This window comes from Plectrocnemia conspersa, unplaced genomic scaffold (assembly GCF_051122295.1).
Source record: "Plectrocnemia conspersa isolate PC_06_02 unplaced genomic scaffold, ASM5112229v1 ptg000014l, whole genome shotgun sequence".
Lineage (NCBI taxonomy): Eukaryota > Metazoa > Arthropoda > Insecta > Trichoptera > Polycentropodidae > Plectrocnemia > Plectrocnemia conspersa.
Window position 1 is genome coordinate 971,458 of NW_028277178.1, and position 144,179 is coordinate 1,115,636.

General features: G+C 27.7%; 1 long non-coding RNA gene and 1 pseudogene across 2 annotated transcripts; one reads left to right on the forward strand and one right to left on the reverse strand.

Moving 5' to 3' along the window:
• Window positions 1-45,627: 45,627 nt before the first annotated feature.
• Window positions 45,628-117,666, reverse strand: LOC148225922 (uncharacterized; annotated as a pseudogene).
• A 15,620-nt stretch (window positions 117,667-133,286) lies between these two features.
• Window positions 133,287-136,962, forward strand: LOC148225923 (uncharacterized). Of its 2 annotated transcripts, XR_015812241.1 has the most exons (3): window positions 133,287-135,874; window positions 135,988-136,088; window positions 136,160-136,962. It is a non-coding gene; the product is annotated as an uncharacterized LOC148225923 (long non-coding RNA). The 2 variants fall into 2 exon arrangements; XR_015812240.1 differs by having other exon boundaries at window positions 133,287-136,088.
• The last annotated feature ends 7,217 nt before the right edge of the window (window positions 136,963-144,179 follow it).

Sequence of the window (144,179 nt, forward strand, 5' to 3'; positions counted from 1 at the left end):
ATCTTTACCTACAAATACAGAGAATAAAATAAATTGTTATTTTCATTAGAGAAAATACTAAAAAAGGTTCTTTCATAAACACAATAGCCCACTAATCTCATATATCATAATAAAAACGACTACTAATATAAAATACAATAATTATTGTTGAAATTAAACTCGACATCATTCGTTGGTGCTACACTTCCATGGCTTCATCAAATACTCACACAGATCAATTTTATTTTTACCATCATAAATATATTTCATTTGTGTTTATAAATTAACATATTTTTCCTGTATTAAATATTACTTAAAAATGCATTTTCTAACATTACCGCTTTCTTCTGATTGGTATTGATTTTATTTTTTCCGATTTTTAACAGTGCTAACGTGGCCACTCACTTCTATGTGATTAATTTATTATCTATGCATTTAATAAAATAAAATTAAAAATAATATTATATTATTTAAGAAAAGCAGTGAGTAAAACTATATGCTAATAAAACACGTACTAATTAAAACGGGAAAATTTATTTTACAGTTGAAATGAATACACAACTGTATACAATAATGTAACGAACCCCCTGGTGTAACAAATCGACCGTATCGTGCTATAAAACACTATGTGTGTACATAGGTCATCACGCCAACCGGAAAGAGCGCCCGTCGGGTTTCTATGTGCACCACAAATATTTAAAATTCGTCCACCAGGGCCGCATGACCAGCGAAAGCGAACTCTGCGGCCCGTAAAATCGATAGAACACACACTCGCAAACAGGGTAGAGCCATCACCACCGGAGGGTTAGTTTGCACTTCGTGCGGCGAGGGTTGTCTCGCCAGGAGACCATAAAATAAGGGAGGTGCGATAACCACCCCTAGCGAAGGAGGGTGAGCCTCGCGAGTCGCCTCTTATAACCAAGAGACATAACATTCCATTTTTTATATTGACAATAGCTCAATTAATTACATTAAGTTTGCAGTCTTTCCACAAATATATTGTTTTATTACTGATCTAACATTGTGTTTTTTTTTTTTAAATATTTAAAGTTTTTCGAGAATTATCATAAATTGTTTAATGTTTAAAGTTAAGCTGTACAGCGACGTGCTAACGATGGATTACATACTATACTGCAATACGTGCCAATGAAACCGCTGAAGAAACTGAACAGCGACGTACTGACGACGATTACGTATTACTGCAATATTACAAATATTGTACAAAGTCTAGTAACAAAATATTTTTTTAATAATAGATTGAATAAAATTTATTTTAATAAATAAATAATAAGTTAAATTATATCTTTGGCGAGGTCCGATAATGAAGCTAGTGTATTACAGGGAATTACAAAATAAAGAATATCTATATTTGCCTAGACAAGTATGTAGTATGTGGGTACATATAAATTTTTTTTTATAATAAATGGTTTATTATAGTTTATTTTAGATATCTATTAGTTTTTTAGAAACGAAGTTGAAAATTTAATTCTTAGTTTCGATAACTTTTGATAAATTTTTCATTTATTGAGGATAAATAAAAATACTAATTATTACATAAACAGAAATGTTAATTTTGTAATAAAAATAATGTGTCACTATTTTAGCGATTTATTTATTCTGAATTGAAACGTAGACCTGAAAACCTTTACAAAATTAAATATAAATTTAAAATATTTACCTACAAAAACCCAAATAAATTATCTGCTAATAAATAGTAATATTTATTATATGTTTTAAAATAGAAACAAGACCTGCATTAAAATTATTCGAGGGATCTAGCTGTAGACCATCATTTTTGGTCAATTTCGCATAGTACTATAATTTATTAAAACTAATTAACGCATTGTAGTAGAATTTAAAAAATCTTTTTTAATTACTATTAATTTTTTTTTCAAAAACACTAAAAATATTACAACTTTTTTTTTAAACTACATACAATTGAAAAAGTTATCTATTTAAAAAATAAATATCAATCTTAAATTAGCTTGTAATTTTGGATTAAAATTAAATTGCCCTATCTTTGTGTCAAAATTCTAATAAAAGGTAATATTTCAAACAAAATTATACACATGTCAAATAAATATGTTTTAAAAAGTTCTTGAATAATAAATTTACATATATGAAAATAAAACACATTTATTTTTAAAGATTACTTTAACGACCTAGATTTTATAATTAATTCAATGAAAATGCAATAACTAATATGAAATTGCATATTTTTCATACATAATATTTTCTTGATTAATAACTAAAAACACTGTCATTATTTTATTCTCAATAACATATTTATTTAAATAATCAGTTAATTCTCATTTTATTCAAAAAATATATTTTAAATTTAATTATGTTTTGATAATACAAACTAATTATAATTGCTTTTTTTAAATAAAAACTAACTAAAGTTTTATTTTAAAAAAAAAACACTTAGCCATCACGTGCCAAAGTAAATTTTCGTTATAAGTAATATTATCCATTTAAGGGGTAATAATTTTAAACGATTTTTCATAGATGAATCTATACAACCTAATATTATTAAAATAGTATTCTGTAGCGTAATTGAGATTTCGTGAGAGCTTTATATGTGGCTCTTGGCAATACGGTTGCGAAAATTCAAGTGATCTGGCTGCCAAATATTATTTTAGGTCAATTAAACCCATTCTTATTTATTTATCAAAACTTAATCTATAATAAAATTTAAAAAATCGTTTATAAAGTGTAATTAAATATTTTTTATATTAGTAAATTTAGGTAACTATTTATTAAAATATAAAATAGTGATATATTAAAAACCATGAATTATTTTTAATATAAATAAGATTATGAATTTTTGTGTCAGAAATCTTATTTGCATAGTGATATTATTTAATAATAATAAAAATACACATTTGTTTATAGTATGTGTTAAAAAGCTCTTACAAAAAAGTAAATCATATAAATGAAAAGTAATTATACTTCAATAATGACTTAAATTCATAGTTCTTTAATACAAATCATGTAAATGTCTAAAACGAACATATGTGCTAACTTTTGGATTAAAAATAAACATTAATTTTAATTTAAAATTTATTACTATTTTATTGTATTTTATATAAAATAAAGATTATATTATCTATCCATATAAATGAACTTATCATTTTGTTTCTTTGTGCAAAAAATATTTTTTTTTTAAATAAATAAATTTGATCATAAATACATTGATTTATTTTAAGTAAATAATAATAATTTTGTCATGAAGCTAATTGATTTTGGCCCTCGAAATTATAAAAAAATTTATTTGCATCGTGAATATATGTGAATGTTTATGCCAAAGCAAATGCAACAAAGCCGTTGGACCTCACTTTAACAAGAGATGTCAGATTCCTTCATCGAACTGATACCATCCACGCCCAAATTGTACATAAAAGGTTTAGCCAAATAATAAAAAAATAAAGAGTCTGGTTCCGGCTCAAATATCCGGCATTCATCAAGGGGTCAAGGAAAGGAAAGTACGTTAGCTTTCATTCCCGAACTTGACCACAGAACTACCAGATTACTTTTAACTTAGAATAATGTGAGCTCAGTCAACGCCAAATCGAATGAAACGATCAAACCAGCGATACGACTTGGGAGAATACGACACAATTACAATACATACTACGATTGCACAAATTCTGCGTCCGAATTTCAAACTGTAATGATTTTAATTAATTTTATAAAAATTTTGTACCACAAAATTTTAATCCATTTTTATTCGAGTGATCTAGAAATAAATTATGCTAATCTGTTAATTTTATTAGAAGTATTATTAACAAGACATGAATGTTTTCATTACATTTTTATATTCGTGTTTTTTTATAAAAAAAGAATATAGACAACTATGCTTCAATACAATTACATTTAAGTAGATACATGTTTTATTAAGAAAGATGTTTTTAGCTAATTTACCACTTTTTATTTACCATACTCTTAATTAAGCAGATCCGCTCAAAAGCCTACCCCTTTAAATAACCAAATCTCGACCTCAATAAAACCGAATCGAATAAGCGGCGGGTTAATAAGTACCGAGAGGCGTTGAATACTTTATTGGGTTTCGTAAGCACACGTGTATCTATATCTATATATGTATATATATATACGTACAATTCGCAGTTTTCAGCAGCCACTTCAGTACATTTTCACGGCTTTGCATACTAAATTCGGCCTTTTATTCGAGCTTTTCCGAATTCCTTCGGCTCTCGGTACGAAACTTCAACGGGTGGAATTCTTCGAAAATCGCACGGCACTCGTTCATATTAAATTTTCGACGAAACAACACTTTGCCCGTTGAATATGAATATCGTCGTAAAAAAAAGGATCTAACCTGTAAAAATAAAAAATAAAAATATTAGTATATTTATCAATAAGAAAGTTTTTAATATATGGAAAAAAAATCGGAAGCTTTATTGCTGCCATTTTGGCATCTACACTATCATACATAGTATCATAAAATACACTAAAAGCAAATAACATAAATTCGAAATTTCTACGAGCTACGTTCGTTTTCATATACCACGTGCTTCGGCGAGCTACGTTCGAACTCAACAGAGTGTTATCCTTTTTACTATAAATCAATCAACTTTTTAATTGGTAAACGACCATTAAAAATCGAAATGAACAGCTTTTTTTCGCTACTTTGCGTCATGGGTTTTTCGCCTTCGGTGGACCCTAACGTAGATATTGTTGGAAAACTTCCTATAGAAGTAGCTTCTATCATATTCAGGTGAATATTTTTTTTTATAATTTTATTTTAATTTATTTCGTTATAATTTATATAATGTCTTATTTTTCTTTTACAGAATGCTGGACGGACGCTCTTTATATACTGTTTCTTTGATCAGCGACAAATGGTGCAGGATCATCAAAGGCGACAAGAAACTGAGGATCAAACTGAGACAATACACCAGAATTGCTAGAATGGACAAGATCAATCAAATGAGGCAGAATTCTACCAAATCTAATGATAAAACTGTGAAAACCACTGACTTTGGAGGTAGAAGTTTTAATTTAACACAAAAACATAAACCTGATAATTGTACTGTAACAAGATCTAACAAAAGACAAAGAATTTTTTAAATTACTTGAAACAAATTGTTGACAATTTTGTATATATTTATTTAAGAATAAACTATGGATTGAATTACATTGTTTTTACTAACACTAATAATTTTCAATTTATTAACCTATTCAATAATATATGAATATTCATAATTTGTAAGATTTCCTTCTGTGAGGTCTACATAAAAACCATAATATAGCTAAATAACAAAAGCTTAACTTATAGGTAAACTTCAGTTGAAAAGAGTTAAAGATATGAATCAATATTAATTATATAATTCTGACAACACAATATTATACTAATTTAATAAATTAATAACAGCAAATACATATTTAAAAAATCCTTAAGCTTAATAACTATGTAAAAATTTATATTCTTTAAATATGCAAATAAGTTTTTCTTTTCTAAATATTTTGAGAGAAAATTTCTATAGGTATTTTTCTCCAAAGGTGTAATATTATGGAATCTATATTTAATATTTTTATTAAAATATTTAATCAATTAAATTTGAAAGGCTTAAAGAATTTATTTAATAACCTAGAAAATTTGTATTTAATGCAATGACACAATGTTCTTAATTCTGATAAGACACTATTAGTGGTCAAAGTTAAAGAAAAAATGCTTATAACTTATTTGTGAATTAAAATAATATTTTATAGCTTATAATAAATAAATATTTAAATGAGAAAACATTTTTTAAATCTTTAAAATTACGATTATCTTTAAAATCAAATTTGTCAAATACCTGTTGTTTTTTGTGTATTAGGAGAATTAAAATTAAATGGTAAGATTTTTAATTATCAACTATCGTGAACTAACAAGTCCTCAATAAAAAAATATTATTAAAAATTACAAAAATATAAACGTACATAGTAAGGAAACGAAAAATAATAATATTAAAAGTAAATAATACAAGCCGGACCAGCTCCTCGTAGCTGACATTAAATGGATAATGCCAGCGTACTAAAGAGCCAGATGATGACAGCTATAGGCAAGTCGGCTAGTGTGGATTTCCAAAATAAAAAAACAAAAATGATTTCGAAATCTTTAAAGCATGATTTTTGCCAAAATGTTCCCACCAAGATGATGAGTTAAATCCTCCGAGCAACCGAGGTCCAACAATTTTTTTAATTATAACAAGTGACAAACCTTGTCGAATGTATTCTCAATATGCGTATAAAGAACTTATACTGTTATAAATAAACTGATGGTTATAACTAATCTTTCGATAGTTAACGTCCAACTTTTAGCAAAATACCAATTTTTTTAAGAACATCTGTGTATTACAATTATATTTTTGCCCTAAAAAAAATGTTTATATAATAAAAGATAAATAAAAAATATATTTAAAACTTTAACACTATAAAAATAGGGGGTCTGGTATATAATAAAATAAGATAAGATCTCGAATCTTAGTAAGGGAAACTTTGACACAAAATTGGACCATCAAGTCACGGATTTAATCCCCAATGGAATTGAATAGCAATCTTGGTTTTAACATTTCACATTTGTAAACAACCTGTTTTGCTTCATAAGGCACTGAAGAACCGCAGTAATGGAACTCGTTAGCTAAATAGTCACAATGTATACCGCAAGAAGCAAATTACTACCCTAGAACACTCATGCAGTGTATTTTAATATATTAGTTACTACAAACCAATCTCTTTCCTGTTTAATCAGCAAATAAATAAACAAGTTTGTTTTATTGCTGCTGAGTCATGAATATGAGTTAGTATATTTTTGGTCATGATCTTTATCAAGCTAGAAAGAAATATTGTAATGGCTATTGATTTTTTATTTCTTCGTAAATACGACTTTAATTCATTTGGGAATTTGGATAGTGTGACGGCAACAATGAAAGAATCGTTTTAAAACGACTTGTCTCTTTTTAAAGAAGATAAAGTGTTTCTGAGATAAAAAAAAGTACAAACGTTCGTTTAATGAATACATTTACTTTTAAAAATTTGAGACATCTATTGATATTTAACGAAAGTTTTAAAATATTATTGCGCAAATTTATAATTAGTTAATGAGCAAAATAATTAATACTAATGTTTGTATTAAATAAGTAGTACACATATTTTATTTATTATTTAAATATATATTTTTTTAAAAACGAATTATTAATATTTATTTACAATTTTTAAATGGTTCGAGTCTATGCTAAAAAGCGTAAAACAAAGATTTTTCCTTTTGAAATTTATTTATAGACACATATTTTATTTAAATACGTAAATGAAAATATTTTATTAACAAAATAAATACGTATATATTAACATTTAATTAAAAATATATTGTTTTTTATTATCCACGTAATTAAAACATTGTTTTATTACAAAAAAGTAAAGTATATTTTATAAATATTTTTAAGAAGCTTTTAATTAAAAATATATATTGTACTAATAAAATCTTATAATTAATAATTACAATTAATTTAGAGTCTGCTTTTTTATTATATTTGACAATATTTAACAACAATTAACAACTTAATATAATTAAATTTTATTAATTATTTACATTTTGCATTGGTTATTAATACAGATTATTTTATAATTGATTTATTAATTTAAAGAGGGTTATGTACGTAGCTATATTTTATTGTATAATACTAATACACTGTTACGTTTTTATTTTATAAACAGCATATTTGTTCAAACGAACGCTTACTAAATTAGACATTCTCAAACTAATTTAATGTAATAAGATACATTAAAAAATGTATGTATACTTGAGCATATAAGGAGCTTTTAATTGTTAGGTTGGAGCCATCAAAAAAGAACCACAATACTTTTTATTTATAGAAGGTCATCTGAGAAACATGTTGATGTTTTATTAGAAAGAGCGTAAATAGGAGGAACGGAGTTTGACAATATGAGCTAGTTGGTTTAAATATGTTTTTTATATTTAAATAACTTATAAAAGCTTTTATGTGACCTTCTAAAAGCCAGAACTTAACAATTAACACGCCAAAATTTAATAATCTCTAATCGTTTATCATTCAAAAAATATACCACTAAGCACAAATAAGTATTAAACTTACACAATATATTGTGCTATCCTCGTAACTAATAGTACATATTCTTTAAAAATTTTGTGAACATCAGAAAGCAACCACAATAGTTTTGTTTATAGAGGGCCACCCAGAAGACATATTTATGTTTCGTTAGAGAATATGTATTAGAGAGATGAAATTTTACATTACGGTCTTATTTGTCTAAACTTCAGTTAGAGAACATAAAGGTTCGACATCTGCTCATATTAGACCCCCCAAGGGCCACAACTAAACTAAACAATACCTACTACAAACTAAAGAAAACAATTTGTCTATTAAAAAAACTATGTTACCGTATTTTATCATTATGAACAAATAAGTATTATATTTATACAATATTTTGTGCTATCGTCGAAATAATTATTTCGGGTTGACCTTCATTGGAATTTTTGTAGCTAGTACGAATCAATCACAATAGATTTCTTTAAAAATATATACTTATGCCTCATTAGAGGGCACGTACATTAGAGAGGTGAAGATTGACCTCACGGCCTAAATACTATATATTCAGAATTGTTATTTATTCAAATTATGCTAAAGAATATATAAAGTAAAATTTATTTAAATTAACTTTGTTTTAATTTATTTAAACTTTTGTAAAAAAAAACATATAAAAGACTTGCCAATTGCTCATATTTAAACTTCCAAAAGTAAAACATAAACTATGACTACAACAGACTTAAAAAAAACATAAACTAAATTAATAAAATTAAAACATTTAAAAATGTGGATACTTTCTTACATAAGAAAAGCAGAAAGCAGATATTAGAAAGAGACTAGACTAATATGCATTCGACACTGCCACCTGATACTAACACCTAAATTATATTTATTTATTTAACAGATTTTTCGGCTTCAAAACATATTTAAATGATTAAAATTATCGATAAAACCATATAATTTTATTTTAAGTAATTAAATTTCTTATCGAATACTTAATAATTTATGTGGTAAATGCTTTTGGTAAGAGTCAATTTACTTTCGCTCTTCGTGATTTGTTTAGGAGTTTAAATCGAAATCGGCAAATTGTTCGGAGCGCTTATTTTAAACAAACTAACTCAACAAAGTTTCCCGTTCTTAAGGGTATATCTATGTATATATTATACGTAAAGTTATAAGAAAATATATGAAAATAAATTTTCGTATGTGTGTGTATACATAAGAAATTGGGTCAAGTTTCAAACAAGAGATTTTCAGACTTTCGCTACGAGATACTTAACGTTCTAAACAAAAGGTAAGTTTGTCTAGGCTACGCCAAATTTGAGAGGACGTACAACATTTACTTTTGTGTGTATAGACATGAATATTCACAAGAAAAAATTCCATCAAAAAAATGAATTTGTCCTGATGATATGCTTACCTAATTTATATTTAAAATAATTTGCTGATCTCAGCCGAATTTTTGATTATTTTCTAATAAAATAATGTTCATAAAATACAATTTTATTGAGTATGTGTGGTACTTTACGTATAGAAGTCTATATAAAATATGTTCAGGGTTAAGTAAAAATGTAGAAAAAAACCTTTTTTATTTACAACATATACAAACTTAACATCGATAGAAACAACACACAGCTAGTTGTCTACAAAGCATTACTTTCTTATCAAAGAGCGGGTAAATCCTAATCCTGAAAGTTATGTTTACTTTATAAACATTTGGCCACTTTTTATTACAAATTATGTTTTGGGGTGAAATATTAATACATTATTCTTTCTTATGGCTTATATAAAAAAATTTCAGGTAGGAATAAAAATATCGAAAATTATTTATAATCCTTTGATTTATATTGATAAATTTTGCTTTCGGTATTTATTGTATATTTTATACAAATCATATATCTCATCAATTAGTAGTTAATTTCTAATATTGTATACTAAAACCTAATATAGGTGCCTTTAAAATCATATTTTGTAATAGTAAAATACAAATAGACCAATTTTCTTATTATATAGTTTATATAGAGTAGTTTTAGATAGGTATAAAAGTTGTTCCCAAAATCTATATATTTATATAGTATATATAAGTATTGCTTATGATATTTTTTTTGCGAATACATCACACATAGGGATTCCAATCCCGGGCCAAAATTTTGTCCCGGGATTTCGGTATTGCAATTAGTCGATCCCGGGATCCCGGGACCAGTCCCGGGATAATTTTCATGTTATTTTATCGATAAAAATAATTTAAAATGAATAATAAAATATATTTTTACATCTGTTTTTTATAACGTACAATGTATAAAGTACGTATAATTTTAGTCTTGGACTTAAAATAGAAAATAATATAATAAAAATAAAAAAGGGAAGGTCTTATATATTTATTTAATAAGAAAAAAATGAACTTTTGACAATGTATGTACATAGGTATGTACATTCATAGACACAATTAATTGAAAACATTATTTTGAATAAAACTCACGAAGTAACATCAAAGCATCAAGTGTTTTATCATTTAGCCTTGATCTGATTTTGGTTCCTAAGCAGCCTGCTGCTGAAAAAGCACGTTCAGACTCACAGCCTCAAAGATTCACAGATGACACGTGCAACTTGCGCAAGTTTGTACACGAAATATAACGATGTTGTCAATAATAATTCGATTGTGCTTGATAAATCAACCAATCCGAAAAATTCGGGATTATGTTTTATAATCCCGGGACTCATCGGGTATTGAAAATCGTTCGGGATCCCGGGATCCCGGGATTCCGGGATTGGAATCCCTAATCACACAGCATATGTTTTACACATCATATATTTAATCCTAATGTTAATTTTGTGCCACTGTTTACCTATTGTATGTTACGTAATTAATTACCTCATTAGAAACTTTAAAAAAGAATATGTTCTTTTTTTATTTAATGAATAAAAAAAATCATATTAGAGATATTTTTCAATTTAATGACAAAACATACAAAGAAATTATTTTTATAACAGCCTATTAATAATTTTAGTAAATTGCGTCATTTTAAATAAAATGACGCTATACACAACGTATTTATTGAAAAAAAAATAATGTCTATCTGATTGAATCTGATACTAAATTTCTAATACGTTATATTTTTTATCTCCTTGCTACTTTCTCTGTGACTTTTTAATGTAAGTAGGTTTATTCTAATTTCTTACAAAATTATCATCTTTATGTTGTTTTTTTCATCTAGTTTATAGTTTTGCTAAAAATATGGTTTAGAAAAAAATTAAAGGTATATGTTTCAAAAATAAATTCAAACATTTTTAAAGTTTTACTTACTTTATATAGAAATTTTATAAAATAATAATAAAAATTATATTATATTTTACCCATTGCTTTAAAAAATCTTTAGCTCTTGATTTTCAATATTCCATTATTATTTTCTACAGCCATATATAATATTTACCAACACATTTAATCGATTATTGTATTACTTTAAAATTCAATCAGATAACTACTATTTCACCTTAGCATCATCTGATCCTTTCATCTCACAGAGTGCACTGGCTTTAAATTCACATTCAATTTTCTTATCTCGCTCAGAAAGCTTTGCATATTTCTTATAGCTTATCTCCTGCGATTTTTTCTTGTTCTAAGATCTGTCCTTGTTTAGATTGTGTCTTACAGAAGGGCAAGGAAACAATGAAACAAAAAATTCGTGTCCTATCTGCTTTCGAGTCTCTCTCATCGCCGGCAAAATTTCGGAAACGGAGGCAAGCAATCAAAGTTATCGGCCGGTACAAGACCCAAGACTCGAGTGGACATAGAAAATCTTGTTTGACCTTTAAATCAGATACCGATCTGGGATGGGGTCCAATTAATTTGATATTGTTTGCTCGAGGGAAGGACAGACCGACGTATCGATGCCTATGAAAGATTTTGACAATTGATTAATCGAAAGGAAATGTGAAAGGTTTAGTGTACATGAAAGAATCGCAACCCTGTCATAACATAATTACGTGGGAATTACTAGCACATTTTCGAGCCATCGCTTAATAACATTGCATTAAAACACATATTGTATATATGCAAATTTGTATAAATATTAAATTTCATGTATACACGTCATCGCATATGCATTGCTTAACCACAACAGTAAAATTCCATTTTAACCCTGTGTTTTTAATTAAATCCTGCCAAAATGTACACGTGACTAACACAAATAATAGCATTCAATTCGTATGCATGTTTATTAATATAATGCTTGCTTTATTTTATAGAAATACAATCTATAAAAACACGTGTTTTGATGTCTACTTTATTATGTATATATTGACAAAGTTTTTAAAATACTGATATTTTTCAGTTACAAGTGTTAAAATACGGCCGATATTGGGTTAGAGTCTTTGAGATTGAATGTGACAGATCGAAGATCAGCTGTGTCAATTCAGCGTAGGCTCCATTGGATTCAAGTACAAACTGAACAATGTCAGAATCAAAGCAATAGCACAAGTGGTAGTAGCTTAACCCTTTGAACGCGGAAAGCGACTAAAGTCGCCCAGTTGATTTTTTTATCTCTTTACGCAAAAAAAATGCTTTTCAAGAAATAATTTTTTTTGTGAATAAACATAAAATACCACTTTAAATTATTAAAAATTAAAAAATCAGAACGTTTAAACACAGTATCAAGGTAAATTTTGCATTTTTCAAAAAAAAAAAACAATAAAATATTATTTTTGATAACGCGTTTAAAGGGTTAAGTTATACTCAGAGAGTGATATTTCTATCGCAGCTTTGCGATTTATATACGATCCAGAAAATAGGGAAAAGATTATTAATCCTAGTCTCCTTCGACTTATTGATTAATCTTTATGATGTTTGGCGAGACTAGACTTTTTTAATATCTTGTAGGGCTATATATAGCTGTTTTTAAAAGATGCATTTGTTTTGGTTGGCATTAGTCAGGCAACAATGGAATTAAAAATAGTTGTTTTTCCGCAGTTGTTCATTGGGGTACCGTTATACCTTAAAGCACATGTTATTTTTATTATTATTTGTGCCCTAAATAGATATTTTGTTAATGTTAATTGCTTTTAATACCTCTAGTGTTCTATTGAACGTTTATTTTAGAAAAGCTTCTTTGTTTCTTTGCAAATACAAGAGACAATAATCCATTTAATTTTATTTTAATTATTTAAGTGAGTATGAATGATCCTGACAGATATATAAAAGCTGTTAAAGCAATATTGAAGAATAAATCATATTGTTTTATTACTTAAGTCTATTTGTCCATATTTTATGAGCGTTTATATATCTCTCTTAATAAAAAATATAATTAATAAACATAGAAGTAGTAACAAATTTAATACTGTATCACTAAACTATAAGAATGACGGTTACGCCACTAAATAAAGTTACCGCATAAAAGCGCACGGTCGGAATCGGCATTTTTTTCCAACCGCCTTATGTATGGTAAAACGACGCTTTGATTTTTAATGTACTATTGTTCTTAATATATGCTAATATACAGTAGTTAAATATGTGTTTTACAATGAATTATTTTTTTAAGCAAAGCGTCGTTTTACGAAATTGAGTACAGTATTTTTTGTGAATAACTTTAATTTAATTGAATAAAAACCTATACAGTCGATAGGGTAGAGATTGTGAATTCGTTATAATAATACTTCGTTATAGGGGACTAGCCACCCATTCAAAATTTAGGGTTAGGTTATTTTAAAATATTCTCTATATTTTATTTACAATAATATATTTTTGCGATTGTAGTGATGTTATTCGAATGTGGTAGCAAGTTTTTATTTTATGTCCCATACAATGCATAAATCTATGTTTTACAAGAGACAATTTATATAAACAATATATAAAATGATTATTTCATTAAACGAATGCGCATTACTGTTAAAACAGATTTAGTCCGAGCGATCATTGGTCAGAACATTAAACACACATTTTCCGAAAAAATATTAAAGATTTATAATACATAAATGTACAAACAAATAGTTTTATGGAAGTATTCATAAAAATTATCATATTATATCTCTGCCCAAAAAACATAATAATAATTTATCAGTAACAATCAGAAACTTTAATATAAAATTGTTTTGAAAAACAGAGCATTTTATCGATTTTTTAACAACAAAATCAATTATGGTTAAAAAGTAATACTTTAATTTTTATATAATTACTAATAACTAATATTTTTCATGTCAAAATTATTTAATTATTCAGCTCATTATTTTTTTTATAAATTAGAAATACTGTATTATTTAATCATAAAAAATACTTTCGTCGAAATTTCATTAAAACTTTTTTGTCCAAAATTAGTACACAGTAAATATCGATGCTCGAAGAGATGTACTAATTTAATTAATTAAGTAAATATATTGAGTTTACTTATTATGCTCCCTCTTGCATTCCGTGTCAACACGGACTTTCGTCGACAGAGAATTAAACTCTGAAGGTTGAAGAACAAAGAACAACACCGAAACTTTTACTCGGAGACTTTTCGCAGACGGCGACGAAAGATTCAATTTTATTTTCTTAGGCTTAATGACCAAAGGTACCGAGAGAATTCTAAAAATAAACAGTAAGAAAAAACTGTGACGTAAAACTAATTAATTTTCTAATAAAACTATATTATGAGGCTGACTTATGATCTTAATGAACGACTTTATCATCTTCCATATGAAATTTACATAGTTTTAAAATTTAGTATTAGTCCTTTGACTACAACGAAATAGTTAATTAATTAATGGCCTTTTGAACGTTGAAGATTTATAAGGCAAATATGTTGAAAGTTTGCCTTCTTGGTATTTAAATCCATCCATCAAATCTAATTTATCAAATATATAGGAAATCTAAATTAAGCTGTTAAGGGAAGTGGCAGTTTTAAAATTTATTTACTTTTTTGTAAAAATTATTTATTACTATTTTTATTAGCAAGCTAAAAATTAACATCACCTTAAAATATATAGCATATTTTTATATTTGTTTTTATAATACCTAATCTGTATTTACATAAAATTATTATAGAAAAGTGTTTTATATGCTATAATTAATACTAAATAAACATAATTCTTTACCCCAAAAACAAATTTACTAACGAATATATAATGAAAAGATATAATTGTGTCAAATCTTATAAATTCCCTGTTTCAATAGCTATGGTAAATAAATGTTATATTTTCACTACATTTTTCAGTGAAATTATATCTGAATATATTTTTATCAATAAATATATTTTTATTAAAATTCATATAATATTCATGTAATACAGATTTAATGTAAATAATAATTAGAGCTTATATAAATAAAGTTGTAAATATATAACAAATATTTTGCGTAAACATTTGACGAAAGTATTATTTCATATACAGTGGATAAAATGTTTTTATACAGCACATAAAAGAGACAATAATTCAATTCTTCATAGTTTTTTTTCACTAACAGAATTTAATTCTATAACTTAGAAATAAACGTTTTAGCCCGAAGGTTTATAGTTTATAAAATGATAATAATTGTGGCAAACTGTTATTGATCAATGAAAGTATACTTTGTAAATAAAATAAAATATTTATTCTAACCCCAAGAAGGAACAAATTAAAATCTCACACCTTCTATAATAAATAAATATATGATAATAATATTATATTTAATTAATTTTATTAATACTATCAATTTAACGCAGGCGAAAACTGCTTTCAATTACTTTCGCAATAAATCTGAATTGATTTTAAAATATATATATTTATGTGAAATCATAATCTTTTTCAACTTTTACTACTTTAATGTGTACTATACATTACAGTTTATTAAAATCAATCATTTAAATGTAACTGAATAGTATAGCAAAACTGTTAATAAATTATATTAATAAATATATTTTAATAATTATATTGAAATAATTTTTTTTCTGATTTGCACACATAACATATAGAACCTCATTTGAAAAATTTAAATCGAACTCGGCTAAGCCTTTCTTTAAATCGGTTGAACAACTCGTACAAGTCCTTCAAATCCCAGAATCGACGTCAGATAAATTGGTATTCCAGAAATATATATATAGAAATATATGTATATCAAAGGCTATATTCTCGCCTCGATAGCTATAATAAATAATGTATCAACCTGTATATTGTATTTAATTTAAAATTACAATACTAGTGATTCATATTATTGATGGAAATATATAGTTTGCAACATAATAATAATTAACTAGAATAACATTCTAGTTAACAAATGTAATGCGATACCGTTAGATTGTACGGCTTCAAGATAATGTTTAATTAAGGATTATCTATCAATTTTATAACAAAGGATTAGCGAAACTAAACAGAAGGATTTAAAAAATAATATTGTATATGAAGCGTTAAAGATTGATGATGGTAGAGACGTTATCTCTTTGGATGTGTATTATTGTTATAGTAGGGAGCAGATAGACATTTCACTTGTCAGCGCCACGAACGAGGCCAGACTATCTATTGTAGTATCTTGATTTATATTATACAAAAAAAAATATGTAATATAATACATAAAAAAGTGAGACAAATATTTCTTTTAACTACACATTTTATTTTAACTAATAAAAGTATTATAAATTTAGCACCTATTATATAATCCAGTAAGTATTTTTTTATACTCTGTCAAGGGTTCTAGATATTTTTTATCCTTTTTTAACATGGTTTCTTACAAAATAGATCTGCCTAAGCTAATTTTCATAAATTATTTAATTTTAACTATATCTAGTGTTAGTTAAAAGTCTTACTTTAAGCAATTTATTACATATTACTAATATTATATTAGCTGTCAGTCTCTCACTGGCGTGAGTTACCGAAGCTTGTGGGTGTGCGAGTACCGAACGCTCAATGTTTGGGCTTTATATTTTATTTTAATTCGTTCTAATTAAAAAAAATACATAGATATTAAATTATTAACTTTTATTATATTTCTTTAATTTTTTAAATAGTAAAACTTATATATTTTTTTAATAGCGAAAATTTTAAATTAATTATGTAATATTGCGATTGAGTTTATATTTGCTTAAAGTTAAAATGCATTAACTACTAAATCAGATGCATAATTGACAGATATGTTTATAAAAACTGTTATATAAAAATATATAAATATTGTTATATAAAAATATATAAAGTTTAACATAACAATACTTAGGGTTCAAATATAAAATAATATACATCGGTATATGCAAATTTATACTGCAACATTAATATAAATGCCGGTTAAGTTGGGTTCAGAGATCAACATAATTAACATGTTAACATATGTTATATTTTTATGCAATAAAACTTTTATCCTAAATGTAAGAGCTCTTCTGAGCAATTTGTCGATGGTTACATTATTTTAATTTATTCAATAGTTACTGTTTAATTTAAATATTTTTATTGTGTTCCGAATATTAACTTTCTTTCCTATATTACCTATAAATAATTTGTTTTATAATTAATAAACTAAGTTTACTACTTCAAAACATTCTGAATTCGGTCATTATATAAGAAAAAATACTAAATGAAAAAAATTAAAAATCGAGACATTTTTGATTTCATATATCATATTAATGATTCATTACTAGAAATAGAGATAAATATATAAATGGGTATATATAAAAAAACGAGTACGGCCAGGGGAACATTGTGTGAATTTCTATATTAATATTCCTAGGACAATCCGCAAAAATAAAATAAAAACACCTTCGTACATTAGGAAATAAATTATAATATAAAAGTTTTTTATATTCTTACTATGTTTATATTGTAGTACATTTTATATGTATGTTCTAATTATATTTGCTTACTGTATAAACAATTAGCTTTATTAACTGAATACATTAATAAAATATATAAGGCATTGGATGCGCATATTTTACTTTCTCGATCTAACCAGTATGTGCCCTTTGATGATTATGCATCATAAGAAAATAGGTAAAAGTTATAAGAAAATGGTTTACAATGGCGTTAATAATTTCAGAAAATAAAGCGTATAATTATAATAAAAAAATAGTATTTCTATAGTTTCATTTCGATTTTGTTCAATACAATCATTTTTTCTACAAAAATTAAAAAATCGGTATTCCGTTAGAAAATTATATTGACTTTTTATGTTTTTATTTACAATATCATTATTAATATTGTTCCATATCATATTAACGTCCATTAATAACATTCCAATCACATTTTTGTAATTTTGTACAAAAATAAATTTGTTATTATCTAATTTTTTACATTTTTTATAAATTTGCGCAATTATTTTCCCTTCTCAATGTTATTTTTTAAATCTAATAGTGTGCTTTAATAAAAAAATGACCTAGTATTTTTTTAACATTGTCGTAAACCAAATATATTTACCCACTTTTATATTTTTGAAGTATTAAAAAACTTTACATTTGCTCCAAATAATTACTTGAGACAACTATATACAAAAATATAATGCTTCGTTATCTTATCGACTATTTTAAAGAGCCCTTATTGTATTTTAGTGCATATGAACTTTTTAGATTAAGAGGGAGATTCCAAATTAGAGATCGCAACTATAAATTTCTGTAAACTATAGTGTCATAAAGGATGCGAATTACTGACAAATCGTCAAAGTGAAATGCGTTTCACATAACATATCGCAGACGTCCTTTACGTGCAGAGAGAATCCCCACTTGTTTAAAAGTGATTCCGAAATCTTTAGTGGAAGTTTCTTTAACCAAAATATTACCAATGAGATTGTAAAAATAATCTGATGTCGAACGGGATCGATTATAAAATGACACAGTATGGCACCTCCTTTAAAATCGAAATCACTTTGTAGAAAAAAGTCTGTAACGGATAGAATGCACTAAACCAATTTTAAATCATCTTCATACAAAAGAAAATTTTAATTTATAACTACCGTATTTATATAATTATTGAATAGTGCAAACAGCAGATGCTCTAGGTTGGAACCTTGAGGAACTCCTGAAGGGATAAAATATTATTTCGACAATCAGTGGCTATATATTACAAACTGTTTATTAACGTTCAAATAACTCAAGAATAACCGAGTTAAATCATCCAAGCAACCGAGGTCCATTATTATTTTTTGATAATAACCTATGACAAACTTTGTCGAAGGCTTTTTAAAAATCTGTATATACGACGTCTACTTGAATTCTCGCATTGGGAGATTATGTCACCATTTTGGTAAAGACAAAAGCTTAGTAACAGTAGAACGAGCGGGACGAAACGCATGCTGTTGTTCCAACAAAACATGCCGATTTATGATGTAGCTATTTTTTTATTTTTTACAATTTAACAGAAGCTAACAGCACTGCGACTGGTGAATAGTTATTTATGAATAATTCGTCATCCTTTTTTATAAATATGGGTGACTTTTGTGCATTTCTAAAGAACAGGAAATATTAACGACTTAAAAATCAGATTAAAAATACGTTTTTGTAGAGGAGGAGCGAAATTTACTTTGCTATGCTGCAAAATAAAACCTGGAAGCATATAAGGCCCAAAAAATTTGTATTATATATGTGACTTCAATGTGAGTATTTCCTATATGCTTAAAAATATATTTATTACGAGAAAAAAATATTATTAAATTAAATATGTATGCTGCATTAATAATACACAAGGCCGTAAATATTATCACAAATGTTCGTATAATTTGTCTTTATTGCGGACTTATTATTAAATAAATGAAATGTATGCGTATGCGTGTACGTTGCTAACCAAGTAGGTACACGTTGAATGTTTAACGACGCTGAAAAAACCCCTGAAGTTTGGTTCTTCGTTTGTATTCATTCAACTCCAGCCATGAATGATTCATGGACACCCTCTGTACGACGTAAAGAATTCGTTATTCCGAGTGCTTTTTTCTCGTTTGTTACGAATAAACTATTCTCATGAAACATACCTCAAATGTCTGTCTGTACGACTATATTTATCTCCAGGTATTTCCGCACTCCCTAAACCATCTCATCATTGGATGATGAATTTGCGTCAAAAACTTTGGATTTTCGCCAAAAAGCACACCGTGGGAATCGAGAGGGTTGTTAAGTTCGTTCGAGTGGATGAATAGAATAACCGTTGAGTTTATTTTCGTTTCGCAATTTGATCAACCGAAAGCAAATCGACCGGTCCCTCGGTTTTTGAATCAATCGTATATAAGCTATGCGTACAATTTGATGCTGCTGCTTAAAAAGCTTCCGAACTTTTATCTCCATAGTATGATTTGCGTTTAATTCATTTTCAAGCTCAAAAAATTGCATCAACAATGATGAATGGCACATTTTAGAAAATGATTCAAATTGATTAGAAATGTGTACGAATTAGAAATAAGTTATTTTGTGAAATAAGCTATCGGTTTTTAAGTTAAAATAATGAAACTTTGTCAAATTTTTGTGTTAACCTTTTCCACGCTATATGATGGGCAATTGAATCGGGTCACCAGCGAGAAGCACAGGCTCGTAAAAACGCATGATTTTTAACGAAACTGAAGGGAGATATTTGTACATATAATATGTAACTTGAGAAAGAACAATGAAAAATATAAATGTAAAGTAAAGCATTTATTTATTTATTTTATTATTTGCAATATAAAGGTTACTATCAAATATGGATCCGAAGAATCTCTAGACTAAAATTGGTGAATATTCAACGAATAGATATATGGAATATACGAATCGTGTTCCAAGCAGATAAATTACAAAAATACAATACAAATCTTGGGCATAAGTAAAGTAAGATGACTAAAACAAATGGATACGAAACATATTATTTAGGACAGCCAAACAACAAACATATAAATGGTATTTAAAGAGAAAACCTCATCAAATATTTAAAAAAATTATACCAATATCTGAATGCGTTGTAATGATACAACGTATAGGAAATCCGATTAATGTAAATATAGTACAAGTATATGCTCCTACAGTTGATGAAGACAAAATGTAAAAAATCATAGTGAAAAATTAATGACATTAAGATTATAGATGATTTCAATACAAAATTCTGAAATAAGGAAACTCCGGAAATAACCAGACGTTTCAGGTTAGGTGATTGAAATTTAATAGGATAGCTACTAATTTAATTTTTTTAAGAAAATTTGGTACACTACCATATTTGAATTACTAAAAAGTATGCTATGTACATGAGCGTCAGCAAATTGATTTTATATTAATTATTAACTGACTCAAAAACAGCATTTAATCATCAAAAACTGTTTCTGGTATAGATGCGGCTTCTAATCATAATCTTCTTGTTTTTAATATAAAAATGAGATTTAAAAGTATACAAAAATCATCAATTAGATTAAAATTAGACTTATTACTTCTAAGGAACGAAGAAGTACTAAAGTTTAAAACAAAATTGCAATGACCATCAAATAAATTCAAAATGGAAAAAATATGAGAACGACAATAATTCAAATGGGAAAGAAATTCCTCGAGACTAAGAAGCCAGTTAAAAAGCAATAATGAATGACAGATAATTAAAAATCACGAATCAGATAAAATACAATATTTATCATTATCTTATAAAAAAAATTAAAAGCTAAAAAAAATTAGATAAATCAAAAATGCAAATAAATACAAAATTTGCAACAATAACACGATTAATATAATTCGTGTAAGAAAATCAAAATAACATTATGACTAAATCGAAAAAAATTGACACTCCTAAAAGACAGGATCGAACGAATTTACGCTGTACTTTTTCCAGCTTCAATTCATTACATTGAATCCAAATAATAGAGCTAGTTTTTAGTATGCTGCGGACTAGAGCATCATAAAGAGTGCACAATACTTAAGTATTTCTGAAGTAGCGCGCATTTCTTAAGATAAACCGAGCATTTTTAATGAGCTACTGTGAGTCTGCAGTTTAAATTTCCAACGTTCTTCAAAAGTCACACCTAAAGGAATATATTAATCTTTATCATTTTCAAACAGTAAGAATGTATGCTTTAATTTTAATGAGCACTTAAAAAGTTTTACTCTAGAGTTAAAAGACAATGAAATTGTCTCCGCATTACGGGACCACCGGTTGAAATCGAATGCCGCGTGGAGTGGGTTAAACATATACCAAAGCTAGTATTATTTTAATATATCATCACGGTTCTATAAATTTGTTTATTTTGATTTATTATTAGAATATTAAAGTTAGAGTTAATTAAATTAAATCCGTATTGAATGACAGGCTAGAACGCGGTGTTGTATTCGCCACGAGACTCATTGTTATATTATACACTCTGTAGTTAATTAAAGTGTCTTATACCTGGCGCTATTTGTTCTGCGAGCGTTTTAAATTGCGAATTGCTTTCAATTAAGTACCAAACTGAGTAATTATAGTGGAATGAAGGCGGGAATACCTGCTGCTTCGAGATAAAAGGGTTTTGTGTACCAGAATTTCACTAAACTCAATGTGGACCACACATAAAATTTATATTAGAAATTCCAGAAATTCAGATCTTTAACCACTTTTATATACTCTGTGGTTACGCGACAGAGGAGAGTCTGTCACAGGACTCCCACAATTCATATTCCTACTTCACTTGTTTTATTGCGATACCACTTTATTTATTTATGAAATATATTACACATTATAAAATTTCAAATGAGAGGAATATTTATTAGATAAACATTATTATGTGCAAATATACATAATAAATAGAAAATGCCTATTTAACTTAGTTCACTGATAAACTTTTATCCAGTATAAACATGTAAAAATTACGACCGTATATATTTGCCCCAAATCTGTTTGAACGCTCGTATTTCATTTAAAATGTAAACACATCATCCATAACTTTGATCTCGATACGTTTGTATCGTATGAATAATTTTTCACATGTGATACACGTCCAATTTTCAACGTACATGTGATGTTCGAAAAGCTCGTGAACTTTTAAAATAGCGCTACTCGTGTTGTCATTAAAAATGATAAAGCAATAAAATGTAGAAAAATATTAAAAAAAATAGATTATTAATTCAAACGAAAATCGTATTTTAGATACAATACGTCACAACTCAAAAATTGCGTGTTTATGTAAATAATCTATTAGGATCAGTGAGATTAAAATGTATTATATTATATGAGTTATGACAAAGTGAGATATAATTATTGTGAACTATAATACATAATAGTTAATAATGTATTATATAGATGTCACTGATTTCCAGACCTTCAGTCTGATGTTTTATTGCTCACTTGTAGGTTTGGTGTGTGTCCCGTTGTAACACAATATACTTACGCCTGTCATGTTACCACAAAATAATAATAGTATAAGCTTGTAATTAAATCCAAGAGCAGACGTGTCATTATTACACTGAGGTAGTTTTAAATAATATTTTTTTATTTCGCATAAATAATTCTGCGGTTACAATTTGCTACATTAAAATTATAAATATAATACGTTTACATTTAAAAAATATAATAAGACACTTAAAGTTTTTTAATAAAATTAAAAAAAAACATATTAGAAAAATAAGTATCATGGTAATATATGTATTATTGATTTCATTTTATTTGATTAAAATTGCATGAATTGATATAAAAAAAAAATTAATTTCTTTGCAAATATTCCTAGTAAATATTCTTAAATCATTGATTCTTTTAAATACAATATATATATTTTAAGAATATGTGCTCAACTTCACAGAAAATGCTTGAGGAATGTGTAAATCATCAGCACATTTAATTTCATAATTGTGTAGCTATTTTCTGAATATATCGATTTTACATCTAGCATTATTTGGTTACCATTATTAGTTAATATTTTGGTGGAATAGTTATAAGCAAAATTTTAGTTTTTATATATATGTCTTTCGTGTGAGCATCGAAAAGCAAATTAAACAAATTTTTATAGCACTATTTGAAATAACCTGAAACCCGTTTTGAAACACGTATATAATTTTTGACTTTGGTAATATTTTTTTCAATACATAATCAATTTATCTAAAAGTAGACCTAAGAGTTTAATATTATTACTTTTTGTAATGAAATAATTATTTACAGTAATATCAAAATTATCATATAGGTATTTTTCAATAGTAAGTTTGTTCAAAATCTATTCACTAATATGCATCAAATCACTCTGCATGTTTTTTGCTTAACTTTGTATGTTTTTGAGTTATATATTAGCATTGTTTCAACAGCACTGCAAATTTACTTGGGTAAAATAATTTATGTATATATTAAATAGTAAAGGTCCCGAAATAGAACCCTACAAAACAAAACAAATCATCTACTTGGGAAAGAAGATATCATTACCATTAACTATCGCCTGATTAGCCTATTATCTTTGCATAGTAAAATAATTGAAAAGAATATCTTATCCTGCCTTAAATATTATCTCAGTAGTAAAATTATTATGAAACAATTTGCTTATCGCAAACATCCTATTTAACAGACTAAATAAACACATTTCAACATGAAAAATACAGCATTATTAGTGATATATATATAGAAAAATGATTTGCTACCATTTAGCACGACGGCTTTAGTTATAAAATATCTTAATATAAAACCATTGATTATTTTATACTTTTAATACGCTTATACACGAAAGCTCGAAGCTATTTTGTTTGCTCATTATTGAACTCTCGATGACGTAAAATTCCAGCTGAAAATCCGCAGGGTAATTTTCAAGCCGTTTCTCTTCATTCTAGATACTAATGGCATTCCTATTTAAAATAATGTACGCTTACAACACAGCCGTCATAGCGAGTTTTTACTGTCTTAAACTAATTGTAAATAATTAACAAAAAGCTTTATAATACTTTTAGCTCTAAAAAGTGGACAAGAAAACTGTATTATACACAAAGCGAGTATCAAATACCTAGGTATATATAATATTTGTATTACAAGCTAAACTTTATTAATCGTTACACAAAGCTCTCATGGTGGCTCTAAAAATATATTTAACAGAAAAAGCAAAAAGAAAAAACTATTGCAGCAGAAAATTTATGCTTGCTAGGTGGGGAGTAACGCTCATAAAATATTTATTTCTAAGCTTCAAGTAATCCTAAATAAAACAATAAAAATAATTACAATAAACACACATTTTTACAATCTCTAATTAGCTTCATAGTATATTTTAAATAATATTTTTTATAAAATAAAATTGCTATATCTCAATTGCCTTATTTATTTTATTGTGTAAATATCTCACAATTTAACTTATTTTATTCGTTCAGTGTCTTTGAAAAGTCGGACTTAAAAAGTCCTAGATAAATCTCGACACCATCTCCTCCATATTTCACATTCCGTGCAAACAAGAATCGCGAGTGCAAACACACCATTATACAGAGAGCCATGTCCGCTCGAACTAACGTTCAAATTTGCGAACTTCTGGGAATACGTCCGTCTGGTTAGATACGCTGTTGGCCTTTGAGCCTTTTCTCGTGTTTTGACCCCAAAGTTCAATACAAATCGTTTTGAGAATAATGCTAGGGCGTCCTGTTTCGCCTGTGGCTGGACCAAATCGAATTTCCGAGCACGTCTAATGTACACGTGCATACCTACAGAAGCTCAATGTTGTGTAAGATGTAATTATTTTAAGGCAGATTTAATTTTCTCCGACCCGAGAACGAAATTGGTTTCAAAGGGACGCTAAGAATATATTTAAGCAGAGAGATATGTTTCGAAATAGACAGCCAATCGATGTATGTTAAAAATTGGTCAATTAATAACATTGAAACGTTAGCTTTGCGTCAGCTGGGTAAACAACCCTTGACCTGATAGTAAATTGCGGTACTTTGCGATATTAATTTTCTCACTCGTTAATAAACGAGATTATAAGATTTTAGTTTTAATTGTCAATTAAAAATGTAATAAAACCGCGCTGGCTAATAACCGATTAATATTACAAGTAAGTTTAATCAGAAAAGTAAAGAAGTTTCATGGGATGTTACGATAAAGTACTATATAAATTAGCTCTTAGATTGAAAAAATGAGAAAAAATATTATTGAGAAATACAAGCGTCACTGTTTAACCCTACCTCTAATGCATTCCTTTGTAAAGACGTTACTTTTTTAGGGGGAGACCATCCGATTATTACAAAAAAATTGACAATAATGCTTATTTTATTTAAGTTCTCAAGTATGTTTTTCGAAAAGGAATTTTAAATGCTAAACTATGGAATAGTAGTAAATATCTAGATTAAAAAAAAATTACGGTTATTTTATTGGCCCTTATTGTGTTGTAGTTGCTGATTTTTTTTATATATAATCAAGATTTTATTTATGACGCAATTAGCTTTATTATAATTATTGAAAGCTTGGAATAATTTATTTATAATTCACGCATTTTATCATATATCTACCAAAAAGCTGTGACGTTTCATTTTATACACGTATAGTGTTGAATTCGAAATTTTAATTATGAACAACCTAAATTTAAAAAAAAACATTCAGAATTAATATATAATTGTAAATGTTTTTTTTAAATATTTAAAGATTTAAAAAATATAAACATAGAGGTTCCAGGAAATCTTTCAAAAAGGAACGCAGCTTATTTTCAAAGAAGAAACATTATTTATTAAGGAATATAAAACACTATGTTTGAGAAAAAAAAATTTAGAATCATGATTTAATTTCAATGGAAAACAGAGTTTCTTCTATTAAAAATTACAAAATTATTTTTATAATAATATACTAATATTTGCGCATTATGGTGTTAAATATCTTGCAATTGTGGTGTTGAATATTCTATTATAGTGTGAGTTTGCTTTTTACTTTTTCATAATATGTTAAATGGTATTTAAATAACCTCAAAGTTAAAGGTGCAACTGGTTTGACCTCTCACAAGTTCAAACTAATATTAGCTGTATAGCTATCATAAATTACAGCACACGTTCTTTTCAATTCAATGTATTGCTTCTGTCACAATTGCAAAAGAAATGATACGTTTCCGCAAATTTCCCAGTTGTGTTCAATTCGTATTCGAGTTAGAATATTTTTATTTACACCATAAACTGCGAATCGGTTTGCGGATTTACGGTACGATTGTATTTCTGTTTATTTCATTTAACTTTTCTCCTCGAAAACGTCTGGGGAGCCGGACACTAAGTAAAAATTATTGTTTCGTTTCGTGTAAGAAAATTGTTTTCAACTCAACGTGAAATTCGTTGGAGAGATGAAATAAAAAAATGGATAAAATATCAAATTACGGCGTAAACTTTGGCAGTATAGTCCGTTTGTAACTTTACAGACGAAGCGGAATAAATCCGTGGCAAATCCTACTGTCGGACACGGGAGAGACTCGCAAAGTAGCTTTAAACACGTAGTTGTATAATATAACGTACATTTCACATTATATTATGTGTTATAAAATAAAATTCATAGTTTTTACAATGTTATATAAAAAAATGATAATAATAAACATACATATGTACACTTAAGTTTTCTAAATACCTCCAAAAAATTTAATTTTATGATAGTCTTAGAATTTGTATATTTAAAATTACTTTAACAGACCCTGCTCCCAATCGCTTAGCAAGATCGATTGCTCCCTCGCAAAGTAACATAATTACTAACGTTAACATAGTAACGATTTTTTTTTAATAATTGCAATATAATAAAATATATACCAGATTAGGCTTAAACCAAACTAAGCCGTAATATTTATATTAGCCATTTTTAGAACAAATTTCATGTTGATATGAATAAAAGTTTATGACTGGCTTCTATAGAAGTCATCAAGAAAATCGCCAGTATTCATTGGGTACATAAAGGTGTCATAACCCTTTGCGCCTAATAATATGGTTATTTAGTATATTGAAAATTGTAAATCACTTGAATTTATTGAACCATAATATTTTTTTTAAATACAGCATAAATAGGTGCACCTCACATATTAACAAATTTCGAAATAGCATGAAAAAATATCAGCCGCGGTGAAAGGGTTAAATATCGTTATATCCCCATTCAATAAAAAATAATAATTTAATATAAATTTCAAACAGTTTTATTTTATTTTTTCACTAAGATTATTTTAACAAAGCTACATTTTTAAATGTTTTAAATAGCTGCCATTATGAAACATAATTTCAGATCAGACAGACGAACGTCCTTGACTTGAGGTTTTCGCAAGAATTATTTTCAGAATAAATTTTATATTGATATAATTGAAACCATGGCAGCTATTATGTTCTAAAAATCTCACGTAATGTCTTTTATTTTAATACATTTTTTTATCTTTTAACTTTTTTATTTATGATATTTTTACCAAAATTTATGATTTTGAAACAAGACGTTAACTAACAAACTCGGCTGAGATATTAAATTTTATTTAAAAAAAAGTTGCTGTCTATATATGTCTATAACTTCAACAGTTATCTACCAATCAACATGGAAGACATATTTTGTTTTGGTATTCAGAGTTTCAGAGTGCTAATTTAACATTAGCTGACAATAAATTAAATTGAAAAAAGATGGTTTTAGACAATAGATTTAAGAATAAAGCCTTAAGAGTATAATGATGATTGAAATAAAAATCCTTCTGTAACCATAAAAAAATCCATTAGATCTGAAAATATTCGTTAAATGTCTTAACCAGTTCTATTGATTGAAAATAGATCAGCTTTACTTAAAAAAGCTACTACATCATACTTTCATCACGATAACACTAACATTTATACGACTCGAGACGTTTTAAATAAATACAAAAGCAGTTAAAAAAGTAATCGTTACATATTCACCACATTCTCCTGATTAGCTAGGCATTATTAAGTCTCTAAACTATAATAATAAAAAATTGTATAACACAAAAAAATCTGTCTGATGATTGGGTACTCGATAAAGGTTTGATATATTTGTAAATTAAAAACAGAAGGAATTATTTTGCTATGTCTTAGTTATAAATAGTATTTTTTAACTATTTAAACATTATTTTAACATGTTTTTAATTAAATGAAAATTATAAATTCACGTGACAGTATTCATTGTTTATATTTTGCCTCATGACCTTTTGTGTTCCTTCGTTTTGCTTTTGTATTAGGGAGTAATTTAATAAATAAATAAATAAATAAAAAAACCCACTGCTCGAAAGCGAATTCCAGCAATTTTCAAATTCACTCCCTTTGTTCATTACACACGCGAATTCCACTCCCTATTACCCTTGAACCCAGCAAAACTGGACGTTTACGAATACCTTCCGAACAATGAGAGCAAATGAAATGATTATTTTTACCTTCGCGCACTCTGTAGTTATGAATAATACTATCATGCCGGAAAAGATTAATTTATTTACAAGACTTTCTCGAGTTGATACACCCCGAATGCTTTATGTCGCTCGGGTTGAAGTATTTAAGGCTTCACCCAAGCTGCTTCGGCTGACCTTTTCCCGTTTATGTGTACCCGCGTACTAACAAGCCACCCGCGGGAATATGTTGCCGAGCGCCTAATATAATGTGATTCTTTTGTGCCTCTCTGTGCTTATACCTACATACGTCTAATGTGGGAAAAAATGTGTGTGAGCCTAAGGGATGTCTCAAAATAAATGAATATGGCGATGCCACCTATTCATACGTATTTTTATTGGACGTACATAAAAGTAAATCGGTCACATTCTACCTATATATTGAATCATCAACCTGACCCTATCTACTAGTATATACTTTATCTGCCAATATGATTTTTATCGCGATAGTCAAATCTTTCAAAACTTGCAAAAACAACAGCTGATGTGTTTTTTATTGATATAAATATAGGCGTTTCGTACTGTTGTTGCATATACTGTGCAGACTTTCCTCTTGAAAAAAAATTGATTGAGGTAGAAAAATATATTTGTATTATTTGAACAATGTTTTTAAAATATACAATAAAATATATGTATTTAGAAAATAAACAAACTGTCTATAATAAAATACTGTATAATGGGGGAAAATGTCTGACTCGAGAATCGATTCGATACTTCTAAAAAACACTATTATATTATTTTGTGTCACTCTGTATCTATACTCATATATGTATAACAAGGTAAATAGGGATCACTCAAAATAAATTTATGTATCATATATTTGTACTTGTATTGGATTCACATAAAATAAATCTTGCACACGACAGTGATAAGTTGATTTAATCGTACAATTATAATTGTTATTGCATTTTTATTATTGATTATAAAATGCGCATTAAGTCAATGACTAATACCTAAAATAATTTAGTTCGAATCATGCACAAATATTAGTGTTTTGAATTTCTATAGTGTCTGTGAGATCGATGCAATGCATTACAACAGAGTAAATTAGTATCGATTAATTAAGTACAAAAACAGAATAATAATAATCGGTAATATCTAATAATTTAAATAATATTTCTAATGTATTTAAATTTTCATCAATAAATGTAATTTTTATACTGCAAATTTACTACCATTTATTTATTTAAAAAACTTCAACATGTTACTTCTGACGTGAGATAAACGAAACTCGCTCTAAGTAACAAAAAAAGTGCAATAACGCACCCGCTTCCCTCTTCACGACTATCTTAATTCAACTGTAACGTCCAAAATCCAATTCTAACCTGATCTACTTTAGTTTTTAATAAATATGCATATTTAATATTTTAATGCGACTCTGTATAAGTACATATATGTGTACATATGTATAATATTATACTAACTTTTATTATATTTTATTTTTGATTCAAACGATAACATGTTTATCTGGCAACGTATGCTTTTTGTATCGAATAGACAAACGGAGACGTTCCTATGGGACGAAATAGAATATATAAAGAGAGTGTATTTTTGTTACAATTTTATAAATACGTATGAAGATGTGTGTGTACATACATTCTAAAAATATATATTAGTAAGTCTACAAGACAAAATATATTGAGTGCCGAAAAATAAAGATGTAAACTGAATAATTAAGGCGTTAATTAATGTATTTATTTACTACACATCTAACAATCAAATATAAAGGGACACCATCCTACATAAATCCATGTGTCTAAAAATCTCGTTGAAAAACTGATGGCTCGTGCAAGAGAGCGCTACCGTCATAATTTCAACCAGCAAGCATAAGGGACGTAATCGCGACAAGAACAGATCAATACCACCCCTCAGTTACTTACAGAAGTTATTATTATTTTAATGCAATAGCTACAATTATATAAATTGTACTTTAAAACACATATAAAAAACACTAGGTTATAAATATAGACACAATTTGTATTTTTTTTTTATTAAAGAGATATCTAAGAATCTGTATATCATCTTTAACAATAAAGAATACTTCACTTTGCTTTAAATCCATATAATTTAGCTAAACTCTGAGGTACTATGAACAAGTACATCGTTCAAAACGCAATTCTTCAATAAATTGGTAAACATATTTTTATAATTATTAAACATACATTTAGTTTTATTCTTATTTAATTTAAATTTTTTTTTAAACCATATTTAATTATAATTAATTCATTATTTAAATTATCTACAACTTCTTTGACATTGCATTGGTAATGCAATATATTAATGTGTCGTCCGCAAACAGACGTATTTTCTTTTTGTTTTATATTATTAATTATATCATTAATATATATTATAAACAGCAATGGTCCTAATTTAGGCACCTGTGGTACAGCGTTAGATATTATTTTCTGTTTATATTTATATTATGTGTTATATATGTATATATACATATGTTCAGTTAAAATTTGTTGAGTGTAAAAATAAGCTTTATTAGCTAAATAAATTAATAAATAAACTTAAAAATGCCAAAACGATTTCAAATATTTTTATATATAAAGTTGAATACAGTAAAATTGCTTTTGTGCGAATACTCATTAATATCTTTTTTAGTACATCAGAATTTTATAAATGTTATGATTAATCAAATTCCACATGGCAAAGACTCTATAACTATTTATATGCCGTGGTATTGTGGTGAACCAAAAATAAACTTGATACAAACATATTGTTTTGAAAATATATAACAAGTTAATTATTAAGACTCTTTATGTAAATACTTAATTTGGCAACTTTACGTTCATTTATTCAAAATAAACATGGTTAAAATATATACACATGTAGAAGGTTAGGCAAAAATGTGTTACTCTAAAATTATGAGAAGTGTCAGTGTGTGCTTCTAATTTTATAACACTGCCTAATAAAATATTTAAGTTTAAGGTAGAGCGCTTGCTTGACATGCTCATTTGATATGGAAATATACAACGCGTTAACGCGCTTTAGGCATATAAAGGGTTTAAAACGTTTGTAACATTCATAAACTCTTCGCCAAGAGCTATATGCGCCACTTTATTTTACTTTTAAAGCAAATTATTTCGTTAATAAAAAAATCACCGAGGGTAACAAAATATATCGTTGACACTAGAAACAAATATTTTCATTTTTTCAAGTAAAATGCTGAATCTTAATAATTTATTTCTTATGATGATAATTTTTTATTTACAGTAGAAATTAAAGTAGTGATAGATACTTTGGTAAAACAACTTAGATAAGGATATAAAAAACTGTATAAAATATCATCAGAAAAATGATGTAAAGCAGCTTTTGATTTTGCTTTTCAATATCCTACCGATAATACATTAGAAATAATTAATTAAAAAAATCAGGCAATGAAATTAATTCAGTTACAAGTTTAGATTTACTAGTAATAATGCATGAATACAATCTAATACAGTATTGTGCCTAGGATAATTTTAACATTTAAGCAGTCACTGGAGTATCTGTTGAAAGATGAGTAAATGAACTAAAAATTAAAAAAAAAGTTATTTAAGTTCGTCACTTGCTTAAAAAAAACTACACATATGGAAATTTTATCGATTTTTAAATTGATTCTGATAAAGTAATTGACAAATTTATATATAAAGGTTATAATAAATTCAATCACTGAAATTTTTTTATATCATATTTAAATTAATTTTATGTGTCTATCTTAAATATGTTTTTGTGACTGTTCGACAAAATAAGTTTAAAAAAATACTATATAAAATATAAATTTAGCTAGAAAATAAATTTAAAAAAATTATTTATTTAATTTTTTTGTTAATGTTGATGTCATTTTATTTTAAATATGTTCAGAACTTAATATTTTTAAAACTATTTTCTATAAATGTGTTTTATGACATTTTTATATATAATATATTTATAAATAAATCCATTAATATACTTATTGAAAATAAAATAAAAACTACATAGGGGCGTAAATGTGTATTTTTGCCTCAGGTGACAAAATGTTTGAATCCGGCCCTGCTCAGACCTTAACGTCAGTGTCAATTTGTTGATAAGCTGATAAGCTTCGTTGGCTCTAGCCTAAATACAGTTTTAGATCAGAAGTAACTTTTCAGAGAGGATGTTAAAACTTTGATACGATTATTTTGATATCAAAAATCGTATACTTTTATTCTTCTCCAGTTTTTTACATTACAAACAAATTCTTTTTACTAGCGCCACAGTAAAATTTTGTAGCATTAGGTCGAATTCTTTTGCTATTGACAGAAAATAAAATATTTGCTTGTTGTACCAATGTGAAAAGAAAACACAAGCTCAAACAAAATCAAATAGTATGCTAATTTTTAATATTATCGTTATTTTTCAATTATTCACACCTTGTTTAATATTATCAATAACTTTCTCAAAAAAAATCTATCTAACAAAATGTATTTAATTTTCATTTTGCAGATTTAAAAAAATAAAATATATTACTTTTAACTGAAAAAAAACAAATCTATAAAAAGAATAGCCAAAGTTATTTATTTTATATGTAAATAAATTGTTTTTAATAATTAGAATCAAATTTTAGAAATTATTACTTTCCTTTTATTTAAATAACATGTCAGAACTTTCCATAACCGTTGCGACGTAATTTATTGCAGAAAGTGTTAGAAAAGCTACATCATTTTTTTTTGTGTCCTTGTATACAATAAATATATAATTTTTAATAGGATATAAATCATGACATTCCTTCAAATACTTGGAAATAAAAAAAGCTTAACAAAACTTGATTCGTGTGGTGCTACTCCGATTTAACTGAGACGATCCCCAAGCTCAAGAAAGCAGCAGCTTATCCAAAGACTACTAATCAAGTCATGTTTAACAGCCAACTAAATCTCAAGTGTACCATCCGAATTTCGATATGATTTGGAGACTACGTGACGCAGTACTACGACATAAACAGAAGTATGTAGGTATATATATATACATACATAATAATTATTTCACAATTCAGTAAATTTAAAACTGTTCTTGACAATGTTTAATAATTTTATATCAATATTTGTATATATTATATATACATATGTACATTGTTAAGTAGTACATACATATGTATAAAGAAACAGCAACATCACCATAAAATGAATTCTTAATAAAAATGATACGACTCTCTCGAAAAACTTTTTAAGATTTATTAACCCATTTTATCGTCCCGAAAAGTAGAAGATAACATTTTTGGCGTTTGCGTGAACGCTGCGGAGATGACGATAAATAACCCAAAAGATTATTATTTCCGCTTACTATATTTTAAGTACTTCATATGCATTTTAACTATAATGGAAAGTTTTGTGAAAGATTAATTTTTGTGTTCAGCTTAAGTTGTATATTTTATCTGAATTTACTTGTGCATTAAGATTTTTTTATATTACAATATAAAATAAGCTTCTAGACGCGTAAATTTCTTACATGTGTTCAGTTCTATTTGATCTTATATGCATTTGATTTTATAATACAGAGTAGCACATAAAACACTTCCGCATGTTAACATTTTGATTTAATTTGCAGGCATAGCTTAGAGCAGCAGATTACAAAGAGCGAACGAACGCTGAGGGCGAAAATTTTAATTGTACACATTTTCGTACGATATAATAATGTGCTTATATAAAGAGTACAAAATCACATTATATTTTAAATTAATAAAAAATGTGTTTATTATAAAAATATATATCGAGTGCGGATAAAATTTAATTGGTGGATTAAGAAAGATTTGAGAAGTTGATAACGAACAAGATGAGTCGCGGTTAATTGCCAAAAGCGGGTAAAATTATAATTAAAAATCGCAAAAACATATTATATGCTATCGTTATTTATTTTGCTACATCATTAAATTTATCAAAGTATTTACTCAACCTGTAAATATTTTTAATTATCATAATAAAGTTATAAGTATGATAAACTTATAATTAACTTAATACTAAGAATTTTTATTTTTTTTTAATTTTAACCAGTGGATCACATCTTCTAAAATTTATATTTAGACTCTTAAGGGATAGATCAATGTATAATATAAAGACCTTTACCTTTTGATTGCCGATATCCGATATATCCACTTTTGGTACCTTGTCGGGAATCGACAGGTCCAACGCCATGATAAAAAAAAATATTTGATTTGTTATTATTTTTTTATTTAAAAAAATGTATTAGTAACCAATGAGTTAGAGAAATAACATTATTAATTACAGAAACATAATTAATCTGTAATATAATGAAAATGTTAAAATACTGATCTGTGATATAGTTTTTCTTTTCTATTTTTGATGATAAAATAATTAATTAATTAAAAACCATAGCTTTATTTAACTATCAAATCTTTCAATCAATCATATTATAATTTAAATACTATAATTCCTTATAAATAAATAGCTAACGATAATTTTTATCAATGTAATGCATATCGAAACCTTAAAGGTGTTCATCATAGTTTTAGGTAAAATAATATCTTACATAACTTTCCGACAAATTAATAAAATATAACACTAATTTTACTACTCCTTCAATAATAAAATATATATAATTTTACACGTTGCTTTAAAGAAATGCGTATATTTATTCTGTAGTGGCCACACAAAAAAAATTTTGGGCACGGCGAGACAAGGGGTGACTCATATATATACATTTCAATACAGTATGTGTTCTTAATACCTCTTTTACACCGCTAAATACCAAATATACTGACAACTTATAATCTTAGCTATAGTAAATTCCGCTTTTTGCAACCAATGAATATTAATTATTATAAATCATATGCTACAATAAAATAATATTTTGATTTAAGTAAATTGTGCTACCCAAAATAATCAGTACGATAATATTTTATCGATACATAAATACTAAAATTGAATATCGAGCAATGTTTGATTTATATATATTATATTAAAAATATTCTTCGTTGTATAAAATAAACAATTTACATAATAGATTATTTGGACAAATTCCCGAATTTTACTATGCGAAACAATATCTAACATTCTTATTCCTGTCATATTCATATTGTGTGCTATTGCGTGCCATATTGTACACATGGCATCCCTCCAATATACAAACCAAATATTTTCATATCATAAAAGCGAAACATTTTCTATTCCGGGCCTCAACGTCAGACTTTGCCACCCCTGAACCGATTTATTGGATCGTGTTTCATTGTCCCGCTAATTGCAGAGCATAAATATTTGACTGACAAGTATCAAATACAACCCTAATCATAATACCCTCGTATTATAACATATACTATCTAATAGTGTCGTCACACCGAAGTTAGCACTTAATTATTTACTTATGATAGAAGCTTGTAACTCCTTCGAGTGTATGCCATCTACATAGTTTTAAATTTTGCCATAAATATGGAAAATAACAATGTATTTGATAATATAGATTATATTTTCTAAAAACTTTTTGATTATTCAACATGAATAAATTAACTTTATTTAATAAATAAAATAACTTATTTATTAAGAAAAAAATATATTTTACTGATTTTATAGAAGTAAAAATAAATACATTTACTAAAAAATATTATTAAATAATATTATGCAATAATTGTATATTATTTTAATAAAAATATTGCAATACTAAGTTGTTGTTTTTTTTGTCACAACAAATAAATAACAAAATTTCTTAGATTTTCTACATAATGTATTGTTATATAAATATTTTTGATTTTATTTTTAAAAAATATTTTAACACCTATTAAAACCCTATTTTATATAAATTTACATAAATATTAGTAATATGTAATTGATAAGTTTTGAACTAATTAGTTTTAAGAAAATACATAAATACTTTTTTATTTACATATATGAAAAATTGTAAATATTAAATTCATTTTATGCTGAGTTGAACTTGCGTATATAATTTAGTATATCAGTATTATTTATATTACATTTAATATTATTTAATTAATTTATTAGAAATGTATTTAAATATTTAAATTTTAAATGTAAAAATTTACCAAAGTAGGAAATATGTTAGAGAATTTTAAATGATTTACCCTTTTATCTATCGACTTCTAAAAATGTTTCACGACCACTTTCTAAAATATATACTATTGATATGTGTAGTAGCATTTTTAGTATTAAAAATAATAATGAATATAATTTTGAAAGGAGTCGATGTGGCTTCGTTATGGGTCGATTAAAGCTCAAGGTCAAAATAAATAAAAGCTTTTCAAAATACTTATTTATAAATCCTTCTAATATTTTTTAATGCTCTTAAATTTATACATTTCATATAACTTGATAGCTGTTTGGACTATTTAGTTCCAACGAGTCCAAATATTAACTAGAAAATAAACAATCTATTAGATTATTTGAACAATATTCAAAGGGTCTATAATATTTCGGAAATTTCTTTAAATTATTAAAAAAAAACCCTATTCAAAAACTTCGTTCTAACTATTTTAGCGTTTGAATGTATTACGCATTATTATTTAATATGTGAGTTATAACATAAACGAAATATTTAGACAATTTTAATAAAAACTGTATTTAAAAAAACTTAAATATTCACTTTTAATAAAAAAAACATATGTTTATATTGTAAATAAGTCTATAAAATAAAAAAATAAAAAAACACTATTTCATTTAGCAATTGGACTATCCAATGATAGGATTAATTCGGCAGATTTGAAAACGACATAAAAGCTTCACGCGTAATAATGTTAATGGCACACTATTAAATCAATATGTGATCAGAATTTAATATACGAAGACGGTTTTTAAACGTCTAATGCTTGCACTACTCTCTGGAAGTTGTCCGAACCAAAGTTCAACTGAAGTCGGCCGAGGTCGCCGACTTCCGAATAGCGGTCGCACTGTCACAAATTTCATATGCCGTCCGGACGGCGGACGTGAATGATGTACGCACGGCGGCTGCTGTCATGTACAGCTGGCATATTTGCGCGCGATCGAAAAATGTGCCAAATAATCGCAATTTTTAAATTGTCTTATTATTAAAATTACGCTACTGATAATTATAAAAGTTTGTGTGGGCACTCACCGATACAATATCAGTAAAAACTTTTCGGTCGTAAATATACAATTTACGCAAAATCTTTGTCGGCATTTGCAAAATGCCATAAGGCATAAAAATGATACTTCAGAATACAAACACCACATCTGTGACTATCCTAGAATTTGTCGCCATCGATTCTCAATAAGAATTTGTTATGGTGTAACATTTATATAAACCGATCTAGGAAAATACATTAGGATATTCAAAATGATTTTCTTTAACAAAATCAAGTACCACTAATTATTTTTTAATTATTTAATTTTATATGAAAAAAAATATAATAACGATATATGTTAGAAGAATATACTATCAAAAACATAATTAATCCCTTTTGGTGCCGTAAAATATGCAAAGATGTCAGTAAGAGTCTGTTGAAGTCCCCGATAAGCGTGTGTATTATAACTTGAGCACGTGATCACGATGCAGCGCTCGACATGCGTGTTAACCATAGGGCGCTTACGCGCATACTAAAATTGAACCGAGTTACTCGTTTTATCTTAGTTTGCAAAACAAATATCATTATCTCTCTCACTCTCGTCACTTAACACGCGAGAGAGCGAAAGGGGAAGTATTTCACCACTCGCACTCGAAAGAGCAGCTCCGACTTCGGTCCTTTTGCCGACTATGTTCGGAAGCGCTCGAAGCTGGCCAAGTCGACTGAATTACCTTCACTTTACCTCCCGTTCTCGGTAACCTTGGACAACTTCCGAGAGATTTTAGACCGAACTCGACTGAAGTGACCCCGAAGTAACCTACTAACCTTGGCCAACTTCCAGAGAGTTTAGTGCAGGCATAAGACAAAAAATAAACTTTTTTGCTTTAGTGGAACACCACTGTGAGAAAATTTTTTTGCAAAGTATACACAAACGTCATTAAAGAATAAAAATGGATAATACGTGAATTCACGATTGCCATCTAAACAGCCGTTTATAATATTTTTTAGAGCCCAACCGTAATCTGTTCAAAAACATTTTTAGAACTTGTCATTTTAGAACACAACCATATATTTTACAGGTGTATAATTAAAATTATAATAAAATTTTATAACAGAATAAAATTATTCCATTACAAGAATGCGAGCACCCAATGATCACTTTCATTGACATTATTACATTTAAATATTTACTTCATAGTTCAAAGCATCAGAACCTCAAAATCTCTTTAACTTGTACTCACTAAGTTAATAGTAACTTAAAAAATAAAAAAAACCAACCCAATTTTAGCAAAGTAAAGATCTCAGAAGCCGCAGCTTCTCTCTTCGCATTCCCTGATACAACTCGACTTTGAATACAGAGTTAAACCCGCTTTAGAGACGCCTAGAGTCCGCAAATGCACCCACGAAAAAAAATACGTATAACTAACATATACAAACTGTATGTAACGATCTCAATTGTTGCAAAAAAAAATTCTCAAAAATAAAATAAATACACCTGAGACAAAGGTTTCGTGATTCATAATTAATTAACATTTTCAGATGTATATTTATTTTTAATGCTTGAGAATGTGCTATTGCCAACACATGAGAAGTTATATGTATTTATATAATATAACCAAAGACGCAAAAAATTGAAAATATTCTCTATGTTCTTTGATGCGCCGCGCTACCTTTGTTGTTTACTAGCTTAGTAAAACTAAGCGTACACCACATTTTTTAACAACACAATTTTATCGTCAGTTAGAGCTCTCTTTTACCACACACGAGATTATATCGTCGTACCTGGCGCACCCTTATTTAATAATTTATGAAAATCCGACGGACCACTTACGCTAAGGGCATAAATGTGTAAACTACATTCAGAATATAAAGCGAGGACAGCTCTACTATGCCTTCACTTGAAACCTAACGTGATTATAATGCGACAACTAGGACGGCTGGATAAGATTAAGCGGTTAACTTGACGCTCTCGTCGTGTCTTACAGGAATAAAATTATTCCATTATTAAATTTGCATTTTTTTCTGTTTAATACAAAAATAAGTATCGTCAGTTACTCAAGATTAAATGATAATTATTTAATTTTCTCTTTTTCATGTTTAACACTGCGATTATATAACAAATTCGCAATATAAATAGTAGTACCCTAAAGCATCCTGAAGGATAAGCAATCAACAACTGACCTGAGCACTAAACGCGCCCGGGCCATTTGCGGTAAATTAAACCTGTTAACCTTTAACGAAACTTCCACTTCAGATACTACCCTTTACATTGTAATAGACGCGCACGCATCGAGTGAGAGATGAGCTAGTAAAAGAGTAATTTAGTCGAGTTGTTGGCCACACGCGTCAAGTAGATTGTTTCGATTTTCAAAGGATTTTTTTTTAAATTCAATACTATCTAATGTTTTATATAAAAACGAATCAGACATTTAAAAGTACATATTTTCGATACACGAGCTCAAGGTTCTCAAAAATAATAGGGACATTCCTTGAGGTCATCGTCAGGGTAACGCATATAAATATAAAGCGGAGTCTTCGTGTGGGATTTTCAAATATTCAATCAATCGGATTAGGGGGCGAGCTTCGAAGCAAGGGTTCGGGGGCTGAGATCGGGGCCGTTAGGGGTGGGAAACCTGCGTCGGATCAATCCCGGATAATCTCGTTCGGCAAATTGCTGTGTTTTTCTACGGAAAAATCTACGACCGGATTTATTTCGCAGTGACAGAATTATACACTGCAAATAAACAAGTCTGTCGCATATATGATATCTAGTGTGAAAGATTTGATATATAATAATTTAGTACATTTTAATATCCGTATGTTAAATGTAAAAAAATAAAAACTTTCGTAAAATATGTTAATTTATATTAGAAGTGTATATCTAATGTCATTTTAAAAACGTATTAAAGCTAATTTATAAAAGTACTTTCAAAACAAGTTTATTTGTCACGCTGACGTTATACAAGCGCACGTCTTAATCAGAGATTTAAATGGTGCAGTGGTACAGTGAATAGGTGCTAGTAAAATTATATGCTACTCTAAAATTAAAATTAATTTTCCATTTGCAAAACGTCCATTTACTGTTAAACTAATGAAAGTTGAAGAACCATAATTCGTTTTAGAACGTTCGTCAGGTCAATTCGCGTAGATTAGGTTTGGAATTTGCCATCAAATGAACGTTTCGCAACTGTTATTTTGTAACAGGACCAGTTTAAATGTTTTATATATATTCGAATATTTTAACTTTTACTATTTGATATTTGAGTAGTTGAAAGTTACTAATATTTAACAATTCTAGTGTTCAATAATAGTGCTACAGCAATGGGGGGAAATCAATAAGGGATGAACAAAATTAATATATGATGATCAGTAATTTCCGTTTTATACATTATTCATTGAAAAAAATATATGTAACCTTTCTTTAACCCTTCAATTGCCGAGTATTTTGAAATAACCGTTAACACGAACTTGAATAAAGAACCTTTACTAGTTACTTATGACTTGAGACAGGCGAAAGCTCCTCTGAACTCGCACTAAACCATCGACCGAAACCGAGAAAGCAGCTGCTTCCCGTTCACATCAACGAGACACAGTCAAGACTAATCAGTTATTATAAAAATTGTATTAGACTCAAACAATGTTGCAGATTTAATAATATATAAACATGTGATTAGAATAATATGTATAAATATATTCATTTGTTTAATATTAATATTTTATAAATGAGATTTCAATTAAGCAAAATCCAAATTGTATATTTAAACGTTAAATACATTTGTATTAATTACAACTGTCACCAAACGTCCGATTAATATTTGTCAATCTGATTGTAACATAAACGAGTCAGAACCGTTCAATTTTAATAATTCACCGCATATATCGGATTTGAACTGGATTAATAATTACACACATACCACCCATATCTCTTCGGAGCGCCACGAGGTATGAGATATTATTATTATGTATTTCACACGTTTCCGTTTCGATTCGATTGGATATCGATGATATTCGAATATGACCATCAAGGCGAATATTCCACAGGGAATAGTATTGGGCGTAGCGAGGACCCGAGGCGAATATCAATTTACAGTTTTGTAAAGCTTTAGAGTCAAATAGATATATGTGCAACTGTAAAGTATTCGAGTAAGGTATTGAACTGATATTGGAGCAAAGTGCTGCAATTGAAATTTGCAACGACATCGCGTTCTTGTATTTAAATCAGTGGTCATGTACAACATATTTTTTTTAAATATGATTTTTTAATCTAAATATTTATAAGCTAATGATAAATATAAAATATTACACAAAAATACATACCAACACAATGAAATAAAAAATAAAAATATAGATAAAATATTATACATAAAAGTAATATGATCGTAAAAATATTTTAAATCCCTTTCAAAAAGTAAGAGCAAAATTCAGTATTAAAAATTCTGAGAGGCTCTTAAACTTTTTAGATTAAGCACCCTCAACATTTTAGTATTTTCTTGTGGCGTCTTTATTCTGATTCGTTATAATGAATATTTAAATAAAAGGTGGATGTTCGCTAAAATTAAGAATGTAAAAATGTTATTTTCAAGAAAAATCCTTGAAAAAACAGTAGATATCGGTGAAAAAGCTTTGGTTTATTATACTTATTAATGCAAAAAATATTCTTATGCCTTCGGCAAATCTTTTGAATAAACCGCACATATTTTTTTTACATTCTACAATAATTTTTGATTTTGCTTATCCCACTAATTATAAATACTACTTTAAACAACACTAATTGTCTACAAAACATATAATATTATCAATATCTAATAAAATCATTATTTAAAAACTATTTCACGCAGCTGTTTACCTATTATATGTTCAGTATATCAGCAAAAAAACATTTTTTTTTATTGAGACAACTTTGAATGATTTTATTGTATTTTATATTAAAGCAGTTCTTAAAGAAGATAAAGATTTAAAAATATAGTAAGCGTTACTTGAATTTTTTTTAGTAATCATTTATTGAGAAATTAAGATTTCGACAAACTCTCTTTCTTCACTATGTAAGCAGAAAGGTCTAAAGTGGACTGCGCAATTATCAGGATAAATGTCTAGTGACTCAAATATTGCGCTGAAATTTTTTGTCAGGCTTTCATTAAACGCATTGTGACAGTCCAACGTAATGGAAACAAGCTTATTATGTAAAATGAGAAATACAATCGCATTTTACAAATGCTTTAAAGCAACAAACAAAACCCATCAGAAAAAAAATACAAGAAAGTCTTCATATTTCGTGATTGAAAAGTGTCTGGCGACCGTTCGCCGAATATAATAACGATGTTTCTCAGAACCACATTAAACTTATTTTAAATAAAACAAAATAAAATACGAAACGTAGCTTATCTTATTAAATTTCTGTAATTAGTGTTTTTTTAATGTTGGTTAATAGAAACCCCTTTGGCAAACGCAAGGGGTTTCAACGGCTTTGAGCTAAGATCTGACACTGTGAATCTTGAGTCGTCAAATAAAATGGATCACTCACATTCTAAGACAAGAGCTCAACTCTAGTCACTAACACACATTTTTGCCACAATATACTTAATGAATCTTTTTAAAAGTTATTTATAGCAATTTGTAGGCAATATAATGATCCTTAAAAGCATATATACCCATTGTTACTATGTATTTACTAGAAATTATAAGTAAATTAAAACACAAACTACGAAGTTGACGCAAAAATGTGATTTTTAAAAAAATAAAAAAAATATTTTCATTCGGTAAAATTATATAATATTTATTGTCCATTGATGTTTGAATGCAACAAAATAGTATAAAATTCCATCAGATCTTTTTTAATGAAAGAAAATTTTATCTTAGAAATTTCATCTTAGTTATAGACAAAAACTCGTTTTACCAATTTGTCTATAATTAATTTATACACAGCTATTAAATCCCTAACTAAAATAATTAATTTTGTTGGCTACTCCTGACTGAGAAGCTAAAAACAACACTTTTGTACTACAAAAATTCTACGTGCTAGCAAAATACTAGGTTTTATTTGAAAAAGTTAAAATCATATTTTTATAATAGTTTATATGCTATTATTATGTACAAGTGCAATACTTGTTTAAATTTGATCCTAGATATAATACTACACTACATTAACGACCATTCCCGCGGTACTGCGTAGCTCTGTGATTTTACTTTCAGTCAAATATGTGCAAAAATTACGTATAATTTGCGAGCTACAATTCATTATATAATATAAAAATAAATAGTGTGGCTTAGCAAAATTAAAACTATATTTAATAATAATTATCGAACTCAAAGTCAAAACGCGTAAAGATAATAAAGAATTATATATAAAATTCAAGTGTATGTACTGATAAACTACGTATTAAAAAAAATCAATAAAAAAGTTACAAACTGGAGAAAGCCTACTACAAATTATATTTATAAGAGGACGCAAATATAACGGTATAGCACATCTTTGCAACAGTTTTTGAATATCTGTTACACGTCAAATTTTAATTATTTACTAGACTTTGAGAGCTAAGAGTGTGGTAAATATTTATACCACTCAAAACACTTGACTTTGGATAGTAAAATTACCTGACTGTCGGGTACAGAAATATTAGCGCTTTGACACATTATTGTCCATTCCCGCGTTACTGCCTAAGTTTGCCCGTTAAGTTAACATTCAAAATGGCAATAAAATGACATAAGTTACCGAATTACGTAACATTTTAGGACCAGAAACTAAAATTACATATAAATTTTACACATTTATATCCGACTGCCCTATGTTTTAATATATTTAAATATGTTTTAATATATTTAGTTAATAGTCGTTGATTGTTGTATAAAGTCTCTATTTAAATCAATGCATTAGTGATATGCAAAATAAAAACAAAAATATCCACTTTAAGGTAGAACTATATTAGATAATAACCTAAAATCTGAGAAATTGTGAACCAACACAAAAATATTGTTTTTTGAAAAAAATAGAAAAAAAACTTCATTAAATTTAAATACGAAATTAAAATTATACTTAAGATACACAAAATAACAATTTCCTTGCTACTTAATCAATCGTTACTTTTATATCTTATATTTTCAATATTCGTGTAGAGTTTTATAGCATTATGCTAATACACTAAATACCAATTTTTGAAAAAATATTTGAGCTATAAGTTACTTAAATATAAATCAAAGTTAAAAAATACAATTAACTTGCAAGGTTAAGAATTGTCAAAACCAGGAATGAAAAAACCTTAAACCAGTATTGAGGATACTATTTTAATATCAACAAAAACATTCCTTACTTGATGTTTAAAAGCTCACTCAAACTCATAGATAAGAGTGCTAGTGCTAGAAAAAAATGTAATGATAGAAAAGTCTATAAAAAAGGTACGAATAGACTTTTACTCTAGCGCATGTCTCGCGGCGTTTTATGGAGTTTTACTTGCCTCGCGACGATTATTGTCGTGTCGTGATAAAATATCCCAATAAAATACAGTAATAGTTCTTTTGCGCTCACCTGAAACAATAAAAACGTTAATGTTAATTAAAATAATTAAAATCAAACCTATATTTACTAAGAAACGCACAATATTTTTTACCAATCCCAAAATTTTTCAGATTGATTTTTTGCATCTCAAACGAAAAAGTTTACAACAAATCGTTTTATAAGCCCGCTAATAAATTTAGCAAACGTCTCAACAGCGGTTAAAAGTTGTCGCGTTTGGTTCGTGTCGGAATTAACAGCAATTTTATGTAAACCAAACTCCAATTTGCCCCCACAAAACCGCAAAGGATGACTTTACGGATTTAGACATTGTTTTAATTGAGAGAGCAACATCTCTATACTCGCCCCAATTTCGAAACTCGGGCTCGTTCACCAAAATTGCGAAACACTAATTGACTCGGTAGAATTTTATCCCGTTTTTACTATGCAGGAATAAAAAATTAGCTCCGACGAAGGGAAATGACGAAAATGACGTTAACGTTACGGAGAGAGGCTAAATAAAAAAATAGGCTTACTCTCAAAATTAACTTCGTAAGAACCGAAATTGCTCGTCAAAGGGTTAACCTAAAAGTAAGCTGGAACCTAATTTTATAAGTGAAAATGCTGCAGAGCGCAAACGGAATAACAAAAAAAGAGTAATTAAAAAATATACTAAATTTGAAATGTTCAAAGACAAAATTATATCCTAATTCTCGATATTTATCTGTGTTTTTATAAAAGCTTTTAATCTATTTACTAATAGTGAGTTTATACAGCCTTAATATTTTACATTGACATTTCAAATAGTTAAGTATTGATATGTTAAAATATAAAATATTTTTCAGCACTTTACTTTTTTTGTCTAGGTTTTTTATTCTGAGTTTCGATTTTTTTAATTTTGTATTTATCATTTTTTTTTTTTTTAAATGTTTTACAATTATTAGAATATTTTTAACTAGATTAAAAAAAATATTTTTTGACTGGCTGTTATTTTTAAAACAAGATAATAAATAAGGTTGACCAACGAACTTGACCGAGATATTTATAAGGATTTTTTTTAAGAACGAATCCGTGACCTGAGAAAACAATGAATCCGGGCCTCATGACAAAAATGTCATTTTATATATTTTTAACATTTATTAAATTTTTGTTGCTTTTATCGGACAGATTTTTTTTTAGTAATATGTAATTATAATTTTATTATAATCATAATACATATAATTTATCATTAAAAAATCTTTTTATATGATCAAATATTGATGATTAAAATTTATTTCTGTTTCCTCAATAAGTAAATGTATATAATAACATTTTTAAGACTTTATATATTATACACATGTATATTTTTAAAAAGCATATGTATAAAAATACTTTAAATTGTTATACATCTATTTAGATTATGAACTTTCAATTGCGCTTAGATCCGATAAGATTTTTATATAACTTCGAACATAATTTTAATGAATGGCTGCGGCTTAATGAGCATTTTCCAACGTCGTAATACTCAAATGCCTCTCATATTAAAAAAAAATATTTCACGGTACAACCACATAGCCATATTTACATACCTCGCCAAAATACCGCATCAGCATAAAATTTGACCTTCGAAAACGAGATATCCGAACCTAAGGGGTTCATTATTGTTTTTTGTTACGGATGAATAAAATTGACGTCTTTGAAAGTGTTTCAATTTTAAATATTAAATTAAATAGTGAATCAACTATTAAAAAGAACTCACTCTTCACTCTTTTTTGAACAAATATTAGCAACACTGCTAATAAAAGTTGCAGAGAGAATTTTCACGATTTTTCAGAAAAAAAAATATTTTTTAAATAACACAATAAATGAAAAATATTTTTTCGTTTTAATTTACTATATAAGTACAGTTGTTTTTATTTGTTTTATAGCATTTATAGTTTAAGCACTATCACCTTTCAATAAATAATTTGATTTTTTTTTTTCCCGTAATTTATTAATCAGTGTAATGGATGAAATAAAAAACTACAGTTTCTACGTATTTTAAAATTTGCTAGACTAATATTAAATAAAATTATTTAAATTCCTAAAAAAATAAAGCATAACTCTTATGACTTTTTTTTAATCTCGAGATTTATAAAACATCTTTTAAGATGACATTTCCATTTATATGCGAGTCTTCCGTTGAGGATAATAATATGCATAATACATTAAATAATACACAAAATATAAAAATATGTATTATAGTGCTACAGAGTCATAGATTCTAAATATTTTACGATAATGTCTTAAATACTACCAAACATATTTTTAATAAATTAAATTAAAGTGCTGTGCAGAAATTTATTCAACAGACAGTGACAATTTTTAGACTTCGTTTTCGGCAGAATTATTTTAGATTTTTTATATTGAAATAATATGCGATTTTCTCGACCTGTCAGGAACACTCATTTTATTCTCACAAAGCCTTTTCGAATGAGCACACGTTAAACTTTCTCTTTATACTCCCTATACATATAGCACACACACGAGTATGTACATATGTACATATGGATATATAACAGAAGTGAACGCTTCTGTTCATTTCCTGATGGTCGATATATGGAAATTTCCATAAAGTGGACAATGAAAATTCATGATTTCAATTGTCACCTCTGTAAATATTGGAACTTTAACGCTTATATCGAATTTATCATGCACATTTTGTTTGATTGACAAAGCATTTTGATTTTGTCACTTGTAGGGTTTAACTTCAAATACAAATAGCTAAGCGCTTATATTTAATGACAGTGGTAATTTATTTATAAATATCTTGGCTACTGATTTTAATAAAGTTAAATTTATTTAATTTTTCGTTGATGCAATATATAATAAAGCTGCAAAGATATAAACAAATAATAATCTAACAATAACAGCAATTACTTAGAGTAAATAGCAATGTTATTTTTTTTCAGTTTAATTGTGTAACACTAAACTGCTCGGGAGGGAGTATTTAGATGTGCTTGGCGATTACAACGGAAACGTACGATTGGCAAGTAGTCATTAAACATGTAAATATTTTTCAATGATCTACCTGCATCTTATTTCCAAATAGCAATTTTTAACTACTTCTTTTATAGTTAAAAACTAGCTAGCAAAATATAATATGTCACTTTTTTGCAAAATGACGGCAAATTTGAAAAAGTGCGCATTCATAATTCCATTAGATAAAATCTTACATAAAAGTTTGCTTAGTAAAAACGTTTATAAGCTAAACTTGCAGCAAAATAAAATATAAAAAAATAGTTTTTTGCTTCAAAACAAGCTTTATTAGATCGATCGGACCCCCATACGAGCCTTTTTGAGACTAGCAATATAGTTATCATACTATAGAATTCTTAAGCACCCTTACAATATTCGCTAACAAAATAAAATGTGTGACTTTTTTGGGTTTTTTTTACAGTATCCATTATTTGCTACAAAAATGCGTATTTCTTTATTGTGTAATCAAAGTGCCACACATTCATTTTTATGTATATGTTTTAAAACTTTCCAAATTTTTTATTGCATTTTTAGACACTCGACCATGTGAATTCAGTTTTTTATCTAAATATACATATGCATTGATCATTAAGGGTTACCTTTACCACAAAAATCTCATGTTTTTTTCTTTTTCAACTATTTTTTCATTAGAAAACATTTAATACGTCGCTATTAAATTATGTGTAAATTTATGTTTTATGCGTTAAATATTGTGTATTCCAAAACAACTTAAAATAATCTTTTGAAACCGGTAAAATAAGCTATAATATAAAATTATACCATAATAATATTTTTACATACGTATTTTATGCTAATATGTAATATGTATCAATTATTGAGAAATAAACCATTGATTATTAAAACCAAGCTGAACGTGTAACGGCCAAGAAATATCAGGCAATAAGCGCGCAGTTAGAATCGGCAACATTGTTTTCCGACCGCCTAATAAATACTACCCGTATATATATATTTATTTTATTTAATTTATTATAATTTATTTAAAACACTTTGAAATAACGAGAGTCTAGCTGAACTTACTTTTTCTAAATAAAACTATTCGACCTTACTTTAATTATAAAAAAGTCAACTAAGCGGAGCTACGCCAAGTACTGACTGAGACGAGATTGCGGCAGCTTTTTATTTTACGCCAGATCTGGTTATTAAAATATAAAACTAAGACACATACATATATACTATTATTTGCACAAATTGTATTAGAATTTTTAAATATTCCAGATGGATTTACGACCGAATAGAGCTTAATTTGTAATATATATATATATGATTATGACAGAAGTAGCTCTATTGCTAGTAAATGTAAAATTCTAAAGTAAAATGAAAAGTAAGTTGTAAATAATAATAAAAACCATATATTTTATTAAATTTGAAAGTAACTATTTAAATAAATATAAATACCAAAACCATTTACCATTTAATATGATAAAAAATATTGCGAATTCTCAATCTATTATGTTTTTACAAAACAGAAAAAATATTAAATAGTTACAAACCTATGCAAATTATATTTTATAATATGCTTTAATATAATATACGTTTCCTGCATTCATTGATACAAGCCAAAATTCAAATGGTCGACACCTGGCTTTTAACCCCGAAACCTCAACAGTCGTAACCATATGTCCTGAACATTATTATAACTGGGTCATATGAGGGTAGTTATTTTTTTAATATTAGATTTGCTGCGTCACCCAGTATCTCCCGGGGCCAACTCAGCGTGCCTAATATTCGTTAAAATTAATTTTGAACAAGTTATACTTAACAAAACTGAAAAAAATATATTATATCAATAATTTGCTTCCAATCAATAACAATAATTCATATATGTATCTGTATGATAGCTAAATCAATATTAACATTTTGACAAAAATTAAATAGCCCAATATATATTTTGCGAGACGAGCTTTCACTTTTTTCGTTTAAACCACGATATAGGTAATCGAAAAAACGTCAATTGCTATAATCGAATCCGACCCTGTGCGAGTATATATCTGCGGGCTGATAAACGTTTTATTTTTAAAAGCACGCCTTCACAATGAGAATTTTAAATGTCGTCTCAGTCTGCCGAATGTCCCTCATCACATATTTTTTATTGTCTGCATATTTTCGCGTTTTCGCCTTCATAGAAAGTACGAGAGACACGACATATTCGAGATTCCCTAGATTCAAGAATAAATACTACCCCTGCCCTCACGCTAACCTTCTATTGTTATTTCGAACCCGGTAATCATAATAACCGTAAATATAATTAAAAAATAAAATAATGGCAAATTGCTGGCAGATGTCTACAAATGCAATTCAATCATGCAATCACACTTTACAACAATTTTTATAATAATATAAGATAGTTTAATTAGCACAAAGAAAAACAATAAAAAAATATTTAAAAAATTACATTAAATATATATATAATGATTTCTAGACAACAATACGCCCAGTAACTGTAAAAACATGGATAAGAAAAAATATATATCCGATAGATTGTATTAATAAATCATGCTGGTAATTAGGTGTAATAAAAAAGATATTTTTTTACAATCAACGAATTGTCTATAATTGCTAGTAGCAACTTAAAAAAGTACTTTCATAAATGTACCCGTCGACGTGACTCGAGGAAATCATATTCCAACATACCTTGCAAGAATTTTGTAAAAAATAAAAATGTATAATTTTGATATTTCCTTATGTTCGGGTATTTTGAAAACCAATTTTTAAACGTTTTTTATTAAGATATTTAGACCAGTTGCACTGTTGTGAGCTTCTGCTAAATTGTTAGAAATATTTATGCATAATTTCTTCAATCACGTGTACGAACGATATCTCAAAAATAAAAAATACGCGTTTATTATGTACACTAGCTATTTTAACAAGTGGTCTAAATATCAAAAATTAAAATCAACCGAATTAAAGCAGAATCAATTATTTTCACATAGAAAAGAAAATATATAGCAAACAACCGCTAGAATGAACTCTCTCGATTTTGAAACTGGAACTTAAAGAATTGTTTTGACTTGTCAAAAATAAAGTAGTATGATGAGTAAGATGCGGCACAATAAGAAAAATAATATAATACATATATTATTTATTTATTTTATGAATCCTTATACTTTACAAACATCCTGTATAGAGCTTCACACATAACACCTAAAGCGGATCTTCATTATTTTCCAAAACGAGTGGAAGTACATGAAGTGTGAAGTGTTTTCCCCGGCGAGCATTGGCCGATAGAAAGAATAGACTGGGTGGAAATCAGGGGGTGGATCGAACCGCGGAATTGCTTTCCATCGCTCGTCTCTGCACATTTTTTTCCATCTCCACACAATTTCCGTCTGTGATGGTACCTATATGTGGAAACCTCGTTTCACCTGAGAATCGTTTTACGGATTTATTATAGGCAAGGCGCACTGACTAATTGCGGACCTCTATATTGCCTTCAACTTACAACTGTTAACCTATTATTGCATTACACGATCAATTATGCTGTAATTAAAACCGTTTACAAGAAAGATCAGAATATGTACATTACTTTACTCAAACACTTATTTTTCACACACAGAATTCAGAATACGATTTTAATCTGCTGATAAAAGAGTTATCACACACAATTTGTATATAAACACATTTAACCATTTGTGATATTTTATTTTTTACTGTGTATATATCACAATTTTTTCCCAATTTATATTTATTATTTTGTTTCAATTATCATTTCTATTACTCAAAAGCCTATTTATTATATTAATATTATATTTACTAGCTGTCAGTTTCTCACTGTCGTGAGGTACCAGAGCTTACAAGTGTGTGGCTACCGGACACTTAAAATTTGGTTTTTATTTTGATTTGTTAATATACATTTAATTGTTAAAATTATATATTTTTTTCTAAAAAAATTGTCAAATAGCGAAATTTTTATGATTTATAAAAATAAAAAACAAACACTTTTTATTTTTAAGTAATATTGCGATTGAATTATGTAATATTCGCAAACGTAAAAATAAATAAATTGCCAGCTAAATTAGATTCTAAGACCAAAAAAAGATCAACGCAAATTGCCAGATGGGGTCTTAGCCATAATTTGTTTATAAACATATTAAAACCATCATTAAGTTGATAAACCATTTATGATAACTCAAATTAAATTTGTCTATGTTGAATTAGCGTAGCTCCGCTTGGTGCGAGTTATTCCAAATCTGAAGAATTTGACTTAGTATGGCAGAGTTCTGAACATTATGCATTTGTCAAGTAAAAAGCGACATTTTAACAAAAGTAAAATATGTAAGTCATTTTTAATCACTATATTGTGATCAGCAAAACCTCACTTAACAAATAGTTATTGTTATTTGTTTGGCCAACGGAAAGCGACCACAATGACTTGGCTAAAAATGGGCCACGGAACTTATTTTTCTATTTAACTAAGCTTTGGTAAAGGAATATATAAAAGACTCAATACTTGCTAAGTAAAAAAAACAGTTTAGCGAGACCAGACCACTAACGAATTTTCTTTGCTAACTTAGCACGTTCACTACATCACTACTCCAAAGAATTGGACTCATCCGCATTAGAAACTGGCGCCCCATACTAACACCTGATGAATCTACATATCGATATACATATATTCAATTTATTTGAAGTAGTATTTCCTGCTAGTATGTGTCGAAAAATAATTGAATATACACATTTGCGCCTGTTTTTGTCGCCTATTAGGCAAAATGCTTGGGGCAATAGCCCAATTTCGAAAATGGCACGTAATTGATTTAATAAAATAATAAATTATAATTAATTACGTGCGTGCGCCAAAGGCGAGAGAGAGAGAAGTAAAATACAAGAGAAAAAGAAATAGAGGAATTGTGAAAGAATAAAAAAAGATGAGATCTGACGAGGTCCGTCAATTCAATAATGTTTCCATTGCGAATCCTCGGGTCTAATTTTAAGCCACTGTATCGTGAAATTAAGGCTAGATTGTTTCCTTTATACATCTAAAAGGATAGCGATTGCGCCTTTTTATGACGGAGGATTCAGTTTAAATTATGCATGAACACTTACATACTTATATATAGAGCCAAAGCAGAGAGGATAGCGAACCAATGGAGAATAAAAGATCAATGCCAAGATAAACAACGGGAAACTTTTGATGGGATTAAAAAACTCGTTCAAGTAAATAAACGAACATGGTTCGATAAATTATGATTCCTTTAAAAATATATACTCACAAGGCTTAAAAAGATGATTCACTAGAATGTATTTTTCAATTTTATGAATAGTAAAATAAACTAGGTTTCAATATGAAAATTTTTATATAAACAGATGCTGGTGTTTTTAACAAAATTTGCTTGAATGATAAATTAATAATAAAAAAATATATTTTTGTATAAATCAGGAATTCGGGAAGATGTTTGAATATTTCAACGTTTCAACGTTCATTACTTACGTTTCGTCTCTAGTGATTTTCATTCGAAACGAATGAATTGAACTTTTTTCTCCATTGCTTTATAATTACTTTTTAACAATAGACCTCTCAATATATCCATTCATCACCTTAAATGAAGTTAGACACTAAAGCAAAATTTTAAAGCAAACTATTTTACTTAAAATGCTTATTAAAATTATTTACTTTTAACTGTTTTATTAAATGTTTTATTACTAAACAATACATTTTAAAATTGTTTTACCACAATATTTTTATTTAATTTTCAATTATTTTTTAGCATAAAACATCAGTTGCATAAAGAAGTTTTAATAAATAATGAGAATAACTATATTAGCTTTAAAACTTCCTCAAAAATCAGGTTGATTTTTGTAAATAAACGTATTTATATATTTTAATAAATATTATCATGCGCATACGGTTAGATACATTCCTTTTCGTTCGCTCGCATGTTTAGTGACATGTAACGCACGCTCTTATCTTTCACTTGCTCTCGTCTCTTAACACGCGACCGAACGAAAGGGAATGTCTCGCATCGTACGTGCCTGTATATTATAGAACTATGATGGATTTATAATATTTTTTAATTTACTTTTTACTGAGTGATGATTATTTTTTTTAAATATTAAATATATCTTTAATATTTCAATGTTAATTTTTAGAAAATTTACTTTATTAATTTTTTTTAAATATCCGCTATTTTGAAACAACAATGTGGATTAGGTTGAATAAAAAACTTTGGCGAGGTAATTACACAAGCTATATTTAGTCCTCAAATTTATTCATTAGTATTATATATAAAATTAAACTTAGATTTTATGTTCTATATTAAAGCAAAACTTTTAAAATTTCGATTTTTCGTAGCAGGTATTACACTTTAAGTTAAAGTATTAATATAATATAGCTATTTAATGTAACATTTTTTAAAATATTGAGTAAGATTAGTAAAAAATAAGTATATTTTTGAGAATATTAAATATATAATATAAAAGATTTTTAGAAAATCTCTATGCAAATATTGTATCATTAAATCAAACTAATAATATATAAATATTTGAATAAACTTAACAATAGGCATATGCCATATGATACTACAACTTTAATTGTGTAATTTTATAAATAAAAAAATCAATTTTTCAAGCAATATGTAAAAAAAAATATTAATAATGTCTTATAAATTAATTTATACAGGATCTATCAAAAGAGATAAAAATAAAAAAAAACAAAAAAAAACGCGTTTTTGTTGCCTGGTTAAGATAAGTGTTGAAAACAATAAAAGAAAAAGCTAATAAATTAATTTTAACATCGTAATAGCTAAAACCGCAAACTCTAGACTAGTAATTCAGAGGCCATGGATTCGTGCACCGGCAGAAGATTCTGATTTTTAATAATTAAAAATGCGCTAATATTAAAATCAAATTTTAGCTTTAGAGTGACATTTATTATCTGTAAATTATAGTACATATAAAAAAAATAATTAATTATATAGATATCATTAATTCACCAGTCCCCAGTTGGTACTGATTTATCACATTGTAACGCATTAGTCATCAAAATACCGTTTCTAAGTAAACTACGTTTGTATTGTTGTAAAAGTAAGGAAAATACTGTCTTCTAGCAATATTAGGTAGCGAGACTAAAATTTCATTGTTGCCGGATTTATGCAACATGGGATAAACTGCGGGTAGAAGAGATTGAAAAAATAGAAGATTTTAGTTTCACTGCAAAACAAATCTTAGCTTTTTTGTATTTTTAATTTGTATTTATGTCTCTTTTATTTATAAAGAAAATTATATTTTTTAAAAATACCAAAAAACAATATACCAATATAGAACTGAAGATAATGTGTATACTCAACGCTAAACGTACCATAAAAAATAAGCAACCATGAAGTATTCCTCAATACGAGAATGAATTTATATGTATTATATTGATGATGTTTACAGCTTTGTCAAAACACTTTATAAATCTAATGTATAAAGGCTCGTTTATATAAATTACTTACTTGGTAACGTTGATTTTTGTATGTTATCAAAAAAAGTTCGCTTTTTGTTAGTGCTTTTATATCACGTCGGCGTAACGAATAAACTTGTGCTGCAAGTCGCAAATACTTACAGCAATTCATTTTATCGCGTTTTTATTACGTAATTGCAACAAATATTAGTTTTATGCTTAACATAAACACAGCATTGATAAATAAAACTTTCTTCCACTACAAATTTAGCTAAGGCTTCTAAAACCATCTCTTATTTTATTTTGTTTTAATAAAAGTTAAAATCAGTTTATCTATATTTCAAATCTGTTTAATCAAAATCTCCCTCATTTAACGCAATTTATCTACAATTCCCCAATTAATTAACGGATATTAGGTCCCGTCGTGTAACTTCCGCCACCTTTCGACTTACAAATATTCCCTTACCCCCGTCACCATTAAATATGTAGTTTGTAAGGCGCTGCTCAAACAACAGCCTCTTTATCCTCCCCACCTTCTTCTTTCAGTCCAATCAAGCCTGTGTTAAAAGATAAATTAAGGCATGAAGTGTTAATATAGCCTTAATCTCACGTAGTGCGCCAGGAGAAACTCAAGGTCAATTTTTAACGATTTTGGGGTCACTACTTTTTGGGCAACGTAAATGAAATATGCACATGGGTACACAGGATGCTCATGAAGGATTCATGCGGTACGTCGAACTTAGGTCGGTCATACGTACATATGTAATCAAAGTTTTATGGATCGGAAACGGATCGATCATTTAACGTGACAGGAGCGATATTAGAGATGCCAGTATCGCGTCATTTTAGTTTGGATTCCTTTATACATGATGCATGACAAGGACGACCGTATTTTTCACGTCACGTTAAATAGGAAAGTTTTATAGAGCGTATATATTGGTTACGCTGTATATTTTTATTAAAAAGCCTAGCGATATGTGACATGTTATAACACTTTTAGAAGGTTAGAATTGGCATGATTTCCCTACGATTCTAAAGATTTTTTATAAGAAGCGATATTTTAACAGAATACTTCAGTCTCACATAACCAATATTTTAATATTTTTTATATAAGACTACACATTCCAAAGTAAAATATTTTTTAATTATTAGAACTAAAAAATCTATTTTTGTATCTTAACCTTTAACGGACAAAAACTTTTTTATTATTGAATCCACTGCGGTCCCATTTATTTAATCACAAAAATTAGGCTATACTACCTATATATTATTCAGGGTATACTCTGTACCCGTTCCAGATATGGGACTACTACCTGAATCAAAAAACCCAATATGGCAATGACAAAAGAACGAATGTTTCGCTCTGTTCTTACAAATAGTTTTTAATTAATTGTTAACTATTGTACAATAATTCACACAACACCAATATTTATCAACATATTTTTAATCGCACGGAATTTATTTTTGCTTTTTTTATTACTTTGATATATGAAATACTAAATATATTTATATATGTACATAAACATGTCTTATATATTTATATACCTGATATTTGGCTCTATTTGTCTATCGTATGATATTTTTCGAAGCAATCTTTCATATGAAGATATGATTTTGAATTACGTTTTTAAACATCTCTATTGTTTTACTTTCACCAATTTTTTATACATAATATGGGAATTTACTTTATGAGAAAAGTACATATTTGATAAGCTACGCCTAGTACACATTGTGACGATATGCCCTTCCATGCAAATAATATAATATTATTTATTCATATACATACTACAACTTCTGCTTTACATATTTTTTCAATGCCTGTGTTAGACCTAACTAACTAGTTAAATATATAATTTTTAAAAAGTAAATAATCAGAAGAAATATATTCGTGTAGAATAAGAAGAATTATTTAATTCAAGTTTCATATGTTAGCAGCACTGTAAATCAGACAGCTGTCAATAATCATGCGTGTTAAAATTGTCAAATGCAGAAAGTTTTTTTCTTTTAATATTTTAATTTCATTCAGATTCATAGTATTTCATTAAATGAAATGCATTTTTCTAGCCAAATTTAGTTTACAATCCACGTTAAATTAATAATACAGTAGCGCTCGGTTATCTAGCATGTATATTAGGACTTTTTATAATAATATTACAAGTGAGAATCGAATAAAGTACATCTACACCAAATTTTCTTTAATATGATAGAGCAAAAAATAATTATCTCTTTTCAGAAGTCATAAATCCACGTCAAAAGCAATAAAATCGTGCCGTCGCAGTGGGAACGCTTGTTACCGATCGTTCAAATTAAGACTTTTTATAACAATATTACGACTTACAATAAGAAAATAAAGCATATCTAAACCGATAATAAATAATGTTTATTGTGACTTACTTGCCTTGTATGTTAGGGCATGTAAGTCACAATACTTCTTCAAACTACAACCCTCACATATTCAACGGTTTATCTGCCTATAATACGCGAATGGCTAGTACGCTTTTTATTTCTGCAGCTACATCTCCGGAATTTACTATTTAAATTGCATTGCATCGTGAGGAATGCGATTATGAAAAAATCTCTGTTTTATGTAAGATACTAAATGCTATTTGCATGAACGTGCAACGTATAAAAAATATGTTTAAAGCTATTTTAGTGCGACTTAAGTTTATCATTTATTTTGTAAATCATATACATAGAGCATTAAAATAAATAGACCTAATAACTTATTTTTAATATATTTGTATTAATAAATATTTACTAAATGACATTGATTTTTAATTATTTAATTAAAAATAGAGCTTTTTAATTTGTTCAAATATTATGTATGTTACATTAAATCAAAATATTTTACTTTCAATATTTATTTATGATGCCTTTGAATCCTTCCAAGAAACTCTTTGGTCATTGCTTTTTAAAAGTTATATACATTTTTACTAAATAATGTTAATACACTACAAAATTATATAAATCTACTTTGATTACTATATGTTGTTTGATATGAAGTAAGCTTTTTAGACAGCATAAAAAATTCTGTTTACCAATAATATTAAACCAGAGATCAACAAAACCCTATAGCTACACACTATTATTTTAATCATACATATAATTATATTATTTATATGAAACTAATATTTTTATAATTTAGATACATTAGCTCTTTGGTAAATGTAGGTTCGCCTCAATGTCACTGATATATGATACACAATAAACTATTTTTTTTACCTAAATATATATCATTGATTGTGTTTTAAAAAATAATGTATGTGTCTAATTAATATTATTTATCAAATATCGTACAATAAATTATTTTTCTCGCTGATTTGCTATTTTTTATGATATGATGCGAATCTTATGTTTCGTTTAATATATGTATTATATTATTTTTCACTCTATAAACTTTATATGGACTATAAAATATTTTATTGAAACACACAAAAAGGTACAATAACTTGAATCTAAGACGATAAAGGAAGGGTAATAAAATTTTATGCTAAAAAAATCTACCCTAGTGTTTCTATATATATATATATTTGAATCGCCTGACTAATAAATCATTAATTTAAATTTAAATATATGCGAAACATCAAATAATACCAGTAAGATTAAATTTAGAAAATACAATAATTTCTCTTACACAATATTGAAAAAAAAATGGAACAATTGTATAGTAAAAAAGTAAAATAAATATAATATGGCAATATTTATTAATGTTGTAACAATACCTATTCCTATATGTCGATTGTTATACACTACTGTAATGCATAATAATTTTATATATTTTGATTAGCACCAGTGAAAGGATTCATCAATGGATTATATCGATATGTTGTTCCCGCTAATTTATATGTGCTTTTTATATGGACTAATTAAATTACAATTTATATATATAAGGTTTTGCTACAAACGAAATCAATTGATACCCCAAATCACTCTTACGCCACAAGCACCCTTTTGACCTTGTTCAGATCCTTGCGGCAGACAGGAGTTGATATCAATGAATGCTCCTAACGATACATTACGATATTCTTTGCGGGTCTTCAAAAGGTTTATTTTACGACGCCGAAATATACGGGTGGATTGGGAAAACATTTCTTTCTGTATCGCAGTATACATTGATTTCTATTGACGTAAAATATTATTGGATACTTTTTATGATAAAACATCTCAGTATTTTATAACATAAATATTTTTGTAAAATTAGGTTATTCAATCAGCACTTGAATAACATTTTTTTTATTGCTGTATCTTTGCAACAAATTATTTTTTAATAAATATTTTTAATAAATAAATATTAAAAAAATGATTGTTGAAATACGAAAAAAATCAATACACCTACTTGTTGCACAAGACAACTTATATACATCGAAATTCTAACCAACATACTCATTTAGATTAATATGATTATAAAAATAGAAACATATGTGTTCAAATAAAAATGTTATAATAAGTATTTCATTATGATTATAATAAATAAAAGATAGTATATTATATACATTCTAAAATAATATTATTTAACTAGTTATTATCTGTTTCTTATATGATTAAGATATTTGCCACTATGTTGAGACAAATTTATTAGTAATTATTAAAAACTTATAGACAGTTATAGTATTTACTATAATGTTTTTTAAATGGTGAAATATCATTTGAGACGAAATTTGTATACAGAAAAGAATACTATTGTAATCGATTTTAATTTTCACTATAATTAAAAAACAATATTATATCAACACTAAATAACTTAAAATCACACTTTTCCGTTTCAATAAATCATATATATTATATATAAAGCTTAACTATAAATAAATTTAAAATGTAAAATTCATTATATAAGCTATCATAAACGCTACTAAAATTAATATTTTACATTTATTGATATTTTTTTAATTTTCCATTGTAACAAAACAGGCGTAATCCGAATGCGTTACAACGGGCAAATCTGTACCAACTAAGTAAGTCAATCAGACATAATGAAAATCTACAACCCTTAATAACCATCGGACTGAAAGTCTGGGAATTGGTGACATCTATATTATTAATTATAAATTATTATGTGCTATAAAGTTTGTAATTAATAGATGTAATTTTTATAAGTATAAATTCGAGTGCCACTACCACTGTTACTAGTCTAAGACGTTACGGATTACACTATTCTGTATAAATTGATTCCGGAATTATAAATAAATAGGGTCATTGATCTCCTCTTATTTCCCTGACTACATATAGATAACATAGCTGTAACGCTGCCAAAATCGATGAAAAATAAGATCTGTGATCTTTCCATTATTGCATATAATTTGTAACGCTATCAGAAAACTTAACTTGATTTACAAGATTCTGGCTTAAAATACACCAGTCAGTTCTGAACTCATATCCAGCGGAGCTTACGCTGAACTGACACAAATGCTAATCGAGGTCTCTGATCCAACCAAGCAATAAAATGAAATGTCCTTAAACACCTCAGCGAAAATAACAAAGCAAGTATCAACTGCAAAAACTATATACCGCGTTTTTTAAACAGTCGTAACTAAAAATAAGTTATAAGCCTTTGTAATTTAAACTTTAACATAAGCGCTAATTTTAATTATAGACACGCAAAAATGTAATTTATTTTTAAATATAACTATGAAAAAAAACTTTATTTATTTATACAAATAATATACTAACGTTATTTTTAAATTTATAAATCTACAAAAATAATTGTTTTAAGGTTGTTCAAAAGCATTGAGAATTAGAATTATATTTAATAAATTTTATTTAATATACTATTGGTAATAATTATAAAAAAAATAATAAAAAATTTATATGAATTTATAAATAACATCTAATAATCAAAGAATTATTTAATAATTCAAAGGTTATCCAAATCACAAAAATTATTATATTTAAAACGATATGTGTCACTTCATAACCAAATATAGTGGGTTTTTTTTAAATTACTGATCTATTCAGGTGCTATTTAATTACCAAAATATACTTATTTATATTTTTATTTATAAACATTCTATACAAAATAAATAGTTACTAGTTTATAACCATTTTATTGTTCAAGATAGAATAAAACTAATAGTAATTAAAACATTAAAAAATTAGAAAAATTATTTTAAAAAATATTCAAATTATTTCTGAATTTAATAATCACTCAACATTTCATATCTTTATATAAACTAGTAAATCTATAAACCTTGTAAGATAAATAAATAACACAACGAACGAATTCGTGAACATAAAGATTACATAAAAATTAGCTACCTTTATGAAGTGTTCATTGTAGTGAATTAAAAATCTAAGTGAAGGGGTTAAACTTTTTAAAACACAATTCGTAATAGGCGTAAAAAATCCGTCGGAAAAAACATTAAGACGGAAGAAAGATTAAAAAATTTCTCCGTTGATAAAATATAAGCCTTTTTGCATGAACAAAAATGCTCTTTGAGAAAAGTAACGAAATTTGCTTACATCTCTCTCCCTCAAGTAAAAAAGTAAGGGAAAAACAATTTCGTTCAAGATGAGATGTTAATCATTTGACAACGGAATTGTTTGTCGATTCAGAAACGAAACTTGGCAATGCGAAAAATAAAAATTCTCCCTAAAGAGAGAAAAATGTTTCACTTTTTCAATTTCTTCCTTTTTCAATTGCGACTGTACGCAATTTACCAATAAACGATTCGGGACACAGTGAAGTGTATGAAATACGTAAACAAACATAAGTTAAACAAATATCGTGCTTGTCAACTTGCTTCATACCATGATTTAACACACGCTTGGATTAATTTGATTCGATTATTTTTTGTCTTATGTAATAATATCAAATTGAAGGCGCATAAGTTTAGTTTAAATATCATCAAGCGAAGCAACGCCGAATCGACCAAGATGACCCTTAAAACCCCGAGAAAGCAGTTTTTTCATCTGGTCACCTGAATCTCAAGACTTTGATCTGATCTAATGAGTTATTTCTACGCAGTACTAAATTACTAAGTTCAGACTATATAATGTAGTTATAGAGTTACTTTACATATAAATAAATGTATTTATTTTGAAAAATAATAATGTTTTAAACTCTTTTTATATATAAATTATAAATTAGAACATGATATGAATTATTCTTGAGCCATTTAACATGTACTGCTGACATCAGTTCAATTGTTAAATTATGACTAATCCAACTAACCTATTATGTTTGAATTATATCATTAATAATAGCTATCTTGTAGTATGACATTGACATTCAATAGAACCAATTACTATACCACCCCCTTTCATTTCCTCAACCCTTAGCATGTTTATAATTGAAACATAAAACGCCCCAGCGTTGTACTACTAAAATTAACTGCGAGTCTTTAGCGAAATACTTTGGTCCAACTTTTTACATCGCATTATGTACAATATTATACTCAGACGCTTGTTTGCGCTCGTATCTAACTTTCGAAAGCAAAAACGGAAATTCATAAACGTACTCTTGAATTCAAACAAATACAAATAAGAGCAGCTATAAAACGTTATAATTTTAATAAAAAAACTTTTCAAGAAAGTTTATTGGAAAATGGTACATAGATGGAGAATTTTCATATTAAAATTTAATTCTACATATTTTACATTATTTGTGACTAGGGATTCCAATCCCGGGCCAAAATTTTGATCCTGGGATTTTGGTATTGCAATTAGTCGATCCCGGGATCCCGGGACTGGTCCCGGGATAATTTTCATGTTATTTTATCGATAAAAATAATTTAAAATGAATAATACAATATATTTTTACATCTGTTTTTTATAACGTACAATGTATAAAGTACGTATAATTTTAGTCTTGGACTTAAAATAGAAAATAATATAATAAAAATAAAAAAGGGAAGGTCTTATATATTTATTTGAGAAGAAAAAAATGAACTTTTGACAATGTATGCACATAGGTATGTACATTCATAGACACAATTAATTGAAAACATTATTTTGAATAAAACTCACGAAGTAACATCAAAGCATCAAGTGTTTTATCATTTAGCCTTGATCTGATTTTGGTTCCTAAGCAGCCTGCTGCTGAAAAAGCACGTTCAGACTCACAGCCTCAAAGATTCACAGATGACACGTGCAACTCGCGCAAGTTTGTACACGAAATATAACGATGTTGTTAATAATAATTCGATTGTGCTTGATAAATCAACCAATCCGAAAAATTCGGGATTATGTTTTATAATCCCGGGACTCATCGGGTATTGAAAATCGTTCGGGATCCCGGGATCCCGGGATTCGGGATCCCGGGATTGGAATCCCTATTTGTGACTATTATCGTAATAAACGTTCGAATAAATAAGGATAATATGGTTATTTAAGTAAAAGTTAAAACTTTATAGTATGTTTAAAAAATATTTTAAAAAAAAATATATAAATATTCCGAAATTAATGTCATTAATGACATTAATTTCAGGATTACCTAATATATGTCAAGTATATCTTTTAAATATACTATAAAGTATTTCCTTTTACTTAAAGAACCATATTATGTTTATCTTTAATTATCCAAACTTTTATTACAATATTAGTCACAAATAATGTAAAATATGTAGAATTAAATTTTAATATAAAAATTCTCCATCTTTGCATCTATATGTAACATTTTCTAATAATCACCAAGCAAAAAAACACTTAAAATGTTTATTTTTATTTTAATGATTCAAAATATTATTATTTTAATATTAAGTCTTGTATAATAAGGTAAATTGTATTTTTTTGTATGTATAAAATGTTGAAAGCTCTGATTCAAAATATTTTCATGGCACCCTTTTAACATCGTCTACTTCCAGATTTTTTACTGTTTAAGAAGTGCTCCATCGATCAAAATAAATAGTAGTCGGAAAGAGCAAGGTCTGTATAATAATGTTTGTAAAAAAAACCTCCACTTAAGTTCCATAATGTTATTGAGAGTCAATATCGACTTTTGCTGACAAATGCCTTTTTTAGTTTCTTGTGCAAACGATCTAACTGATCACAATAGAAGCTTTGTGTTATTGTTTGGCCAAATTTAAGAGTTTCGTAATTCACAATCCTCTTGCAATCCTGACATGTATGGAAAAATAATAAAACAATTATCAAAAACACTCCAGAAAATAAAAATGAGAAATAAAAATATTTTAAATATTAATGGAGATAAAACTATATTTGATAAATTTAATATACATTTTATTTTAATTGATTTCTATCCAAGCAATTACAAATTAACCTTTTTAATATAAATATTATCACAAATGTGGCTATTTATTTTCAGCAAATTTAATTAGAAGAAGTCATAGTTCATACAAACAAATTAAAAAATAACGCAGCGTCTGACACTGATGACAAATCAATTAAAAACTTCACTGCTCCTATTTTAGTAAAATTATTCAATAAATGTGTGAAAAAGTAAATATTCCCCCATTACCTAAAAATAGCCAAAGCAACTCCCTTATATCTGATGATAAGAGGATCACTAACAATATTCGTCTTATCAATTCTAGCCAATAAAATAAATGTTTTTTTTTAGAAAACATACATTTTTAATCACATTTACAATACGGATTTAGAAATAAATTCAATACAAAATATGCAGCTTTAGATTTAAAAAATGAAATACAACAAAACTTCAACATTATTTAATGTTAGAGAAATTAAAACATATTGGAATATTATGATAATGCGAATTTTTTTAAAAATCTATTTAAAAAATAGACAAGTAGTTGTAATAAATGGTACACAAAGCGAATGTGAGGTGGTGAAATGTGGAATTCCACATGGTTCTATTTTAGGCCCTTCATCGTTTAATGTATACATAAATTATTTTCCGCTTTGTAAGCTAACAGAAAGGATTCAACTGTATCCTTATGATACAATGCTAATATATAATTCTAAAATACACTAAGATAAGCAAAAAAACATGCAGAGTGATTTGATCCATATTATTGAATGGATGAGATTCAACAAATTAAAAATTATTGAAAAAAAACTAGCTATATAATATGTGTTGCTAGTTTTAAGATCCTAATCACTGTAAATAATTATCTTATTACAAAAATTGTTAATATAAAATACTAAGGTTAACATTTAGATAAAAATCTAAATTTTTATAACCATATTGATTATATAATAATAAAAAAATACCATTTAACATGTTTTGCGTTTGGGGATTTACAAGTAAATTTTAATTAAAATCATTTCAAATTATTTAAATAATGCTATATAAAATAGTTAAATTTGCCATTCGATGCTCACATGACAAAAAAATTTAAAAAAAAATTTGGCTGATAAAATTTTATATTTTTTTAATAATAATTTTTACCAAGTAAAGTACAAATAAATAATAAAAATTTTGTTTGTACTTTACTAGGTAGAAAAAATCATACTTAACGACAAATAACCCAAAAAAATTAACGTGTCTTATCAATCGCAACCTACTAGGTCACAACGACATAAATTTTGCCAAAAACGTAATACGATAGAGACGTCCTGGATCAGAATCCACGTCAAAAGCTATAAAATTGTTCCGTCGCCGTCACGGTGGAAACGCACGGTATTCCAGCGTTCATTTTATGACTTTTATAATAATATTACAAATTAAATGAGGAACATATAAACCGAATGACGTAAACTTTTGACTTCTGAGAAGTGATAATTGTTTTTTGCGCCCTCCTATTAACCAAAATTCGGTTTGAATATACTTTGATCAGCCCTCTTATATCAGAAGTCCATAGTAATATCAATAAGGATAACTATCATATTTTTTTTAAATATAGTGTACTATACAAGTGGTGACAAACTATGGAGCAATATGCAAGATGCGACGTCTGTCTGTATTTTTCACTTAAATTATAATTAGTTTTAAAACTTTCATTAGAATATTTATGGGTTTGAATAAAAAATGTAGGTTTTGTAACTGTCAAATAGTGTTTCATAATTATTTTAGAACAGCATATTATTTCAGTTGAATTGTATTTTCGCTAGTAAGAATATATATTTACTGGTTAAAATTAATGTAAAAACTATATTTGCGACTATATAAAGTATTCCTAGAAGAGTACTAGAAGTAATAAAAGAGAAAAAATATGTTACTAGATATTTTTTTCTAAATAAAAATGTGTAAAAATAAATGAATTGTCTAAAAATAGTATTTTTACTTTTTTAAATTACATAAAAATATGAAAAATTATGTCTGGTCCAATTATTTTGTCACACCCTTGTATATAATATACATATTTGTCATTGCTTCGTCATAATTAGTAGTAACTAACGATAATGTGCTAATAAAATATATATTTTATCAAAATACTATTTTTTATATTAATCGCTACTGTATTTGTCAAACTGTAACTAGTCCAATATATCCAGTTTTGCCATATACTCCTATATACACCCATATAATAGAATTTGTATCCATTTATCACTCGACGACCGCTAATGGATCGCTTATTCGGTTGCACCACTGCAGATAATCAATCACGTTTTAGGATTTGTGCCGAAATCTGGACGGTGTTTATTATATAATTATAGTAAATATAATATTTATACTAATTTTTATTAAACACCTGAAAGAGTAGAGTAAACTTTTAATAATCACTTTTTTATGGACAAAAACGTGAATAATAATATTTATTGTTCATCGAATTTATTATTCTAAATTAGCGTTTGCCAAAGTTGGGTTACACTACTAGTATAATATAGAGTGACCCAATAAAATCGGCGTAAAGTTCGTCGGCCCTAGTGACCTATTGTGATGGCGTCACAGTGTAATTGAAAGCTTTCCAGTGGGAACGGATTACCGACACCGACGCAAAATCAAAAGTCACAGTATTCCAAATTGCTAGGATCAAAGGATGTGTCCGAAGACTTAATGGAATTTCTTGTCGGAGTGTTCTACAGGGAAAACTTTCTAGACACACGTTCGTTTAATTTGCTCAAACTCATCAGGCGAACCGAACAGAAACACATTTATTTTTATCTTGTAATTCGAATCCTGGAGGCATGATGAATATAAATACAAAAACTATTTTTTATGAAATACTATTATCATATCTTTTAATACTGTAGGATTTCAACCACCTACACTTTTTTATAATTTAGTATAAGTCATTTAAACTACCATTTCGAACAAGCTAAAAGAGAAATAGTAAGTTTTAAATTTTAGGCAACACAGTATCTCACACAGAAGTGGTGATAAGAAATATCGTGACATTTTCGATTTAAATAGGAAATATTAAATGAACCACAAACAAATCATTAGTACCGCTATAAAAACTAAGCATTATTTTGAAAAAAATGCTAACTAGACAAAATATTCTATCATGTGCATAATACCATTATTCTTCTACCCTTTGGTTACCAATCGTCAAAGAAAACATCTTGACCCATGACCTCAAAATACATTTATTTACACCGACGTTACCTCATTGATTTTAAATGTGTAAGATTATTATTTTAATTCAGGGCATTTTTAAAACAAAATGGTGCTGGAACTCACGTCTTGTCAAGCTTTTTACTATAGAAAATTATATTAAAATATTATTTAAATTAAATTTAAAGCAGCTTTTTCTATGCCACGAAACGCATAAAAAATTAAACAAAATTTATTACTTTAGAGAATACAAATATACAACTAAAAACCAAATGTAAAATAAAATTATAAAACATTATATATTTTAATAGAATTTTAAAGTGACTTCTAAAGTATTGTCCAAATCTTGCCTGACAAATTGTGTCGATTTATTTTTTTAGTGTTGCTGTCGGTGGCCGAATGAAATCTGAGAAACCACAGATGAACGTATTATGAAGGATTGAAAAGTGGCAAAGGTGGTCCAACGAGCCTGATAAACAAAAGTGCTGAAACTGTATTGATCTTGAACGAAGCTCCTATTGGGATTATTATTAGATTCATTTGCTAAAACCTGCGTTCATATTCACTTGAAAAAATCGAAATAGAATTTACAACGTATATCGTAAGCAATATTTTTCATGGTGTCTTTACGAGAATGTATTCGTAAAATCCACGAATTATTTCTTACTTTTAGTGGTAGTAACTAACAAGTTTCTAATTTACATCTTTCCAAAATGTTGACAAAATCTTCATCCCAATAATTTTAGCTAAATACGTGACCTCGAAGTGCAAACTTAATATTTTTTCTATCCAGCATCATTTTTTCAATTGATTATTTCAACGTGGAATAAAATGTTTTCGAGTCAATATAAGGATCATTTTTTGATGTACAGCAGCTGCAGCACATTTAAAATAGGCTCCTAAATCAGCGACGTCAATTTTTGGGGAGGGGCCATATATGGGAAAATTCTACTAATTTGAATTTGGCCAGAAAATCGCATGTCATTTATTAAAATACTATGAATTTTAATGAAATTAAAATATTAAAAAAAAACAATCACTAATTAGCCAACTTTTGCACTCCTCTCCCTTGAAAAAGTTTAAATATCGTCTCTAATTCCAAACCAGAAATTCTCGGGTTATATAGAAATAATATAATATATAGAATCGAGTTAAAAATACAGTTTCGAATCTATCGAGAAAATATTTTTAAAAACATATCATTTCGGATTACATTTTCACCGGTTGATATATATTATATTTTTATCAGTAAAAATATAATTTATCTGGTAGGTGCAAGTAAAATTATCTGATTAAAACTTTTCTATACATCATTATTTACTAACATGCGATGTATAAATGGTTGTATTTTTTACTGAAGTTATATTTTCACTAGTGAAGTCCAAATACATTTTAACTAGGAAAGTTTACCGACTGGTAAATTCGTTAAATGAAAAATATACCGATTCTACAATTGATCATCGATAATTTATTTATTAAAAATAATTATTTACACTTTTTTTTTTTTAATACTGTAATATAATTTAATATGTTTTATTTCAATTTAATGCAATGTATTTATTAGTACACAGAAAATATTTTTTCAGCTACACTCAATTTTTTACACGATTTTAAAATAACACGGTCCAAAAAAAATATCGAATATAAATTTTACACGAATTATTTGTTCTAACAATAACAATAAATAAAATGGTTATATAATATCCATATACATATATCCATTATGCATATATAATCAGCTATTTAGGATATTTTGAATTAGGATATTACATTTCAAACTTGTATTTTTAAATAGTAAAATATAATCTTGAATGTGCATTAAAGTACAAAGTATTGAAAAACAATATTATTATAAGCTATTAAGATTAAAAATTGAGGAGATTATAAAGAAAATATTGTTAATTCTCTAGTATCTTTGTAAAGTTCATAATTACTTTAAAAACATGTTTTTTTTACTCAAAAATTTAATGAATATTATTATGTATTTTCCTAAATCTCAAGATGTAGGATTAAATAATTCATAATAATTATAATAACGATAAATAAAATGGTTATATTGTAATATATATTTTAACAGCTATAAATAAGTTTTTTTATATATAATTTTTTAATGTATTTTATTTTTAATTAATTTGCTTATAATTATTATTAGATTTATAAATATTAGGTTATTTATTTAATATTACTTTGATTCAATTTAATTTAAATTTTTTTTAATATAGATTTACATTTTTTTTAAAGATATCTTTAAACGTTTGTTGTTTAATTATTTATTTATAAATTTACGAAAACTATTTATTTAATTACTTATAGATAAATTAAATACATAGTAAAATAATATATAAAAAACATATCTACAGATATATAAAATTCAAAATATCTCAAATCAAAATAAATAATAAATAAATATATAAAATACGTATCAATAAACATATGAAATCCAAAATATCCCAAAAAAATCCAAAATATATCAATATTACTATATAACAATCTTATTTATTGGCATTATTTATTATATGAATAAAAACATATTATTAAAGTTACTATCAATAATATTTATTATATGAATGTAAATATACTATTTTTATTTATAATAATGAAATACATTGCATTTATGTGAAATTTAATATATTAAATTAAATTTAATTAATTAAAAAATAAAAGTCTATATATTTATTTTTAATTAATAAACCATTGGGGATTAATATTAGAATCGATGAGTTTTCCATTTAACGAATTTACCAGTCGGTGAACTTTCCAGATACCATATACTTCTACTAGCGAAAATTTAATTTAACTGTCGCTAGTGAAATTAAATGCTGTTCTAAAACGTCTCTGTAACTCAATTTGCCAGTTGCGAAACGTAAATTTGATGTTCAAGCTCAAGCCTAACCTACACAATTTAACCAAACCCAACTTGACCTAATGAAAGTTTTAAAACTAATCATAATTTTAGAACGTTCATTAACGTTCTTAACTCTCAAAAAAAAACAAAAAATCTCAAACAATTGACAACTCAACTCTCAAAAATTGTATTTCTTTCTTATCAATCTGATATTATTGAAGCAAGATGTTGAATTGTTGATCGAAGGGTATCCAAAAGATGTTAATTTGAAACCTTTAAATCAACTTTTGCTCTTTCATACATATATGAGACAAAATCATAGGCACATTGAAAGCACTTTTTGTATGAAACAGACCTTTATCAAATTAAATATAAGGAAAAATTCAGTTAAACTTCCCCAATGGGGAAGCAATCTTGCTACTTTTTCTAAGCCTAATAGCCAATAACTGCTTAGGAGAAAAGTATTTTTCATTACTCAATAACATTTATCTTCTATTCATAATATAAATTTCTCCGCAAGCTATATTTTAAATATTATTAACACATTTGTAATTTGATATAGTATGTAATGTTGTTATTTTATTAACAAATTATGCAAAAATAGGCGTAGGGTGGATTATAAATTTATATTTTTACCTGACACTCTTGTAATCGTCCCATTTCTTTTAAAGCTCTCGTTCAATATACCCGCAAAAAGGCTCTTAAAAAAAGTTGCACAACCCAGCAAGACATTGAAACATTAATTAAATTCGGAAGAGCCTCAAACGTGTGCCTCCTGCTTTGAAGGTATATATTTTTTGTAATAAGGACGGGAAAATCATAAGCGTGTCGTCGCTTAAATTTTTTTATCATATTCTCCTTGAACATTTTCTACGGGAATATTTTATTTAATATATGTTCAATAAATGGATATTTTCCCATATATTTTTCTATGATATTACATAAAGTTTTGCTCGCTTCAAAAATGCAAAAAAATGGTTCTTTGAGCTACATAAGTACCATTGATACAAATGCATATTCATATTTAATGTAGTCTTGTTTAATTGAGTGTACTTTATATAATAGTACGCCAGACTAGGTACTTCTCTAGTGAATTATACTCGAGCGAGGAAAATGTTGTGTGTGTTTCATTAAAATTGCTTGTTTTATGAAAAAGCTAGTATTATATCCAGTGGCGTACGGTGGGTGTTAATATTGGGTGTGCTATAAAAAATAAAAAAAGTACATTTTTTCATTTTTATTAGCCGAGGTTTTGACATGCCTAAACTGCCTTACAGCTTTTTCCCATATATAAATAAATAAATAAACATCAAACCTAATCTAAAATATTATTATATAAAAATATCAAATTTCCAATAAACATAAACTTATAATTATTTATATATAAAATCTAATCTTCTTTCTTTAATCATAAATTTTTCTATCACGCTGTCATAAAAAGTGCTCTTCTTTTTAATATCCATAAGGATCCCTTTTTCTATTAAAATCAAGCTAAGGCCACATAGCCTTTCTTGGCCTTGGGTACTTCGATAACAATTATTAATTCGTTTCAGAGCAGAAAATGAACGTTCTGCTGAAGCAGTACTGCTTGGAAGAATTAATATTAGTTTGCCTAATTTATCTATTTCCTGAAAACCTGACTCAAGATTATTTGTATTCATAAATTGTACAAGCTCATGAACATATTTCTCTGCAAATTTAGGTAAATGATAAAGAACAGCAAGCTCATTTTTTAAACTTATGTAATCAAATAATGCTCCATAGAATTGTTGCAGTTTGGTAAGTAATTCATTTGGAAATTTTTCTTTATATTGCTCATATTTTTCTTTCTCCAGAAGGTGAAAATATTCCAATTTGGACATTAAAGAAAAACGGTTTTCAATTTGTTTACATATATTATCAACTATTGTATTAAATAGTTGGCTAAACGCGTGCTTTTCTTCAACAAGCAAATCATTACTCAGTCTTGGATAATTTTCTTCCGTTACATAAGAATCCCATAATGTTTCATAATTATTTTCCTGTTCATGTCTGAGTTGTTGCAAAATTTCGGTAACTTTCTTACAGTCATATAATATGTCAAAAGATTTGGATTGTAAAATGTTGTATAACACATCAGTTTTTCCAAAAAGGTTTGAAAATATGTGGAGAAGTTTTCTTGTTTCAAAATCTTCCAAAAAGCTAAGAAAACCTCGTGCTTTTATTACAGTGTCGGGGTCCCATAGTTCACAATTTTTCACGACGTCTCGAAAAAAGTCCGTAAATTCATTTCTGTATTTTTGCACTGTGTTACTTAACCGTGTGTATAATTCCATATTGTAGGTGTAACAGAAGGAAGTCTTCTAGCTACAAACTCTTGTAAAGCATTTATTCGTTTGGAAGATTTCGAAAAGAATGCAGACAATCCATTTAAAGTTTGAAAGAATGATTTGCACACTTTTATATTGGAAAGACCTTGTTGTAATGTTAAATTCAACATATGAGCATAGCAGTGTGTAAAAATGGCCAATGGATAAACTTCGAGTACTTTGGCTTGCAAACCATTAATATGCCCACTCATTACACTCGCCCCATCATAAGTCTGTCCAACTAATTTTTCTTGAATTTGAAATTCTTTAATTATATTTACAACGTGGCAAAATAAGCCATCGGCTGTTTTATCAGAACTAACGTCTGTAAAGCCAATAAACCGCTCGTAAACTTTACTTTCATAAACAAAACGCAAAACTGTTGAGAGCTCGTCATTATATCTGAAGTTTCGTCAAGAATAATAGCGACAAAATTTGCTGAATTTACTTCTTCCTTAATATGATCTTTAATAACATCACCAATCGCTTCAATTATGTCATTCTGTATGGATGGGGAAGTACCACGAAACACCGTTGCAGTATTTAAATGAGTATCCAAAACAGAATCGTATTCTCGAAGTGCATTTAAAAATTCAAGGTAATTTCCTTTGTTTAGTGAATTACAGGATTCATCGTGGCCTCGAAAAGGTTGTTCTTGTTTTCCTAGATATACTACTGCGTCAATCATTCCTTTTAATATTTCTCTTTTTTTATGAACTTGTTCATTATGTTGACTTATATTAGCTTTACGATGAGCATCAATCATGACTTCAATTCGTTGTTTTCCAAACATTTTGAGAGAAAATATGATTAAACGTGTGACTGCGCTCTTTTGTGTTTTTTCAGTGCCGTTATCAGATGACTAAGGTCAGCAAATCCACTTTTACTCCACACGCTTCTTTCTTTGGAAAACAATATACATGGCCAACAGAACAATCTAGATCGAAGTTCGCAGCCTGTTAACCACTCAGTTCGTTCATATGATGAAAATGAAAAATATCTTGTATATTCACATTTATTGTCTTTATGCTTCATAAATAAATTGGGAAGAGGTGGACGTGGTTTGGCAATTTTGATTATCTTCAATTTAATTTCATAACTTTTTTTGAAAATGGATTATTCAGAATATCTTCAACAGTATTCTTCATCATTATTGGGGTAAATAAAAAAATATAATCTAGAATAGAAAATTAAATATTGATCATATGTAAATAAGATAATAAACTATTTTACGCCAAAATATAAAAAATGAGTGACCTGTTATTGTGATATAATGTAATAAAAAAGCAGCGACGGACGCAAGAGTTTTTGAAGTACGCGCACCAAATTCGAGACCAATTTTACTACTGAGCGCTGCCAGCCGACAGATCGACTTCAGCCGTTAAATCTCGGAACAATTTACTTTAGTCGGCGGCCGCGCGCAAGGTCGGCGCGTTATATGTGTTGTTCCAAAACGATCGCTCGCGCGAAAACGTTCAGAGCGAATGACAAATACCAACGCATACTATACACTGCATATTAAAATTTTATAATTTTGCATACTACTGTATGCAAAATGATGTCGCTTTACGCCCTAAATTTTCTAAATTTCTAAATTTATATTTTAGATGGTTTTGCGGGTGTGCGCCGCACACCTAGCACACCCTGAATATACGCCCCTGATTATATCATAGAAATAAACTAAAAACTAAATTTATTATTTTAGCACTATAAAACCAGATTTATGCCACAAATATAAGGATTAACTTATACATAGAATAGTCGATTTTTGTTTTATCGAAATACACAGAAATATTTAAAACTTGAATTTTAATAATAAGAGACACTTTATATAGGATTCCAGACAATTTACGAAACATATTAATATTGGGAAGATGATAAACATAATCCCAAACATTTCAGTAAAAATGTTATGTCAAAAACAATCAATGTTATTTGAAAAAATATTAAACGTTCAAAACACCTGCACTTGTCACATGCGGAAACGTCGGATGCTTGATTGTAATACATTTAAGTAATTTCATTATAAAATGAATTTAATAAACAGTAAAACGATAGCTGAGAAATTGCTTTATAAAACATTTTAATTTACCTAAATATGTTTTTTTAAGTTTATAAATTATGATTCAAGTATGTATTATATATACTACATTTATATACTATTATATATTTATTAAAAAATATTTTATAAATATTATTCAAGGTATAGTATACAAATGTATTAAATATATTAAATAATAAACATTTTTTCACTCGCGAAAGAAGTATTGATTGTCAGAATTAAATTATCTAGTCATGGTTAATTATAATATATATTTCACTTAGTACATCATACGTATATAAATTTACGCTAAAAGCATTATCTTAACCAAATCCTAGGCTTTCAAAAACGTAAGCAAAAGACATACATAACTCTTCGAAAGACGTGACCATAAATCCTAATCAATGTAATCGAAACTTATTTTACAGGCAAATAATGTCGAGGGCATTGTCTTACATAAGAAAAAATGTTAATAAATAAATCAATATGCTTAATTAGAAAGGCGAGAATTGATAAGCTTAATTAAAATACACCTATCTCTGATTTGTCAAATCTACTCACAGAAAACAGAAAATGGTTAACAAAAACTTCAAAAACACAAACATCAGTTGTTTAAAGACCTTTCACAATTATTCGTTGAATCACTCATTTTTCATTACATCCATAATATATGACATTTTTTCAAAATATAAATAAATCCTAAAATTCAAAGTATTTTCTTGTCTAAAAAATAGCTTTAGTGAATATTTAATTTAGAAAAAAAGTTAGGTATTTAAAGATGTATTTTTACAAATACTAATCATTGTATTTACGTATTGAATCTACTTGCGTACTTAGTTTTTGCTGAAATATGTAACTATTTTTTTAAATATTTACTCACGGCTACTGTTAATAAATAGCCGTATTCACTGCCTATATGCGCTTTAAATTTATTAAAAAAATAGTACAATGATTACATTGATTTTTTCGGAAATTTAAAATTTAATTCTGTATAAATAAAACTTTCGTTAGTTTTTAAAGAACGAGAAAATAATAATTAATCGCTACTGACAATATATAAAACAAGATCCAGAACTGATCAGTCAGCAAGTGATTAATTTTCTGCCAGCCGAACCAAAAAATTTACCCGAATTCACGACATCGCGCAAAAACGGACAGCTTTATACCGATTATTAAAACTTTTAAATTACATAAAACATCACATTTATTGTCACTTCTATTAAATATCATATCTGATATTTTTAGCAATGACCTTATTTTATTTTATTGGAAAGTTTTGGAAAGAGTTCTAATCTAGTCAATTGTCACAATCAAGGAAGTTATTCTTTTTTAAATTTATAAAAAAATGCTTGTATGAAGTTTTAGGATCCGAAATATATTTTAAATAAAGCATTTTTTATTTACTAACTCTGGTTTTTCAGTTTAGTTAATTGTGAGCAGTACCTATTGGAATGAACGCAGCAGCTCGTAGTACACAATACCATTTCAATATTATTAGATACACATCGAACTGGTAGTTTTAATATTTAAAAGCATGACTTATTTCCTCTAATTATATATAGATTCTTTAGCATATTGAAACAGAGTGACAGTATTATTTAGTCAATCTAGATCAATCTCATATGACATATGTAAACAAATCACTGCTTTGTGTGAATCTTTAACTCCTTAGACAATTGAGTAATAACATAAAATAGCTTAATAACGAGCATCACCAAAAATTTGATTATGTGTAAAAGAATTCAACGGTCAAGTCCCAAAGCCGGCAAGATTTAAAGTGACATTTATACAGGGTGTTTGTTTTTGTGAAGTGTTGAATGAGTCATTTAAGCGGCGCTCGTCCCCTGGGAGCTTTTCTGCTTTCGCACTGTTTGTTCAGTCGACCGCAAGCTTTGAAACACTATTCAAACGAATCAACACACTCGACTCGAGACCCATTCATACATTATGTAGGTATTATTTTAATTTACCATATTAATTCCACCTGGGAGCAAAGAGGGGTATTGTGCCTTTGGACTTCATAAATCAGAGTTTAAAATACCAAAATATATTTTAAAATTGCTTCCTTCACTAGCAGTTCCTACTATTTACTCTTACTCTCACAAAAGGGCAAACAGGGACGAACTGGACCGAAAGGGGTCTTGCGCCTTTTGATTTCATTAATCACCCGTGCTGAAAATGGTGGAATATATTTTTGATCATAAATTGTTTTCATTTGACAGCTCGTCAACGCGATAATATTATTATAAATGAATCAGACCTTCCCTTTCTTCATCATACCCACTTTACAACGTTTAATAAGCCCCTTATAAATGACTATGTCGATATATATTTTAACCTATAATCGTTACTTTTTTAATATAAAAATAATAAATAAAAGCCTGATTACAAACTAAAAAATAACTCAAGTGTCTAATATAAACCTTTACTCAATTGTGTAGATAAAAATGTGCCCCTTCTTAATAATATTTAAAACATTTTTAGGATCACATTTATTTAACCCAAATTTATTTTTCGCTTCTGAAATTATATTTTCAAAATATATTAAAAAAAAAATAATGCGTATGTTTTATCTATCTAGTTTTTATCGTATCAAATAGTGTGTACACTTGGAATTCCTCAATAATAAAATGAAATAAAAATTTCAGAAAAGCACTAAAACTAATATTACTACAAGAAAAAAATATTTAAGTTCAGAATGACATTTTTCTTAAGGCAAATAAAAGTGCACTCGCCACAAAGCACGTAAATATATGTTTAATAATCTGCTATTACCAAAAAAACAGTTACGTACAATACATATGAATGTGTTTATAGGTAGCAGCTGCATATGTCACATTACAGTGTGGCAAGCGAATAATTAGTCATCATTCAAATCGCCTGAAAATCACATAATTCATCCTTATTCTGACCAATACTGATCTTTATTAGCACGATATATCGGTAGTATAAGACAGTAAATAATACCTAAAATTATTAATTAATACGTAACTATAATTCTGAGGTGTTCCTAGATTTTTCTAATCTCACGGATGAATATCGTAATGATGCTTGAAATAAAACTAAACTAAGTATTGCATAGTGACATCTATGGTGTGTAATTTTACTTAGTAATTATTGTTTTTTTTCTCGTTATAATGCATCGAACTAATGCCTATCGTGTTTCAACGGAAGTTTTACAATAAATAAATATCCAGTATATCATTAATGACTAATTCTATGCTAAATAATACATAAACTAGTATGGATAAAAGCTTAACCCTTTGAACACCAGCGATCTTTTTCTAGAAATAAATATAAAATACTTTGTTTACTGACAAATGAAGCTAGTACAATAATATTTAATAATTAAAAAAATATAATTTGTAAATAATTCGTTCACTTGTTTCAAAAAAATAATTTGTAAGAAAAATCAATAAATGACGCATCGGTGAGTCGCTATTAATTAAAATTATTTAAGCTCATAATTAAAACAATTCAAACGCCAACCCCCGCTTTTAATCGTAAACACATGCCAAACTAGTGTTTCTTAAATATTATATTAATTATATGAACGTGAAACATTGTATTGATATTTTTTAAATAAATACCATTTTTTATAATCTGTTCTTTATAATTAATAATTTATTCATTCATTTTATCAGAATATTGATTTCAAAAACATCATATTACGTTTTAAATTCATATAAAAAAAAACATTATAATGAATTTACTCAATGAGATTCAAGAAATATTATACTGCGTTAAAATATATTCCTTAAATTTAAAATTTAATAAACACAAAAGCAATTTTTTAACCAGATTAAAGAAAAGAAATATGATCCTTTGAATTTTTAACAAGTAAGATAGCAATTATTAAATGTGTTATAAATTCATCTTAAAACGTGAAACGCATATTACATATTCTAGTCTTTCATATTCCATTCCAAGTGATAAAACACATTTTGAATAAATCCTCTTTCGTTGTGTTCCCGTAAAAGAAACGACTACTATAAGGTTTCTACAAAAAATAAATGTATAAATAATAAATCACGCAGACGTTTTTATGACAAAATTCATACACGACACGCTAACCTCTAGGAAAAATTTGCTCACAAAAGTGGCGAAAAATTGATAGTAAAAAATGGCTAAATTATATAACGCGAACTTTTGCGTGGCTTAGCAATCCACAATATACGATACACTTATCCTCTTCTAGGTAAAATAGTTTCCATATTACTTATATTTTCCTCCAACGAAGTGTGTATGTTTTATTATGTCTCTACGTGCGAAATAGCTAATTTGGTAAACAAAAATAAAAGTTGCCTATTCTCGTCATATATTATATATAACTTTAAATATAAATAACCCAAATAATGAAAACTGTAATATTTTTATTACCTTAATAATTTAGCGAAGCGTTATTTATTATTTCGCCTAATATATATTTATTGAAAAGTATATTTAAAAGGACATTATTTTTATCACAAATTTTGTTATATTTAATATTTTATAAATATATACAAATATATGTGTAAGATTTTCTTATCAAAACATTCACAAACATATATTGTAAGTTAAATGTATTAATAATTATAAAATCAAGAGTAATTTAAGTAATAATCCGGTACTGTTTCATTTATTTTATAGTGAATTTTCTGAATAGCAGTAAATTTGCATGATCGAATATTTGCCTAATTGCATTAAACAATGAATCAAGTTAACACAACGGCGCAAAAATTTCATCCTAAGATTTATTTTTAAATCACCTTCTAATTTATACTAATGATTAGTAATTAATAAGCATTAATAAAACAGCAAAGAGCAATCAAATGATATTTACCTTCATTAAGAGCGGTACTGAATATTCATTTAAATGAAAAAAAACCACAGATCTGTGTATAACGCATTTATTGAGTTGCAAACATAGCTATTTTATAAATAATTTTGACTAAATTTTTTTTATTATTAATAAATGACACACATTTTATATCGGCTTTTAAACGAGCCGCCGAGAGAATGCACTTAAGATGTGTAAAACACGTATGTATTTATTATTGCACTAATTGTACAGCCACATTTAAAACTGTGTAATTTTACAGCCATATTTTAAAGTTAAACAATATTATGTGTTATGATTATCAAATTATTATATGCCATTTTTAAGTTGTTTTGCATAAATTTATCTCAAAATCCAATTTAATTTTTAAGTATCTAAGTTTTACATTTATCGCAGTTGTACGGGATTAAAAGCAGAGGACCGCATAGACCTCTAGGCTTAATTCGCCCACTAAGCCAACTACACACTAATTGTTAAACTCTTCCCGTCGCTCGAGGTACAACGCACAATTGTGTACTGATAAAGTTCTCTAGAGATTAAGAACAGAGCCGATTAAACAATAATAATAACACAACGTTGATGCTCGCTCGAGCAATTAGCTGAAGGTTTCTAAATGAGATTTCAAATGCAACTATAACATTTCGTTTCGATAAAATAAACAATATCATGAAAGGCTAATGTGAATTTATTATGGTATTTTAATATACAATATAACATCGCTCGCGTGCCGTTATTTTATCAACCACTGATGCGGCAACTTATTTTGAGACTACTAACGAGAAGTTCCTTTTTCCTATGCTTTAGTATAAACCCTATAACGCGAATTTATATACAAATACATATATTATGTAAAGTCTTATTCTAATAAAGTAAAAAATATTTTTTAACATAATATACATTATAAACAAAAAATCTTTTTTTTAAGCTATGAGTATTTTATTATTAAAGCAGACATTTTACATTCACAATAAAATCATGTTTTTATTTACAATCTGTTGATATAAAAATAATAATTTTTTGATTATGATATTGGCATGTAAATAAAACATACTTTTAAATACCTTTTCATATTTATTAATACTAATTTACTATTTTGAATCTTTCAGGTATGTCAGATGGTCTTAATCAATTAAGTCATTTGGTGTCATCAAATCTAGTCAATTATTTCGGTTGCATTTATGAAAAATGTATATTTACTAATATTATATAATTAATTATAAGAGGACAAAAAAGCTTCATTGTTTTCAATAAAATATAAAATTTTACCTTTAAGTTATTTTAAATAAAGTTAGATTTACTTTATTTAAATCATATACCTACCTAAAATTAATAGCTAATAACCTAACAAGAGAAGCTTAACCAAAATAAATATAGGTTATTTTTAATAAGAATCTAACCTTAAATAAACTAGTCTGATTTAAGTAATATTTTTGACGTTTAACTAATTAAATAGCAATTAATATTTACTTTTAAGTTTAATATAATTTTATTCAATATTACTTTATCTTGTTTGCTTGTTGTATTTATATTATTTTTTAATTTTTAAAATTTAAAAAGTAATATAATCAACAATATTTATGAACTGCTTAAAATTGTATTTTGTGATATTACACTGTTTATTATCATAAATATATACAATAAAATAAGTTTTTATTAAAACTTTACTTTATTAATATTGCTATATAAATATTATTTTTTAATACACAATATAACTAATCATTCCCTAATATAACAATATTTATAAACAGTAATATGTAATAAAAAAATTATAATATTTTAAATATATACGTACGGCAAATGAAATATAAAAAAAAGATTTTTAATAAATTACAGTAATAACTATTTTTTTTTAATATATTTTTATATTAAATTATTTTAAAAATAAAACGGAAAATTTAATTGTAAATGTAACTCAAAATATTAATAAAATAAGCATAAAATAATAAGTTATAACAGTAAAAAAAAGTTTAGTACAATTTACGATGATATTTTACTTGTTAATTAAATTAAGATAAAAATCTAATAGCACAAATTAGGCAAAAAAAATTGTAAACCCATATAAAGTTATTAATTGACAAATTATTAATCTTTTTTATGAACTGCTTTAAATATTTTTGTAATATGTCGTTACACTATATTATTATTTTTAAATTAATATAATTGTATATTATTTATGATTATATTATATTTTGTTAAATCAATGAAATCAATAATTTTTATTCTTTACATTATTGTACTGCTCAAATATTGTTTTATTTTGTGAAAATATACCTAATATTGTGATCATATAGATCTTGTTCGAAATAAAATCATAATAAATATTATTTAAAAAAAATACAATTAAATATAATATTTCAGCGACTAATTTATACCATTAGAACATACAAAATATCTTATATTATACAAATTATATATTCTTATCTAATTATCCACAAAAAAATAATTAAATAGTTTTTATTTCTAAACTGCTCTAATGTTGTTATATGTTTGTGAGGTTTCAATAAAAACTAAACTATTTTAACATAAATAAAAAAAATATTCTACTTTTAGTAGAAAATTGTATCATTATAAACATTTACTCGATACAAATCAATATAAAAAACTAACACTATAAGTTAACCGAATATTTTCTATATTTATAACCTACAAAAAATATTTATCTATTTTGAAAATTAATATTTACAAAGTGCTCCAAATTATATTATATTATGTAAAAATACACAATATGATAATGCAAATATATTATTATGTGTGAATAAAAAAGAGGCAATCTTATACTTTTAGTGAAAACTAATATAAACCTATAAAATATTATTTAATTTAAATATTTTCCAAATCTCAATTATTAATGTAAAATAAAACTAATTAATAAAATAATAACGACATAAAAATATAGTATCGTTAAAAAAATAGAATAGTGCTCTTTTTCTATTAAATACTATGCTTAAAAATATTATAACAATAATATTTTTACTTATTTTTGCAGCTGTAAAAGTTGTCCAATTGAATATGTATTTATTTTATTTTATAATAATTAATAAATATCAATATGAATATAGTATAATATATATAGAAAAAGGGCCATAGCAAAAATTTTAGAGATTATGAAACAGAAATGTTAAGTTTAACTTTAAAGTTCGATAAAAAAATAAATTCTGATATATGAAACCGCATCATTCAATTAAAAAATATGAATAAAATACTTTGTAAAAAATATAAAAATTTTTAAACACAAAAAAACATAATCAATATATATTTCCATTACTTTAATGAATTAATAGGAATAATATTTATTTATACAATAGTTTTAGTTGTTAGCGTAACTAAATATATTGTAAATTATAACGCACTAAACTTATTATTTGATTTAGAATCTCTCCAAAGCTTTCTAATTTTGTTTATTTAATCGAATAATGTATATGTTATATATTTTTAAACTCAACACATAGATAATTTTTACTATTCAATCTCACGGTATATAGATCAAAATATATTATCAATAAAGAATTTTTCACTACTGATATTTTGCAATATTTAATTCCGTTAATTGTCCTTTTATTTTAATTCACAATCCTCTGTTCTTGGAATGTTAAGGAAAGGCATTTTGGGTATGTAAAAAGGTCTTTAATATCACAGTTTACAAAGGGCACGGAATCATTTTGCTGTACTGGTAACCGAGACACTGGTATTTGGCATACCATTAATGAAACCCTAGTTGTGTGTATTAAGCACATCTCATGTTACAACGATATATATATACAATGAAAATGTAATAATCAATAAATCATAATCCTAAAAAGGATCTTACAAAAGTAAATATTTTTAGCACTTTATAAAATAAGATAGAACCTTTTTCAAAGTCGTTGTCTTTGAAAATATTTTTAGTTGTTGTGAGAACAACTAGTACAACAAAACACAACGCGGCATATTTGTTACATACGTGAAATTTTATAGAAGCTTTCACATTTTTTTATTATGCTGTATATTTTTTGAGCATTGCATGTGAAAGAGGCCATTATAATTTGGAGGGATAATAAGCGCGGTTCCAGAATACGTTTTCCGCAGTCGCGCTTTGATCCCTACCTACACTTGACAACCCAGAAGGGAAAATAGAATAAAAAAAGAAAAAATAACGACGAGACCTAGTAGTCTATAAATAGCAACGCTAACTAGCAAACTTCTTAACCCGGTGTCGGCCTGAGCCCTCCACCGGAAAGCGCTGTATAAATAAAATATAAACTAAAATTCGTTACATTTTTTTCGCGTGTCGTGGAGATTAATTTGGAACCCCAGGAGATCAAATGTGTGTTTCGGTCGTGTGTGGAATTAAAAAAATGAAACAGATGCTTTTCAACGGGCGGATAAAGCACGTTTTAATAAAAATGTGATGGAAATACTGGCAATTGAGATAAGGCTATATTTTTTGTTTTAAAATATATATTATATATGTTTTAACTAGTAACCTATCTGATCAACAGATAATATTATATTTAAAAGTTAATTATATTTATTATACAATACATTAAAAAAAATAATAATAATTTATTTTTAAAAAAGTTCAAACATTTTTTTTATTTAGTCAATAATCGAACTTAAACTAATGTTTTTTATTTTTTAACTACAGTTAACTTAAGTAAAAATACTAGATTGATCGGTATCTACGTCTACATATATAATTCTATATCTATTAATAAAAAAATATATTTTTGTCAAACAATCCTGATTGTAGTAGTTGTTTGTTGGTAAAATGCAACGTAATTTCATAATTATTTTGTTAATAATCAAAAGTGATTAATCTTATTTTTTTAAGATATATATAAAGTTTGATTACAAAACTTAAATATAATATTAATGTAAAATTGCTAATGTAAAAAATATTCTTACAGAATATTTATTTAAATCATAAAGGTTAAAACACTATTATAAATATTTCTGTAAGAATATAAAAGCTAAGGAACAAAAATACATATTTTAAAGAAATACTTTGAAACATATACAATTAATTTATATTTTTACCACGGTTCACGCTTCTCCCTTCGACTCGCTCCCGACCGCTGAGCAAGGCGATTGCTTGCTCACTCATAATACACAATAAATCATATTTTTGCAGTTACTATTGTCTAATAAATGTGATTGATAATAAAAAATATATGTTTAATAATAGTAAATAGATTATATAATATATATCAAAGCGAAATATAAAACATCCATAAACTTATTGCTTATTTTTTATTTATTTATTACTTCTTACACGAATTATAAATGCAATGTAACCTCATACACAGTAATTAATCACCAATAAGTGATAATTTATAGCACTTCGCCTGCTATTCTACCGCTCAAAGAGAAACTAAATATAATACGTGAAACGCTGCACAGGATTGCTGCATCAGAGCGTTAACACGGGAAATAAGCAATTAATCAGGCTGACTGTGTAACGGAAGTTAGTAAGCAGGCTTTTCATGCGGAACGAAAGCCTTATATATTTAGTGCAGAGTCCGCCCCTGGTATTAATTGAAAATGTGTAGACAAGACAGTGGACAGGTTGTATAATTGATTTGCTTACTGAAGTGATGCTGTTTTGTATCTAAAACTGTTACAAAGTAGCAAAATATATATTTTGCTGACATCATGGTCTTGGAAATTAATGAAGGGCATCCAAATGATTTTATAATGGTGAGAAATATATCTAAATTAAATACATTGTCGTATATATGAAAAATTTCTATAAAAAATAAGTATAGATTTGAGGATTTGATTAATTTAAAAGATAAATGTCTTATGACGAAGACATGATTTGTGGATCTAAGAAAATGCTTTTATATTACCTTAGGTAATAAATTCAATTTTATTATTATTAAACTAATAATATTGATTAAATTATAATGATTTGAAACATATATATTTAAAATACACAGTGAAATTTAATGCACTTTTTGTGGGGCTCTCAATTATTTGTAGTTTTCAACGGATGAGGTATTCGAGTTTAATTTTTTTCTTGATTTTAACAAAAGCAAAAAATCAAATAATTGTAGGTTAAATATTATTTTAATTAAAAATATTTTTTAAATCATTAACTACTAGCGTAATCATTTTTTTAATTTTATAAAATATTCTATGCAAATTGCTAGTTAGTAAGGGCATCAAAATAAAAATCATTAATTTATTTTTACATAATTGAATTTAATAAAATATTTGTGTCTTGAAACAACAAATACAAAAACATAACACGAACTTTACAAAAAATTACAACGCACACCTGTTTTTGAGATAAGCGTTATACGATAATCAAGAGTCTTACCAACATTTTTTTCGTTCATCGAACAAATTCTGCGTATTTTTGTCATAGTAGACACTACCAATAAAATATATTTACAAATGTTTTTTAAGGCGTAAAAGCAATTTTTTGTTTAAAAAAAGCGTTTCCTTGTTTCGCATTTCGAAACAAAATAAAGGCATGAAGAAAACCATGAATTTTTAAGTGGCACTATTCACTTGGGTATTTGGAGAGAATAAACGACTAGCTATATTGCTCAAATATACAAATTGTTTCATTCTAAGATTTTTTAAATTTATTCTAAATAGTAAAAATTAATATTTTACGAATATTCAATCGCTATTTAAATATTCATATAATTGAATATTTAACGAATAATTATAATAATAGAATATTCGATACTACGCGATATTAAGACACGCTTAATTGTAACTATACATATAAATATATAATAAACCGATATTATACAAAATCCAAAATTGTGGGGATTATTTTTAATAAATATTATTATGAAAAACTTCTTTGAGAATCCTTAAAATGTTGTGATTAATAATTAAACGCAAAATATAAATATTCATCCTGTTTATAAACATAAAAAAAACTATTAAACTGCGATCGCAAATATCGTTGTATTAAGAATAAAAAAATGAAAAAAACGCTTGACACTAAATATTTTATCGTGAAAGTTTTTTAATAATAAATAACACTTTGATTTAAAATTCTAAAACAACTTTACAATATCAGTAGATGTACTCAATACATATACAAGGAATATTTAAAAAATACTAAATTAATATTGCATTTAAACTTCAACAAAGATGGAATTTAATTTTGCTCTCAATGTTTCGTTATAATATCAACGGTCAATATACTGTTTTTATTTGTTTTATATAACTCTCTCAGCAAAATGTATCTTATCTCTATTTGTGTATTAGCTAATAGCTTACAGAAATGCCGATATAAAAGTACACAAAATAATGAAAAGAACACTTGAACATTTGCCGAGATTCTAAATATTACTCGGATTTTCGAGTTAATATAATATAACTGTGAACATGAATAAATAGAAATATTTCTCTGCTTTGTTTAATTTATTTTAATCAAATTCATATATTCTGATAATATTTTATGATTGATTGAAAATTGTGTATGTTTATCCTCAATTATTTATTATATTATTAATTTAATGATAAGTATATCGAACGAATATCCGTATCGTGTGCTTTCGAGCTAATAGTAAGGGCGTTAACTCCAGCTTGCCATCTCTTTCTCAATTATGAAAAAATATGAAATGGATAGCTCTCGAACTGACTGTCTTAACGCAAATTAAGTTTATTAATGGACTATTTTATTTATAAACCAACCAAAACTTATATTTAAATTGAATTTGAGAGACACTGTCTTTAAGTCTGTAAGAATTAATATCAACGCAACGATTATGGACGATCTCAAGAAAAAAGTATTTTAATAATTTAATTATTTAAATCAATCATTATTAAATATGGTTAATAAATTGACTAATTATACAGTTCCTGTGTCTAGCAAAAGTAGTTTAAAATAAAGTATTGTGATTAATATATTAAAACGAAAAAAATCCATTTATTCACAATCCAATATAATGAAGCAGTAGTAATATGATAATAAATAATAAATCAATTTGGTGAGTAGGATTGCCACTACTCTGGTTTTTGACCAGGAGACTTCGGGTTTCAGTTAGATGTTTCCAAGCTTTACAACCACTTTTCTGGGTTACGTACTAAACTTCCTGCACTTTACTGCAAAAGTAAATTGAATTTAATATTGGTAATCTAGAACTTTCACGTTAAACGCATTTAATGGTTATCTCGAGCATGGTACTGCGTCTAATTTTATGAATATTTCGTTTTCCAATCATTGTTTTGAAGAGAAAAATCTTTTTGCAGTCATCAGTTTAAATATATTTATAAAATCATCATCACAGGTTTTTCAATTAGGGTTAATGAAATTTACTTTTATTATTTCACATTATATAATATATAATGGAAAGAAATAAACGTACTGCCACTAACATACAACGAACTTTAGAAACCGAAAAAATGTATGTATGTACATTTAAACACTAATGGTTTCAATGGGATTAGTTTTGGATGTGGCTGAAAAAAATGTGTATTGTACAAAATTAAATCTACAAAAATACACGATAAAGAAAAGGAGGTAAGAATTCATTGTAACAGCAAAAATAATTTGCTGTAAAATCTGCTAATGAATATTAGTTAATATCATCATTACTTCCAAGAACAAATTCACCCGATGAAGTAAAAGCGGTAATAATAGAAATATCAAAAAATGATTACGGTTTAAAACATAATCATACTTATTGCAACATTGACCGTAGAATAAAAATTAATTTATAGCTATACTTTAATTCTACAATTGCTAAAAAAAATCGAGAGCATTGTTAAAAACGTACAGGCACCTAAATCTATTTAATTGATTCTTACTGAACATTGAGTCAATAACGACAAAACAATACCCAATTTTTTAACGAATGATGCATCCAACAAAAACAATACAAAAATCCGATCACAGTTGAGTATTTTTACTGAAACCTCAATTTTAATTTTTCTTAGAAAAAATATGTTTGTTGTAATATATTATTAAGTACTTTTTTTAATAGTAATTATTAATTTAAAGTACCCTAACCTAACCTATCCAAAAAAATAAATCCTTTATTTTTAAAAAGTAATTTTAATTATTATTTTAATTATGATATACCCAGGCATGCATGTGAGGGATTGCTTTTTGATGTTGAAAACTTACTATTAAAAATATTTGCTCTAAAGAGTTAATGAGTTAAAAGATTGCTTTGATTTTTTAGACCTAGAATAAAAAAAGTCATTATACGTGTGATAACGAGATTGTTATCTCCATATAAAGCACTTTATAAATGATTAATTCTTGGTTAGCGATACAGCTTTATTTTGTACAACAGAGTGAATAAGATACGCACGAAATCGTTTGGGAATTCGTATAAGATAGTGAAAATGGGATTCAAGGCTATAAGAATAATTTATCTTTAGCTGAATGTAAAATTTGCTTTGTGCACCATTTTATTGTAATTATGATTCAGCATGTTTTACAGCTAGAAATTTATTCAATTATGTGTTTCGAATTGCATGACATAATGTCATCTATGAAAAGCATTTTTTTTTACTAGCAACGTGAACGAGTTGACATTTTCCGACTGCTTACGAAAAAAAAATCTATCAGCGAAGCAAAAAAGTTAATAGAAAAGCTATTGAATACTTAAAAAAATAATATGAATTTGAAAACAGTTTATTAAAATATTTTGCAGTTATCGATCTTAAAAAAATCACATTAAAATTTTTGATGCGTTTAAGAAAATGACCGAAATATTGAGAAAATGTTACATATGGAATAAATGCCTGTATTTATTGTTTAATATTCGATATTTTAATATTAAAAAAATTTAACAGAGATGTTTAGTTGATGGTAAAAAATTACCATTATGGAAAAAAATCAGAAAAATGTACTGCTCTCTTTTTTAATAATAATAATATGACCATGTATAGCAATATTAATTCTGAAGTTTAATCCCCACGGCGTTCCGCAATTTTTTTAAATTTTCAACAAAAAGATCAAAAATGCAGAATATACACATTTCCACAATGCAAACACATTTCTTAATTAAAACTTTGGTCGCATTTCGCTCAGTAATAATTATATATATTAAATGATCCACCCACATGTGTGTGATGCTTTGTATCGATTGTTATAAATGTTGCCATTCGTATGACATACATTAATTAATTAAATATTACACTTTGTTTAATTAATTTTCCGACGAGCTTTGCTTTTCCTTTTTATGACGTTTAAATCTAAAATCTTCTGATGCTTTTGATGTGACACAACAGTCAACGGAGCTTTTGTCACAAAGGATTGGTCACAAATATAATAAAGCTTTCTACAGTAAAAAATCTATATTGAAATGTATACATATTAAAATATACATATAAATAAAAAAAAGTCGGTTTATATTATTTTAGTAGTGATATTAATATCGAATTTATATTATTTTAATTGATAATCTAAATTTTTAGATAAATATAGGAATTAAATAACGCACTTAAAAAATCCCATAAGGCAATGCTTAAGCCAGCTGTGATAAATATTAATATTAAAATTTATTTTATAGGCGGTAAAATCTCTTCAGTCGCTAAAGAGCTTAAATTCCTCATAACTGTATATAATAAATTATTTTAATATAATTTATAAAACTTTTTATATTACAAAACCTGTTTGCATTAATTATATATATTTATAAAAATTATAGCCTTTATAAACTCAAAAAATATACCGTTTCATTACAAATAATGTTATAACATTTTTCATTTTTATAATAATTTATTGGTAGTACTACCTGTAATGATTGTTACTTGTTAATATACCTATAAAACAGATTTGTGTACTTCGTATTTTTCAAGTTTTTTTGTGAGCGTAACAAGCAAACATGTATGCTTATCAAATATTTTAGCAAAGCAGGTATAAAATCCCAAATTGCAGAATCAGCAAAATTAAAAATTTTAAATCTACCTCTAAACAGTTATATACGCTAAAGATCTGTATAAGACAAAAATATTATTAAAGACTGAAATTGAACATAATTTTTAAATAAAGTCTATAAAAAATTATCACTAACCAATCACCGCCAGCAATTATTTTCTAGCAGTTTACCGCAACATCAATTGCTTGTATAAACAATTTATAACAAATTATCTCTAGCATATTTTACCGTCAAGAAGCAATAAAATATGTTCATGCAAACTTACTTATTCATTGGTTGAATAACGGTGTGGCAAATTTAAATAAAAATAATAATTAAATCAAGACGTAGTTCAAGTTGAATGCTGTTGTAAAATATTATGAAACTCAATTTGACAGTTGCGAAACGTCTATTTGCTGTTTAAACCCAAACCTAACCTAATAAAAGGTAAGAAAAACTATAATTAGTTTAAGAATTATCATAGGGTTAGGGTCTGGGGTTGAACAGCAAATAACAGTGAAGTAATACTTTAAATAGTATGAATATGATTTAAAATTATACTGAACAATATCAGTGAAACTATATTTGTTCCCTGGGCGAATTGTAAAAATAACACCTTATGTTCAATTTAAAGTTACCAATAAATTTATATAAATTGTATGTATTGCCTGGCGATAAAAGATAATTTGTAGGCTATAAATTGTTTTTGCGACCAATTGCCACGGCGATCAACTGCTAGCGATTAATTGCTGGCAGTGCTTTTCTGACGATAAATTTTCCGTTTAAAATATAAAACAGAACATTACCGTATCCAATCACTAATTTTAGGAACATTTAAAATTTCATTAGAGAACCACCACTTCGTTTCCGACTTGGAATAGCAATAGTTTAGCAGGGCTCGCACCAAGCGAAATTATACCGTACCAGCCGATACGACTCATATAAAATAATAAAAACAGTAGCTTTCGCTTCGACTATGACTAAGAATTCACTCAAATTCCCAAAAGTGTAACTCAATAGTCGATACAACTTGAATACTGCGAAGACGCAGTACTATATGAATATATTATATAGCCTATTTGTTATACAAAATTCAGTATTGAGACAGAAAATATGACTACAATTGATTTGTTATAAACTAATAGTAGGCAAATTTTGCAGCTTTACTTCAAAATTAATTTTAAAGTGCATTACGTCGAGCGGCGAGAGGTTTTCATTTTTTTTTCTATATTACACAATCTGTCTAGTGAAATTATATATTGCTCAAAAATGTCTATGAAACTCTATTTTACAGTTGCAAAGCTTACAGTTTATAATAAAACCATATGAAAGTTCTAGAACTAATTATAATTTTCAAGTTAAGTGCAAAATACAGAGATATTGCATATTGCTCTATAGTTTGTCTGCATTTTGATAGTACGTTATATTTTTAAAAATGTGATACCTATCCTTACTGATATTACTATGGACTTCTGATATAAGAGGACTAACCCGAATTTTTAACCGAAAAAATACCGATTTCTAATTTAATATAAATTGCACTCACCAAATTTTTTGGCGTCCTTTTTCTGCTTACAACTGTCACAGACACATTTATTTTTATCACTACACTTACAAACCACACCATATCACTATTTATATATATTTTTACTATTGACACTTTTTATCTATTTTAATATTTTTTGATACGTATAAAAACACTCGTCAATATGAACAGGAATTACACAACTTCTGCACATGTATGCTGTATCTTTCCTTATTCCATGTGCAGAATAAACACGACACTTTTTTCTCACATATTTCTCCTCACTTTTCATTTTCATTGGCTGGTGGATTTTAGCTTATCCAAAAGCCTTTCTGGTGGATAACAGCACGAGCACGACAATAAGTGGTAGAAACCATTTAAATGACTTCAAAATCGATAGATTCCATTGAATTCTGCATTCATTAATCAGCCTTACACAAAAGAAAATCTTTGAATTTATTTTTTCTGTTACGATTCAAATTTTGATAGATACTGAACGAATAAAACAATGCGCATTGAAACAAATGAAAAACATTTTTTTTGTTTATTTTTTAAAATAATAGGTAACTATGTAGGTATTGATCGGCGCAATCAACATCTCATATATTTATTATATTGAGTCTTATATATTGTAAGGCTGGTCGTTCTCTTTTTTCCCGTGTCTATCATACAGCTGTTATGAAAAGTATATATCATTCTGCAATCTCTTTTCTTACTTGATTTCCAATTGGATAAGCGTTTTACCTTTTCTGCCATGTTTCATCTGTAGGGGTTTTAATTTTATATTTTTGAGATTCTGGCAGACCCCTATTTTTCCGGGTTGTTCCAGTTCTGTTTCCCGTAAAAATAAATATTTTGCAAGTAAAACGCTATTTTAAAAATTGTTAGCATAAACTCAGTGCCACTTGTCCAGATATGGGTTTAGTACTTTCATTTCCGTGTTTACTTAACTTCCTGCATTTCCGGTGTATAATTTTAAATTACAAATATAACCGGTATCTGTTTCGCAAACAATTCTATCCAACATTCCATATTTGATTGAGGACTGAATACCCGAAAAATAAGTCTACCTTACCATGAAATCGTTCCCTCTTCCAGGGAAAAGTTTTTCTTTGACTAGTAAACATTTTTGAATTTGCCAAAAAAGTAAAAATAAAATCTTTCAATTTCGCCAGCCTATCTGTAGTATTTGAATTTGTTGCATTTTTAACAAAATGCAAAAAAGTTTTAAATTGTCTAAATCTATTTCTTGTAAATATAATTTTTTTTCTGAAACTATTATTTCGAGCAAACAATCGCCAATAAATAAATCGGCCACTTCTTCGATGCTTTTCACTATTGTTGGGAAAAACTTGTACCACTAGAATACCGTCGAAATCTCGATTATCCTTTGTTGCATCAAATTCATTCCAGTATTCTGGGATAAAATCACTATCACACTCACCATCACCGGATGAGTGTAAATTCATCACACGCGGTCTATGTTCACGTACACTTGAATTAGAATCACTTTTGCACATATCACTATATTCACAATCACTGGAGCGTTGGACAACGCGTCTTTAAAACTTCCCAAAAATGTTTCATTTCTTTCGTCCATTTTGGTGTAATTGAAAATATTTTTTTTAAATTAAAATTAAAAGCACAAAAGATCACCGAGAGAAATTCAATTTTCGCGATACGTTTCGATAGAGAAGAGACTAAATATACTGCATTCCTTCGATTATAAAATTTATTTTTTATCTGTATAGAATTACCAAATTCAAGTTTAATCGTGTATACATGTACATATATAAAAACTTTCGGTTAGTTTATATAATACTACGCTAAATGTCATCTCCGTTGCCTTTTCAAATGGTACCATTGTATTATTAAAAAAGATATGCTTTAAAATTGTTAATACATTAGATTTACAATTCCATTACGCCCGAATAATTTAAATTTGCTAAAAAAACATCAAAAACAACTGTTTCGATTCTCGCGAGTTCATCGCTCGTTTTACGCGAGCTTCGCTTTAAAATATTACGCGTGTGTTTCTACAATACTTGTGTGTGCGTGTGTGTGAGTGTGTGTGTGTATATATAATCCGAGAAATACTGATTCAGGATTAAATTTTGCCCGCTCGGTTGTCATGGAAATCCTCCAGGTCCGCGGCTCTTGAGGATTTTCCAAGAAACTCGGCTGTTTTTGCCCGAGGCGCGGCTAGGGACGACGCGGGACGAAACTTGTTGTGCTCACCTGAAAGCAAATTTTGTGTATCGGAATAGCTGCTAACGACCCTCAGATTTTCCTTAATTAGCCACAAAATATCTCATGCCTGTGTACATATGGAAAATGGAGTTAAAAACGCCAATACCGATAGCGATTGAATTGATTTTTGGTATATGCGGGATTCGAAACAAGGCAGATAAAGCGTGTAATTAATTTTATTTTTTGTTTAATAATTGAAAGGTCGCGAGTTCAAATCTATACAAGGTTTAGACTGTATTGTATCTGGTAAAATGAAATTAATATTAATAATTAATAATATGTGAGCCTCCATCGTCGTAGAATGGGAACCTCCCGATTACGCAAGTTTTGGAGCCCAATCACTAATCGATCCTAGATTGTATCTATTAATCCACAGTTAAGAGATTTCACGCGCATTGAATAATATTTTTTTGTGATTAATAATTATTTTTAAAAGATAAGAATATATTTTGAATGTCAATTGATGATATTATTAATGCTTCAGTTAAAAAAATAATTTCAAATAAATCAAACAAGCATGACATATGGCATATCAGATATAATAATATAAATTTAATCGTAATTAATAATATATCATTGTAACATTTTTTTTGCCACAAAGATAAGATATATTTATATATGAAAAACGCGCCGTTTTATAATCTGTATAATTTTTTTTTATATTAAATTCAGAATATTTTTTATAGACAAGCAAAAATTTTATGTTAAAGTTTTTATATAGCAAAAATATTTTTAATTTCATTTAACTAGATCAATAAATAAGACTTTTAGATATATAAATTAAATAATTTTATCTATTTTACTATCAAGCAATAATATAAATTTTAGCAAAAATCAATTTGCACATTACATAAGTAAAAACAAAATTATAATTAGGCAAAATGAAAAATAATAGGATAAAAAAAAATTTTAATTAATTTTTACATTACATAAAAAAATTCTATATTAAAATTTCTGAAATATATAATACTAGAATAAAAAATAACAAACCCCAAATATTAGTTTCAAGTTTTGCGATTAAAATAATTTTGAGATTAAGCAAAATTAGTATTGATTATCAGCTTTATATAAAGCGTTTATTTTTTTATTATTAAAAGTAATACTATCGTATGCAATGAATTAAAATAATGTTAAGCTTTTGACTCTTAATATATTGTAGAATATTTTTTTGCATATTTTTACATTAAATAGTTTTTAATTAAAAAAAATATTTTTAAAGAAACGAAGGTAACTGATTTGAATATTTCTACAAATTTAGGCTAATTTGTTTTTAAAAATTCTAGGCAAAATATTATGTTACAATATTTTTGAGCCAAAGCTTAAAAAAAAATTATTCAAGAAAATTTAAACTTACTTTGCGAAATATTCCCAAATTATTTTTAAAACTAACAAAACTTAACCAAAATACGTTTTCTTTGAAAGATTTTTATTTTTTGTCATTATTTTGATCCAAGAAAGTTTTAAGTCCATGTAATTATTTTATTTTGGCAAATTTTTAATTCGTATAAATTCTGCAAAATGCGTATCTTTTAATCTGCTAAATGTAGAGCTATAAATAAGATACATAAATTATGTATTACAACATTAAGGCTATTAATTTTTTCAGAATTTTTCAATATTAAAAATCAATACTATTTTTGCCTAATCCCAAAATTCTATAAATATTTTTAAAATTAACAGTTTTACTTCCAATTTTTTTTTATACATTGAAAAAACAATATTTTTTAATTTTTCAATCCTTGTTATTACTTATGTTTTTTAGGATCAGGAAATCTGTAACATTTTTTCGATCTTTGAAAAATATAATATTGTAAATATGCTTTAAATTTATTTTCCATTATAGCACCTTTCGAAAGAGTCTCGCAGATCAAACTTTGAGAAGGACTGTCATAAGACAGACGTCACGACAGGTACGAGGGACATTCTCGCCATTATCGTTTCATATCTTTCGGCAGATGGCTCTCGAAACTTTGTTACGATTCGGAGTGAGCCAATTGGCTGATACACTTTGCTACGAATAATTCGCTTTACGGCCCACAATGAAACTTAGCGCGTTAACTCGACGCGTAACCGCGTTTGTGTCACAAAGCGATACAATCACCATAAAATTTAGCTGCCGTGTATTGCGGTGGGCTTAACCCTTTTAACGCGCTTGTTTCCCTAAATTTTATTATGATGTACCACCCGAGGAAACGGGCCACGTTATTTGCTTTGCGGCGATAAAGCGCCTCTGGCGGATATCGACAATTTTCTCGCGGGACTTGTTTCGGGTAAAGTGTTGAAAATGTACCTATCGTATATTCAATCAATTTTGAATGTGTTTAGGGCAAACCTTTTCGGATGAAATCCATCCGATCCATAGTACAGAAACACTTTTATTTGTTCGTTCCATCGCAACTTTATATTTGAACTTGGGCAAACGCTTAACAGACATTGTCAAATTTGAGCATAACAGATCAAAGATTATTCTTGGGAAGATCTGTGTATATCCAAGAGATATTAGTATTTTTACGCTTTAAAATTGCTCTCATTTGACACAAAAGAGAGTAGGAATAGTATTTCTGATCTATGACATATCCAGAAAAAAGGCTATTTCTCAAAGATTTCTTTCGAGACGCTTCAAATTCTATAATGGATCTCAATGCTCATTGTACCTGATCTAGTCGCGATGAGTGTGTTAGACAACATAAAGAAATAGAATCAGATAGATTTCGGTAATTCTTTTTTAATTACAGTGAGTTGCAAAATGAATAGGGACAGTACCAATATTTTTTGGTTTTCATGTTTACATTACCACTATTATTAAATAACTTAGTTTTTATGGTCACTTCTTTGTTATTTTATCTGCTGGTATCACCACAAAAGTAGCAGCACTAGCAAAGTGTTACATATGTTAAAAATTTAAGTTTATTTATACGTTGCAAGCATTTTTGTAAAAACACGTGATCGAGAGTCTCATAAATAAATGTATAATAATTATTTATCAGTTTAGCTATACTGAAACGTAATTAATTATTATATAACTATCAATTTGAAACCGAATTTTGGTCAATAGGAAGGCGCAAAAACAATTATCACTTCTCAGAAGTCAAAAATTCACGTCAAAAGCAATAAAATTATGTTGGCGCCGTCGCAGTGGGAACGCTCGGCAACGAGTAATAATTGTTTTTGCGCTCTTCTATTCTCGCTTATTGTAAATAGTAAGAGTCTTAATATAAACGCTAGATAACCGAACGTTTCCACTGCACGATTGTATTGTCTTTGACGTGGATTTTAAATCCTCTTGAATTTGGCCAGAAAAATGCATGTCATTTAATAAAATACTATAAAATGGAAATACTAAAAAATTGACCACAAAAATTGGTACAAACAAAATTTATAAAAATTCACACTGCACCATTACCAAAATATTATTGCAAATTATTAAAAAAATAATAATAAGCTATTGTTTTTGAAAGTAGTATAAGTCCATTTATTTATTCATTGAAATATTTAAGGTTTGTGTTTGAATCAACTTAAAAATATTGGCAAACGTTAGTTAATTCGGGTAATGTTTTTATTACTATAAACTAATTAAATGTTATTGTGCAATAATAATTAATAAAAATTAAAATAAACGATATTTGCAACAAATGGATTTATACCACTTTCAATAATAACAAATTATGAAAAATATAACAATAGTCATTTTAATTTCTTATTGTAATAAAAGTTAGCTTTTTTTAAATGTATTTTTATTGTGAATAAACTAATAATTGAATTTATTAAGTAATAATTGCAGAATTATTATAATAAATTCATAAAAAAACTAGTATAAAAAGTAAATTACATCTTTATGAAAACTAATAATAAGAAACTTATTTATATTTTAATACTACTTTTCCTTTACATTTAGCAATATAAGTCAGTAAACTCATCAATTATAATTATCACGAATGGACTTATTCCACTTTCAATAAAAATATTCATGCGATAACATTCCACACCTTAACTTATTTTGACTAATTTATGAGTATTTAATGTATCATTGACTGAGTTATCATAAATATAAAAGTAGTACATTATTATCTAACTAATACTACCAATAACTCATTTTTTCAAAAATGAACTTACACCACTTTCAAAAAATGACTACCTCAGTTGTTTTTTTTTTTGTTTATTAAATCTTTCGTTGTATCCTGACCGGTGAAAGCCCAATGCGTTACAACGAAGTAAAGCTGGACCTACTATGTAAGTCAATAAGAAATAATGAACACCTACAAATAAGTATCAACCACCAGACTGAAAGACTGGGAATCGGTGACACGTATATTATTTATTTTAAATTATTATGTGCAATATAAAGTATAACCAATAGATGTCACTGCAGCTAGGGCAGGTTTTTTAATAATAGCACATTTTTTATAAATAAAAATTCGAGTGTCGCTGCCGGAGCTCGAGCCCGCAACCTCAGAGTTACTAGTCTAAGAGGTTACGGACTATGCTATTCCGTCCTAAATTTATATAATACATTCTGATGAAATATAACATGAAAAAACGAAGGCACATTTGATATTTTTTAATAAGAATAATCTGTTAACTTTTTCAGCTGCTATTAAAAAGATCTTTCCCGCATATTGTGAAAGCAATAGTGAAAAACATATTAGCTCTGCCGAAAATTTAGTAGAAGATGTTTGAAAATGAGATCTTATAATAAAAAATTAATCAGTAATATCAGTATTAGTAAATTTATAAATTGAGACTTAGGGGTTGTATTAGTAAATTTTAAACATTATTTTGGATATTTAACGCGTTGCGATACTACAATGAATATTAAACGCTTCATTGTTCGTTCCCAACATAGTGTGTGAATTTTTAACAAATCAGAGCATCACCGAAATTTCGAAGGGATAACCGAAATTTTGCAAACGGCTCTAGCCGCTCGTTAAAGCAAGTTAATTTCCCCTCGGCGCATAATCTCCGAAAGATTAAATATTAAAACACAAAGCAAACGAATCTGAGAATATTAAATACTGAAATTAATCATAAATAATAGATCCATTAGCCCTTTATTATTTTTTAGTTAATTAGATATGTCTGAGAACAAAGAAAATTCTAGCAATAAAAAAGTTATAATAAATAAAGCTGACTATCTTATGGCAGTGAAAGATAAATATTAGCTAACATACAACATTCGATCTTTAAAAGTTCGAGGTTTATAAATAAAGGGAGAATATCAGACATCTGACGACATACATTTTACTATAAAAGCAGATCTTTCACACCCCAAAATATATTGATATTTTTGCTAAGCCATTATTAATAGCCTATTTTGCTCCTCACTTAACCACAATTGACCAAATTAAAGTAAATTGTTTTATATATACTCATATATAATTATTACATTTTAAAATTAAAATAACACTACATCAATACATTAATACAAAGTGTGGTTAGAATTTCTCAGAATCATTACATCATTCATGAATAATTAAAACTTAATATATAGACTATTATAAAATGCATGACATCAAAGGGAGTCTGTAAATGAGCATGGTAATTACGTCTATTAACCTTTTAGTTGCCGAGCCTTTTGGATTATCTAAAAAACTATGTACTGCATAATTAAAAAATAATATTTAGAAAAAATGTAATTCACTCGCAAATAAAATACTCCACAGCCCATAAATAATACATCTGACTGTATCTTTAATGATGAAAAAGCAATAGCTGATATATCTGATTTTGGCAAGCAAAGTGTTAAGACACTATTAGAAACTTACGTAATATATGTATTGCTCTTAACCTATACAAGATAAGATATGTAATATTATTAACAATTTAATTCTTACTTCAACTATGTTATTAGTTTTTTTTTCAAAGATCTTTCTTCTCTGATTTTAATTTTACACAAAATATATGAGAGAAACATATGCTTTTTTGGTTAATATTTATACTATATTTTACATGTATGCTGTGATTATATTTATTTAGTGTATAAACAATTAGCTTGATTAGCTAAATAAATTATTAAAAATTAATAAATAAATATCGAAAGCTAAATTTTAATATGTCCTATCAAATAAATATGCACGTGGCTCCGTCATAAGAAAGCCTTTCTTTATGGTAAAGTGTCAAGAGTATGAAAAAGAAAATCTTAGGCGCGTATGAAACGAACCACCCTCAGTAATAAGGATATACAAAAACGTCCTTTACCACCTTTGTGCTCGCACATTTCGCACATGTGAATGGAAAAGGCTTCGCGGGCGGCCGAGCGTAAGACTTTATTGACATTCAACAGGTGGAGCCTAGGGGTGGCCCACACCAGCCCTTAGAGCCGCCATCCAGGCATAGGGTGGGACCTAGGAGAGGAGGGACGGGCCGCTCGTTAATCCTCCCGAGGAAAACAAGGAGGAGAGTTTTAACGCGCAAGATTTTAGTGCTTGAATTTTTATAGGGCGTTAATGCCCTGCGGCCGACGGGCTTTTAGGGACGACTTCTCTCGCCCTTTACGCGTCTTTACGACCCGATCCGACCTTCGATTTGATTGTCCTTTTTTACGCACCATATCAGGACAATGGCTTGGATCGGGGATTACTATAGAGCGAATATGTGCGAGTTGTACCGTATTTATAGTATATATTGTACTTTACTATCGTACCTTAATATATGGTATATACATACTAAGTATTACAAATATAAAAAAGGTATAGTATTTCATATGTGTATATTTAATGTGTAACTTGTTTGACTTAAATTTACATAGATCTACTTGAGTTATATCAAAAAACATTCATATCTCTGATTTTATAAAATACAACAATATAATTTTCGTGATTTGAAAATCAATAGGAAAGATTTTGAACAATTTATTTTATTAAAAACATAATTTTTTTAGTATTTTTTACTGTCGTTATATACATATATAATATATACGAAATAAGTAATAATAATAAATATAAAAATCTAGACCGCTCTGAATTTATATTAAAGCCATATGCTACATAGAATCAATCAAAAAAATATTATATGGTAATTATGCACATCATTTGTTACACTACCACATACATCTCATTTATATTTCCTTGCGTCGATATTTACATCGCACGGTAGCTAACGACGAATCCGAAAAACAGTGTCATAAAATTGTAAAATTTTCATTTCGACGCAAGAATTTTTATTTGTGCGAGCGAAAAAAATCAAATTAGAGTCGTGAAAATTTCGTTACGGTGTCTTCGCTCAAACCTCTCCTTTTTAGTATTTTTTGGGGAAAAGGGGAGGCTTTTAATATTATGTATAATTTGATTTTTCAATTTATACAAATTTATAAAAGTATCCATATACGTTGTAGTATACTTAAAAGCATAGCTTAGATAAAAGCATACTTTGTATTTGCAAGATATTATTTTAATATTATAATATTTCATGGTATATGCGTAGACTATAAATTATATTTTGCTACATTTCTCACCACATGTTGCTTTATAAACAAATATATATTAAGTACAATAACATACGAGGGTTATATGTCCATTTATAACACACGATACATTTTATTATTCTACGTATTATGTTCATATATTAGGAATCTGATCAGGGTTCATATTGGTTCATTATTACGGTTATCGCCATATTTTGTTAGTAAATATTTGTTGATTAGATCTATTCAGTTAAAAAATGGATTCAGTTACATTGAGCGATTTTCGCAATATATAACACCACTATCATAATATATTGTAATTGAACAAATGTGTTTTGAAGCAATTGCATTTCAGAGTATAGACTGATGATTTTTTTTTAATAACTTAATATTTTTTATTTATATTAATACACTAAAACGTACATATGTTGTACTAAAATCACAACTGAATCTAGATTGAGTCTCAGAGTACTACAATATTTTTGCATTCAGAATATTTTTTATGATGAGTTAAAAAACACATTCAGTACATTTCTCATTAGTCTTTATAGGATTCGTCACATCGTTCAGCATTATTTTTTTTTTTGGGTAATGTAATAAAAGTTGCCTGTAACTAATATTTTAAACATATTCTTGTATATCTAAATAAATATGTAATATGTTATTTATATTAAATATAATAACTTTAATAACTAGACCAGCTATTGTATTTTTACACAATTGCTACAATATTTAAAATGTAGTTTATCATTTTTTGAATATGTACTTTCCTAGTTCTTGCTTTTTTCGAATAAACTATTTTTTTATTACTTACACAAAATATCTAAAAAAATATTAAAATAATCTATTATGACAAACTACGACACATTAGTACATGTAAATATATTTTTTTTAAAAAACGATTTTGCTGCATTTTTTTAAGAGTTTTCTACAATATTGTAGTTTATATTTTATTGCTAATGTATAAATACTTTCAATTTAAAAAATTTAAATTTTTAAATAAAAAAAACAATGAATAAGTTTAATCAAAACTATAGGAAACAGAAGAAGATTTGTTTTGAAGTGTTGAATTGTCAGAATAGTTTGTGCTCGTTAGTTTAGTTAATTGTAACTTTGTATTTGTATCTGAAACCCATAAGCATTTTGTTTAAAAATAATGGATAAATTTAGTGAAATAATACCTTAAAGTATTGTAATGAAGTTTGGAGTTTGTCAAAGTAAACGTGTATACAAAATAAAATTAAAATAATATTTGAGATATCTTAACCATAAAAGCCTATAGAGAATTAACTATTAAAAAACACGAGCTTTCCCTTCAGAATCATGCTATTTTGTTAGTGTAACGCACAACGCATTTAATATTTTTATTAATATTTAGTTAGTGAATTATAGATGTTTTCATAATAAATCAGAAATATTTATCATAATGAGATTAAAAACAACAGATCAAAACCAATGTCGGTCATCGTGTTTCGTACATTTATAATACATATTATTATTACATAACATTTTTTTAATATTTTGAAATTGGTGGAATTTACACGAATTTACACGAAATATTTACAAGAGCTATTTTGAAAACCAGTTTAATAACGATATAATTAAACAACGGCAGTTAACGTGTCCTTAAATTGTATTTAAAAATAACAGAAAAAATGTAAAAAAAAAATTTTTTAACATTCGTTTAAATTTAATTATTAATTTCATTGATTTTTACTTTTTTCTAACATTTTTTCTCAGTTTTTTCACAACTTCTTCCTGTTTAGAATAGCTGGCATTTTAAAAAAGATTGCGAATCAGACTGCTTAACAAACACAGCAGGAATATTTACAAGAACGATTTTCAGAATATAGAATAGGTTTTTTAAAACTAAGACTAAGTCACAAATAAATAACCAAAAAAATGCAAAAAAAAAACTTTTTTATTTTCTTAAATCCTGTTTCTTTTAAAATAAGGTCTTTAAAAACCAAAAAAAAATATATTTTTCAATTATAACTTACAATGTTTTTTACCTATAAGATTTTTTAATGGAATAGCGAATTTCTTAACAATATTTTATACTATCGATTTTTGGAAAAAAAGTCATGTTAATATATTTTATTTTCTTAATTATATATATATTTATTGTTTGTGTTATTTGTATGTGATTTAAGATGGATTTATTAAAAGTTCTATTATTTTTGGTATAACAAAAACTACAGCAGTTATCGTGTCGGAATATTTTTTTAAGAAATCTAAAATCACATACAAATAATTAAAACAAAAAATATGTATAGTATTAAAAAAGTATACGATATTGTTACTGCAATCAAAACTATATTAAGTATTTGATAAAGAGTTACAGACTAATAAAATTACTGACCGTTAAACTCAAAAGTTACTCATCATTTATTATTCAAAACTAACCATTTAAAATGTTGTCTGACTTAAATAAGCTATATATTCACCAGTCGTAACAATTTGGACGAAATTAGTTGCGAAAGACTTGCTAAAAAGACCTCATAAAACTAATCGACGTAAACAAATGACATTACTTCTTCATTAATTAATCATTAATCTTCTGTCGTTCACCAAAACGGTGACAACTTCTCTCGATGCCGGAATTCAAGTAGACGTCGTGTATACAGATTTTGAGAAAGCCTTTGACAAAGTTTGTCATACGTTATTATTAAAAAAATTGTCGAACCTCGGTTGCTCAGATAATTTAACTCGGTTATTTTCATGTTATTTGAGCAATCGTAGACAGTTTGTAACGTATGGTGGCCGATTGTCAAAGGAATATTTTACCCCTTCGGGGGTTCCTCAAGGATCCAATCTGGGACCTCTGCTTTTTGTGTTATTTATTAATGACATAAATACTGCAATTAAACATTCAAGTTTTCTTCTGTACGCAGATGATTTAAAATTATATAAATGCATTCGATCTGTTGCGGACTCCTTCTCTCTACAAAGTGATTTAGACTCTCTGTGGAGATGGGCTTCCGTTAACCGTCTGCCCTTTAGTGTCGGAAAGTGCCATACTGTGTCATTTTCTCGATCCCGTTCGCCATCAGCTTATTTCTACCATCTCGGTGGTAACATTTTGACTAGAGAAACTTCCATTAAAGATCTCGGAATCACTTTCGAGAGCAAATGGAGGTTCTCTCTACACATACACGACGTCTGTGATAAATCTTCCAAGATGCTCGGCTTTGTTATGAGGAATGCCTTTCACTTTGACGATCCGTCAGTTATTCGCATCCTCTATGACACCTTAGTTCGTAGCATTCTTGAATCGGGATCTATAATTTGGAATCCCCGAATAGCCAAATATTCCCTTTTAGTGGAAAAAATTCAAAAAAGGTATTTAAGATACCTTTACAAAAGGACATTTGGTTATTATCCGTACTTATATCCCAGCGCCTTTCTTTTAGGAGCGTTGGGATATGATTCGCTGAGTTCTCGCAGAAAGCTGTATATCGCTAAGCATTTTTTTAAATTACTAAAAGGTGCTGTCGACAATCCAGCTATTCTCGAGGAATTCCAGTTTTGGGTTCCTGAACATTTTCGAGAATCACGATCGAGACCTCTTTTGATGACCGTTAGGGCTAGGACATCCGCACTTGCCGACTCGCCTATGGCTGTGGCCATCCGGCTCCTTAATACGCTGGCATTACATATTGACCTATTTAATGTCAGCTACGAGGAGCTGATCCGGTTTATTTCATTTAATTTTAATATTTTATAATTTTTTTGTTATGTTTAAGTATTTTTATATTTATGTATATATACTTTTTTTTATGTTTTATAAATTTAAAATTTGTTTTCGACCATCGTGGCGCATTGGGGTAACCTGTTAGGCCACGATGGTCTTAATTTAATCTAAAATAAATAAATTACATATTGGAACGGACAGATTCATTTATAGTTTTAAAACACTTGCATATAAACACTAAAAAGTCAGTGCCAAATGATAAAAAATTTAGTTTTGCGATTTTTTTTAGCATTACATAGAAAGTAACAAAAATTCTAGTTCCACGGCAAATCATTGCGATTGGTCAGATGACCAATCATTAAAAGGGACGTTGGACTTTTCTAAATGTTTAAGGCAGAAGTCAGAACACTGCTATACATAAGAATTATTTCCATCAGAGACTTCAGTCAGAACTTGCCATTAAACAACCACTGATTTCGACCGAATCTACCGAGACATGAGAAAGCTGTTGATTTTTACATTGATCGCTTAATTTAGTCCAGCAAAAGCATTCGCTCTAACTCATAAGAGATCAACCCAATCTTCGATACGACTTGACTCAATATTACGGCAATAACCTACATGGTTATTTACGCGAGACTTATTAAAAAAATTAATAAAAAAAAACTGCTTTTTTTACACTAATGCAGAATAAAGTATTTGACTCTCAAGACTTTGTAACTCGGTAAAAAAAGTAGCTCGTTTGTTCTTCGATTTGCAATCTACATAACTTATTCATGTAAATTTTCAAAAGAAATGTTCTTCCTGCGATCAATTTCGATTATATCAGGCTACTTTTAACCGCGCCGCTCGTTTCGCGGTGCCTCGACATTTTTATTAATAAGTCGCGTATTGACTTTTGACGCGCGAGCTTTTTATTTATTATTTGCTCCCCAGAACAACGAAAAAGTCATTCGTTTAATGCTTACTCAAAAGGAGCAAATAAAAGGTTCTTTTGTAATATTTATAGTAATTCCTCGGAGCGGCGTTTGGCAACAAAGACCAAAGCATCGCTGTAGGGTTCGTTCGTTTCGCGTATGAATTTCCATTTCGCTAAAAATAACAAACCCTCCCACCACCGCACTTTGACGGTTTGAATTTTGCATTTGCTCATTTCGTGCGAGAGAGAGATAAAGAGAAAGAGAAAGAGAATACATCAACACACTTTTTCTGATTTTGAGCGATAAAACGACAATTAAGTGGGAAGAGGGCAATCCCTATGTTCGCCCACGCCTGGGCTAAGTTACCACTGGAGTTTTAAAAAAATAATGGAAAACAGACTTTTATTATTTTAACGTTAATTTTTCTCGAGCACTACTACTCTTAGGTTAAAAGGTAAGGGGAGTTTGTATAATGTACATATACATTCATATCGCAAAAAAATGGGTCAAAATATTTTATTTTTATTTTAAATAACAATAATTTTGAATCATAATTTTGTCAGGACCACCCATAATCGTTGTTTACTTTATTTTTATTTTTTTATATTAATTCTTTCGTTGTAATCTGACAAGCGTAAGCCCAGTGCGTTACAACGGGCAAATCTGTACAAATTGAGTAAATCAATCAGACATAATGAATACCTGCAAGTATTAACCAACAGACTGAAAGTCTGGGAATTGATGACATCTATAATATTAATTATAAATTAATATGTGCTAGACAATTTTATTATCAATAGATTTTAATAATAGCGCATTTTTTATAGATAAAATTTTAAGTGCCGCTGCCGAGGTTGTTAATCTCAATCGTTACATAAGAAATAAATAACAACAAATTTTGTCTTAAAAACAAAAATAAACACCTTTTTAATAAAGGCCATGACAGTATTATACAAAACAAAAAAGTCTGGTTTCACTAAAAGTCGTCAGTGATAGCTAAAAGACGTTTGAATTTTCTCCATTATTTAAATAAAATAAGCCGGAATACTACCGTTCCTAATTACTTCCGACAGAACTTGACGATGACTTGATGGAATGACGAGAGTTTAACTAAACTTTTACCAAACAGAGCTACGCCGAATCGACCAAGATGATCTTAAGAAGCTCGAAAAAAGCAATCGCTTCTTCTTCTATCGTTTAACTGGTCCAGTTTAGCAGTCACCCTGAATCTTTAAGAGTCTAACTGGAACTTTAAACGATCATTATTGCATAAAAACAAAAAGCTACTGGATTTAAACCGCTATATTCAAGTGTTTATGGTAATTCAACTTTGCTGTTTAGCTACTTTAATTTTTTTTATGAAACTATATACACTAAAAAAAATCTTATCACAATATCAATAACATTTATTTTATAATTGACTTAAACCTATAATTTAAATCTTTATTTGCTCAATCTATAATAAACAAATTATGTTTTCCCTATTATTTAATAAAATTATTTTAAAATATATGAAACTACTAAGCATATATACTTTGAAAAAAAAAATAAGGCGCTAGCTCTGAGACTAAATAGCGTGATTGGTTATTAAATATTTAATATTTAACAATATCATCAATAAATAATGACCCGTTTCCTGTTTAGAAATATGAAGGAAAAAAACATTTTGCGAAAAAATTCTACATTGTTTTGCTTTTCAAATATTCAGAAAACTCTTCCTATCTATTTATTTATATATTTCCATCTTGCTCTTTATTTCCCTCTCGTCGTAAAGGTCATTTCAGTAATATGTCACATATTAAAATATCTAGTACGTAAGAGATTACGGATTATACCCTTTTCACCGTGGCGTGTCGCGTAGCATTGCACGCATGTTTCCGCCCCAAGGATTAAGGTCGACTTTTGTCAGGAGCAAAGCTCAGTTTATCGTTCAGAGGTCCGAAGTGCAAAACAATAGGGGACACGTCCAGAAGTCCTTATTGCGCAATTTGTGCGTCGATTTCACGTCTCGCCTATTTATCACGCGACTATCGAGCCGCGGTTTTACTTTCGCAAATAGGTCACGTCTCTGATGGCTTTCGCACTTTTCACGAAAAAATTAACAACTTTCCACTTTGAGTTTCGAGGACTGGTTAAATTTATGCAGCGCCAGGCGCTCCCTTGGGGTCAATGTTGAATAAATGTAGATATTGAACATGTAAAATAATTTAATAATAAAATACTGACATATATGCGCTTATAATTCAGTGCTACAGGAAGAATAATAGATCCTTACTGTTAAAAAGCCTAAGCATCACCTAAAAGCAGACAATTCAGTATGAACTTATATTTGGAACTACTGCCGAGGCTTTGCCACAGAAGTAGCTGCGCATCCAGAGAGCCTGCACAACCAGAGCACCTCCAGAATCTGCACGTCAGATGCTGTGCCAATAATAGCCGCTCTGCACTCAAAACAGAAACGAATAAACTTTAAAGAATGTCTTTATCAAAACAGATCAAATAATAATTTATGAATATTTTTCTAAAGACCATCCGTTGGCGTTGAAGCAGTAATACTCGTTAAGCTTGAAAGTCATACTTGGAGGCCAGTGAGCAGCTTCCTTTTGAAGTACGTCGACGAGGGGATTAACCACTTATCGACCGTTCACTAGTAGGTCTTCTTCTAAGAATATCCAAAATCTGACAACTCACAGTTCAAGTCACAGACACGAAATACTATATACAGCAAGTTCTATACATTTATTATATCAATAATTTCAGCTCATCTGCAAATGTAAGATATTTCGAATTTTATGCTTACATAATTTTAATTTCTAAAATAATATTATTTTTTAAATTATAATATTTCAGCCATATTAAAAAAAATATAATACAAAAAAACTAGAGCATCATTAGGGGAGAGATTAACGAAAGAAGATCAGACAGACATCGCAATATAGCTATGCCATTTTAGAGAACATTTTGGGTGCAAGTAAACTGTGAACAAAATCAAAATCATTAATATAATAGTAAAAGAACACGAATTTTAATTTTAAATTTTGCGTGAGAATTTTGGTTCAATTTTTTTTGTCAGTGAATACTTAACAGGTGCGCGCGTAGATGAAAGGTCGATTTGTTTTGTGAGTATTACTTTCACGATGATATAATATTTTGGCGAGCGTTAGTAGTTGCTTTTCAAAAATTAATTCAAAATAAATTTAAATACCTTAACAAAAAATGCAATAGTCATTAAATCGCTAAAAAGTAGTTAAATATATGTAGGAGCTTTAAAAAATAAATATAATACTTATTCTTCCATATCACAATTATTCAAAACTATTAGGAAAATCTATTATATATCTAGAATTGGGGTGAATGAAAATAATTAAATTAAAGTCAATGTTTTACTATCATATAAATATATAATATTATACATCAAATTGTCAACAATTTGTCATAAGTACTTCTTCATAAGAAAATTCTTTGTCTTTTGTTAGATCTTGTTACAGTACAATTGTCAGGTTTATGTTTTTGTGTTAAAGTAAAGCTTCTACCTCCAAAGTCAGATTTTTTTACAGTTTTATCATTAGATTTGGTAGAATTCTGCCTCATTTGATTGATCTTGTCCATTCTAGCAATCCTGGTGTGTTGTCTCAGCTTGATCCTCAGCTTCTTGTCGCTTTTGATGATCCTGCACCATTTGTCGCTGATCAAAGAAGCAGTATACAAAGAGCGTCCATCCAGCATTCTGTAAAAAGAAGAAAAAATATTAGATAAATTACAACGAAATATATAAAAATTAAATTATAAAAAAAATATTCACCTGAATATGATCGAAGCCACTTCTATAGGAAGTTTTCCAATAATATCTACGTTAGGGTTCACCAAAGGCGAAAATCCCATGACGCAAAGCAGTGAAAAGAAGCTGTTCATTTCGATGGTTTTCAATTGTAGTTTATCAATTAAAAATTTGATTGACTAATAGTGCAAAAACACTGCACTCCGTTGAGTTCGAACGTAGCTCGCCGAAGCATGTGGTATATATAAACGAACGTAGCACGCCGAAATTTAGTACATACATAGGTTTTAAATTTTTAAACATATGTTAGTATTAAAAAAATATATAGCAATAACAACATTTTGAGACATTCATTTACACATTATCATAATTATTAAAATTAAATTTTATCGTGACATTTTCATGAAGCAAAAAAAAAATAAAAGTTCGAATGTAGCTCGCCGAAGTACGCGTATATGGTATATGGAAACGAGCGTAGCTCGCCGAAATTCACTACCTTTGGATTTGATTTTGTATTGCGTTATATAATAAAACTATTCTTTTCTAAATATATTTCTTATTTAGTGCGCCTAACCATATATATTGATTTCTAATTACACTCTAATAACATTATTTCCGTCTACCGACCACTAGGTTGCATAATTGAAAAACTATAGTATGATACTGATCAATAAAAATTATAATAAAATATAAAACTCTTTACGATATAATATACTATTTGCGGTTACCCGATTGTATAACAGTTTCATACAATTGAAGTTTGAAGATTTTCATATTTAGGATTCAATTTTATCATACGAGTCTACTACGCTTGTAACTCGACTATTTATAAAGCTCATATTCTGTTTCTGAATAAGATATTGCATCATGGAAATGAATGAGTGTTATATATAATATTATATATAATACAGATGTTCTAAACAAAGTTTTGTGTGCTCTAAATTATTATTGAAGCTCAAAGCTTGCAACGTAAACATTAAAAGTCGCATTTTGTTTGTTGGCTCGTATCTATATTTATGAGGATATAAATTCGTCATTATCGCAGAAATGAGTATAGAATTAACACACATGTGTAAACAACCCCACACGAATTGTATAAACATGAGAAATCACATATAATATGTACCTATCTATGGGTATATGCATTCGCTCTCGTATTATTCCTCATGACGGCGTTCAATTTCCAACTTGTGTTTGCTATATGTATTACTTTATCAAGTTATAGACTATTATAGTACACACAATATATACATATATATATATATATATATATATATATATATATATATATATATATATATATATATATATATATATATATATATATATATATATAGAAAGACATTTAAAAGTAGTGTAAAATAAAAGTTTTAATCGGATTTTTTTTCCATCCAGTGCCATTAAGTCGAGCTGGTGTTTCTCATCTCAGTTTCCGATACTTCGAGACTTTCAACTCTCTTGTTGGATAATTCGTATTAAAGTTATATGCATTATATATCTGGTTATAAAGAAAGATATAATAAAAAAAATAGTTTTGTTAGTTAATAATTGAACGCTGAGTCTGTGATTCTTTAATCAGATAATATTTAGAATTTCAAAAATCGAGACTTGTATATTTTATTTAGATATATTTTCATACATGTACATATGTATATAATCCTAGATAAAAATATTACGTTAAACCTTTATTTTTGACAAGTTTGAGATATATTTTAATCAAATTATATTTTCTAAATTTATATGAAAAGATCTTGGTATATTCTAGTCATAAAAAGTATATAAGCTAAAGGCAGGAACTTTTTAACCGACTTAAAAGTAGTTTCAAAATAATATTTTGATTTTTCTAATAAAAAATATTTTACTTATCAGAGAAAATATGGCTTTAAAAATAGAAGCATATATTAATCGACGGTATTTCAGTATGTTAAAATTTATTATACAAATACCAATGGTAATACCGGTATTGTATATCAAGTTTATTTAATAACAATATATTCCAACTTTATTTAATGCAATAAAAAAAAATTTAAATTTAGAAAATATTAAGAAAAACATAATTAAAGTTTATTAAAATCATAAAATGATCATAAAGATATTAAAAATCTCAATAAAAAGATATATCAATAAAGATAAAAGAAATCTCAATAATAGAGTCAATTTAGAGTTTAATTTTTTATACTTGAATATTTTTATGGCATCCTTGTTCTAAATCAAAATAACGTTAAAAAAAGTAAAATAGTACATAGCTACGTTGTTTGATCATACATATTTGTTAAAAAATAAATTAAATTATTGTATTGAAATAATCTAGGATTTATTATAATAACAAGTTTTTGTCAGCGTGACAAACAAACCATTGTGCGTGTCCAACCCGCTATTTATCCATTAGCATTTTAATGCAGACGCTTTAAAAATTGTTCACCTTACGTTAACAAAAACAAAGCATTCTATAAAATGACGTTGCCAAATGCATATTTTTTATTATTATATAATCTAGTCTGGTTCTATCTTGTTCCGTAAAATAAGTATCGAAAACTGTAAAATGCATTGGAATTCCCATAATTCTCAATGATTATGGGTTAAAACAATAGCATTTTAATTCTGCAAAACGACAATAATCTAGCTTAACAATAATTCTTAGAAATCTAGACTTTAAAAAACCGAGAATCACATTATAATCACGCAGACTTTCACAAGCCATTGAAAACCAATAATAGTCATCAATAATTATTCGTACTTTGGTAAATTTAATTGTTAAATATTACTATTCAGAAGTTCTCGTTTTTCTATTCAATATTTTAATTTGAAAAAGAAATGAATTTATATTTATGACGTTATATTTATTGACTAAAAACGAAAATCCCGCAAGTAACAAGTGCAGGTGTATCTAACATTTAAAATGTATTAAGAGACAACTTTTTCCTTTACAAAAATCAACCCTAAAGGTTTTGAGATTATGTTACATTTCGAGACTTGTATGTATATTACACCGTCTAGAATATTGTAACTTGATATGCGTAAGCCTAATGCGTTGCAATGGGGTAAATATATACAAACTGTTTTCAATCAGATATAATGCATACATATAAGTAATTATTAACCACCAGACTAAGTCTGCGTATCGGTGACATTTATATAATTAATTATGAATTATTATGTATACTATTTGTTGCTGAGACCGATTTTGAATAATAGCGCCTTTTACTATTAATAAAAATTTGAGTCTGATGATGTGGCTCGAACCCATTACCTCTGGGCGAAATTTATATTTATATTTTTCATTTAATGATTCAAGTAAGTCTAATAATAAATAATAATATAATCAAATATTACCAAGGTAATATTAGTAAAACATTTTCCAAAACATGGCTAGGCTTTTATATCATAAAAATAATATTAGCAATAAATAAATAATCCAATATGTATTAATATGAAAAAATAATAAACTATAAAGCAAGGAAAGAAAACTTGTGTGTGACGTCATTAAAAATCTACCTGTAAAACTTGTTTTTGATTATTTCTCCCTATTGTAATACAGAAAAATAACTATAAAATACAGTAAAAGTCAAATGTTACAATATTTAATTAATAGTTACTATATTTTACTATATGTTTTGCCATTTTTTTTTACGTTTACTATCACTTTTTTTAAATAGTGATATTTTAACAAATAAAAAAATAAATTAAAACGTCAAAATTTTTGCTTATCATCTAACTTGGCACATACCAATGAATGAAAACTATTAATCTTTTTTCTATTGCGTAATATGTTTTGCGTGAAGAAACCATATTCGTTTCCGTATTGATTTATAAATTCATATTTTATTACATGAAGTCGCTAAGTCTTGTTTACCGATCAGACGGCATAGTTTACGAAGTTTCTCTAATGAAATATTTAATAAATTTCAACGCTCGTTATAAAATTAATTTTGCATAACTTTTAGACACTCATATATCACAAGAATTTCAACCCTTTCTATTTATTAAAAAAAATAGATACAATAAAATAATATTAGTATAAATTATAAATTAGAATATTGTATATCATTGCTTCAATATGTTTAAGTAATTAATATAACGTTCTAACCTTGAATACGTAAATTTCGATTGTTGTTTAGAGATTGTTTATGTACTTGTTATTGTTGTTTCAAAGGAGTAAATTAAAAAAAATGTTTATTGTTATTCTATACCTCTGACAAGTTAAGATGTTTCGGAAAGTTACCTCAAATTCCTTCGATCAATTTTGACTGATACAAATGATTGATATATTTAATCTCGCTAATTTAATTTTATTTTCCCCCCTTTTTGGTAATAAAATGCTTATATTTTCATCAAAACATTTAATTTTTTTAATGCCTCAAATTTTCCTATTACATTTTAACATCACAAATATTGTGCAACAACAAATAGGTAAATGTATTATTTAATAGTAAAACCATCACTAAATGATGCCATAAGATATTTTTAGCAAAACATCTTAAAACATGTTTAAAAAAAGGTAGAGAAAATTTCTAAAAATATTTTTTTAAATAAATAATAATAATATATATCTTATTTTATCTTGAACTATATTTTAAGTTAAAATATAGTTTCAACTCTCCATAACCGAGAGAATATTGCTATTTTTAAAATAATGACAATCTATTGCCGTGAGTTAGTTTCTTGCGAAACCCTTTTCCACTTCATAAACTTAATTTTATACAAGAAAGTATGACCGTATACTTGTCTTACAATTTTATACCCAATTTAACACAAAATCTCACATTTAACCTTTGCTCAATCATGTGGTTGAAGAACATACACAAAGAAAGGTCAAAAAATATATTTTCGATACTCGTTCTTCATAAATTATTTTAGTTCGGTTAAAAAAGTACCACAAAAAGATAAAACATTGAAGGGATCGTAAACCCTTGTTATTTTTAAGCGTTTCGTTCGTAAACTCATAATAGATTTTAATCTAAGACCTTTAATTTGCATACACAAAACATAAGTTTAATCCAAAGAAAATAAATTATTTTTTTATATATTTAATATAGTATTTCAGTGACATGTTTGTGTTATAATTAAAATCCTTAAGTAAAGACCCAATTAATTACTGGCTACTAAATAAATAACACTGTCTTAATAAAACCTACGCCATTTCCATGTTATTACTTCAAAAAACAATAAACGCTCGACTCAAAATTACGGATCTGACGTTTGAAACTTGTGATGTGACGTTTAATTAGTTAGTCTCTGAAAAAATATATACATATGTATAAAACCCCCGAGATTGACTGACGGTTAATGAGCCGCAATTAAAGCGATAGAAAAACGTCAGAAAAGATCATGGGCACTACAAAATTTAATAATCATAGCCCGATTTATAGATATATTCACCTGAAAATTTGCGATTTGCTTATTTAAGAAATAAAACATTAATGTTAGTAATGACTTTTGAAAAATTATTGCTTCTATTTAATTGTTATTTAAAGTTTTATACGCAAAATTAAAGCATAAGAATGAATTAGGATTATAAATTTAAAAGTCTGGAGCCATGTTCTGATCTCAAAAACAGGGAGGAGAATTAGTTGGACCGAATTATAAGAGCAAAAAATCGAGAATATATGAGTTTTTGAGCGGCTGGTCAAAAGAGCGTTATATTATAAGCACTATAAGCAATGCGTTATAAAAGCGTCAAATGCGCAGACAGTCATATAAGCGCTTGACAAAAGAGAGCACGTCATAAGAGCGCAAAAATACTTGGAATCAAGTAATGAATATTTTAGGAATTAGTAGGCGGTAAAATTAGTATTTTATGTGCCAGAGCGTAATGACGATTAAAATGATTAGACAATGAAAATATTATTATTTATTAATTATTACGCACATACGAAAGTATGGCTCCCCATCCCCATACATACGATATACATCATTGGCGTGCGGTGACTTTGAAACAGAGCATGCGGTTAGGGGGGATGGGAACAAAAACTATATTTTCAAATTTATTTTCTTTGTTTTATAAACATATTATGTATTTCTTTTTTAAAAATTAATTTTTTCGACGCTCCTTCTTACAAAAGTCAGCAATAGCCGCACCATATAATATATTGTCTTTCTTTAATTTGTCTAAAAGATTTTTTTTTATTGATATTAATGCAAGAGCTGACAATCTATTCTCACTTTTTTTAATAATGTGTCTGATTCGCTTAGAAAATACAATAATTCAACATAGTTGCCTCCATTTACGGTATCGTTATTTTCAGAATATCCTCGAAAATAAAGTTCTTGTTTAGATAAAAAAACAAATCACGTCAAATAATTTGGAAGTAATATATCCGTTCGCAGTAACTTCCTTATTATATAATTCAACATTTGTCTTAAATTGAGCACTGAAAAAATCTTCGATACGATTTTCTATACCAAATCTTTTTAATTGTATATTAGCGCATATGTGAGGTTAAGAGCATTCGTGCCTTTTACGAGCTTGACTTAAATTGCTTAAATCATTATATCCAAATTTATTCCAGACATTCAGCTCTTGAGAAAATAATAAATATTTTGCTAAATGATCACATCCATAAATCCACTTAATTTTTTCATACACTTCACTATTGAAATGTCTCTTGAATGTTTTAGTTTTAGATTGGGTGTTCAAATGGGACGTGGGTTTTGGACTATTAATAATAATAATTATTTCATTAAACGGAAGACCACTAAAACTTCTTTTCAGTATAGATTCAATTTGGCAATTGCAATTATTTTCCAGATTAGCATCGCGGTTGAGACCACATTCGTTGCTTTGCTGTTTGTACATATTAAGGGTTATGACAAATAACTAAAAAAATTATGTCGTAAATAATGAAACAAATCTTTAATTTGGGTACACTAAAAATAAATAATAATTCAGACAGTCAATATTTAATTGAAAAAGATTAAAAAAAATTCCGAAGAAATAGACGGATTCAAAATGTTAACACAACGGTTGATGGCGAGCGATCAACCGTTGTATTATAAATAATTAAAACACAGATTACTAATTCTGTTTTACATAACTTAGCAATTTACTAGCTCGAAAAGACTAATATTATTAATTGAGATGCCGCTAAAAATGTCGATAGTTGTCAATCGCTGATTTGAATACTGCGAGCGAGATAGCGAGCTCTGCTTGCATCTCGCTCTTTTGTACCGTCTTACTAAATTTTATAGACACACAATATTAAGTAACAATTATGCACAATTAGAGCATATAATCACATATCATAAAAATATAGATACCCTTTGAAGGAAAAAATCAGTTCCATCAAAGACCAATAATTGTCAAGTCGCGTCGTTATGCGGTCCTAACATCGCGCCGTCCGGCCATGTACCGATGAAATTTTTTACAATAAACTTACACTCGTAAATTGAAGATTATTGAGTTATTTGCATAAGTTGAAAATTTAATATTACTAAAATGTGTTTACCACAGCTTTTTTTACCATTAATAAATTGAAATTGGCAAAATTAGCTCCAACACAAAGCCAAAATATGCATTTCAAGTTTTGTCGACGTTAATTGGAATACACTCGGATGTCGAGTTACGAGCACAAAGGGTTAACTAGTATATATTCGAAAGACACACAGAAAATTAATAAAAAGACATAACCTTGACGTGACGAATAGCGGGGGCCGCGTCGCGTCGGCGTCGGTAAGGACTCCAGCGCCAGCGCCAGCGCCAGCGCCACGCCGCCGGTGCAACTAAACACTACACTAATTTGAATTATACACTGCTTAATTCTAACACATACACTTTATAATTAAAAACGTCGATAGGGATATTATTATAAAAACACTTATTCGACAAAAATGTAACGAAACAGTTTACGCGACGGTTGACGCATAGCTACTGAATTTTTTTTAAATATTTCGAGATGTGTTATGTTCATATAAACCATAACGATTAAAATGTCGTGCATCTCAGGTAAGAAAAAAAATCATTTTTATTTCATAGCAGACACACAATACTAAGTAAGAATTATGCCCAATTAGAGCATATAGTCCCATATGATAAAAATATAAGCACCCTCTGAAGGAAAAAATGAGTTTAAGAGCAATAAATGGTCTTAACACCACGCGTAATGACCATGTTCCGATTACAAATTTTACAATAAACTTACACTCGTATCGAGTAATTCGCATAAGTTAAAAATTGAATATTACTAAAATGTGTTTACAACAACTTTTTTTACCATTAATAAATTGAAATTGACAAAATTAGCTCCAACACAAAGCCAAAAAATGCATTTCAAGTTTTGTCGACGTAAATTGGAATACACATTACGAGCACAAAGGGTTAACTAGTATATATTCGAAAGACAGACAGAAAATTAATAAAAAGACATTACCTTGACGTGACGGGTAGCGGGGGCCGCGTCGCGTCGGCGTCGGTAAGGACGCCAGCGCCACGCCGCCGGTGCAACTACACTAATTTTAATTATACACTGCTTAATTCTAACACATGCACTGAATTACACTATCACTTTATAATTAAAAACGTCGAAAGGGATATTATTATAAAAACACTTATTCGACAAAAATGTAACGAAACAGTTTACTGGCCCGATGACGCGAAGCTACTGAATTTTTTTTAAATATTTCGAGATGCATAAACAAGTGCGAACGAGTTCAAGGTTATGCTTCGTGGAAACCATAAGGATTCAAATGTCGTGCATCTCAGATTACAAAAAAAAAATTTTTATCAAAGGTTGACAATGTGTCTAGTTTTAAAATATTTATCTCTAATTCGAATTATTTTAATGCAAGTTGTTTGTTTATTTTTAAAATATCTATCTCTCGTTCGATTTATTTTAATGCGAGAGTGACACAAAGGTCACCTTTGTAATAATGTTGACCTTCTAAAAGTATAATGTCGATGATTTCAAGTTTATTTATATGAAAAATATTATTTTAATTTAAAGTATATGTGCCAAATTTACAACACTTTCAAATGACGTTCTTCCGTTGAAAATAGTAAAAAAAATGTTTTTATTACATATTGCGTTTATATTGCGCTTGTTTTCATCATTCGCGGAAAAGTGTAGTCTAAAATAAATGAAAAAAAAGTCTGGCGGCCCATATACCTGCCCTATAACTGTACGCATTCCATGCAAGTCGAGTCGATAATTATTTGTCAATTTAATGAAAGATTATAGAACAAATTTAATGATAAATTCAAAATCAGCGTTTCATTTTAGTACAAAATATACGTATATCGTATGTATGGGGATGCCATACTTTCGTACGTACATAATAATTAATAAATAATAATGTTTGCATTGGCTTATCATTTTAATCGTCATTACGCTCTGGCACATAAAATGAAAAAAAATTACCGCCTTTGTAAATTTCTCACAATTTACTTATAGTTTGTATACCTAATTCCTAAAATATTCATTACTTGATTTTCTCCAAGTATTTTTGACAAGCGCTCTTATGACTGTCTGCGCATTTGACGGACGCTATTTTGTTACAGCGCTACTTTGGTAAGCGCTCTTATGACGCAGCGCTTATAAAGCAGCGCTCTTTTAACGCACGCTTATTTGTCCGCGCTCATTTGTGACGTTGCCGAGTTTATTAAAACAGTGAAAGATTGAAAAGTTTTGAAATTTTGTAATAATGAAAATATATTATTTGTACTAAGATTTTTCTCGTCATTAACTACATTTTTCTCTCTCTTTTTTAACTTCAATCAAACCTTATATTGTTGTATCACAACCCAAAATTAAGCAGAGAGGGCTTTTAATTTTTTTTAATTTAATATAGTTTTATTTTCGGTTATGCAACAACCCTAAATTTAAAAATATAAAAGCCATGAATAATATTAACTGACGATCATGTAACATAATTTAAAGAAAGGAAGTAGAGCAACTACAGGGACTAAAAACATACGTTTAGTATTAATTGAAGATTTCTTAAAATCCATCGGTTTTTTTAATGAATGATTTTCATAAATTTACGAAAGATCTCAAAATAACTCACAAAAAGATTAAATATTAATAAATCGATCATTCTAAAAACGTCTCTATGAACTATGAATGATGTCAAATTTATCGTTTGGTTGGTGCATACTATATCAAAACACTTGTTAATAAGTGGATTGTGTATTAAAATGACATTGGTTAGCCTATGAAACATATTATACTTGAGTTAAAAACCATAAACTCTCATATGCTTAGTGGTGGTTTTTATTGAAATTTCAGACTAAAGAATATTCCTAGCGGAAGTATATTTCTGGTGTTAATGATTCTTTATTTATTATTAATTTTTTTTTTATTATTATTTGTTTTTTATTAAAATAAATCAAGCGTTATTATTAGTAAATCCAATTATTTCTCTAATAAATATCTTGCAAGAAATAGTACTAGCGTACAGATTTAAAAAACTTTAGTGAAACAGTAAAAAAGTGAAGTATAATACTAGAGAGAGTATATAATATTTTTGATATTATATACTCTCTCAATGTCAAGAAAAGTTCTATATCCTGCTTATTCTCGGTCGTTTTGTATATAATTGGGTGGCAATTATACACAGATTGGGTCGCAAACTAATATTTTATTGAAATTGTTAAATAGTTTAATTTTTATTAGAAAATAAATAATGTGAGAGATCGACGGACGAGGTGCCGCCGGTTGTCGTCTTCCCGTCAAGGTCCACCAAAGATATTTTTCTACACTACCAGAGTGCCACCTAGTTTTTAGTTATAGTAAATAAATCCCCCCCCCCCCACCCCCCACACACACACGATGATTTTTAATTGATTTTGTTCAATGGCGGTGGTTTAGAGATTTAAATCAAGCTTTAACGCATTAGACTGAGGCTTGTCATGTTGCAACGAAAGATTTAAAATAAATAAATAAATACTATATGTGAGAGATTTCTTTCGCTATGAGTCCTAATAACAAAAAAAAACGTAGAAACAATATGATTACAGCAATATCGACTATACATAACAGAGCAACTTTCATAATTATAACGGAATCAAAATATCAACAAGCAAAAAAATGATTTTACATTTGAACGTTGAAGTGATGTATTGAATTATTCGTATATGTATTGTATATTATACATAAAGTTCTTAACAGGTTAACGAGTAATTTCAAACATGTACATCAAAGAGATTCGCTTTTTTCTCTCCAATATCATTACGCGTATTACATAAATGCGAATTTTAATAAAGCGGCAAATCGATCGGAACAAATCAAATGTCTAAAACATATTCAATTTCAGAGGTATCGCATGACTTGAAGTATGGAAAAATAAAAAATCTATTTATAAATTTGTTGTACGTGACGTGAAAGGAAATATAAGCGATAAATATGTGTGATTTTACGTACGAGCGGGTGTGGTGTTCAATAAGCAGTGAAAATTGCAATAAGCAGTGAATATTGAAATTTCTTTTGAGCTGCTTAATGGTGCTATTTGTGAACGGTGCTATGAATTAAAATTTACGTTTCATTTTTGAAAAACTTTTAAAAATATTAATAAATATTCCAAAAAATATAAAAAAGCACTTTACTAAATAAACAAATTTAAAGTACCCTCAGTTTTTTAATTTGAGACACTGAATTGTAAATAAATGTTATATGAATACTGGATAATGGATCATCGAGCAAAACAGACAGTGCAAATCTTTTTATAGACGACAAGTATTTACCCCTAGGGCTTAAAATTGAGACCTACGTTTTTTTAGCAAACCAACATTGAAGGCCTCCTTAGCCAGAAAAATCAGGCCAGCACTGCAGCAAGCCTCCATTCGCTAAACCTTTGCCATGGTTAGCGGCCTTTTTTTAAAGACTCCATCCGAAAATGGCCCAACGCCAAGCTTTTGACTTTACCCGGTCAAGCCTACATTTAAGGCATCTTCTGGAGAGAAACTCTCTAAGACTGAATTTTCTAAGCAAAACCTCTCTAAAAGGTTTGTCAATAATCTAAGCTACTTCATCCTCCTGAGGATAACGACACCATAACAGGTCTAAGATGACGCGTTGCCAATGGTATGCTCCCCCAGATAATTTACACTGTTCCTGGTGGGTTTTTTATTAGTGACCTGAAGTGGCAGCAAATATTTAGTAAATTGAAAGAAACGCGTGGATAAGTGTATTTTATCTAATTAAACTATTTTAAAGAGGATTATACCAATAATATAGAATAAATAAATGCTTTTTGTGAAAACGATTTTTTCAGCCACACCTCGAACATTTATATTGATAAGTATATTAATTATATTATCATTACTAAGATATATATTTTTTTAAATAAAAAGTATTTAATTAATAACACCAATATCACTAAGTATATTTTAAAATTTATTTTTTTTCAATGTGACATATATTTTTAATATAATATATCCTAAGAAAAATACACTTTAAAAACCCAGAGATTTATAATATATTTATATTGTAAAATACAAGACGAAATCTGTGTAGCAGTGACATAAATGAAATACGGTCATATATATTGAATTTATGTCCAATTTGTACAAAAGTTTATTTCAAGGCTGTCAGTTGTCCCGAGCCTCTAAATCAAAACAAAATTTGCCAAGTAATATTTTTCTTCAAAATATAGAAAGGAATGAATCTTGAACTTTATTACTGGTATTCTATAAAATAGAATAATAATAATTGAAAAAATATATTTTTAAAGGACTACTAATATATTTAATCTAGTTATGCTATAAATATTCGATACTTTTAATTACATGCTTAATTTTAGCCATTTTTTTTTTCGTAACACAACTGTTTTTTGTAGTTTATATTAAATTATATATATATATTGATTAATTGTATTAAAACAATTATTCATTTTATTTTTCTTATTTTTACGAACATATTATATTTATATGTTTATGTGTGATTACAATACATATATACCTATAATAAAAAAATACCAGAAAGGTTAAGAAAATGCGACCAACTAACATATTGCCTTGTTTGTAAAATGTATCTAAAGATGCAATCATTAAAAAACAAAAAGGGTTCATTATTTCACAAAATATTTGATGTAAACTACTATCGAAGCTACAGACAAAATCATGCTACAAAGACTGCATTACAAGTAGTTATGATTAATGCAAACAATACCATTAGAGCAGTATTCTTGGATTTCAAGAGAGCTTTTGTAACGTATATATATATTTGTATACTATTTAATGTTACTAGGAGAATATATTTAAAAGTAAAATAATTCACTATGGATTGATAATTATTTAAAAATAAAAAACAAAAAGTTTTAATAAATTATGATTATTAAAAAAAGGTAAATCACAGAGGTGTGAATTATTATCATTATTATTAATATTATTGCGATTTATTGGGTATTGGGTCTCCTACGGATCATATACTATTTTTTTGCTATTACCTTGAATTGCCTTTTTGCTATTAGTGTTAGGATACAATTTATTAAATTGTATCCCAACAGTGTCTACAATCCGTCAATGCCAGCAACTTTCAGTTGCGGCTTTCAAGTACCTTCAAGAGTCGCGATTGCGTCTCTTATCCTAGACAGTCGCAGCTAGGAAGTCAGTGCTCAAAAACGCTCTTTTCGAGCCATCCAGATTCTCAGTGAGCTTGCTAAACACAAAGATGTTTTTAGCACTAGCTATAAAGAGCTATAAAAAGTTATGTGTTTTGTTATGGTATTCATCTATTTTTGGTGCGCACCATAAATGTTTTTTTTTATTTTTATTTTAAATATTTTATATTAAAATATTGGTATTTAATATATGGCATTATGGCCATTATGTCCATTATGAAATATTGGGATATTAAATAAGTAATATCGAAAAATGTAAGCTACATCTGTTTACAGGCGATATTTAAATTTATTGTAATATGCTTAAAGAATAATGTACCTAATAAAAATAAAGATATGCGGAAGATCTAACCAAATATAATGTAAAGGAAATAAGCAACTGGTTTTGCAAAAGGTCTAGTAATATACAAGAATACTTAACGATAAACAATTGTGTTATATTTTTTTTAATCTGACTACACGGGCTAGCACATTAGACATAACACCAGGAAAAAATACCCTTTGGTTTAACAGCTGCGTCTATCCTACGTAAAAACCGCTATTGTCATCTACACCTCGTATTACCTATCTTTGAAAGTTTCAACTTGTAAATATAGGTACAAAAACATTTTTTATAGTAATAAATTTAAAATTCTGAAATTTTATACCATAGAAATAAATATACTTGAAATTAATTACCAAAAATTGCCAATTTTAATAATGCTAATTTTAATTGATAAAGTAAATTATTATCTAAAAAAAATATTATGCTAATAACCCGCAATTATTCTTATAGAAACCAAATAAATTTAAAGCCATTTACATTTAATTTGCGATGGATTTTTTTTGCATATTTTACATCTTAATTATTTTATTAAAAATGCTCTGATTTTCTAGATCTTTAGTGATAACTAATAAATAGCACTTGAAAATGTTGATAGGAAATAGGATTTGTATTTAGATATCAAACTTATCCTAGTCACTATTTAATAATATGAACATATGTAATTTTATGTTAAATTACATTGTAAGTTTTATGGGATTAGGGTCTTATCTAACTCATTTTATTTTTGTCACTACAACTTAAAAATATTTATTATATAAATATAAATACAATCAAAGTTGTATCACTAATATTAATTTTAATTAACAATGAATAAGTGGTATTTCTGTTACAAATAAAATGTCATTTAATGTTTTTTCTATGTATCATATATATAACTCTACTGAGGTACTATTTTTTTAAAACTGACAAGAAATAGTCGTTCCTATAAATTAATAATAACCTATTATATTTTTATTTGATATTTTGATTTATTTATAAAACGAACCTAAATATTTTAATTTAATTTTAGTCGACATCGTTTTTTAATCACAACAAAAATTCACAGCCGTAATTTTAGAATAATTTATAATAAATAATAAAAAAATAAAGTTTTTATACTACAAATATCCATAATAAATAAAATTGTATCAGCCTCTGGTATATTAATAGACAACTGTCTGAAAAAGCGCAAGAGACATGAAAGATTACCGAAAAATATATTCACGTCAGTTTTTTCTAAAGGCTTCCATAAACTATGTTATAAAGATGTTATTAGTATTTTCAAGCCCATTTATAACCCCTAAATACTCTAAAACAGTATCCAAGAAAGCGTGGGACTTATATTCCTTTTAGGTACAAGTATTTATAGATTTACAGCAAAATAAACTGATTAATGCTCATATATATTTTCCCCTTTCTTAATGTTCATTAATTCCGTTTTCATTTTACATTTTTGTAATATGAAAATTTGCAAATTCTATGTAATATTTTTGCATAGCTAATATTCAGTATTTAATAAAAATAATTTATGTTAAATAATATATACAACTAATAACGAATCAAAATAAATTTTAATAAAAAAATTAACATATGTTTCATTATATAGATTGATTTACAGTAACTTAATTATTTTATATTTTTTTTTAAGATTTGTTTAATTTATCTAAATCCATAAGTTGAATTTACCACATTAGCTTTTTATATAAAATGTGAGATTTTATAAAATATATACTATTTTTTTTTATAAATCAATTTGTTCGCTAACAAAATATGTAATTATTATATAGTAATATTTAATATTGTAATTTATTAGTCATGTTGAACTATTTTTAAAATATACGTATTTTTAGACTATTGTTGCTCCTTAATATGTTTTAAAAACTAATAAAAACATACTTTTGCCTAATATATAATTAATTATCACTATTTAACACACTTTGATAGTCTTTTAATACAAATGCATTAAAATCACTTTACACGTTCGATTACGTATTGAAATAAATATTGCACTTAAAAATCACAATTTATAAAAAAAATATAAAATGCATTTTTATTGCTGCCACCACTAACCTGAATCGACTGCTGCGTCAACGTCGGCGTCAGTCTTTATCGCCTTGTCGTCAGCGTCAGTGGCGCACGTGTCGGGGCGCTGCATGACGCCACGGGCGAGCGGTCGCCTCGCGAGCCGCCGCTGGAAAGCGCCGTGAGCCACGCGACGCGCGCCAGCGGGGGGAAAGGGGGTAGCCAGCCGCCCGCAACCTTTTTCCCAATCCCCTACGCCTGTCGAGTTAATTTTAACTTTAGGACTCGAACTAAAACATACGGATTGTATGCGAGGCGGTCGAACTTGGCGAATTAACGACGTTCCATCGGTTGAAGGGTTGAAGGGTTGAAGGGGGTGGTGGTTAAACGGATAAAGGGAGCAACAGGTTATTTCTAAATGCGATGTGTACGCATGCGCGATTTTATTTTAACAGGGAACGTCTCGAATGCAATATATGTTTTTAATAAAAGGGAGCGGCCCTAAATAAGAAAATAGTGCTCTTTTATACGTCTGTAGATCCACATTTAAAAGGTTTCTATTTAGAGGTCATATACGAACTTAATATTTTTATTATTAAAATCAAGCTCAAGTTATACCTCCAAAAACTTTTTTTATGTAAATTAATGTTGTCTTGCCTTTCTCGATCCATCGATTTATCTCTAGTATGTGGTCCTCATGTTCGTCGTGGGTGTATCTCAAATAGACACACTCTATTGGAACTTTGTCTATATGGCAAGTTATCTTATCTTATGTTTGAATATACTCATAAATTTTAACTATATCTCTTACACTTAAATTTAATTGCTATGTTACAATAATATAAAATTTAGCTTACAACAATACTAAAGAATTCACCCAAAAGATAGTAAGCAATAACTTTGTGAAGATAACAAATCTAGTAAATGAAAAAAGAAGGGCAATGAGAATATTGCATCAAACCAGAGACTAATGATAAAAATTATAAATAATAAAGCACAACACTTAAAACGAAAGATTCAGAAACTAAAGGAATATTCAATTATTAATTACCTGAATAATTTAACTGCGGATAATATCTATAAACCTTATGCCACCAATCAAAACTATAAATGGAGGTTAGGTGATAGAAAATATAATAATATTTTTTGTTTGTTATTTATATTATTTAAATAAATATATAACAAACAAAAGCTAACGCTTTTACCAATCATCTTGAGAAAGTGTTCAAACTCAATGAAGTTAAAATACAGAACAACGACACAGGAAGCAAAATAGAAAATCAAGAAAATGAAGAAATTAAATATGCAACACCAACAGAAATAGCTATAAAATTATTAACTAATATTAGCTCAAATAAAGCAGCTGAATTTACTTCCAAAAAAGAATTACTTGAATCGTATATTTTCAGCAAAATATTCAGAATTAAAAGAAATTGAAACTTGAGTCCCACAAGGAAGTGTCCTAGGTCCGATACTCTATTTGTTGTACACGTATAATTTGCCACAAATAGAGAATGCCACAACTGCAACATTCGCGAATAATACAGCAATCCTGGCAGTGGAGAGATATTATCGAATTAGTTAAAAAAAGTTAAATTAAAATTGAATGAATTAAAATCGGTACATATCAACTAATAACAACAAAAATATAACTATTCAATTGAAAATTTTCATAAATGGCGAAAATTTTCATAAATGTTTGCGATAGAGACATACATCATGACCTAGGTGTCGAAAAAGTTTTACTGCTAAACATTAAACGAGGCAGCAACAGCACGTCAATATCGAGGCAGCAATCTCATCAATATGGACAACTTGAAAAAACAGCTGAAAAAGACTAAGCTCTTTGAACTGGTCTAGTTATCATTACTGCAGCTCATTTATTATTAGTAATAATGTAGTGTAGAACAGAAAACTTTTGGATGCCAGTGGATTAATATGATGCTTAAAACATAAATGATTAAATATAGCGTAAAATTAATTGTTGATCATATACAAGACCAGTTATAGTATTATAAAAAAGTACATTATTGAATATTGAGACGAGATCTGTTTTATAGGTCGTATCGGTAGATTCAGCGTAGCTCCGCTTGGTGCGAGTTTAGCTATATTTTATTCCAAGTCTAAAGCAATATACGGAAATGAAAATCACAATAAAAATAGTATTAAAACTACAATATTTTGTATAAATATTGATATTTTTTGGACAAATTCAGTAACTCCCCGAAGCATTAAAATATATTTCAAAAAATTACTCAATCCTCGTGCTAAAAAAATGCTATCACTCTAAATTTGTCAAATTGAGTAAACATAACTATTTATCTAATCGAATTATTACTGTTACTTAGATAAATAATAATAAAAAATTAAAGCAATTTCGTTACGTTGAATCTAAATATTTTTACGACTTTAGAAATCGTCTGAATATAATCTTTTCGACGGGAAAAACGAATTCAAATATTGAGAAGAGATCTTAGGAATTCAAGTGAATGCTTTATAGGTCGTATTGGTAGATTCGGCGTAGCTCCGCTTGTTATAGTTTAGCTATATTTTATTCCAAGTCGAAAGCATAGTGGAGAAAGTATATCTGAGTAATATGTCTAAAAGAACTTATGTATATGAGTCATAAGAAAGCATTTTAAATAAGCAGCTTAAAGTATCACTATTCATAGATATAAAATATATACAGCAAAAATCTCTTCAAAATAGTCTTCTTTTTTAAAATAATTCAAAATAAAAAAAAATATATTAGATTAGGATATATTTATATAATCAAAAGCTAAGTTTTTAGCTTGAAATTAAATTTATAAATATTTTATGGAAAGAGAGTGATAATTTAGGTATAAAAGCCACTAAAAAGTTTGGTGATGTCATTTTTATAATAAAATGATAATATTAATTTTACATGGTATCTAAATATTCACGTTAAAATATTTAGACACATTTCATTAATAGTAACAACTTTCAATCAAAAAAGTACTACAAACACAGGCGATCATCTGTCAGAGTCACAAAAAATGTTTATCATAACGTCTATCCAATAAACACTAATGTGTACCGTCTAGTATCGTTGACGTCATCGTTCGACGAATAGAGATATTATTATTATAAATAAAAATATCGCACGTAGTCGTAAAAAATGTAAATTAACTATTGCATAAAATATTAAAATCAAAAGTTACCCTTATCCGTATTATTAATAAAATCTTTAAATAAAGTTGAAATTTAAATATTAAAATAAAGTTTTGTGCGGTTTCATTTATACGCGGTTAAAAAAACCTTTTTGTAAATACTCTAAATCAAACATATTTATTTTCACGTGTGTAGCGCGGCGATATAAAAACACATGATTTGCTCTGACACTTGCACTTGACCTACATCTGGAACCTCTCCCACTGCCCTTGCAGTGTGTTCTGATTTTTGAAGTGCGCGCGTGTCACTGAAGATTTCGCTCATTTACTTTCTTATTCAATGAAACGTTAAATATACTCGTTTCACATTTCGTTATATGCCTCGATTTACGTGATATTTCTTGGAACGTATCTACTGCGTTCATCGAAGGATGAGTATTCTTCTTATATTATATATTAAAAGGTAATAGGCAAAAAATGTTGATAAAGTATGATATATGCTAGTATGTTTAATTAAAACGTATTTTAACTTCAATGATTAATCTTAATTACTAGTTATAATATTATAGCTCTTATACGATTTCGCCTTATTCATAATCTTAATTTCATAAGCTCTAGATTTGTGATTTGGAAATCGGGTGTATGAAATCGGCTATATAATTTAAGCCTTTTACTTCTATTTAAAATGCCTTTAAACATTATATATGGTCGAATGCTTAAAATTCTCTATAAATTGTAAGTGTCAATAATAATATAAAATATACGGAAATAAAAATCACAATAAAAATATTATGAAAACTACAATATTTTGTATAAATATTGACCATTTTTTGGGCGAATTCAATAACTCTCTGAAGCATTAAAATATATTGCAATAAATTGGTATCATTCTTAAGCTTATCAAAAAGAGTAAACCTAACTGTTTATCTGAGCGAATCGATACTATTATATTCATAAATAATAATATAAAATAAATCAATTTTGATTACCGTTTATTGCTTAATGGTACATTTTGACGATAAATCTAAATATTTTTACGACTTTAAAAATCGTCTGAAAAATAATATTATCGATGGGAAAAATGAATTCGACATAAATGACTTTCAATCAATCATTTTATGTGACACGTATTCCTTCAGGAAGTTCTTAAACACTTTTACTTGATTACGTCACATTTTGCAATCGCAGACATATAAGTAGATAATTTTTTGATTTTTCTCGAGGACGTTCTGATTTTTTATCAATCACGTAACGACGTTTCCAGTACTCTTGCCGTCGAGATTCACTCGTCTTATCTTATATTAATATCGACGATGGTTTTAATTGACAAGATATCAAAAAAATATCCTTATGTCTAAAATATCTCGAGAGCTTTTTCTGATAGTAAATCTTACAATGAACATATCTCAATATAGATAAAATATTCTCTAAATTAAAAATTAATTTTCTACATTTTTTAATATGTGAATTGTTATTGGATATCGTACAATAGTACTATGTGGCATTTTTTTATTACATTTTTTTATTACTAGCAATATATAGCGACTTGTGTGTAACAAAAATGTACGTTAAACCGATATTTTGATTAAATACGCAGTAAAAACAAGTACTATATAAATAATTTTAAATTACAATATTTTCAAGTGCATTTATATACATAAATTAATAAATATATATTGCATAAAAAAATATCATTTCTAGTTTACATACATAGATACCATATACTTGTCATAATGTCGAAATCACTCAAGAGCTTTGAAATTAGTCGCAAAAGAATTGCTAAAAGGAGTTCAATTTTTTTTTCAGCTGTTTAAACTAACAATATTGTGTATTTGAATGCACGTCTATTAAATAGTATTCACTAACAATCCCAAAACACATACAAAAACACTGAGGACCTGACTTTAACAAAAAAAGGGTCGGTGCCCAAAAATCTTTTCCGAACAACTTCTTTAAAATGTTCGTAAAAATATAAATTATTATTATTTAATTTTCTATAATTTATATAAAACAAAATTTTACGCAAATTTACAATATGATATATTATTAATTAATAAACAATAATATTTACAATATATGTACATTATTTTTAAAATAACTTACAAAAATATCTCTTGACAAATAAAATGATAAAGATCAAATATGAGTTAAAGCACAAAATAAATATTTAACCCTGTTATATAAAATATTGATTAAGATATGTTTAATAATGTAAGTTGTTACTCAATGCTTAAAATTAATATTTATCAAAATAAATAATAAAATATAGAAATTGATATAATTTAATTTAATTTAATAATTTTATAATAATAACTCCCAATCCAATAAATTTATAATGAACGGTTTTGGAGACTTTTCAAATGAATTTATTTTTCAATGGTCATTTCCCATAGCACGCGTTTCCTCCGCATACCGCAATCGTAAATTTTCGTTAGGGTTAATAAAAACCGCAAAAATGGGTACACATTTCTGATCGAGAGAAAATATATGAAATTTCAACACGCACCCCACACACGCTTCATAAATTGCCAAATTATGACGCAAGTGCCCCTCTTTGATGGATATGATCGTTTAACTTTAACTTACTTTCACTGAGTTCATAAAAAATACATTGTGAGTTGAAGTACTTCAAATACCTTGTTAGGTTAGGTTAGGTTAAATTGGGTTTCTGAAGAAATTGTTGAATTTAATTAGATTACTGATATTTATTTACATACAATCATATATGCATACATATTGTAATTATTTATTTGAATATGTATAGTAGGGAGAAATACGTAAAATAATATTTTTTAATATATATATTTACATAATAAGATGATGTGTACATTCGATGTACATTACAGGTTAAAGTGATTTTTAGACTATATATCTTGGCTTTTAAAAAAATGTGTGGTTATTGTGCAAATTTGGGTTTTCGCTGATTTTTATGGTGATTGTTAAATCAAAAGGTTTTTTTAATAATAAAAAAATAGGTTTTCATAAGAAAAAATATATATACATTTATATTTGCCCTAAGTTATGTTAATTTATTTTATTTATTTTTTATAAATATATTTATTACATTATAAAGCCTACTTCACCCCTTGATTTTCGATTAGTAATATCTGAATTGCCATTCCATTACACAATTTTGAAATATGTCATAAAATCCAAAGCGTCGAACGCACAAGCGAGAGTAAAATTTGAAGCGCACTCCACACACGTTCAGTAAATGGATAAATTATGACGACAGGCTGGTTCGGATAACTAAATTAATTTAATTTATATTGATTACAATATAATAATATACATGTTCTAAATCACAGTAATTTAAAATATAATCTAAATGATGGTATCTTTAAATTTAATAAATTTAACTTTTATATATCCTAACTAGCTGTCGGTACCTCACTATCGTGAGGTACCGATAGCTAGCGAGTGTGCGAATACCGGACCCTCAACTTTTTGGGTTTTAAATATAATTTTTGCTTCGTTCTGATTTTTTTAAATATTTTTTAAAATTTAATGGTTCAAATTGGTCATTACTATTTAAGATTTTCAATGATAGACAAAATAGTTCAATCTATAAAAACTACTTAACATTTTCAATTCATTTAAAAATAGGTTTACAACTTGACTAAATATTTCCAGAAGAAAACATTTTATATTATTTATTAGATTTACAACGTTAGATTTTATCGTTATATTGAAACATAGATATTTAATGATTAATCTAAATATTGTATATCATTTATGAATAGGTTTAAAACTTGGCTAGATAATAATAAATTAAAAATTGTACTATAAAATTTCAATACAGCGAAGCTCACGAAACCAATGAATAAATTTTGGTGTACTGAAAATTCGTTATATTGAATGTAAGGAAGATGATATATTTTTATTTTATTTTTAATTACTATATTACTACAGCATCAAAATAACCTCTTATAAGGTTGACAGATCGTTTTTGTCCTTGTTTAAGGAAAATGTATGAAACACAATAAAATTTGTGAAAAAATGTTGTATAAAAAAAGTTTGAGGGTCAACGAAACACCTGTAATGTCGCTTTTGAACACATCTGGCACACCCCAAGTCAATGATGAACTGAATTCTTAGAAATATTTTGTCAAGTTATAACGTCATTCTTAAATTCGGAGCAAAATATTTTGTTATGCTGAGATTAGTCTTCATTACAATGAAAACATTTTGCATGAAAGTTTTTCGGGGACAAATTAAAGATTCGTTATACTGGAATTTCATTATTTCGCCTCGCTACCGCTCGCGCCGACCTTCACTATAGAACCAAACAACCTAACCTTTTTTTAATGATATTGTATTGATTTGTTCTCATTTCGGTATATTTTGTAATTGTCCAGAATCATCCAATCTATGACTAACCGATCCCGCGATCGCAGCGACGTATGAAGCGACGCCTGTGAGTATTTGTGGAACTGATTTTGACGCCGGCGTAAAACATCATCGTGACGTCACTATGGCGTTCTAACGCGAGTGTTTTGGGAATTCGCGGCCCGTTTTAACGATGCATATAACACAATTTTATCATAAATTAAAATTTTAGTAATAAGAGCGTTTTTTAGTTACACCATAAGTTACTTTATAATTAAAAAAAGTTGTTTATATGTTTTATGTGTAAATATAAAAGCCAATTAGAAAGATATAATAAACTGAAAATATCAAGCACCTAATATGTTACTTTAGACCAAAAATGCGTTTTAAAAATATTAATAATTTTGAGACCTTTGTCTATCTTTAATAAAAAATACTTTGACTTATTTTGATTGATATATTTTTTAAGGTAAATGTTTTTTCTGCGCAGTATTATATATTTTAATAATTAATAAATGCAAAAAGTTTTCACATTATTTAAAATTAATAATAAAATAAACATATTTAAAATCCATAATAAATAAAGAATATTTAAAATCCATAATAAAATAAAAAATATTTTTAAAGTTGAAAAAAATATTTTGAATAAATCTTGAAATTTTATTCTGAAACTTTATAATTTAAAAAATATTAAAATTAGTGATATACAATTTTGTGTAGTTTCCTTTCAAAGGTGTCCGTAAGAAGGATTTTTGCAACACTATGTGTTTAGTAGTTGGTTGTTATCGAATAGTACTTATTTTTAAACTTTGCCCCTTTTTGTTGAAAATATTTTTTCAAAGGAAATTTTAAAAATTCTCTAAAAACTATTACTTTAAATTGGCAACGTTCGCCAAAATGTAAGTACACATTTTTTCTGTTAAGAGAAGCTAATAAAAAATTTACATTATTTATATTATATTTTAAATACCGTATAAACTAAACATATTTAAAAAAAATATTTTTTTTATAATTTGATGATTTTTATACATATATTGATAAGTGTTTTACAATTTAAATCGATAAAATCAATTTCGTAGTTCGTTCTCAAGCGCGCCGGGGAAATACCATAAACGGTATTCCCCGGAATTTCTTATATGTGACAGTTCTTTTGTCATCGGTCAAGCGCGCGCCGGGATACAGCTTAGTGCGATTAAATAAACAGTGAAATATGTTATAATCACAGCATTTTTCTTAAAAAGTTACAATTGTAGATGATTCAAAGTTATTTACCATTGGAATTATAGACTTTATAATCGAAATTATCAATTATGAGTGTGCCAGTAAGTGTTTGGTTATATGAATACTATATCACGGTTATTCTAACAAAATTACTATTGACTTTCTAGGATCTAATATTAAAAGACAAACAGCAGTGATTTGGCAATTGAAGATATACATGCCAAAGTTAATTAAACATATTACAATGGTAGTAATAATGAAAAATCTCATATTAGTGTAAACAAAAAGTTACTTTTTACCCAATATATAGTATCGTTTACAGTCAATTTTCAGAATCAATGAGAGATCTAATAACATTTACGTATGGCAAACAATTAATGTATGACATATTGCGACTATTTTGAAGAAGATGAAGATATGTCAATCTACGTGTTTAATCCTCAACAGTAATTTCCGTTAATTTTGTTCTTCGTTTGTCGTTCAAATTTAATTTATGGATTATAATAGTAGTAATAATGTGTTCAATGTTTACTCTTATAATTTTTTAATTACTTTTCAGAAGCAATGATGGAACAATTTGATGACCTAAATGGCTACAACGTAGAATTGGTATATATAAACAAAAAGTTAATCTTCTCATGTTGAAGTCACTGTCAGCAAGTATTATCTTTTCATAAAGAACATACTACATAAGTTTGATGTAACTGAATATCTTAAATTTGGCTATTCAGAAAGAGGAATGATGGCACAGAACAAAAATTGTACATATTTTGCCACATCGGAATTAAAAATAACCCACTCTTAAATATTTTGGCTATCGATTATTCCAGGTATGCAATCACATATTTATAATCATTGTAAAATGTTGTTTATTAGATAACATCCAAGAAACTACACATTTATAAGCTGTCTGACAGCGCCGATTTGATCGACATTAACTTTCAATCCTCACATACTAAGGATATATTACACGTTCATGTTTAAAACATAACTGGTTAATTTAAAATTCTTAAAATCTAATGTATATGTGTATTAAATCGGAAAGCAATGATAATGTTTATGTAATATAAAAGAAAAAACTCACTTTTCGGCCTCGGAGCCCGGCGACGGGATTTCAAAATTTGAAGATTTCATTACAAAGATTGTTTTATGATTGTTTATCTAATTTAATCAATGTATTCTTCTTATCCTAAACACATTATGAATATATTTAATTTTCATGGTTATAACACACCTAGTTAATTTGTAATCCGATTATTTATAAAAGCAAAAACTCACTTTTAGGCCTCGGAGCCCGTCGCCGGGAATTCAAAATTTGAAAATTTCATTTCGAAGATTATTTTATGATTGTTTATCTAGTTTAATCAATGTATTCTTCTAATCCTCAACACATTATGTACATATTTCATTTTTATTCAGTCAAATGACGAATTAATGAAAATTATTGTCGCGTAGCAAAATTTTATTATTAAATAATAATTATTTAAAAGTGTTATCACGGTACTATCTATTTGAATTTGAATGCTTATTTTTCATTGGTCGACGCTATTTGAATATTTGAATGCTTATTTTTGATTGGTCGAAACAACAGAACGCATCACCGGCGGCACGAAAATCAATCGGAACAAATTCAATTTTAATTTTTATTATTATTTATTATTATAATTAAATATATTTCCTTTGTTTACGTGTATTGTTACACACCGTTCATACAAAGCGTTACGATTTATAGAGTATAGAATTGAACGGAGAATGTTTCATTGAAAGTTATGCGCGTCCGGAAGCGACGACGGCTTAGAACAATTATATATAAGATTACTACGCCTTTTCACATGAGCACTGGGTGTATATCACCGGAGCGCGCATATTTTTTACACTTAATTTTTTTTTTTGATAAAGTCTAGTATAGAAAAACGATGAGCATATTAAATTACTAAATGATTAAGATTCTTAAATTATTGCTAATTTGTACGGCAATACAAATTAAAAATTAAAATGTAATACTAATAAAAAGTAGGAGTGAAAGAATTTAAATTATAAAAAAAAGAATTCGATCTTTAAAAAATTTTTTTTTTTAAGATCGAACATTTGTAACAATACGAAAAAACGATCAATAAAAAATTCGTCAGTATGCTCCTATCCACGGAGCAGTAAGGGTGTAATAATATTCAAACTAAAAAACGTGTTTAAAAAATTAAAACCAAAAAAATAGTGCGAGTAAAAAATCCCTTCCTGCGCGAAGTAAATAAAAGTGTACCATATATAAAAAAAATGTGAAAAACTCCTGAAGATGCCAGGAAAATCGCTGGCGAAATATAGAGGAACTAATTCAAAAAAGAACGCGAGAAAATCACGTAATTAAAATATTTTTCTTAAATATATATATATATATATATATATATATATATATTATTTATATATATATATATATATATATATTATTTATATATATATATATATATATATATATATATATATATATATATATATATATATATATATATATATATATATATATATATATATATATTGCTTTGAAAATGTATATATATGTATGTATAAATAAATTAAATTTACTTCACATTAGTCACTCAATATGATAAAGGCGAAGGGTTTCGTAGTACTAAAAAATCCCCAAGGGCAGAGCACTCTGAGATTGAGACCCTTTGCAAACGCAACAACCAGATGGCAAGTTTCCCGAAGGCATTCATCGAGGAATGATTCCCTCGGGGTATTTTTAAGATCCGCTTCTCCTCTAATACGTTAAAAAAAATAATAAATACCTATACGTTATAATCAGGGCTGTGGAGTCGTTAAAAAAAACACGACTCCGACTCCGACTCCGATTCCGATATTTACCAACAACACGACTCCACTCCAACTTCGACTCCGACTTCGACTCCGACTCAAAAAAGTTTAATTTTATCAGGTATTTTTGGTGTTTTTCTACACGTTTAATATTTATACGCTATACACATTCATTATTACGCAATTAAAAATTCATAAATTTCATAATTTAAGAAATGCTCGGAGTCGCTCATTTTTCACGACTCCGACTCCAACTCCGGCCAAAACACCACGACTCCACGACTCCAACTCCGACTCCGACTCCGACTCCACAGCCCTGGTTATAATGATTTATGAACGTCGTTTAGAGAATAGTATTTTTATTTCGTTAATAATTTAATTTTTATCTATAAATTAATAATAAATATTTAAATGTATATTATTCTAAATGAAACCTTATAAATTAATACATATAAAATATCTGTTATTATTTATAAATAATATAAAGTAGATATTTTTTAAATGCGACGTTTATTTTTACTTGAACTGTGTTAATATAGATATAACATAAAAGAAGTCCTATTTGACGTATCAAAAATACATAGATATGTTTTTTTCTATTATATAATAAATATCCTGAGTACAAAAGAGAAATTGTGATCGTACGAATATTGACATACTATTATATAATAGACATTTTAACCTTAAGGCACTTGAGATACGTGCCCGGGGCGTCAATTTCAAAGATTCAGCGAATGGAATAGTAATTTATAAACGATATAGAATATAACATTTGTACTTCAAGTAACAACCGAATACGTAATGTTATTATACAAATACTTAGAATCTATCTGTAGCTTAATACAAAAACAATCAATGTCAAAAACATCAATTGCTCGTATAATGGATTTTAAAAAGAGGCAAAATTTTATATTTTCCTAAAACATGTTATGCTTAAAAAACAAGTAGTTGCGTAAAATTAACTCCATCGCTTTTTTAAGCAAAACAATTATGGATATATTCAGCGAGCAACAACAGTAATAAAAAATAGAATTTAAAACATAATTATTATTATTGGAATATTTTGTTATATATCAGGTTGCCCCATACGCTTTTGCGTTTTTTTTCTTACATTTGCAAAAATGTATAAGTTTTTTATAAATTACCGATTATTTCACCAGTTTTTCGGTGTTTGTTAACACTAGTTGTATCAAACATGCTATTTAGAAACGGGATATTGTTTGTTTTGATATTTTCAAACATAAATCAACAATATCAATGGAGATAAGATAATTGTAGTTAAGCTGTATTATCATTTATGAGTTTCAACTCGGTCAGAATGCCACAATAGCAGTTAAAACATATGTAATAAAATAGGCAGAAGTGCAATTAAATTTAGAAATTAGCAAATGTGTTTTTAAAAATTTTACTTAAGGACTTGGTTGTTAGTGAGGATATTCGGGCTGCCACTAAAGCATACAAAAAAGCATACTAAAGCGATACAAAAGCTATCACAAAAGCTCAACGTGTCGTCTACGTCATTCCGCAAATATTATTTGATCAGAAGGTCGAGAACTGGAAAGAAGGTTATGAGTCCCCTAATTTTTAGTGATATTCACGCCAAAAAATTACATGCTGAATAACTTTCGCCACTTCATACACTATTGTATCGCTTCCAACTTGAAACAACTACTCTAAATCTATGACATTTTCAATTTTTATTCGACTTAGAGACTACAACGCAGTACTACGGTAAGACACGAACATTTACATGTATCATAATCGTACAGCCATATTTTGATTTACTTAAAAACTTTGTAATTATAAAAATAAACAGGTGTAATACTAAGTTCTGCAATATCTATTTAAAAGTAAAAAAATCTTAGGAACAACTGCCTTAATACATCTAGCGAGTTTGTCGTTTTTTAAGTGAAAAATACACAATGATACGAACAAATATGTTTGCTTTAATGTCGTATCGTTAGATCTCTACGATTTTTGTGCTTCTCATTTGGAGTTTGAGTTCAATGGATTAACATTAAATAGGCCCAAAAGTATCTACAATGAAAGCCTACTTGAAGATCTAAAAATAATGTTTTGAAACTAATCCTTCATAATTCTGCCCTTATTAATTTTCCCATGAATATTTAAAGACGAGCCGGAAAGATCGTCCCGAGATGTTAAACGTAAAATTTTAACTAACTTTTGAACACGTTTATTTTTCTTTTAAAAATCCTTTGAATTTTTAGATTTTGCGCGCTTCATGAAAATGTTACCAATAAATTGAATTTTAACAGATTTGATAATGTGGAAATAAATATCATAAAATATTGGTAATGCTATAAAAGTTGTTAATACAAACATACTTGAATATATGTACTGAATTTCGGCGTGCTACGTTCGTTTAAATATACCAAGTGCTTCGGCGAGCTACGTTCGAACTCAACGGAGTGCAGTGTTTTTGCACTATTAGTCAATCAAATTTTAATTGATAAACTACAATTGAAAACCATCGAAATGAACAGCTTATTTTCACTGCTTTGCGTCATGGGATTTTCGCCTTTGGTGAACCCTAACGTAGACATTATTGGAAAACTTCCTATAGAAGTAGCTTCGATCATATTCAGGTGAATATTTTTTTTATAATTTAATTTTTATATATTTCGTTGTAATTTATCTAATATTTTTTCTTCTTTTTACAGAATGCTGGATGGACGCTCTTTGTATACTGCTTCTTTGATCAGCGACAAATGGTGCAGGATCATCAAAAGCGACAAGAAACTGAGGATCAAGCTGAGACAACACACCAGGATTGCTAGAATGGACAAGATCAATCAAATGAGGCAGAAGTCTACCAAATCTAATGATAAAACTGTAAAAAAATCTGACTTTGGAGGTAAAAGCTTTAATTTAACACATAAACACAAACCTGACAATTGTACTGTAGCAAGACCTAACAAAAGACAAAGAATTTTCTGAATTAAATATAACAAATTGTTGACAATTTTATGTATAATATATGATAATAAAATATTGACTTTATTTTTACAGTTTTGATTTACCCTAACAATACAAATGAATTCAACATCAAAGTATGATTTTCAATTCGATGCGTTGCTTCTTGGTGGTACTTAACTGCAGATAGTTGTAGTATGTAATATACATATATAAGCAGGAATACCAATTAGCATATGTATGTTTGTCAGTAGCACTTTGCAATTTGTGCTGTCTTTAATAAAAACGAAGCTCTTACTGAGACTCAATTTAAGCTCTTTGAATTATGTTTTAATGACCAACGATTATCAACCACAAACGTTCAAGTTGCTCCAAGTATGGTCGATTTTTAATCTCTTATGATCCAACTGTTGGACAGGTTAGATGCTCGCGGGTAGCGACCGAGCTAGCTATAATCAGAACAGTGAACACCCCATAATTCGTTGAAGATAATTATTTATAGGGTGTTCACTGTTCTAACCAACTCTTGCTCGTTACCGCTCGCTTGCACTTAACCTGTACAACAGTTACAAGAAAAAAAATGTTATAATTAATAATTCTTTTACTTCATTTAATTTCAAAATTATTGCAGGGATCTAAACAGATGATAGCCGTTTGGAGCAATGTCTGAAGAATTCGGTCCTATTCTCGGGGTTTTAATTAGGGGTTAATTGCCATAAAACCACTGCCTTTTACGTCACGTACTAAAGTTAAAGATCCACTTATCATTTTTAGTAACAATTTGATTCAAAAATAAATCTTTCTGTTCTAGAATCATTAATTACTGCAATATTAAGATTCGCTGCGCAACTTTTTACTTAGAAAATTTGTAAGATATCCATATTCTGCAAACACCATCGTACCTAATTTTTTAAATATCTGTGTACTGATGTAGGTGACACGTTGAGCTTTCGTGCTAGCTTCTGTATTATTAATCTCAGACGTGCTTTAATGGCAGCCCTAATATCCTCACTAACAACCTCTAATTCCCGGAATGAATTCATAGAATCACATTTAACACTTATTCAATTTAATTGCATTCCTGCCACATTAGAATCGAGTTAAACTCATAAAGTATAATATAGCTTATCTGAGATTATTATATTTCTACTGCCTCATCAATACGACTACTGTTAACAAACACTGAAATAATAATGAAATTTTCGCTAATTTATAAAAAGTTATACATTTTTGCAAATGTAAGAAAAAACGCTTAGACTAATGGGATAACTTGATATATAACAGAACATTGCGATCAACATAATATTAATCAGTTTAAGTTGGCCCCGAGTGAAGACGGATTACACAGCTAGTAATATAAATAAATTATATAATAATTCAAATACATATCGCACAGTGCTTTGCGCATGCTAGCATGAATTTCGCATTTCATTCGCCGTTTTAGCGCATTGCTTACGGCCCACGTCATATTTCCTGTTACACCCTTGCCGTTTGGAGCGATTCATGCGGCCCGTGCACATTCAAGCCTGAAATTTATTCACAATACTCCGCGGCCGCCGGTTGGGCAAACCTGATTCCGCGGTGCTTTAACAGGAGAGCACTGCCGTAAATTTTTAACGAGCCCTATCCCGCGGAATATGTAATGCGCGTAACCCTTAGCCCGACGTATTAAATTAGCTAAGTGTTCTTACCCGCCGTGACGTCATAATTTAGCAATTTGTCGAGCGTGTGTAGGGCGCGCGACGAATTTTCCTCTCGTCTGATTTCACGACAGACTTCAACATTGTTCAACGGAGTTGCAACTCAGACTTTGTATGAAAAGATATGATTTATGATCAACCATAAACTGTTACGTTTCAGGGAAACTTAACGTGGGAGCAAGAGCTGACCATAAATAAAAATAGTATTTTTATTTAAGTAAAAATATATTTTTGTTTTCTTGTTTCTTAGTTTGAATTTTGGACTCGCCCTAATGAAAGTTTTAAAACTAAATAGTCTTAGGACTTTCATTAGGGCAAGTCCAAAATACAAACTAAGCCAACTCATCTCTCAGGGGAAAAATAAATTAGGTTTTAGATGTTCTCCGTTGTTCTATAATTTTGACGTCATGCTACATCACCGCCGTCGATTTTTTCTTCCCTTAAATATATCTTAATTTAGTATTAAATACTCGCATCCTGTCACATAGAGCATATAAATTAAGTTTTAGATGCTCGCCGCCGTTCTAATTATTATTTAAACGTATCTCAAATTCCTGCTATAATGACATTATACACTTTCGTCATCATGTAGGTCGAACCCGTGTAAATAAACCGGTGTAATAAATTGAATAAAAAACAGAAACATTTAGCCAGTCGGGCAAAGCTAAGCTCTGATTTTAAAAGTATATTTCATAAAATAATACATTTTTTACTATTCATTTGTTAAATATTAACTGTAATAAACGATTTTATTTGTTGTTTTTGTTGCATAGCGACAAAATATTAGTCGTCGCACAAATATCAATTGCATTGGATTTACGTGAAAACGAACAGCTATTTGGTCGTGCGCTAATATTATTGGCAGGTAATTTTCGTCAGACATTACCTGTCATACCACGTTCAACACCAGCTGATAAACTGAATGCGTGTTTAAAAGCATCAAATTTGTGGAGAGTTCAATTGCAAAACGATATTTCTGCAGAACGTTTTGAAAAACAATTATTTAATATTAGAAATGGCAAAATTACAGTTGATTTATCAACAGGCTGCATTCAATTACTAACCGATTTTTATAGTATCACATACCCGAAAGTAAAATTGATTCAATACGTATTTCATGACATCACACATTACAAAAGTCATCAATGGCTAAGTGAACGTGCAATAGTGTTGCCATATCATTCAACGTGTGCTACCAGGCAAAACATATACTTATAAATCAGTAGATACTGTTATGAATCAAGATGAAGCAGTAAATCAATTCTTGAATTCACTTGAATTAGCTTGAATGCCACTACACGTTATATTT